Here is a 144179-nt window from a genome sequence, read left to right on the forward strand (position 1 = left end):
CCCCCAAGTACAAAAATTGGGTCATATGCGCTTTGACTGCGATTTTCCTATGAAAGTACCTTTTTTTTTTAACCCTTCTCTCACTTGTAATATATAATATTATATATATGAATTTAATAATTAAATATTATTTATATAATAATTATTTAATTAAAATATTATACATTTTTAATAATAATAAAATATTCTTTTATATAATAATTAAAAACAAAGCAGTAGTCATCGCCCAATGCAACGAGGGCGACGCCGGTCGGCCAGATCTGGGAGGCCGATGACGCCCAAATGGACGGTGGGGGAAGGGAAGGGGAGGGGGGAGCAAAGGTCACCGGGAGGAAGGGGGAGAGAGGGGGGGGGGGGTTTGGAGGCGAGAGGGGTAGGGGGGAAGAAGATGTTGGGGGGAGGGTTATAATTGTTATTTTGAATTTTTTTTATAAATTATAATTATATATATTATAAACATATTTTAATAATTATAAATTATATATATTATGAATTAAAATAATTATATATTAATAAGCCTAATTTGACCGATTGACTAGAACGGGTATTTTAGTTATTGTTTCTAAAAAATTAGACTCAAATTGACCAAGGAGCGGTGTGCTTATTTATTCGTAACATATGAGTGATTTTCTACATTAAAAATTTCATAGGGAGATTTTTGATATTTTGTTATATCACAGGTCAAATGGATTTAACCCTATATTTTTATTTTTATAAGTGTAAAATTAAAATTTTATTAATATTTTTGGACAATTCCTAATGGATTAAGTGTGAAAGTTTGAATGGTGTGTGTAATTTTATAACTTTTTGGAAGAAAGTGTAATTTTTTATTTTTAAGTTAATGTTGCTTATTATTATGTAGTTAATTACTATGTAATTTATTAGACATAGTTTTGCATATTTTCAAATTAGAAGGGAGGCTTTAGCTGAATTCTTAAATCACATGGGGGTTTTATGCAATTTGGCCCAAATAATTACACTGTCTTTCCCTGAGATCTGGTATAATTATACGTAGATCTCCTGCGGTTTGAAAATTTACATTTAGTACTCATGAGGTTTGCTTCCGTCTAATAAATTTACCCATCCGTCACTTAAAATTCATAAAAATTGCTGATATTTTTTTAAAAAAAGGATGACAGTTCATATTTACGCCCAATTGACTTATTATTGACTTATTTCAAGTAAAATAATACTTTCTGACTAAAGTAGAAAATATACTTCCTTACATGCTTTAACATGTGAAAATGTAGGGTAGTTTGGCTATAAAAAAATTTGTTTGACCTGCAATAAGTCAATAATAAGCGAACTGAGGGTAATAATGGATTTTCATTCAATTTTTTATTCATTTAGCAAATTCTGTGAACTTTGAGTAACATAAACAAACTTTAGGAATACTAGATTTAATTTTTTCAAATTACATAAAATTTACGTGTAGTTACACCAAACCTTAAGAATGGGAGGTGTAACTATCCCATAAAATATATGTTATCACACATAACTTTGTTTCAAACATTAAGAATGGCCGATGTAATTGTCCCCATAAAATATATGTTATCACACTTAATTTTGTGTATACATATATAACTAAAGATTTAGGCGTTATGCAAGTGTCGAGATAGTCACCCCAATAGTTTATAGTGGTTTGCATGCAATATTGTGAGGACTATGATCTGAGGGTGTTTGCTTGTGGAGTAATGCATTCGTTATGTTGAAAATTTAATATGGTGTTTGGATTCATTTTTAAAGTGTTTTATTGTATTTTGTGGAGATAAAAAGAGAAAATAGAAATAAATAAATATATGTTGAAAATAGTGTGTATCTGTTATCAGCTTATTATTGAAAATAAATTTAAAAAAATATTTTATTTTATAAATTTTATTTTTAAATTAATTTTTTTCAAAGTTAAAAATTATAAGCAATTTTGTATCATACAATAATAAATATTAAACTGTTTTTTGAAAATACTCAAATTTTATAATTTTAATAAATTGTATTACAATTAATTTTTCTTCTCTCTCACATTCTCTATATTTATTTTTCTTACAAACTTTCATATTTTTGATAAACCAACAATCATAATTTTTTTTCCTTTTTTATCTGAACCCACATTTCTTTTTTCTCACATACTTCTTTCTTTATGAGGCAAACGATATAAATTAGACCCACAAAGCAAAATTCAGTCCCACAATGGTTAGAATAGTTAGAACATTGATGATGGGCTTTCATAGTAACCCCAACCCGTACCCTACGTTTAGGGTTTGGAAAATATATTATTTCATAAAAAAAACAGAAAAAAATTGAGAAAAATATATTTCATATTATTTTGTAAAAAAATTATTTAATTACCTCTTTTCTCTTTATTCGCCACTAGCAGTAAAAGGCAGAGTAGAGTAGTGTTCGTTTAGTCTTTTCACAATAATAAGAAGGGAAAAGATCCTTTAAAATCATTTCTTCATTTATTCCCAATTTTCAAAAACCCTAAACCGCTATGTCTCCTTCTCCTCTCTGCTCTCTCTCTCTCAACTCACTGCTGCCATAATGGCATCGGCGATGTCTTTGGATGAAGAAACCGCGAAGAAAGTCATTTCATCAGGTGATTTGCAAGACATGTTGAAAATAGATGATATGTTTGGATTTATGTTTTGGGATAATTTAAAATATTTTAAAATAAGTGGTGTAGGTTTGATGTTGGGATTTGGGAGACAAAAATCAATGTTCATTGTCAAATCATATATTTTTATATATAAATATGTATATATATAAATAGTTTATTTTAATGTTGTATTTTTGGGAGACAAAAATTATTATTTATTGTCAAATCATGTCTGTTTTATATTATATATATATAGTAAAGCTTTTTTCTAGAGGAATTGTCAACATCATCTAAAAACTTATTTTGAACATTTATGTATACGTACTATAAAATATGCAACTCTGTTGATATAATTAATCTATAATATTTTATTATTTTATGAGTGATGATATGCTATATTTTAAATATTTGTGCATGTAAGTTAATATAAAAATTATAAGTTTATAACATACATTTTTTATAAAATTAAATTGAGCTTGTAAATAATTTTCTTTGTAAAACATATTTTCATATTGAACTTGTAAATTTTTTTATGTATTATATAGTTTATATAAAGCTATACATTTTGAACATTATTGTTTAAATAAAAATTTGAGTAAGAATTTTAAAATTACTAAAAGTAGTTTTGAGAGAGATTTTTTAATTAAATATACTTAGGAAGTGAAACGAAAAATATAAAAATAAGTTGAAAGGGTATTTTTGTTCTGTCAACACTAAATTATTTTTTTAGGGGGACTTTTGTTATAATAAACATAATTTAGGGGTCAAAATGTATAATAAAAATTTTATAATTTTGTAAAGGGTTTATTAGCTGTAAGATAGTCGCATGGTAAAACATACTTCAACTCTCTCCTCTTTCTCTCTCTCTAGGGTTTTGTTTTTCATGGATTGCACGAAAAATTCCCCAATTGGTCGTATCTATTCGATCGAAATGGTAAGCAAATGTCCGTTCCTGATTTCCAATTAGCTTATACGCTATTGTTGGCTTACCCATTTTGCATCTCGTGCTGTTATTTATCGAATGTTTTGGTTTAATTTTGTAGGAAAATGGAGGCGAAAATTGAGATGTTGCTGAATGTGGAGAAGCAGATGAGGCAAGTGGGTGACGTTGCAGGTACGAGGAAGGCCGTCACACCTCTTGCAATTCTTCTTCTCACACCTCAAACAATACCCCTCATTTTCTCCCTCCAAGAAAGCCAAAGCCGGCGAAGGAGAGGAGCCGCAGTTCTGTGGGTACAAATCCAAGAAAGGAAAACCCCGCTGGTAAAAACCCTTAAACCACCGTTTTCTCCCCATCATCAAACCCCACCCACACTCACATGGTGAAACCCTCTCACCTTCATTTCTTTCTTCTTGTGTTCATTTCTCACCCAAAAAACAGAGTAAAGAAAACCAAGAAAAACAGGGGGAGAGACAGAGCGAGAAGGAGGCCTCAAATTATGGTATTGCGAAATGTTACTGCTGTTTGAACAATCCTTCTTGGCCCAATATTTTCTCATTGTTCACATATTGATAAATAAAGAAGGAATACTGGAATACTCTCTGTTGATGTCCTAAGTTTGCTCTTACTTTCTTGCTTGCAAATACTTTCTCCCTCCATCTTACATGTCATCTTTATCTTGCTTTCTAGTGCTTCTTTCATTTAATTTTTGCTTTGACAATCCTAATGTGTTTAACTTGCTCTATTATAATATCATATGGTCAGTAATTTTCTTCTACTTAAAATTAGAAAAATGTTGCTAAGGATTGTTGGAACAGTTTACATCTGAATTTGATGAATGTCTTCTTCTAGGTTTGGGATTACACTGGTTTTGGATATACAAGGTACAATGCCAGAGACATTAACAAAGAAATACTAGGGTAAGCACAATTCTGCAGCTGTCTCCTTCCTTGATGAAACCTGTAATGTTCACAGATAATCTTGTTTGTGGTTTTCATTTAGGTGCGTTGTGGAGAATAAAGTGCTTCATAGATCTTTATTATCATGCTTACAGGTACTTAAATGTTGGAAAATGTTTGTTTTTTACATATATAAGAAAGCTAATAATTACAATGTCATGCATGGTTATGCCTCTATTGGTAACAGCAAGGAATAATATTTGAGAGAATGAAGAGAAGAAATGAAAAGGCAAAAAAGAAAAACAAAAATGAAGAATGCAGTGCTTATATTTCTGGTAAATAATTTAAATAAGGTAGCTTAATTGCCACACATCAGAACTAGAGCTGCATGTTAGTTGAAGATTGCTTTTTCCTTGAGTAACTAATTATAGTTATCAATTACAGCTGAAACCATGTTTTTGATGATTATTTGTGTTGGTTAACAGTTAAGTGGATCAAGGTGCTTTTTTATGATAGTCTGTAAGAAACGAATGATCCTCTGACGGTCTATATATTTAACTTTGTGAATGTCAAAACTAGAAATCTATGTTCATTAATTAACAACAGCCATCCAAAATATGATTCTTCTTAAGTATTGGCTCACAGAACTTTATTCCTCTCTTCCTGGTTGTTCAACTAACAAGTAAAATCTCTCTGCTTCTGATAATCAACACTAAACTTATCAAATTGAAAGAACTAGAGATTCCATGACAGTTATGGTAATCCTCTATAACATCCTTTTTGCTTGAAAATGTTTCATTAATTTCAGTTTCCATTTTTAATAGAAGTGAGATCTTGAAATGCTGAAGTTGCTTCTTTTAGCCTGTGGATATGACATCAGCAGTTGCTCTTGCTCTTTCATTTTTCTTGGGTGTACTTAAATAGCGTCCTGGCTTTACAGATTTGGGAAGACATTTTGGGGTTTGAAAATGCAGAGTTTTATATCAAAAGATGGCCGGATCTGGATGGCCTTCGTTTTGAAGATGTACTCGTTTCTTTCCCTGATGCAATTCCTTGTGGAGTAAAGGTTTTTGCAGATGGTGGAAAGATCAAAATAAATCCAGATGATAATTATATTTTACGAGAAGGTGATGAGATTCTTGTCATAGCTGAGGATGATGACACATGCCCCAGGTCCATTACCAAAAGTCATACTCTCTAATTTGACACATTAGATGGTTTCTACAGGATGAGTTAAACCCTATACACATGTACCATTCGATTTGGTTCTCATACACCATATCTCGTGCAGATTCGGAAGGGTCTATCTCCTAAAATAATTGATCCTCCAAAATTCCCAGAAAAAGATTCTATTTTGTGGTTGGCGACGTGACATTGACGATATGATTATGGTGATTTTCTCTACTTGTTACATTTACTTTTCATTTATTTTCGTATTAATCTCTCTTATATTGCACTTTTTGGAGTTCTTTCAGTTTAACGTCTTAAGTGTGGTTTGATGGGTTAAAGTTATTTAAATGTGTTGGAGCAATTCCTGGCTGCTTAAGACAAATTGCTTTATGCATAGCGTGTGTGTGTTGGTTGTGGAAAAGGTAGGAAAAAAAATGCTAAAGTGATAAAAAAAATTAAGCGTTATTGCCAATCAATTCATTTTCTAAGGGGAGGTGATAATTTTAACATGCCTCAATCTCAATTGGTGGCCTGAGCCGCAGCCTTCAGCTCCTACTTAGGCTTGTCATCACGAGGATGATCTAACTTGTAGGGTCAATGAGTAGTTCATTCCTATTCTAATATTGGCCCTTGCAGTTCGACAAGTTAACGTCTGGCACTTATAATACTCAGCAGCATGTTAAAAGTCCAACATAAGATGAAACTTGGAATGATTTGTTATTTGACAATTAAATCTACTCTGTACCCATACTGGCCTATAGAGAAAAATGGTTAATCTGTTTCATTTTGGTTAACTATTAACTACAAAAGAATGCACCTCTCCCATGTGAAGGATGACGAGATGCTGACACCATATATGATAAGTACAAATCTATTGTGCATATGCTTCTTAAGTTTTGTCTTTCCCAAAAAATTCTAAGAATGTTATCTTAGTCTTGTTCTTCAGTCAGCTTCTCCTTTAATTGCTCATCGACAAAATGGAGCATTCTTTCACGCACTTTGTAATGCTAATCGCTTTTTGAACATCTGATTGTGAAATGTTGACATGCAATGTGCGCACCCTGATCTCAATGCAAAATTGAATTTCTTTTCAAACCATCTCTAATATCACTTTCTGGATATAAATTTTTGTTCAAATGCTATATTAGTTTAACTTTAGGCTTCTGAATTCATTGATTCTTATCTGTATAACTTGTTTGTTATACTGTTGTGTCATTTCTTAGGTGTTAGAGGCGTTTTTGGCTCCAGGATCGGAATTATGGATGTTCAACGAGGTTCCTGAAAAGGACCGAGAAAAGAAGTTAACAGATGGTGGCCTTGACATTTCAGGATTGGTTAACTTAAAACTGGTCCATCGTGAAGGGAATGCAGTCATTCGACGTCACTTGGAGAGTCTTCCACTAGAGACATTTGATTCTGTAAGTATTTTCATGCTCATCTTGAGTTCATGTGCCGACACTAGCAAAACATTGTTACATCTTCACACAGGAGACCAACTATTAAAGCCCAATCCTGTAGTTTCAGAATGACATTCCCATATGTATTTTTGAAAAGATAACAATAACATATTAGCATAACCAGACTGAAAACGGATACACATTTATATTTCTGCAGACTAAGGAGATTAGGCACGGAAATGTTGTAAACTTGAAAGGGGTGGAAGGTCCTCATAATTGTTTAATTTTTATTTGTTTATTGGTTTATTTAAGTGAGGGTAGTTTGGAACTTTCCTTTTGCGCCTTTTTTTTTACAATGAAGAGAACTTGGAGCGGAGGCTTTGATAATTTCAGAAGAGGGAGGTATAGTCTGTCACTATAGTAACTCCAAGGAGAGATCATCTTCCTTATTATAGAGTAAGATGCTTTCTTGAGGCCTGGAATAGTGTTTGTTGATGAAAGTTTTTTGTTAATTTTCCGCAAGCCTTGCCAATTACTCATAATATTCGCAAGGTTCATTAATTGTTTGTACTTTAATTTGAAGATTTTACTGGGTATCCTCGCTATTTTTGAGTGACATTATACTTGAACACAGCTTTCCACCAGAAAATATATCCTTCCAGATTAAGCTCAATGACCATACATTCAAGATCCGCATCAAGTCCTCATGGATCTTTAGCTAAATTGGAACTTAGTGATGGGAATAGCTTGTACGCCAAATTAGCGGTAAGTTTCATGTAGAACTTAACTATTCAAATTTCTCCTTATATCTGTAAGAAAAAACCATCAATCTACTCTTAATGCTTAAAAGATGTGGAATTAAGCTCTCCTGCTATATGGTGCTCACTCAAGGTTGGAGCTGATGGGTCCAAATCACAAGTTAAGGAGTTAGCGGGAATAAATTCAACTGGATGGAAATATTCTCAGAATGCAATTATATGTACTGTAGAGCATATGGAGGAAAACCATTGTGCGTGGCAACGTTTTCTCCCTAATGGCCCTATTGCACTTCTGCCAATTGGGGACAATTTCAGCAATATCATCTGGACAATGACCACCCCTGACGAGTCATTGAACCGCAAATCCATGTCAGAAGTTGATTTTGTGAGAGAAATAGATCGTGCTCTTAACAATGGCTATGACCCACATCCAAATTCTCAACTGTTTGGTGGCAGAGCTGCATTCTCTTGGCTCACTGGAGACACAACAGTATCCGCCAATGAGTGTTTTGAAGTTCCTCCCAGAGTGACTAAAGTAGCCTCCAAAAGAATGGTGTTTCCATTGTCTCTGAATCATGCTACTAGCTATGCATTAAAACGTGTTGTTCTTATCGGTGATACTGCACACACTGTTCATCCTTTGGCTGGTCAAGGAGTTAATATGGGATTTGGAGATGCATTCTCTCTTTGAAAGGTTATTGCTGAAGGCATTGCAGTTGGATCTGATATTGGGGAGGTATGCTAACATTCCTTGGCATAATGACAGATATCTCTTAAGGTTTGAGCATGTTACAAAAACACCATCTGGTTTTAAACAATTAAGACGCCCAATGCAGTCCAATTCCCCACCGCATCCGGTTTTTTTTGGAATATGTAATGTAAAATATGAGCAAGAGTGGAAACATAATTTTTCAATACGCAGGCCTTTCCCTCTTTTTTTTTTTTGTTCTTTTTTTCGTTTAATCCGTAATACCCAAACCATTAAAACATGTCTGTATATTTATCCCGTAATCTTCCTTTATTATTCCAGCTCTTAAGATGTGACAATTTGTAGGACATGAACATTTATCTAAATCATGAGCGTTCCATGGTTGCTCAGGTGTCATTGCTAAGAGGATATGAATCAGACAGGAGACCTGCAAACTTGACACAAACTTGACAATGATGGCAATTCTGGATGGCTTCCGTTGATTTCAGACCAACTCAATGTACTGCGCGCTGCTGCATTCCAAGGGGCTCATTATATTTCACCATTGAAAAGGCAAATAATCTCGTATGCATCTGGTGAGCAGAGATTTCCACTTTTCTTATGACTTGTAACAGTTAATTTTCAGAACCATGCTAGTTCTTTTTGTGAATGATGAATTCTATTACATGAAGTTTTAATGGAAGCCACTTTTTCTTTTATGATGTTTTGTCCCCTTGACCTGTCCAAATCCAATTTTCATCCCTCATTATCTTCTAAACCCAGAACCAGCTTCAATTTCTTATGGTTTTAAGGGCCTTCACAGTTTATCATTGTTGGTTATTACCACAAACAGTTCAGTCTCCTCTCCAAGTTGAATACATTCATCATCTAATACCATATTGTGAGTGAGAGGGTGTTTCTGCTGTTTGAACCTCAAATTAGGATTTTCTGTACAGTTTGGTCTTATGTAGACGTTATTCGTGATATTCCTGTATTTAGTCAGTTTGGGTAATATTGAAGCTGATGAGCTTCTGCTCAAATATTGTTTCATTTGGTAATTTACTGAATTGTGGAGCTTTGTGAGTACATGTATCATGAATGATTATGCTACTCAAGATTGATTTATATAATCAGCTACCCCCAAAACACTTTTATTGTATTTGTTCTCGAAAATATGCAACTTGTTAATAGATCTGAAACTTATGCGAACCAATTCATTAGTTCATTGGTAGGGCTAGTTATTCTTTTGAGTGGATGGGTGGGCTGGTCCTCGTCCTACGTTTATCTTTTTAATGTTGTTGAAGGGTTGAAGGAGTATAATATTTGGGCATGGAGATTGGGTGGTATTAAGTTAAGCACTAGTAGCACAATGACACTGGGAGGAGAATAAATGGAACATAAGTATTGTCAAAATCTTTTAGGTACCTTTGAGGACTTACCATGCTGGCGATCAACATAACAAAGCACGACGGTCTTGTTTATAAGAGTGTCATTTTTGGCTGTGTTTGTGTGTTTGTAATGATTCATGTTGTTCTTAGTTGTATGATGCCCTTATAAGTTCAGTTCATGATTGATGGTTGGTTAAGGCTTCGTCCTAACAACTACTTATCTTTTTAAGCAATGCATTGGTTGTTCATATATATATATATATGTGTAGACATTTGCCACATCTAATGCATTTGTCAACGTCTTTGTGTTTCAATGTTTCTGGACCACATAGGTAACCAAGCTTGTACACTCGTTTACGGAAGGTTCGGAGGAATGGTCCAAGAAGGCGGTAGAGCTGGAGGAGTCTTGAAGACTTTAGAAGGAAGTTCTATTTGTAATTTATTTCTCCAACAATGGCTAATGATGCACAGTACACTAATTCCTCTTGTGAACATGCAGTTTGGTTGTGGAATTTCAAAATTATCTGTTTGTCTTCATGCATGCTGGACGCGAATGGAAGGTGTATGGGGTGGCAAAGATGGTCTTTGGAAACAATGACACAGAAACTAGAAAGTCTTTGCAAAGTGATAATGGTGGTAAAAAGTTGATCATTTTCTTGGCTTTCACTCTTCATTTCATCCATCAAGCAATCCTTTATATGTTTGCATTGTTATCTTGAGTTCTTGATATTTATCATCTACATTATGGGGTTGTGATTTTCTTTTTATCTATGGCAAGTTTGTTCCTTTGATAAATGTTGTTGGATGCTTTTTTAGTGGTTTCCAATTACTTTAGTACTGTGGTGTGGGTGTTTCTCATCTTGTTTTGTTTTATTTGGTTGTGCTTTTATGTTATCTCATTCAAGTAAACGATGTGTATTGTTCTTTGTGGTATATCAACCTCTGTGAGACATTTTATTGTTGGGATGTCTGTAATTGTTTAGCATTTTAGGATTAGACTCTCGGTTCAATTGAAATTACATGGAACTTCTCATATTCTAATTTTGATTTGAACAGCCCAATTCACCTTCCAAATGAGATAAAACCATTTCAAAAGTAAAGAATTCCATGACATATATGTAGTGTTAATTAACACATGGTTCCGGTAACTTCTTTTTAAGTTTTCATTTATCTTTTGTTATCCTATCAAACTACTTTTGTTTTGTTTTCTTTTGCCAGTTACTATCAAACTACTTCTGTTTATATTCTTTTTTAGTAATTTGACAAATAAATGTGATTTACGAAGCCATAAGATTGAGACATGAATGTGCACTAGTGTTATGTGATTGTTGCTTTGATTAACTGTGGAGTCGTTGAGGCATAATTTCATGCATTTTGAATTGCTTTGAAAGAGAGTTGGAATATCTTTGCTTCTACTAAATCTTAGGATTCTTGTGAGATTATATTTGTTTGCTAAAACTCTACCCGATTGATCCTTATATCCCTAACATGGGACATGCATAAAAATTCAAAGGCCCTTCCCCTTCCGAAAAAAAAGAAAGAAAGAATGGAAAGTAAGAAAAAGGAAATTACATCTACTCCGCTGGTTTAGGTCACTTAGTAACTGGGTAACTTCATCACAAATGTTGTTATTCACGTAAAACGGTGGCCGGAGCTATGAGTATGCAAAGCACTTTAGGTAAAACGTGTTTTGGTTGAGTAACCGGGTGCCTTCACCACAAGTGTTGTCATTCGCGTCAAAAGGCCAGAATGCGACATTTTTTGGTTGAGTAACCGGGTGCCTTCACCACAAGTGTTGTCATTCGCGTCAAAAGACCGGAAAACGGCCTAAAGAACACAAGTCACGGGCAAAAACAAAGGAAAAAAAAGAAAAAAAAAAAGCCGTGACTAAAGCAAAAGGGGAAGAAAAAAGAAAAAAAAATCATTAGTGGCCAAAGAAAAGAAAGAAATGCGAAATCCGTCCCGACTAGGTAGATGTAAGGAGATAAAAGGGTATTGTGTTAGCATCGAGGATGATAACATTTAGAAATCCATAGATTTTGTGGAAGCTTGATTGTCCTCCTCTATACTTGGCAAAACGAAGTGTTGTGATGTGATTTGCCTCTTACCCTCGTTATGATAAGTTAGCATTTGCATAATGTATTGTGGCGTTTGTGTTTTGAGATTATGTGCACATAGTATTTCATTCTGTTGGAGGCAATAACTTTAAAGACATTGCGGCAGTCCTTTCTTTTCTTTATTGATTTATTAAAAAATTGTCATATTTCTTGGTGCTGAAAATTTTTGTGTGTAAAATCCTCTACTTTAGGCATGCCTTTTCTTATGTGACTACTATTTTTGGTTGGGAGGAGGAGGAGATAGATTCTGGCCTTGTATTTATTGTAACAATATTTAAATTCTATATTATTATAGTTTTCTTTATTCTTATGAATTATTCCCTTTAGACTGCCATCCCAGCACGGTGAGGGTGCAAGTTCAGTATATAGCAGTAGTGCATCTTACATGACCGCCCCTTAAAAGGAAAATGTATGTGCTTGCATGTAAGAGTTAAAGAAGTCTACCATGCTGCATATAGACAAGTATTATAAATTTTTCACTTATAATCTTTACTGGCCCATGAATGCAGTTTATCCAGGTATGTATCAATGTATCAGATTCCTTTTTTGTGTTCCATCTTTCTGTTAAACTTTTTAATGAAGTTCATCAGATATCTTTCAGTTACATTTGCTACACTTGGTGAGAACACCAGATGATGTCCCTGGATGTGCTTCTTAGTGCTGGTGTTCCGTGGTGCAGGTGACTATTTATATGCTATCATATCATGTTTATCATTTGTCCCCTACAGTCTTATGCAGAACCCATTCATTAGTTCATTGGTAGCGCGAGCTATTCTTTTGAGGGGCTAGGTGTGTTAGTGCTCTCCTGCATTTATCTTTTTATGCTCTTGAAGTGTTGAAGGAGTAAAATTCAAGTCCATACTCGACAATAGATATTGGGTGGTATTGAGTTATGCGCTCGCAGCAAGGTGTTTTAAATGAAAAAAAGATTACATCATGAGAAGAATATATGGAACATAAGTACTGTAAAAATCTTTTAGGTACCTTTGAGGACTTAGCATTCTGCTAGGGATTTTCTTATCCATTGAAAATCAACAGATACAATTAGATACCATCATTTGTTAATATTAGGTCTGTGAACACTTTTTGTTGTTCTGCATCTTTAGTGATTTAATCTTTGGTTGCATTGTAAGTCACTCTCTTAAATCAATGTTTTTCTTGACTACTGGTGCAAAAAGCTCGAGAATTTGTTGTCACTTCCCAAGAGCTTATCACTCGGGGTTCAGTCCTGGTAAGTCACTTGCACTGGCTTAATTCCTATCGATATTTATGTTGATCTATCTAGAGAAGTTATTTAATATCAACATGTGAAATTAAAGTGCTTATTCTGTTTATTCGATCTTATTGTTTTAGAATATTGTTGTGGAGATGCTGCTGATATGGCTAGTACTGAATCGTCGAGTGTTGCAAGAGAAGCTGCAATACATAGTGCAGCTATTAGGTGTCGTCTAATGGTGTCTCGCTTCCAGTTATCATATGATCTTGCAGTCTCGTTATGTTCTAGGTTCGTTTTCTTTTCTTATGTGTGATCCTCTTCTGGTATCACCCAGAATTGGTCTCTTGGAAATTTAGTATTTTACCGGCATTCCTTTTCTTGTTATGCCCCTGTGCAGAAACCTATGGTAAGATAATAATTATTATTTAAAATTGAAATATATGCAAATAATTGCTTCATTTATGTAATATATGACTTTTGATCACAATTGGAATGCTAATTACTGTGTCGCGCTGTAGAATGATGCATGTTAGTTGGAGCTAAATGAAGGTAATTTGGTGGATATCTCTAAGTCATAAAGTATGAGAGCATTTTAGAGGATGCTTGATGGTTTTGATTTTTTGAGTGCAATAATGGCAATATACTAAAATCGTCTACAACAGTAGACATATTGTCCCCATATTCTTTTACATGTATCATGAATGATTATGCTAGTCAAGATTGGTTTATGATCAGCTACCCCCAAAACCCTTCTATTGTATTTGGTCTCTGAAATATGCAACTTGTTAATAGATCTAGATCTGAAACTTTGAAATAAATAAGCAGGCTGTTCAATTTGAGAATTGGAGTTCATTGGGTTTAGGCCTTGAATTGGTATCCTTTTTGTCTATACCTGTATCATCCCCAGAATGGTGCCGTGATGCCAATCAGGATCACCATGAACTCTGTGCTTCCTGTTTCCATCATGTCTGCTGACTTGTATTGAACTACTCTAGCTCTTTGCGGATCTTCAATAGCACTGAAGTGTTGTTTATATATCAAACTACTACTGAACTGATGGAGTTGAATTAGTATCTAGTTTCTATAGAGACTAATTACTGGACTACAGACTATGATCATGATCATTCTGTTGCAGTTTTTCGTCACAGAATATGAAATAAAGTAATTTCTACTGTGATAACGAAGAACTTTTCGCTCTTATGATCATCTACATTTCTTAGACTAAATATATTATTAATTAGTTACTGAACGAGGTTCTTTCTTATTTTACTTTGTTATTTAAATAGGATATCTATGGTAGAGAAATTTCTGTTTTTCCTGCGCAAAAGGGACAAATAATGACATGGAAGTCTTTACTTGATACACCTACCTATAGTTGGGTATGCTTGTTTTACAATGTTCCTAAAACGGGCGTGTTCTTTTTCAGGTAGGAGATGTGGCATTGTCCATATTGCACAGTATGGTAGCCGCTCATTCAGATATAGATGATGCTAGAGAGATTGTTACACCAACCCCAGAGTAAAGAGGATCTTGTCAAGCTCACGTTGTCTTCCACATATTGCACAAGTAATATTTTTAAGTGCCTGTCCTTCTATTGGTTGTGTGTGCTCTTGTCCCAATTTGGCCAACTGAAAAATCTACTCAGACTTATTAGAATAAAGAATTGCTAAAAACGCAGAAAGTTATGCTTATTACTGTATCTTTTGTTTATTTACCTGGAGAGCCTAAAAAATGTAAAGGTTGATATGTGGTTTCAAATAATTTCCATCAACCTTTGTCCTCAAATATTTTAGATTTTCAATCTGGCAGTTCTATGATTTGTATTCGCATAGGGATAGTAAGTCGAGGATTATGTTGATGGATATGCGAGGGTGGGGTACAGCATTTCCGACTTCTGTTAAAAGAGAGTTCTAAATTTTGCTTGTACGTAGATCTGGTACAAGTTGGTTCAAAAGAATTATGAAGGGCTGTTCATTTTGTTTTTCCCTTCCCTCAATCTTTACTCGCTTCAACAAGCAGGCCATTCTTTCACGTACATAAAGCACTGGGCCCCTTAAAGCATTCCTTTGGTTATGAGCTTGGTTACAAAAAAGATTGATGTGTGGCACGTAGAGTAAAATAGGATCAGAGCTTTATCCTACAATAAACCGGTTGCCTTGCAAGCCATTTAAAATGGGAGTCAGTTGTCTGGTATTTATGCTTATCGTCACATGAGATGCACATTGGAGACTGATTGAGCAAACAACTGTAGAAGGGTCACTGGAACTGTTGCACCTCCTTATACTAAGATATAGTTTCCCTGTAATATGCACTTAGGATATCCACGTGTACTAGTATCCTTTAACTCCTGGTGTTTTAAAGATGCAACTTTTCATATTCTCTTGTGCCTTTTCATGGTAATTATATTATAACACTTTAACTTTGGAAGTGGGGTAACTTTTGTTCCTTCCTTTGCCTTCCACAGAGGTTTGAGATGTTTTCGTTATTTTTTCTTTTGTTTTTAAGCTGAACTAGGCAGTGGCTCGATGGTGGCTCCAATTAATATGCACATTGTTTCTCAATTTCAGAGCTTCGGTTAATGAACCAAACTCTTTCCTCTATTTCTTATGTGCAGGTAATGCTTTCTGGTGAACCGACTATTGTTGATGCTGCTGCTGCTCTGCTGAAAGCTATAGTTACTAGGAACCCAAAAGCAATGATCCGATTATACAGTACAGGCGCATTTTATTTTGCTCTGGCTTACCCTGGATCTAATCTTCTTTCAGTTGCCCAACTCTTCTCGGTGACTCATGTTTATCAAGCTTTTCATGGTGGTAGGAAGCTGCAGTTTCCTCTTCTCTACCTTTGGCGAAACGAAGTGTTTTAGGTGGCCTCTTACCTAGTCATTGCTTTATGTACTGGAACATAGCGGCCCAGTTGCTTTTGCCACAGCAATGGTTTCTGATTCTGACACTCCTGAGATTATTTGGACACACAAGATGCGAGCAGAAAATCTAATCCGTCAGGTAGCCCTGAATCTGCAACTGGAGTTTGCTACTTGTCTTTCACCCCAAGCATCTTTTGTTAACATTTAGTATTTACATTCTAAAACATGGTGTTACTTGAGTCATCCTCAATGCAAATAAGTGCTGCATTTATCTCAGTTTTATTTGATTAGGTTCTTCAGCATCTTGGTGATTTCCCTCAGAAATTGTCACAACATTGTCATTCCTTATATGACTATGCTCCAATGCCACCAGTGACATATCCAGAGCTGAAAGATGAAATGTGGTGTCATCTTTATTATCTTCGAAACTTATGTGATGAAGTTAGATTACCTAATTGGCCTATTGTTGAACATATTGAGTTTTTGCAAATATTGCTAGTAATGTGGAGAGAAGAGTTAACTCGAAGGCCAATGGACCTTTCTGAAGAAGAAGCTTGCAAGATACTAGAGATCTCCATTGATGAAGTATCCAGAGACGACGCCCCTAAGAAAGCAAGTTTTGAGTTAGTTGAGGAGATACCTAATATATCAAAGCAGATTGAGTATATTGATGAGGAAAAGCTCAAGAGACATAGGAAACTTGCAATGAAGTATCATCCAAACAATAATCCTGAAGGGAGGGAGAAGTTTCTGGCAGTGCAGAAAGCTTATGAGTGCTTGCAGGTATGCCAAATTCCTTGATCCTGTGTGAGGATCTGTCGTTACTCATAAAAAACGGAGACTATATGATTAAGCTTGAGGGAAAAAAAAGAACATATAGACAAGGGATCCTATGAGCTGCCAGATCTTATTTTAAATGAATTAGTCGACTTGTTTAGACGCCGTTTTCACAATTAAGCTGTTTATTTGACTGGTAGAAAGTGCTCTAAAGGTATTTATGCTGTCAAGATGAGCCAAATGCTTTTTTACACATGTAAATGGATATCAGTATTGGTTTTAAATATATCTTGGAACTAGGAAGGACACGGGACTATCTATATATTTAATTCTTAGATATGATACTACCTCAATTTAAGGTGTGGACCAAGAAATAAATTTAAATATATAAATTTAAGTGGCTTTTGCGGAAGAGTGAAAATGTAAATCATAGGGCTTTCCTATGAGGTTTGGACTACTTACATGTGTTTCCCTTTGGTTTTGTTGCCTCCATCTAATATTTCATTCTGCAATCAGTAAACTTCTTGGAATGTGATCAGCAAAGTTGGACAAAATTCCTAAGTTGAACCCTACATATGAGGCATGTCTTTGGCCGGAATGCAATCCTCTTTAATTGGTTGTATTTCTTCATATTTGAGTTCTATGTTTCATATTTTCTTTTTAGTGATCTACTGCTTTCTTATTCCTCTCGCTTAGGTGACCATGCAAGGATTGCAAGGTCCCCAGACTTGGAGGTTGTTGCTTCTCTTAAAGGGCCAGTGTATTCTATATAGGTGATATGGATTGTATTGATGCCATTCAAATATGCTGGATATCCTATGCTCTTAAGTGCCATTACAGTGGACAAGGATGATAACAATTTTCTTTCCTCTGATGGAGCACATCTTCTAGTTGCATCCTCGGAGCTTGTTTGTTTGACGTAAATTCATCATCTGCCTTTAATTTCCATATCATTCTTCTTTAGATAAGTACTTTGTAAATGTACTTTTGCTTATGCTATTTCCACTTATTTAACTATCAGGTGCGAGTCTTCATCATTGAATGGTGAAGAGCTTGTGAGAGATGGTGGAATACCACTTCTTGCAACCCTCCTTTCCCGTTGCATGTGTGTGGTCCAACCAACAACTCATGCCACTGAACCGTCCACTACTATTGTTGCTAACATAATGCGAACCTTTTCAGTTTTGAGTCGAAAGTGCGAGAACTGAGATGCTCGAATTTTCAGGATTAGTTGATGACATTGTTCATTGCACTGAACTTGAGCTTGTTCCTGCTGCTATTGATGCTGCCCTGCAGACCATTGCTCACCTTTCTATCTCCTCTGAAATTCAAAATGCCCTTCTGAAGGCTGGTGTACTGTGGTAAGATAGATTATTATATTGTTATGATTATGCTTTCATCAGTTTCTAGCATGAGATTCTAGTTTCTGGAAGTTTGCAGAACACTACTCTTTCTGTTATGGATCTCTTGACCGTCCTTTTATATTTGTCGCTTAACCTGGCTCCAAGTGACATTGCTCAGTGACTTTGCTTCTATTCGATCATTACTTTTCACTCTTTTGCCCATATAATTCTTCGTAGCTCATATATGGATATTGAATAATGAAATTACCCATATTGGTCTATTTATACTCTTTGTGCTCATGTGGATGACTTTGTTGCTTGCATTTTCTCTGTGTCTGTCTGAGCTTGTATAGAAAACTTATTTGCTTGTGAAGGTGGTCATATTTTTATTTTTTTAAATTGAACAAAATGTTGGAACTCTAGTGTTGAAGATGCTTTGTGGTGACTATTATTTGAATGGCAGAATGTACTTTTTCTACGTGAAGTGTGAAAACTTAAGCTTTATGTGCAATATGAATTTTGAAGCCACTGCATCAGCTGGCACATGACTGTTACATCTTACAAAAACTACTCCGATGTTTCTCAAAAAACTGCCATACCTTGATGTTATAGTTTTCTCTTGTGGCCCGTTACTTGAATCGAGGTCCATTTACAAACTTGAGGGTTCATAGAGTTAATGTTTATTTGTTCGGTACCTTTTGTCGAGTCAATTTGCTTGCGAAGAGAGTCCCAACTTTTATTTTAAAATTGAACAAAATCTTGGAAACAACAACGATTAATTACTATTGCTATAAAACAAGCTCATATTTTATCTTTGTTACCTTTTCTCAATAATGAGAAACAATTTGAAAGAACCGCTTCTTTTATTTATGTCAAAAAGCTCAGGAACGAATATATATGGAATAGAAAGATTCCAACCCCCCAAGTAAAGAACTGTTACAAATCATGAAGAAACTAGTTTTGAAGGTACTTTATGGTGACTATTCTTTGAAAGACAAAATTTCTTTATTCTACGGCATTGTGGAAGTTTATGGTTTATGAACATTGTGAACTTGAAGGCCTCTGCATCAGCTGCTATGTGCCTGTTATATCTTAAAAACCACTCCACCGTTGCAAACTGCTTTATCGTGATGTTATGGTCTTTCTCAGGTGGATTATTTTGTTTGAATCCAGGTAGATTTCAGAAACTTCTGGTTTTATAGGGTCACTTTTGTTTGTTCAGGTACCTTATACCATTGTTGCTCCAATATGATTCGACGGCAGAGGAATCAGATAAGACAGATGCACATGGTGTTGGAACTAGCGTTCAAATACAAGGCTTAGTGGTTTGGTTGACGAGGAGATCACAGACACCCTACAATCAGGCTGCAGCTGATGCCCTTAGAGCTTTACTAACCCCTAAACTTGCAAGCATGCTGAAAAATAAATTAGCAAAAGACCTCCTATTCACATTAAACTCAAACTTGGAGTCCCCTGAGGTAAATGCTGCAGATTTTGCATTTTGACAAAGAAAAAACATATTGGGTGCTACTTGAGCATTGCCTCATCTTCTTGCATTAGTATTTGCATATTTTCTTTGAATGTTGTGAAATTCAGAGCACTATAACAGGGCAGGCTTCTTAACATACCTTTTCTGATATGTAGGCAATACTTGCTGCTGCTTCTTTTGTAAGTACTTTGTTGGTTCTATTAGATGTAGATAACTGACGGAAAAAAAGAGAGGAAAGCAATATGTTCTACATGTTTGTGTTATTAAAAGGTTTCAAATTTACGTCCTTAGATCTTCTTGGCTTTAACTACTTTGTATGTAGTTGTCATGAAGATTTTATAACTGATTCAAGTTTCATTTTGTCTTTTCCCGATTTACTTTTTTACTAGCAAATCCGGGTGTGGTGGTGGCATGGATGTTTTATGGACGTTCTGCATTTAAATCTAGAGAACTTAATTTTCCTTTGAACTGTCTTTTTACACTGGACATAGTATTTAATTTAAAGAATCTCTTGTGGTTTCTCATCTAATATATGTTATGGTACCCGTCGCATGTGCAACTTCTTCAAATTTGTCGTGTAGCCCTCTAATTATAGTTCTTTCTTTTTCTTTCATCACATAAATTTTTTTCAGTTACATTTGCTACACTTGGTGAGAAGACCATGGTGATGTTCCTGGAAGTGCTTTAGTATTGGTGTTTCGTGGTGCAGGTGACTATTCATATGCTATCATATCATTTTTATCATTTGTCCCCCAATGATTTGTGTTGTTGGGTTCTCATTTTCTTGGATTTTTGACTAATTGGAGCGTATTTCTTCATTGTTTTTGCTGCTCTGATTTAATTTATCTAGTAATAATAGCGTTTGTGTTCTACCACCTTACATATTTGCTTCTTTGCTGCTGAAACTCTGTTGTTGTTCTCCATTTTCAACTTTCTTTTTTCACAGCATATATAGTCAACCAACATATTGTAGAACTCTTGTAAAGTTAATATGCTCCTGTGGTAGAGATTGTGTTCTTGCTTGAATGCTTGGACTCACGTTGAAGTAACTTCCTCCTCGCTTATATAACTCTTTGACAGCATGAGAATTGGCGGGTGATGAATACAGTTGTTGAACAAAACCTTCCAACCAAAAAGGTGAGAGTAGATCCATCCTCATACACTCTGCTTTATTATTTAAAAGGGTATATAATTGAAATAATACATAAGTGGTGTTTACATTTTTATTATAGTATAACATAATAATATATATAACTGTAAATGAAAAGCATACTAAGTTATTCTGTATATTATAAATTTGTGAATGGTTAGCTATTATATTTCTTCTTCATTTATGACTGTTGTTAAATAATTTTATAATTAATTTTTAGTTTATTTGCATAGGATAATGGAGATAGTATTTGTCATTTTTTATATTTCTTCTTTTTTGTGATGACAATTATATCTCTTTCTTATATAATAGATTGTTAAATCATGTATAGTAACTTTGTAATTAGTTAATTTATGTAAAATCAAGTTAGTAGTTGAATTCTAACTTGGATGTTATATGATAATTGGATTCCAACATAAATGGTTTATATGCAAATTATATTGCATAATAAGAATTATTTATGATTTATTATATATTAAAAATTATTTGTAATGAGAAAGTCACCATTATTTCATTTATTTTATATTTGTTTCACTTATTAATTAAATTTCTTATTTTATTTGTTGTGTTGTGGGAGAAAATGTTCTAAAATTGATGGAACGAATTGGAGTGCTACAATTAAAATTATAATTGATTATTTAATTCAAAGAAATTACATATTGCTAGAAAAACTATTAAGTAGACCAAATATTTTAATGCAGTATATATGTTAAGTAGTAAGACATCAATTATCTATTGGTTTGTTACACATACACACACACGCACATATATAATTATATTTATTGTCATAATTTATGGTTTAATGATTTTGAATTTTAATGTTTATAATTTTTTACAAGTTTGATTTGAAACTTGTGTCTACATGCATATTATATTATATAATTATATTTTTTTATATTATATATAATTTACTATAGAATCTAAAATTATTTATTTGGGTACTTAGAATAAGAAAATTAAATTATACATAAATTGTTTATGATTATATTAGTATTTTGTGATTTATTATATATTACTAATAATATTTTCATATTATATAGGGTACTTTGTATTTATGGTCTCCTTTTGTTTTATTCTCTGTGTATCAATGTTATAGGGCAAATTACATGTTTTTGGTTTCTTAATGTTGTCGTATAATAGGACTTTTAAAGATAGATACTTATTACATATTATTAGATAGATATTTATTCGCTTTGTTAGGCAATAAAAAAAGAAGAAAATTGAATTTACTGTACAAAATAAATAAATAGTCCATATGGTTATTATATTTGTAATCATAATTGAATTTATTGTATTTATTTCTCATGTAGGGTCTATGTAGGGTTAGGAATTAGGATATAAAATGATGGTCTTATAACTGATAGTAGAAAATTAGAATTACATCATTTAATTACATTTTTAATTAATTTTTTTGGGGATATGTTATATATATATAGGATGATGTTAAATATTATTATATTTTTATTTTTATAAGTGTAAAATTTATATATTTTTGGACCAATTCCTAACGAAAAAGAGCCTAAAACAATGAAAGTTTCAGTGTGTGTAACTTAGAACTTTTTGGAGGAAAATATAATTTTTTATTTTTAAGTTAATCCTAAATTTATTCATTAATTATGTCAAGTTAGTTGCTTATTTTGTTAATAAAGTTTTAATGACAACTTCGCTATTTTTTTAATTAATTTTGTTAATTCATAATAATAACTTTTATGGACCAGTCGTCATGTACATAATTAACATTAACATTAATATTTATAAATTTTTATAGATTTGGTTTGAAATTTGACCAAATTCGTAAGAATTTCTAAACATTAGAGATAAAAAAATCATATTAGATAAAACATAGTAGCTTGTGGAAAATATATAATAAGAAAAAGCCAAAACTAATTCTATATGTAAATATTTGGACCACGTGACCATGGCATTTATTTTTACTTCTTATACTCTAAAAAATATTAAATGTAAGATAGGATTTTTAGAAAAAATTATTTACATGCATATTATATTAAAGGCTAGAATAACGAAATAACAAAATAATTTTATTTTTTGTGCACTAAGTAATTAGTTAGAATTATGTACTAAAATTGTCTACATACATATTATATAATTATATATATTATATTATTTATGAATTACTATTATAATCATACTGTTCATATGATTATATATTTATTCTCTTTATTAGATGAAGATCGAATTTACTGTACAAAAATAAATAAATCGTCTGTATGTGGATAGTTAATTTTTTGCACTAGTTGTTGTGCTATTTTTACATGTATATAATAAATAAATTTTATAATTTAAAAAGTAATAATTAAATGATATCTTTGTGTTAATTTTTAATAGAAAAAAAGTTAGATGGATTAGTCAATTTTTCTAATTTTATATGTAAGCTAATATTATTACATTAAATTTTGATTTTGAATAACATAAAAAATTAAAAAAAAAACTAATTTATTATTTATATTAAAATAAAACTTCAATTTATTAAAAAAAAATATGGTTAGAGTTTATTATTAATGTATATAATTAAACATTACGAACATATCCTTGTTTTGGATGTTTCGCCAAACAATTAGTAAATAAAAATTAATTTTTTAATTTATTTGAAGATAAAATAAGAATTTTATTTATTAAAATTTGTGGTAAATACCTATTAAAATTACAAGTTCTCTAAATTTTTATTTCTTAATTGTCAAAGTTCATTAAATTTTTTTCAATGATAATTTAATTCAAGTAAAAATTTTATCTCAAATTCTATTTAAAAGTTTATTTATTTCATATTAAAATAAATAATTTGAAAACAGGAGAAAGAATATTCCATGTTTTTCAGTTTTTTATTAAATTATTTATCTGGCTGGCTGGGCACTGTCTTAAAAATTAAACTTTATGAAACATAATTTTACTTATATATTATTAAGTTTCGAATTCTGCCAAATTTTCCATTTACATTTTACCTTTTTCGATATGATTTCACCTTTTTGGATATGATTTCGTCGTAAAATATTGACCTTAGCAAATAAGAATTATATAAATTTTGAATATTTGTCAAGTCATTGAATATTTTTGTACTTAGGATGAATATAGATTATGTATATGAATGGAGTGAATATTATTTTATATTTTTTTATACAAGTATTATTACATGAAATGTGATTGAGGGGGTAAAATAAAAAATATGTGTAATTCTTTTGCTACCGTCAATATTTTTTGAATTTTTTTTTGAAAAAAAGTGTAATTTTCATTTTTAAGAGCAATATAAGTATAATGAACCTTAAATTAATCATTTCTCAATTATCTTCTTTAATATATTATATTATATTATTTGAAATGTTGAGGTGGATAAGTTATTTGGTCCTTAATTTGTATTATATTTAGATTTAATGGTGACTTATTGTTTTCATGAGTAGATTTGAATGTAGTCTAATTATTCATAATTTCTTTAATATTATGCTTATATACTCCTATTTATATTGTAGGTATTAATTAATTTTATTAAATTTATAATTATAATCATATTATTAATTCAACGATGGGACTGCATACCTAACTTAATTTTTTCTTTTTTTTTTCACTTTATGTACTCTAAAAAACAAAATTAATTATTTATAATTAAGAATAGTTTATGTACAAAATTAAACTTAAAATCAAATTATAATAGGACTTTAAAGAATCTACATGCATATTATAATTATATATGTCGTATTATTTATAAATTACCATTATAATCATTTCATATTATCAGATATATATTTATTCGCTTTATTAGGCAATAAAAAAAGGAATAAAATTGATTTTATTGTATTGAAATAGTCCATTTATAAATTACCATTATAATCATCTCATATTATTAGATATATATTTGTTCCTTTTATTAGGCAATAAAAAAAGGAATAAAATTGATTTTATTGTATAAAAATAATCCATGATTTAGTATATCTGTAATTATATATCATATTTGTGTTTATATATGTTTATGTATATTTATAATTTTCATGTAAAATTAGAAATTTGGACATAAAATGCTGACCTTAGAAGTGATCTTAAAAATTAGAATTACATCACTCAATTAACATTTTTAGTCATATATATAGAATGAGGTTTAGTCCTATTTATATTGTAGGTATTAATTAATTTTATTAAATTTATAATTGTAATCATGTGATGGGACTGCATACCTAACTTAAACTTTCTTTTTTTTTTTTCACTTTATGTACTCTAAAAAATAAAATTAATTATTTATAATTAAGAATAATTTATATACAAAATTAAACTGAAAATGAAATTATAATAGGACTTTAAAGAATTTACATACATTTTATAATTATATATGTCGTATTATTTATGAATTATCATTATAATCATCTCATATTATTAGATATATATTTATTCGCTTTATTAGGCAATAAAAAAAAGAATAAAATCGAATTTATTGTACAAAAATAGTCCATATTTTATTTTATATCTGTAATTATATATCATATTTGTGTTTATATATGTTTATGTATATTTATAATTTTCATGTAAAATTAGGAGTTTGGACATAAAATGCTGACCTTAGAAGTGATTTTAAAAATTAGAATTACATCACTCAATTAACATTTTTAGTCATATATATATAGAATGAGGTTTAGTCCTATTTATATTGTAGGTATTAATTAATTTTATTAAATTTATAATTATAATCATATTATTAATTCAACGATGGGACTGCATACCTAACTTAATTTTTCTTTTTTTTTTATTTCACTTTATGTACTCTAAAAAATAAAATTAATTATTTATAATTAAGAATAATTTATGTACAAAATTAAACTGAAAATCAAATTATAATAGGACTTTAAAGGATCTACATGCATTTTATAATTATATATGTCGTATTATTTATGAATTAACATTATAATCATTTCATATTATTAGATATTTATTTCTTCGTTTTATTAGGCAATAAAAAAAGGAATAAAATTGATTTTATTGTACAAAAATAGTCCATGTTTTAGTGTATCTGTAATTATATATCATATTTGTGTTTATATGTTTATGTATATTTATAATTTTCATGTAAAATTAGAAATTCGGACATAAAATACTGACCTTAGAAGTAATCTTAAAAATTAGAATTACATCACTCAATCAACATTTTTAGTCATATATATATAGAATGAGGTTTATATTATATATTTTCAGGAAAAAATATAGAGACACCCCTATAATAATAGAAATGTTAAAAAAACTCCCTATGAAAATTAAAGTATCAAATGCTCCCCCTGTGATATAAAATAAATTCAAAAAATCCATCCGTACAAAAATTAGGGCACACGTGCTTAAACTGCGATTTTTTTATGAAGTACCTTTTTCTTTTTATATTGTTGCCATTCTCTCACTTGTAATATATATAATATTATATATATGATTATTTATATAATAATTATTTAATTAAAATGGTATACATTTTTAATAATAATAAATGTTCTTTTATATAAAAATTAGTTAATTATTTATATAATAAAATATTATTTTAATTAAATTAAAATTAATTATATATATAATTAAAAAAAAAAACAGTAGTCATCGCCCAACGCAACGAGGGCGATGCCGATCGGCCAGATCTAGACAGCCGATGATGCCCAAATGGATGGTAGGGGGAGGAAAGTTCACGGGAGGGAATGGGGGGGGGGTTGGAAGCAAGATGAAGAAGATGTTGGGGGGTTATAATTGTTATTTTGAATTCTTTTTTATAAATTATAATTATAAATTATATATATTATGAATTAAAATAATTATATACTAATAAGCCTAATCGGCCAGATCTAGACAGCCGATGATGCCCAAATGGATGGTAGGGGGAGGAAAGTTCACGGGAGGGAATGGGGGGGGGGGGGTTTGGAAGCAAGATGAAGAAGATGTTGGGGGGTTATAATTGTTATTTTGAATTCTTTTTTATAAATTATAATTATAAATTATATATATTATGAATTAAAATAATTATATACTAATAAGCCTAATTTGACTAGTTGATTAGATGGGGTTTTTTAGTCATTTCTAAAAGAATAGATTCAAATTGACTAGGGGGATTTTTATTCGTAATATTTTTATATTAAAAATTTTATGGGGGGATTTTTGATATTTTGTTATATCACAGGAGTAAAAATAGATTTAACACTATATTTCTATATTTATAAATATAAAATTAAAATTTTATCAATATTTTTAGACAATTCCTAATGGATTAAGTGTGAAAATTTGAATGGTGTGCAATTTTAGAACTTTCTGAAGAAAGTGTAATTTCTCATTTTTAAGTTAATGTTGCTTATTATTATGTGGTTAATTATTATGTAATTATTAGACATAGGGGGTATTTTGCCTGTTTTCAAATCAGAATGGGGGCTTTTGCTGAATTTTTTAATCATATGGGGGTTTTATGCAATTCGACCCAAATAATTATACTGTCTTTCCATGAGATCTAGTATAATTATACGTAGATATCCTGTGGTTTGAAAATTTACATTTAATACTGAGGTTTGCTTCTGTCTAATAAATTTACCCAACCGTCACTTAAAATTCATAAAAATTGCTAATATTTTTTTTAAAAAGAGGATGACAATTCGTAGAGGTCCTGATAGTGGTCCTCCTGATAATTAAACATAGTTCTGTTTATATAATAATTATTTAGATTATATAAACATAGTCCTATCTGATAAAAGTATGACCATAAAAACAAACAAATTTATAGTTTATTTTGAATAGAAATAAAGAAGAGAGGGATAGTTTAGTTTTATAATTTTATATATTTTAATTTTTATTATATTTAATGTTATTTGTATTATATTAGAAATTTATAAATTAATTTATTATTTATATTAAAATAAATTTTTACATTTATAAATTATAATGTGGTTAAAATATATTGAAATATTTAATGAAAATTAAAAATTATTTTTGATTTATTTGAAGATAAAAGTTATCTAGTTTTATTTTTAGGAAATTGATTTTATCTAGTAGATGTGGTAGATATTTATTAAAATAATTTCAAGCCAATTAATAATTCAATTTCAAATAGTTACTGATATATTAATAAGTTATAACTAAATTTATAAACGTTCTCTCATCTTTTATTTTGAAAAATCATAATTTTTTATATATGGTCAAATTCAAGTAAAAATTCTTGACCATATATAATAGTTAAAAAATAGTTAAAAAATTATAATTTTTCAAAATAAAAAATTAGAGAATTTTTATAAATTTAGTTATAATTAATTATTAATATATCAATAACTATTTGAAATTAAATTATTAATTGACATGAAATTATTTAAATAAATATTTACCACAAATTCTACTGAATAAAATCAATTTTAATAAAATGAATCAAAAATCAAAATCAATTTTCATCAAATATACATATTTGACCACATTATAATTTTTAAATGTAAAAATTTTATCGTAATATAAATAATAAATTAATTTATAAATTTTTAATATAATAAAAATAACATTAAATATAATAAAGATTAAAATATATAAAATTATAAAACTAATCTATCCCTCTCATCTTTATTTCTATTCAAAATAACACTCAGACTTTGACATTACTAAATTTTATCAGATAGAATTATGTTTATATAATCAAAATAATTATTACGTTTATGTGTTTATTTGAATATCTAGATAGTGGTTCTAATAATGTTTAATTATTAGAACCACTATCTAGATATTCAAACAAAATAGTATTTTATTTCAATTTTATAATGTTTACTATGTACACGACAACTAGTTCTTAAAAATTAAATAGTAATTAATCACATAATGATAAGCAACATTAACTTAAAAATGAGAAATTACACTTTCTTCCAAAAAGTTTTAAAATTACACGCACCATTCAAGCTGAACACTTAATCCATTAGGAATTGTCCAACAATATTTATATTTTTAATTTTAAACTTATAAAAATAAAAATATATAATACATATAAGACTAAAAATGTTAATTGAGTTATGTAATTCTAATTTTTTAAGATCTGTTCTAAGGTCAGCATTTTATATCCAAACTCACAATTTTACATAATAATTATAAATATACATAAAATATATATAAACACAATACTAAAACATGGACTATTTATTTATTTGTACAGTAAATTCAATTTTTTTTATTACCTAATAAAGCGAATAAATATAAATCTAATAATATGAAATGATTATAATGATAATTAATAAATAATACAACAAATATAATATAAAATGCATGTAGATTATTTAAAAGTCCTATTATCATTTAATTTTAAATTTAATTTTGCATATAAATTATTCTTAATTCTAAATAATTAATTTTATTTTTTAAGTATGCAGTCCCCTGGGTTTTTTTATACTCTTTTTTTCCTAAATATTTGAAAAATTTTCCAAATTTGGCTATATTATCAATTTTGAAATAAATCCATATAATATTCAATACCTCGATGAGAGTCCTGAATATTCATTTGTTGGTATACTTTGTTTTCAAAAGAATTTCATAAGCTATATTTTTTGTTTAGTAGTTAACTAAGCATTATTTTAAATTTCATATTTGTGGATATAATTATGTATTTTATAATCATCTATTTATAAATTTAATACTAATAGTGTGAAAAAGTATAAGATGTTTATTATATTTCTTTAATTTATGAAGATAATGTTTAATTTTAATAGTTATTCAAACAAAATATTATTTTAGAGTTCAAGACAATTTATACAAGAAACAAAAAAAAAAAAAAAACACCCAATATAAAATTATCCCAATTTCAAATCATTCATATTAATATAAATAATAAAGTAACAATAAACTACAAAGACATAAAAATGATTTTTAGTTGCTGCTTCTTATTATTTTTTATTTTAATTATTATTTGTTTTGAAAATATCTTAATAAATTATTATTATACATAAATAATAAAAATGTTTAATAAATATGTACCACAAATAATAATAAATAACTTTTTGAAATAAAATTATATAATTTAGTTAACATTATTTTTTTAATAAACTTGACTAAAATTATAATATATAAATTTATTTAGTAAAACATATAAATAGTATCAATAAATAAATTTCTTAAGAGCTTTATTTTAATATAAATAATAAGTTAATTTTTTAAAATTATTATTTTTGTTTGACATAATACAAAATAAAATAAATTATAATCAAAATTTGAAACCAAAATAATAATATTGACTTATATAAATGCCCATTCAAAATACTATTAATATTGGGTTTGTAAAAAATTCAGAAGTATTATATCCATGATTTTATCATAGTAGGAGGAGCGATGAGAAATAATAAATATTTCTCTGATTTTTCATATTTGATAGAGGCATTTTTAGTAAATATTAAAAAACAATTAGTAAAGAAGAATATTACAAAAAAAAAGATAAAAAAAACAATGATTTTAATCGTTGGTTGAACTATAAATATTATTTGTTATGTGCACATAAGGAAAACATGCAACAATAACTAACAAATAAAATAATTAAATTGACAAAATTAATTAATACCATACAATATAAATAAGAATATATAAGCATAATATAAAAAAATTAAGAATAAGTAGACCACAATCAGAAGAGATCTACTCATAAAAATATATAAGTGACCACTAAATCTAATATAATGACAAAATAAGGAAATTTTAAATAATATAATATGATACGATTAATGAAAGAGAACGGAAAAATGATTAATTTAGGGTTAATTCGCTTGGGAATTACACTTTTTTCTCAAAAAAGAAATATTTCAAAAGTACACGTACAGAAAATTCACCATTTTCATCTGATCCTCTTTGTTAAGAATTTGACGAAAAATTTTGACAATAGCATAAAAGTTACACAAAATTTTAATTTTACCCCCCTCAATCAACATTTGTTATGTAATATTTTTGTACTTATAAGAAAAAATATATAATAATATTAACTCCACTCCATAATAATATACAAATAAAATTATATTTTTATAAAGTTTAATTTTTAAGAGCGCTGCCTAGCCAAATAAATATTCTTTTTTGCACATAATTTAATAAAAAATTAAAAAACATGGAATATTCTTTCTCCTATTTCCAAATATTTATTTTAATAGAAAATAAATAAACTTTTAAATAGAATTTGAGATAAAACTTTTACTTGAATTAAATTATTATTAAAAATGTTTTAATAAACTTTGACAATTAAAAAATAAAAAATTAGAAAACTTCTAATACATATTTACCACAAACTCTAATAAATAAAATAAAAATTTTATCTTCAAATAAATTAAAAATTAATTTCTATTTACTAATTGTATTGCGAAACATCCAATGCAAGAATATGTACGTAATGTTTGGTTATATACATTAATAATAAACTCTCCATATATTATAATTTTTAAATAAATATAAATAATAAATTAGTTTTTTTTAATTTTTGATGTTATTCAAAATAAAAATTTAAAGTAATAATATTAGCTTACATATAAAATTAGAAAATTGAAAAAAAAATTATTAAAAATTAACACAAAGATATTATTTAATTATTAAGACCACTGCCTAACAAATTATTACATTTTAAATTATAAAATTTATTTGTTATATACACGTAGAAATACCATAACAACTAGTGCAAAAAAATAACTACCCACATAATAAATTAACAAAATCAATAAAAAGGAACATGACAAAGCAAGGAACAAGAAGTATAAGAAGTACAAATAAATGCCATGGTCACGTGGTCCAAATATTTGCATATAGAATTATTTTTTACTTTTTTTTTATTTTCCACAAACTACTATATTTTATATAATATAATTTTTTTTATCTCAAATGTTTACAAATTCTTACGAATTTGGTCAAATCAAACCAAATCTATAAAAATTTATAAACATTAATGTTAATGTTAATGTTAATTATGTACATGACGACTAGTCCATAAAAATTAACTAGTTATTATTATGAATTAACAAAATTAATTAAAGAAATAGCTAAAATTATCATTATAACTTTATTAACAAAATAAACAACTAACTTGAGATAATTAATGAATAAAATTAGGATTAACTTAAAAATAAAAAAATGCATTTTCCTCCAAAAAGTTCTAAATTACACACTGAAACTTTCATTGTTTAGGCTCAACCCTTTTTCGTTAGGAATTGGTCCAAAAATATTGATAAAAAATTTTAAACTTATAAAAATAAAAATATAATAATATTAACATCATACTATATATATAACATATTCCAAAAAATATTAATTAAAAATATTAATTAAATGACGTAATTCTAATTTTCTACTAACAGTTATAAGACCATCATTTTATATCCTAACTCCGAGCCCTACATGAGAACTATAAATCAATAAATTCAATTATAATTACGAATATAGTAACCATATAGACTATTTATTTATTTTGGACAATAAATTCAATTTTCTTCTTTTTTTATTGCCTAAAAAAGCAAATATAGTGGAATAAAGGTAATTCATAAATGATATGACAAATATAATTATATAAGGCATATAAATTATTTATAAAAATTTATAAACATTAAAATTCAAAATCATTAAACTATAAATAATGACAAAGAATATAATTATATATATATGTGTCTGTGCGTGTGTGTAACAAGCCAATAGATAATTGATATCTTACTACTTAACATATATACTACATTAAAATACTTGGTCTACTTAATAGTTTTTCTAGCAATATGATTAAATTCTTAATTGATCTTTAAATTAAATAATCAATTAAAATTTTAATTTGTAGCACTCCAATTCGTTCCATCAATTTTAAAATATTTTTTTCCCACAACAGGACAAATAAAATAAAAAATTTAATTAATAAGTAAAACAAATATAAAATAAATGAAATAATGGCGACTTTCTCATTACAAATAATTTTTAATATATTAAATAATAAATAATTATTATTATGCAATATAATTTGCATATAAACCATTTCCATCGAAATCCAATTATCATATAACATCAAAGTTAGAATTCAACTACTAACTTGATTTTACATAAATTAACTAATTACAAAATTACTATACATAATTTAACAATCTATTATTATAAGAAAGAGATATAATTGTCATCACAAAAAAGAAGAAATATAAAAAATGACATGCGAATAAATTAAAAACTAAAAATTAATTATAAAATTATTTAACGCCAGTCATAAATGAAGAAATATAATAGCAAATCATTCACAAATTTATAATATACACAATAACTTACTATGCTTTTTATTTACAGTTATATATATTATTATATTATACTATAATAAAAGTGTGAACACCACTTATGTATTATTGATACCCTTTTAAATAATAAATGAGAGTGTATGAGGATAGATCTATTCTCACCTTTTTGGCTGGAAGGTTTTGTTCAACAACTGTATTAATCACCCGCCAATTCTTATGCTGTCAAAGAATTGTATAAGCGAGAAGGAAGTTACTTCAATGTGAGTCCAAGCACTCAAGCAAGAACACAATCTCTACCACAAGAGCAGATTAACTGTATTAATCTCTACCAGAATCTATTCTCACCTTTTTGGCTGGAAGGTTTTGTTCAATAACTGTATTAATCACCCGCCAATTCTTATGCTGTCAAAGAGTTGTATAAGCGAGGAGGAAGTTACTTCAACGTGAGTCCAAGCACTTAAGCAAGAATACAATCTCTACCACAAGAGCAGATTAACTTTACAAGAGTTCTACAATATGTTAGTTGATTATATATGCTGTGAACAAGAAAGTTGAAAATGGAGAACAACAGAGTTTCAGCAGCAAAAAAGCAATTATGCAAGGTGGTAGAACACAAACGCTATTATGACTAGATAAATTAAATCAGAGCAGCAAAAACAATGAAGAAATACGCTCCAATTAATCAAAAATCCAAGAAAATGAAAACCAAGCAACACAAAACATTGGGGGACAAATGATAAAAATGATATGATAGCATATGAATAGTCACCTGCACCACAGAACACGAATACTAAAGCACTTCCGGTCACATCACCGTGGTCTTCTCACCAAGTGTAGCAAATGTAACTGAAAGAAAATTATGTGATAAACTTCATTGGAAGGGTTTAAAAGAAAGATGGAAGACAAAAAAGAAAGAAAAAGAAAGAACTATAAATTAGAGGGCGACAGGACAAATTTGATGAAGTTGCACATGCGACGGGTACCATAACATATGTTGGATGAGAAACCACAAATGCGAGTACTTTTACAAAGTTACAAACATTATGTATAGTCCGCAAATAGTGAATCTCATTTCAATTTCATGCTAAACCAAATTTACAATGGCCTGTTGATGAAAAGATAGTTTATTATATGTTTGTCATTTTCAAATTACATTTACCACAAAAGTTAAAATTCCTTAATTGGTGTACCCCCTAGATTCACAAGACGAGGTCACTGTTTCTGACTCTTATGTTCACTTATATCTGCATCACCAGCTGAGTAGATGCAGGAGATAGTAGTTTCAAAATCTAAGCCATAGCCCAACAATACAGTTTAACATGGAAAGTGGTATGAGATTACGTAAATGATTCACCAGTCAATGCAAATTTCACAAACCATAAAATATTGTCCATAGTAACCACAAACAGAAGAAAATCCAGAGATGAACTCATTTGGATAGCATCCTATTCCCATTTAATATATTACCTAGAAGGAAGATGGCTTGGGGAACAAAATGAACATCCGTTCTCTCCCCCTAAGCAGACTTTCAATCTGCCTGAAAGTCTTTCGCAAGTTTGGCGGTGTAATTTTCTTCGTTGCCTGCAGGGAACAGTATGGAAATCAGACCACGGATCAGAGAATGGTGCAAAAAAAAGTTCAAACATCATTTTATTGCCCCTAAATTTTAAACAAAAAAAACTACAAACAAAGTCTATTTGTATTGTTTGAGTTTCAAGAGATTGCAAGATTTCTAGGACACCACGATTCGCAGGCAATCATGACACATAAATTGGTTAAAATGGACAGAATAGATGAAATATGACAAAACACAACTGCCGGATCCTCTGTTAAGCAAAGAGACAAAATGACACTAACTTCAACTTGATATTATGTTTCACTAGCTTGCTTAAGTTTAGCTGATGTATCCTTCACCTTCACCAACTGTGCAATATGTAGCCGAGTTTTAAGCCTGAATTGAGTAAAACCAGCGAAAACCAGATGAGAAATTGCCTATAGAAATTGAATAATGTATTAATTCAGATCCCCAAGATCCGAAAAGAGCTAGAGTAGTTCAATACAAGTTGACATGATGGAGACACATGATGGAGACAGGAAGCATAGAGTTCATGGTGATCCTGATTGGCATCACGGTACCATTGTGGATGATACACAGGTATAGACAAAAGGATACCAATGCAAGGCCTAAACCCAATGAACTCCAATTCTCAAATTGATTAGCCTACTTAATTATTTCAAAGTTTCAGATCTAGATCTATTAACAGGTTGCATATTTCAGAGACCAAATACAATAGAAGGGTTTTGGGGGTAGCTGATTATAAACCAATCTTGAGTAGCATAATCATTCATGATAATGTGAGCATGTACTCACAGAGCTTCACAACTCAGTAAATTACCAAATGAAACAATACTTGAATAGGGGGAGCTCATACCAAATTGACTAAAAAAAAGGAATATCATCAATAACGTCTATTGGAAGATTCGTTACAACAAAATATGACATCTTTTTCTGAATATTAAATTACTAAAAGATCCATTGAATTCTAAAAACCATCATATCTGTCAATTGTGTTTCACATATACTTGGTGTGCAAACTAGTTTAAAAAAAATATATGCATTTCAATATTTAATTCATGTATCACATACATTTGGCATGTAAATTATTTTCAGAACAATTCATGCTTTTCAAAAATTCATTTACACTTCATGTTTCCTGATAATCTGCAGTGTCACAACATTACCCACTATATGTATTAAAACTCATGCACTATGCTTGATCAACCCACAAATTCAGAGCATATGATCTATTATCCTGGTGGTTCTATTACCTAGATCCAAACTAGACCCCACTATTAGCTGACTTTATCCTGCCCATCCTATGCCAGAGTATGGAAGAACTCCTTAATAAGCCTGCATCTACAGTGCAAAGTAGATCAAACATACATGTGAAACGGAGATACAGAAATCTTCTCAGCAGCTTTAATTTTCTTAAGCCTAAATAAATCATTATTCACTTAGCATTCTCGCATGCTAATCAAAAAACTCACGAAACAATCACAATACCTCAAGAAAAGCTTTTAACAAGGACTTGTAAACTACTAATCCTTTTAGAGCTTTTCATTTTGGTGTGCATATTGTTTTTCCTTGTCATTTTAAAGGAAACATGGAAGATCCAACGGCTGGAAGTCATCTTTGTTGAAAGACTGACTGCTTATAATTTTTTAAAAAAGAAAGGTTAAAAGCAACAAGATTTGATGCAGCTAAATCTGATGGAAAGCAAAACCATGATTAAACAGGGGATGGGTCAGCTGACCAACCACATAAAGCTGCCAGCCGTTGACCAATTCATGCAAAAAACACGAACTCAAAGGGTTTTAGCTACTAGTTGTTCTAAAAATTTCAGGAAAAACTCACTCAAGAATAGTCAGATAAAATGCAACACAGATTAAGGAGTCATGACTTACATCAGAGGCACTCAGTATGTCACGTACTTTGGTACAATAGGCCCCTTCTGTTGCAAATGCATGCGAAACCTACGCGAACACAGCAAAGGGATTATGACCACAAAGAGATTATGAACACAAATATATTTCTGGAGAAATTAAAAAAAAATAGAACTCAGACCACCTTGAGCAACATATCATAGGAATTCAGAACATAATTTCTTTTGCTAATTATGCACTTCTTCTGTCCAACAAGTTTGGTCTGGCATTTTATGTTAGTTCATTGCAAATGTTCTATACTTGGATATAAAGACATTTATCGTTTAATCTAAAGGCACCATCTGAATTTTCCAAACCACCATGCAGAAAAGGCAGGGTATGTGTTCACACAAATCATGATATGGTACAGACCTGAATTTGAAGAACCCGGCCAATTGCTGCTTCTGACTCATTCCAGTTCATCTGTGAACAAAGCCCATTTCTTCCCCCAGCTCGCCAATCAAGAAGGCCAAGAAGAACTTCCACAAGACCAACCCTACAACAATTATATGCCATGTTACTATTGCATGACACAAAGAACATGCAACAGTAGTTTTATCAGGATGCATATCCCAATAATATTCTAAAATCAGACTCAATCACCAACCAATATCTTAGCCCAGGTGACAGATAATTGCACATTGTGGGCCGAAAATTACTTTGTATCTAATAAATACTAATTGCATGATTTGCATTACTTATGCACCCATCTTAGAAAATTTATCATGAAAACACAGATGAATTTATGCGCATTGCTGTTTTATTAACCACGTCTGCACATTTCATAACAATTCTACAACTTAGAGTCTAAAGAGATATTGATGCTCACTTGAGACCCTGTGCAACAAGTGCATCTCTTGCTCGATTCCCTGCAACTACAACACGCTTTAAGGTTTCAAGAGCTAGGATGCTTCCACCTTGCCAACCAATCGCCTTCATCAGAAGTGGAACTACCTGAAGAAAAAGCTCATCAGAACAATACCAAACTTAGCAACAGATGTTTAATCAGATAAACACATCTTTTGTATGATATTTTCTTGGAGGGGAAAAAAGGGGGGCTGCTTAAAACCACAGCATACCTGGGGTGTCCCAACACTAGTGGCTGCCATAGCTTCTACACAGGTGGTGCTAGCTGCAAGCTAATGTAGAACACGTAAACAACTAAGGCGAACTCGCTCCTGAGGAGTTTGTGAATTTTGTTGCGACGAACCATCCTCAGATACATAGGTTTCTGAAGCCATTGTTTCTCTGCTTGCTCCATGGGCTACTGCAGACACAAGTTTGAGCACATAACCAAGATATCCAACATGATCTGCAAGAGCGGGGTACATCCTGAGTAAAGAGACCGGGGCAGCAGAAAGAAGTAGAGGAAGTTCAGTGTCAACAGCTTGGCCATTATATTGTGAGGCGGCAACGGATGTAAGGTACTGATCCAGCAGCCCTTCAAGAAATCTCTTGGGATTTCTAAGTGGAAATTTGGGATCTTTCAGGAATAACCTAACATAAATCCCTCCAACCTAGACAACAATACATCATGTAAGTCATTAAACAGAATTAGCGTTCTTTAGAACATCCATGTAATCAATCAAAAACAAAAGAGTACATCTGCAGCACAAAGCAGTTATACCTGAGGTTCATTTCTCATCTCCTGTTGGCCAGAGGCCTGCTCAGGTAGATCCCAATCAACAACACGTCCTTTCACCTGTTCACGGTACAGATCTGAAGCCATAGTTGCTATTTGTGCAGACAACGATGCAGCCATTGCTGGAGTCCAGACAAGTTCAGGAGTTTCTGTTGTTTGTTCAAGAGCAGTCACAACTGCTTCAGGCAGAAATCCTGCCAGAGTTATCGCCACTCTAGGCCCATGCATAGTCTGGCCAACAAGCTTCCCTAATAGCGAAGCTGCTCCGGCCCTTTGCTGCAACGGAATCTCTTCTATACAAAATTTCCATTTTAGAGCACAAGATAGAATTCTTAAGAAACCGCTATCTATGAAATCAGCATACCTTGTATTGGCAAGAGAACTTCAAGAATGAAAACCACCCCTCCATGCTTTGCAGCTGCCCAAGCTAGCTCCGGCGTGCTTGCCAAGGCATAGAGAACATGCAAAGCTCCTTCACGGCAGCTGGGAGATGAGTGAAGCAACTGTAATAAAATAAGCAGACCAGAGCTATCTGCGACCATTGCTTCCACACAAGGTGCATATGTTGTTAACCGTGATAAAACAAGTAGACATAGCTGAGGAATGTTGCTTGATGAAGAAACAGGAAGAGAAAAGCATTCAAAGAGGGGCAATAGCTTCTCCTTTGTGGAGACCACTGAAGCTAAATTCGGATTCTTTGTCAACAAGTGCTGAAATTACAGAAATTACAGAAAAAAAGGTGTCAAGGGTGACTAAACAAGTGTCAGACGAAAAACCACCAGACTTCTACCTGAAGGGATAGCAGACTGTATTGAAGATTTTTAACTAGTTCGAAATCCTCCCTCTCCAAGCTTTTTCCATCAAGTGATGCCGAAGAATCATCAGAAGAATCCTGCTCGGCAGATCCATCAGTGGTTACATCACTATTAACATGAGTATCCATGCTTGCAGCGGGTTCATTATGGACAAGATGTGATATAAAATCAACAAGGTCAAGACAGAAGTCCTCAGGATTAGTAATTTCAAAATCTGGTTGATCATTATAGACTCTCAATTATACGTTGCCAATATAGAGCTCCTTAGATAATGCTTCATAAACAAAGGAATGCGAATCTTTAAGGTCATATGAACCATGATGACTAAGGCTTGCACGCTGCTCTTCCACAAATTTCAATAGTTCTGCTCGAGTGGAGGAATTCCAGATTATCTGTGCAAATGAAAGATCAAGTGAAACTATGTCATGATATCTGAGAGTCCCACAAGGTCATCAACTACGGATATAGAGCATCTACAAATGGCCATCACTTGGAACTACAGAACATTTTCAATCTAGATAGTTATGAAAAGTAACACCCACACCCCAATTATTATCAGAAAGACAACCTATATATAGATTAGAATTATAGCTTGCACATAACAGATACCCTTTTCTTAATCATTATGCAAAAAAACTAAACCTTCAGGCTCGTGAAAAGAACTTCTGGTGCTAAAGCTTCTTTTTTTTTTTTTTTTGTTTTTTTTATGGGGTGGGGAGGAGGAAAATGTGCAAATAGGTTTGCATATCAAACATAAGAAATGCATGGAAACTTCACAACTAGTCATAGATAGGAAGGGCATAGATTTTAAGACCCAACACCAAATTTCTTTGATCTGACAAGATAGATATACGGAAGAAGATACTCTATTAGATGCAAACAAATAACCTCTTCCCTTAAATAACCAATAGTTGACCTGCAAGACATTCTTTGAATTAAATACTACGTCCAGTGCAAAAGATAGTTCAAAGGAAAATTAAGTTCTCTAGATTTAAATGCAGAACGTCTAGAAAACATCCATGCCACCACCACACCAGGATTTGCTAGTAAAAAAGTAAATCGGGAAAAGAAAAAAAAATGAAACTTGAATCAGTTATAGAATCTTCATGACAACTACATACCAAGTAGTTAAAGCCAATTTGAAACCTTTTAATAACACAAAGATGTAGAACATATTGCTTTCCTCTCTTTTTTCCCTCAGTTATCTACTTCTAAAAGAACCAACAAAGTACTTATAAAAGAAGAAGAAGCAAGTATTGCCTACATATCAGAAAAGGTATGTTAAGAAACCTGCCCTGTTATAGTGCTCTGAGTTTCACAACATTCAAAGAAAATATGCAGATACTGATGCAAGAAGATGAGGCAATGCTCAAGTAGCACCCAATATGTTTTTTCTTTGTCAAAATGCAAAATCTGCAGCCTTTACCTCAGGGGACTCCAAGTTTGAGTTTAATGTGAATAGGAGGTCTTTTGCAAATTTATTTTTCAGCATGCTTGCAAGTTTAGGGGTTAGTAAAGCTCTAAGGGCATCAACTGCAGCCTGATTGTAGGGTGTCGGGATCTCCTCGTCAACCAAACCACTAAGCCTTGACAAGGCATGAGATGCTTTTACAGCATGTATTTTTTTGCTATTTGAACGCTAGTTCCAACACCATGTGCATCTGTCTTATCTGATTCCTCCGTCGTCGAATCATATTGGAGCAACAATGGTATAAGATACCTGAACAAACAAAAAGTGACCCTATAAAACCACAAGTTTCTGAAATGGACCTGGATTCAAACAAAATAATCCACCTGAGAAAGACCATAACATCACCATAAAGCAGTTTGCAACAGTGGAGTTGTTTTTAAGATATAACAGGCACATAGCAGCTGATGCAGAGGCCTTCAAGTTCACAATGTTCATAAACCATAAACTTCCACAGTGACGTAGAATAAAGAAATTTTGTCTTTCAAAGAATAGTCACCATAAAGTACCTTCAACACAATAGTTCCAAGATTTTGTTCAATTTTAAAAGAAAGTTGGACTCTCTTCGCAAGCAAATTGACTCGACAAAAGGTACCAAACAAATAAACATTAACTCTATGAACCCTCAAGTTTGTAAATGGACCTCGATTCAAGTAACAGACCACAAGAGAAAACTATAACATCAAGGTACGGCAGTTTTTTGAGAAACATCGGAATGGTTTTTGTAAGATGTAACACTCATGTACCAGCTGATGCAGTGGCTTCAAAATTCATATTGTTCATAAACCTTAAGTTTTCACACTTCACATAGAAAAAGTACATTCTGGCATTCAAGGAATAGTAACTACAAAGCATCTTCAACACTAGAGTTCCAACATTTTGTTCAATTTAAAAAATAAATGACCACCTTCACAAGCAAATAAGTTTTCTATACAAGCTCAGAAAGACAGAGAAAATGCCAGCAACAAAGTCATCCACATGAGCACAAAGAGCATTATAAATAGACCAATATGGGTAATTTCATTATTCAATATCTATATATGAGCTACGAAGAATTATATGCGCAAAAGAGTGAAAAGTAATGAAAGAATAGAAGCTAAGTCACTGAGCAATATGTCACTTGGAGCCAGGTTAAGCTACAAATATAAAAGGATGGTCAAGAAATCCATAACAGAAACAGTAGTGTTCAGCAAAGTTCTGTAAACTTCCAGAAACTAGAATCTCATGCTAGAAAACTGATGAAAGCATAATCATAACAATATAATGATCTATCTTACCACAGTACACCAGCCTTCAGAAGGGCATTTTGAATTTCAGAGGAGATAGAAAGGTGAGCAATGGTCTGCAGGGCAGCATCAATAGCAGCAGGAACAAGCTCAAGTTCAGTGCAATGAACAATGTCATCAACTAATCCTGAAAATTCGAGCATCTCAGTTCTCGCACTTTCAAACTGACTCAAAACTGAAAAGGTTCGCATTATGTTAGCAACAATAGTAGCGGATGGTTCAGTGGCAGGAGTTGTTGGTTGGACCACACACATGCAACGGGAAAGGAGGGTTGCAAGAAGAGGTATTCCACCATCTCTCACAAGCTCTTCACCATTCAATGATGAAGACTCGCACCTGATAGTTAAATATGTGGAAATAGCATAAGCAAAAGTACATTTACAAAGTACTCATCTAAAGAAGAATGATATGGAAATTAAAGGCAGATGATGAATTTACGTCAACCAAACAAGCTCCGAGGATGCAACTAGAAGATGTGCTCGATCAGCGGAAAGAAAATTGTATATCCAGCATATTTGAATGGCATCAATAAAATCCCATATCACCTATATATAATACACTGGCCCTTTAAGAGAAGCAACAACCTCCAAGTCTGGGACCTTGCAATTCTTGCATGGTCACCTAAGGGAGAGGAATAAGAAAGCAGTAGATCACTAAAGAGAAAATATGAAACATAGAACTCAAATATGAAGAAATACAACCAATTAAAGAGGATTGCATTCCGGCCAAAGACATGCCTCATATGTAGGGTTCAACTTAGGAATTTTGTCCAACTTTGCTGATCACATTCCAAGAAGTTTACTGATTGCAGAATGAAATATTAGATGGAGGCAACAAAACCAAAGGGAAACATATGTAAGTTGTCCAAACCTCATAGGAAAACCCTATGATTTACATTTTCACTCTTCCGCAAAAGCCACTTAAATTTATATATTTAAATTTATTCTTGGTCCACACCTTAAATTGAGGTAGTATCATATCTAAGAAGTAAATATATATATAGTCCCGTGTCCTTCCTAGTTCCAAGATATATTTAAAACCAATATTGATATCCATTTATATGTGGAAAAAAGCATTTGGCCCATCTTGACAGCATAAATACCTTTAGAGCACTTTCTACCAGTCAATAAACAGCTTAATTGTGAAAACGCGTCTAAACAAGTCGACTAATTCATTTGAAATAAGATCTGGCAGCTGGCAGCTTATAAGATCCCTTGTCTATATGTTCTTTTTTTTTTCTCAAGCTTAATCATATGGTCTCCGTTTTTTATGAGTAATGACAGATCCTCACACAGGATCAAGGAATTTGGCATACCTGCAAGCACTCATAAGCTTTGTGCACTGCCAGAAACTTCTCCCTCCCTTTAGGATTTTTGTGTGGATGATACTTCATTGCAAGTTTCCTATACTGTCTCTTGAGCTTTTCCTCATCAATATACTCAATCTGCTTTGATATATTAGGTATCTCCTCAACTGAATCAAAACTTGGTTTCTTAGGGGCGTCGTCTCTGGATACTTCATCAATGGAAATCTCTAGTATCTTGCAAGCTTCTTCTTCAGAAAGGTGCATTGGCCTTCGACTTAACTCTTCTCTCCACATTACTACCAATGATTGCAGAAACTCAACATGTTCAACAATAGGCCAATTAGGAAATCTAATTTCATCACATAAGTTTCGAAGATAATACCGATCACCACATTTCATCTTTCAGCTCTGGATATGTCACTGGTGGCATTGGAGCATAGTCATATAAGGAATGACAATGCTGTGACAATTTCTGAGGGAAATCACCAAGATGCTGAAAAACCTAATCAAATAAAACTGAGAGTTAAATGCAGGAGTTATTTGCATTGAGGTTGACTCAAGTACCACCATGTTTTAGAATGTAAATACTAAATGTTAACAAAAGATGCTTGGGGTGAAAGAGAAGTAGCAAACTCCAGTTGGAGATTCAGGGCTACCTGACGGATCAGATTTTCTGCTCGCATCTTGTGTGTCCAAATAATCTCAGGAGTGTCGGAATCAGAAACCATTGCTGCGGCAAAAGCAACTGGGCCACTACGTTCCAGTACATAAAGCAATGACTCAGGTAAGAGGCCGCCCAAAACACTTCGTTTCGCCAAAGGTAGAGAAGAGGAAACTGCAGCTTCCTCACCACCATGAAAAGCTTGATAAACATGAGTCACTGAGAACAGTTGGGCAATTGAAAGAAGATTAGATCCAGGGTAAGCCAGGGCAAAAGAAAATGCGCCTGTACTGTGTAATCGGATCATTGCTTTTGGGTTCCTAGTAACTATAGCTTTCAGCAGAGCAGCAGCAGCAGCATCAACAATAGTTGGTTCACCAGAAAGCATTGCCTGCACATAAGAAATAGAGGAAAGAGTTTGGTTCATTAACCGAAGCACTGAAATTGAGAAACAATGTGCATATTGATGGAGCCACCATCGAGCCACTGCCTAGTTCAGCTTAAAAACAAAAGAAAAAATAACGAAAACATCTCAAACCTCTGTGGAAGGCAAAAAAAGGAACAAAAGTTACCCCACTTCCAAAGTGAAAGTGTTACAATCTAATTACCATGAAAAGGCACAAGAGAATATGAAAAGTTGCATCTTTAAAACACCAGGAGTTTAAGGATACTAGTACACGTGGATATCCTAAGTGCATATTACACGGAAACTATATCTCAGTATAAGGAGGTGCAACAATTCCAGTGACCCTTCTACAGTTGTTTGCTCAATCAGTCTCCAATGTGCATCTCATGTGACAATAAGCATAAATACCGGACAACTGACTCCAATTTTAAATGGCTTGCAAGGCGACCGGTTTATTGTAGGATAAAGCTCTGATCCTATTTTACTCTACGTGCCACACATCAATCTTTTATGTAACCAAGCTCATAACCAAAGGAATGCTTTAAGGGGCCCAGTGCTTTATGTACATGAAAGAATGGCCTGCTCGTTGAAGCGAGTAAAGATTGAGGGAAGCGAAAAACAAAATGAACAGCCCTTCATAATTCTTTTGAACCAACTTGTACCAGATCTACATACAAGCAAAATTTAGAACTCTTTTAACAGAAGTCGGAAATGCTGTACCCCACCCTTGCATATCCATCAACATAATCCTCGACTTACTATCCCTAAGCGAATACAAATCATAGAACTGCCAGATTGAAAATCTCAAATATTTGAGGACAAAGGTTGATGGAACTTATTTGAAACCACATATCAACCTTTACATTTTTCAGGCTCTCCATGTAAATAAACAAAAGATACAATAATAAGCATAACTTTCTGCGCTTTTAGCAATTTTTTATTCTAATAAGTCTGAGTAGATTTTTCAGTTGGCCAAATTGGGACAAGAGCACACACAACCAATAGAAGGACAGGCACTTAAAATATTACTTGTGCAATATGTGGAAGACAACGTGAGCTTGACAAGATCCTCTTTACTCTGGGGGTTGGTGTAACAATCTCTCCAGCATCATCTATATCTGAATGAGCGGCTACCATACTGTGTACAACATGGACAATGCCACATCTCCTAAGCCCGTTTCAGGAACATTGTAAAACAAGCATACCCAACTATAGGTATGTGTATCAAGTAAAGACTCCTTCCATGTCATTATTTGTCCCTTTGGCGCAGGAAAAACAGAAATTTCTCTACCATAGATATCCTATTTAAATAACAAAGTAAATAAGAAAGAACCTCGTTCAGTAACTAATTAATAATATATCTAGTCTAAGAAATGTAGATGATCATAAGAGCGAAAAATTCTTCGTTATCACAGTAGAAATTACTTTATTTCACATTCTGTGGCGAAAAACTGCAACAGAATGATCATGATCATAGTCTGTAGTCCAATAATTAGTCTCTATTGAAACTAGATACAAATTCAACTCCATCCGTTCAGCAGTAGTTTGATATATAAACAACACTTCAGAGCTATTGAAGATCCCCAAGATCCGCAAAGAGCTAGAGTAGTTCAATACAAGTCAGCAGACATGATGGAAACAGGAAGCACAGAGTTCATGGTGATCCTGATTGGCATCACGGAACCATTCTGGATGATACAGGTATAGACAAAAGGATACCAATTAAAGGCCTAAATCCAATGAACTCCAATTCTCAAATTGAACAGCCTGCTTAATTATTTCAAAGTTTCATATCTAGATCTATTAACAAGTTGCATATTTCAGAGACCAAATACAATAGAAGGGTTTTGGGGGTAGCTGATCATAAACCAATCTTGACTAGCATAATCATTCATGATACATGTACTCACAGAGCTTCACAACTCAGTAAATTACTAAATGAAACAATACTTGAGCACGAGCTCATCACTTTCAATCTTACCCAAACTGACTAAAAAACGGAATATCACCAATAACGTCTACATAAGACCAAACTGTATAGAATATCCTAAATGTAGCATCAAACATCCCATCCCACAACAACGGACCAGAGCATTGTCCAATAGTTAGATGCCAAAATCCCAGAGATTGCAATTGCATGCTCATGTACACAAGTTCAAAATTTACCTAGCAACAGGCATATCATAATTCGAGAAAGGAATAGTAAAAGAATATGGGGACAATATGTCTACTGTTGTAGACGATTTTAGTATATTGCCATTATTGCACTCAAAAAATCAAAACCATCAAGCATCCTCTAAAATGCTCTCATACTTTATGACTTAGAGATATCCACCAACTTACCTTCATTTAGCTCCAATTAACATGCATTATTCTACAGCGCGACACAGTAATTAGCATTCCAATTGTGATCAAAAGTCATATATTACATAAATGAAGCAATTATTTGCATATATTTCAATTTTAAATAATAATTATTATCTTACCATAGGTTTCTGCACAGGGGCATAACAAGAAAAGGAATGCCGGTAAAATACTAAATTTCCAAGAGACCAATTCTGGGTGATACCAGAAGAGGATCACACATAAGAAAAGAAAACGAACCTAGAACATAACGAGACTGCAAGATCATATGATAACTGGAAGCGAGACACCATTGGACGACACCTAATAGCTGCACTATGTATTGCAGCTTCTCTTGCAACACTTGACGATTCAGTACTAGCCATATCAGCAGCATCTCCACAATAATATTCTAAAACAATAAGATCGAATAAACAGAATAAGCACTTTAATTTCACATGTTGATATTAAATAACTTCTCTAGATAGATCAACATAAATATCGATAGGAATTAAGCCAGTACAAGTGACTTACCAGGACTGAACCCCGAGTGATAAGCTCTTGGGAAGTGACAACAAATTCTCGAGCTTTTTGCACCAGTAGTCAAGAAAAACATTGATTTAAGAGAGTGACTTACAATGCAACCAAAGATTAAATCACTAAAGATGCAGAACAACAAAAAGTGCTCACAGACCTAATATTAACAAATGATGGTATCTAATTGTATCTGTTGATTTTCAATGGATAAGAAAATCCCTAGCAGAATGCTAAGTCCTCAAAGGTACCTAAAAGATTTTTACAGTACTTATGTTCCATATATTCTTCTCATGATGTAATCTTTTTTTCATTTAAAACACCTTGCTGCGAGCGCATAACTCAATACCACCCAATATCTATTGTCGAGTATGGACTTGAATTTTACTCCTTCAACACTTCAAGAGCATAAAAAGATAAATGCAGGAGAGCACTAACACACCTAGCCCCTCAAAAGAATAGCTCGCGCTACCAATGAACTAATGAATGGGTTCTGCATAAGACTGTAGGGGACAAATGATAAACATGATATGATAGCATATAAATAGTCACCTGCACCACGGAACACCAGCACTAAGAAGCACATCCAGGGACATCATCTGGTGTTCTCACCAAGTGTAGCAAATGTAACTGAAAGATATCTGATGAACTTCATTAAAGAGTTTAACAGAAAGATGGAACACAAAAAAGGAATCTGATATATTGATACATACCTGGATAAACTGCATTCATGGGCCAGTAAAGATTATAAGTGAAAAATTTATAATACTTGTCTATATGCAGCATGGTAGACTTCTTTAACTCTTACATGCAAGCACATACATTTTCCTTTTAAGGGGCGGTCATGTAAGATGCACTACTGCTATATACTGAACTTGCACCCTCACCGTGCTGGGATGGCAGTCTAAAGGGAATAATTCATAAGAATAAAGAAAACTATAATAATATAGAATTTAAATATTGTTACAATAAATACAAGGCCAGAATCTATCTCCTCCTCCTCCCAACCAAAAATAGTAGTCACATAAGAAAAGGCATGCCTAAAGTAGAGGATTTTACACACAAAAATTTTCAGCACCAAGAAATATGACAATTTTTTAATAAATCAATAAAGAAAAGAAAGGACTGCCGCAATGTCTTTAAAGTTATTGCCTCCAACAGAATGAAATACTATGTGCACATAATCTCAAAACACAAACGCCACAATACATTATGCAAATGCTAACTTATCATAACGAGGGTAAGAGGCAAATCACATCACAACACTTCGTTTTGCCAAGTATAGAGGAGGACAATCAAGCTTCCACAAAATCTATGGATTTCTAAATGTTATCATCCTCGATGCTAACACAATACCCTTTTATCTCCTTACATCTACCTAGTCGGGACGGATTTCGCATTTCTTTCTTTTCTTTGGCCACTAATGATTTTTTTTTCTTTTTTCTTCCCCTTTTGCTTTAGTCACGGCTTTTTTTTTCTTTTTTTTCCTTTGTTTTTGCCCGTGACTTGTGTTCTTTAGGCCGTTTTCCGGTCTTTTGACGCGAATGACAACACTTGTGGTGAAGGCACCCGGTTACTCAACCAAAAAACGTCGCATTCTGGCCTTTTGACGCGAATGACAACACTTGTGGTGAAGGCACCCGGTTACTCAACCAAAACACGTTTTACCTAAAGTGCTTTGCATACTCATAGCTCCGGCCACCGTTTTACGTGAATAACAACATTTGTGATGAAGTTACCCAGTTACTAAGTGACCTAAACCAGCGGAGTAGATGTAATTTCCTTTTTCTTACTTTCCATTCTTTCTTTCTTTTTTTCGGAAGGGGAAGGGCCTTTGAATTTTTATGCATGTCCCATGTTAGGGATATAAGGATCAATCGGGTAGAGTTTTAGCAAACAAATATAATCTCACAAGAATCCTAAGATTTAGTAGAAGCAAAGATATTCCAACTCTCTTTCAAAGCAATTCAAAATGCATGAAATTATGCCTCAACGACTCCACAGTTAATCAAAGCAACAATCACATAACACTAGTGCACATTCATGTCTCAATCTTATGGCTTCGTAAATCACATTTATTTGTCAAATTACTAAAAAAGAATATAAACAGAAGTAGTTTGATAGTAACTGGCAAAAGAAAACAAAACAAAAGTAGTTTGATAGGATAACAAAAGATAAATGAAAACTTAAAAAGAAGTTACCGGAACCATGTGTTAATTAACACTACATATATGTCATGGAATTCTTTACTTTTGAAATGGTTTTATCTCATTTGGAAGGTGAATTGGGCTGTTCAAATCAAAATTAGAATATGAGAAGTTCCATGTAATTTCAATTGAACCGAGAGTCTAATCCTAAAATGCTAATCAATTACAGACATCCCAACAATAAAATGTCTCACAGAGGTTGATATACCACAAAGAACAATACACATCGTTTACTTGAATGAGATAACATAAAAGCACAACCAAATAAAACAAAACAAGATGAGAAACACCCACACCACAGTACTAAAGTAATTGGAAACCACTAAAAAAGCATCCAACAACATTTATCAAAGGAACAAACTTGCCATAGATAAAAAGAAAATCACAACCCCATAACGTAGATGATAAATATCAAGAACTCAAGATAACAATGCAAACATATAAAGGATTGCTTGATGGATGAAATGAAGAGTGAAAGCCAAGAAAATGATCAACTTTTTACCACCATTATCACTTTGCAAAGACTTTCTAGTTTCTGTGTCATTGTTTCCAAAGACCATCTCTGCCACCCAATACACCTTCCATTCGCGTCCAGCATGCATGAAGACAAACAGATAATTTTGAAATTCCACAACCAAACTGCATGTTCACAAGAGGAATTAGTGTACTGTGCATCATTAGCCATTGTTGGATAAATAAATTACAAATAGAACTTACTTCTAAAGTCTTCATGACTCCTCCAGCTCTACCGCCTTCTTGGACCATTCCTCCGAACCTTCCGTAAACGAGTGTACAAGCTTGGTTACCTATGTGGTCCAGAAACATTGAAACACAAAGACGTTGACAAATGCATTAGATGTGGCAAATGTCTACACATATATATATATATGAACAACCAATGCATTGCTTAAAAAGATAAGTAGTTGTTAGGACGAAGCCTTAACCAACCATCAATCATGAACTGAACTTATAAGGGCATCATACAACTAAGAACAACATGAATCATTACAAACACACAAACACAGCCAAAAATGACACTCTTATAAACAAGACCGTCGTGCTTTGTTATGTTGATCGCCAGCATGGTAAGTCCTCAAAGGTACCTAAAAGATTTTGACAATACTTATGTTCCATTTATTCTCCTCCCAATGTCATTGTGCTACTAGTGCTTAACTTAATACCACCCAATCTCCATGCCCAAATATTATACTCCTTCAACCCTTCAACAACATCAAAAAGATAAACGTAGGACGAGGACCAGCCCACCCATCCACTCAAAAGAATAACTAGCCCCACCAATGAACTAATGAATTGGTTCGCATAAGTTTCAGATCTATTAACAACTTGCATATTTTCGAGAACAAATACAATATAAGTGTTTTGGGGGTAGCTGATCATAAATCAATCTTGAGTAGCATAATCATTCATGATACATGTACTCACAAAGCTCCATAACTCAGTAAATTACCAAATGAAACAATATTTGAGCAGAAGCTCATCAGCTTCAATATTACCCAAACTGACTAAATAGAGGAATATCACGAATAATGTCTACATAAGACCAAACTGTACAGAAAATCCTAATTTGAGGATTGTTCAAACAGCAGAAACACCTTCTCACTCACAATATGGTATTAGATGATGAATGTATTCAACTTGGAAAGGAGACTGACTGTTCGTGGTAATAACCAATAATGATAAACTGTGGAGGCCCTTAAAACCATCAGAAATTGAAGCTGGTTCTTGAATTAGAAGATAAAGAGGGATGAAAATTGGATTTGGACAGGTCAAGGGGACCAAACATCACAAAAGAAAAAGTGGCTGCCATTAAAACTTCATGTAATAGAATTCATCATTCACAAAAAGAACTAGCATGGTTCTGAAAATTAACTGTTACAAGTCATAAGAAAAGCGGAAATCTCTGCTCACCAGATGCATACGAGATTATTTGTCTTTACAATGGTGAAATATAATGAGCCCCTTGGAATGCAGCAGCGCGCAGTACATTGAGTGGTCTGAAATCAAGGGAATATGCCTTCTGAAAGCCATCCAGAATTGCCATCATTGTCAAGTTTGCAGGTCTCCTGTCTGATTCATATTCTCTTAGCAATGACACCTGAGCAACCATAGAACGCTCATGATTTAGATAAATGTTCATGTCCTACAAATTGTCACATCTTAAGAGCTGGAATAACAAAGGAAGATTACGGGATAATTATACAGACATGTACCCTCAGGTTTGGGTATTATGGATGAAACGAAAAAAAGAAAAAAAAAAAAAAAAGAGGGAAAGGCCTGCGTATTGAAAAATTATGTTTCCACTCTTGCTCATATTTTACATTACATATTCCACATAAATTTATGATGTAAAGTTGGACTGCATTGGGCGTCTTAATTGTTTACAACCAGATGGTGTTTTTGTAACATGCTAAAACCTTACGAGATATCTGTCATTATGCTAAGGAATGTTAGCATACCTCCCCAATATCAGATCCAACTGCAATGCCTTCAGCAATAACCTTTCAAAGAGAGAATGCATCTCCAAATCCCATATTAACTCCTTGACCAGCCAAAGGATGAACAGTGTGTGCAGCATCACCGATAAGAACAACACGTGTTAATGCATAGCTAGTACCATGATTCAGATACAATGGAAACACCATTCTTTCGGAGGCTACTTTAGTCACTCTGGGAGGAACTTCAAAACACTCATTGGCGGATACTGTTGTGTCTCCAGTGAGCCAAGAGAATGCAGCTGCACCAAATAGTTGAGAATTTGGATGTGGCCATAGCCATTGTCAAGAGCACGATCTATTTCTCTCACAAAATCAACTTCTGACATGGATTTGCGGTTCAATGACTCTTCAGGGGTCATTGTCCAGACGATATTGCTGAAATTCTCCCCAATTGGCAGAAGTGCAATAGGGCCATTAGGGAGAAAACATTGCCAAGCACAATGGTTTTCCTCCATATGCTCTACAGTACATATAATTGCATTCTGAGAATATTTCCATCCAGTTGGATTTATTCCCGCTAAATCCTTAACTCGTGATTTGGACCCATCAGCTCCAACCTTCACTAAGCACCATATAGCAGGAGAGCTTAATTCAACATCTTTTAAGCATTAAGAGTAGATTGATGGTTTTTTCTTACAGATATAAGGAGAAATTTGAATAGTTAAGTTCTACATGAAACTTACCACTAATTTGGCGTACAAGCTATTCCCATCACTACGTTCCAATTAGCTAAAGATCCATGAGGACTTGATGCGGATCTTGAATGTATGGTCATTGAGCTTAATCTGGAAGGATATATTTTCTGCTGGAAAGCTGTGTTCTGTAACAAGTATAATGTCACTCAAAAATAGCAAGGATACACAGTAAGATCTTCAAATTAAAGTACAAACAATTAATGAACCTTGCGAATATTATGAGTAATTGGCAAGCTTGCGGAAAATTAACAAAAAACTTTCATCAACAAACACTATTCCAGGCCTCAAGAATGCATCTTACTCTATAATAAGGAAGATGATCTCTCCTTGGAGTTACTATAGTGACAGACTATACCTCCGTCTACTGAAATTATCAAAGCCTCCGCTCCAAGTTCTCTTCATTGTAAAAAAAAAGGCGCAAAAGGAAAGTTCCAAACTACCCTCACTTAAATAAACCAATAAACAAATAAAAATTAAACAATTATGAGGACCTTCCACCTCTTTCAAGTTTACAATAGTTCCGTGCCTAATCTCCTTAGTCTGCAGAAATATAAATGTGAATCCGTTTTCAGTCTGGTTATGCTAATATGTTATTGTTATCTTTTCAAAAATGCGTATCAGAAAGTCATTCTGAAACTACAGGACTGGGCTTTAATAGTTGGTCTCCTGTGTGAAGATGTAACAATGTTTTGCTAGTGTCGGGACATGAACTCAAGAGGAGCATGACAATACTTACAGAATCAAATGTCTCTAGTGCAAGACTCTCCAAGTGACGTCGAATGACTGCATTCCCTTCACGATGGACCAGTTTTAAGTTAACCAATCCTGAAATGTCAAGGCCACCATCTGTTAACTTCTTTTCTCGGTCCTTTTCAGGAACCTCGTTGAACATCCATAATTCCGATCCTGGAGCCAAAAACGCCTCTAACACCTAAGAAATAGCACAGCAGTATAACATACAAGTTCTACAGATAAGAATCAACGAATTCAGAAGCCTAAAGTTAAACTAATATAGCATTTGAACAAAAATTTATATCCAGAAAGTGATATTAGAGATGGTTTAAAAAGCAATTCAGTTTTGGATTAAGAACAGGGTGCGCACATTGCATGTCAACATTTCACAATCAGATGTTCAAAAAGCGATTAGCATTACAAAGGGCGTGAGAGAATGCTCTATTTTGTCGATGAGCAATTAAAGGAGAAGCTGACTGAAGAACAAGACTAAGATAACATGCTTAGAATTTTTTGGGAAAGACGAAACTTAAGAAGCATATGCACAATAGATTTGTACTCATCGTATATGGTGTCAGCATCTCGTCATCCTTCACATGGGAGAGGTGCATTCTTTTGTAGTTAATAGTTAACCAAAATGAAACAGATTAACCATTTTTCTCTATAGGCCATTATGGGTACAGAGTAGATTTAATTGTCAAATAACAAATCATACTAAGTTTCATCTTATGTTGGACTTTTAACATGCTGCTGAGTATTATAAGTGCCAGACTTTAACTTGTCGAAACTGCAAGGGCCAATATTAGACTAGGAATGAACTACTCATCAACCCTACAAGTTAGATCATCCTCGTGATGACAAGCCTAAGTAGGAGCTGGAGGCTGCAGCTCAGGCTACCAATTGAGATTGAGGCATGACAAAATTATCACCTCCCCTTAGAAAATGAATTGATTGGCAATAACACTTAATTTTTTTTTGTCACTTTAGCATTTTTTTTCCTACCTTTTCCACAACCAACACACACACGCTATGCATAAAGCATTTTGTCTTCAACAGCCAGGAATTGCTACAACACATTTAAATAACTTTAACCCATCAAACCACACTTAAGACGGTAAACTGAAAGAAATCTAAAAAGTGCAGTATAAGAGAGATTAATACGAAAATAAATGAAAAGTAAATGTAACAAGTAGAGAAAATCACCATAATCATATCGTCAATGTCACGCCGCCAACCACAAAATAGAATCTTTTCTGGGAATTTTGGAGGATCAATTATTTTAGGACATAGACCCTTCCGAATCTGCACGAGATATGGTGTATGAGAACCACATCGAATGGTACATGTGTATAGGGTTTAACTCATCCTGTAGAAACCATCAAACGTGTCAAATTAGAGAGTATGACCTTTGGTAATGGACCTGGGGCATATGTGTCATCATCCTCAGCTATGACAAGAATCTCATCACCTTCTCGTAAAATAGAATTATCATCTGGATTTATTTTGATCTTTCCACCATCTGCAAAAACCTTTACTCACAAGGAATTGCATCAGGAAAAGAAACGAGTACATCTTCAAAACAAAGGCCATCCACATCCGGCCATCTTTTCATATAAAACTCTGCATTTTCAAACCCCAAAATGTCTTCCCACATCTGCAAAGTCAGGACGCTATTTAAGTACACCCAAGAAAAATGAAAGAGCAAGAGCAACTGCTGATGTCATATCCACAGGCTAAAAAAAGCAACTTCAGCATTTCAAGACCTCACTTCTATTAAAAATGGAAACTGAAATTAATGAAACATTTTCAAGCAAAAAGGATGTTATAGAGGATTACATAACTGTTCATGGAATCTCTACTTCTTTCAATTTGATAAGTTTACTGTTGATTATCTTTAGTGTTGATTATCAGAAGCACAGAGATTTTACTTGTTAGTTGAACAACCAGGAAGAGAAGAATAAAGTTCTGTGAGCCAATACTTAAGAAGAATCATATTTTGGATGGCTGTTGTTAATTAATGAACATAGATTTCTAGTTTTGAAGTTCACAAAGTTAAATACATAGACCGTTAGAGGATCATTCGTTTCTTACAGACTATCATAAAAAAGCACCTTGATCCACTTAACTGTTAACCAACACAAATAATCATTAAAAACATGGTTTTCAGCTGTAATTGATAACTATAATTAGTTACTCAAGGAAAAAGCAATCTTCAACTAACATGCAGCTCTAGTTCTGATTGTGTGGCAATTAAGCTACCTTATTTAAATTATTTACCAGAAATATAAGCACTGCGTTCTTCATTTTTGTTTTTCTTTTTTGCGTTTTCATTTCTTCTCTTCATTCTCTCAAATATTATTCCTTGCTGTTACCAATAGAGGCATAACCATGCATGACATTGTAATTATTAGCTTTTTTCTATATGTAAAAAAACAAACATTTTCCAACATTTAAGTACCGGTAAGCATGATAACAAAGATCTATGAAACACTTTATTCTCCACAACGCACCTAAATGAAAACCACAAACAAGATTATCTGTGAACATTACAGGTTTCATCACGGAAGGAGACAGCTGCAGAATTGTGCTTACCCTAGTATTTCTTTGTTAATGTCTCTGGCATTGTACCTTGTATATCCAAAACCAGTGTAATTCCAGACCTAGAAGAAGACATTCATCAAATTCAGATGTAAACGGTTCCAACAATCCTTAGCAACATTTTCTAATTTTAAGTAGAAGAAAATTACTGACCATATGATATTATAATAGAGCAAGTTAAACACATTAGGATTGTCAAAGCAAAAATTAAATGAAAGAAGCACTAGAAAGCAAGATAAAGATGACATGTAAGATGGAGGGAGAAAGTATTTGCAAGCAAGAAAGTGAGAGCAAACTTAGGACATCAACAGAGAGTATTCCAGTATTCCGTCTTTATCTATCAATACATGAACAATGAGAAAATATTGGGCCAAGAAGGATTGTTCAAACAGCAGTAACATTTCGCAATACCATAATTTGAGGCCTCCTTCTCGCTCTGTCTCTCCCCCTGTTTTTCTTGGTTTTCTTTACTCTGTTTTTTGGGTGAGAAATGAACACAAGAAAAAAGAAATTGAGGTGAGAGGGTTTCACCATGTGAGTGTGGGTGGGGTTTGATGACGGGGAGAAAACGGTGGTTTAAGGGTTTTTACCAGCGGGGTTTTCCTTTCTTGGATTTCTACCCACAGAACTGCGGCTTCTCTCCTTCGCCGGCTTTGGCTTTCTTGGAGGGAGAAAATGAGGGGTATTGTTTGAGGTGTGAGAAGAAGAATTGCAAGAGGTGTGACGGCCTTCCTCGTACCTGCAACATCACCCACTTGCGTCATCTGCTTCTCCACATTCAGCAACATCTCAATTTTCGCCTCCATTTTCCTACAAAATTAAACCAAAACATTCGATAAATAACAGCACGAGATACAAAATGGGTAAGCCAACAATAGCGTATAAGCTAATTGGAAATCAGGAACGGACATTTGCTTACCATTTCGATCGAATAGATACGACCAATTGGGGAATTTTTCGTGCAATCGATGGAAAACAAAACCCTAGAGAGAGAGAAAGAGGAGAGTGTTGAAGTATGTTTTACCATGCGACCATCTTACAGCTAATAAACCTTTTACAAAATTATAAAATTTTTATTATACATTTTGACCCCTAAATTATGTTTATTATAACAAAAGTCTCCCTAAAAAAATAATTTAGTGTTGACAGAACAAAAATACCCTTTCAACATATTTTTATATTTTTTGTTTTACTTCCTAAGTATATTTAATTAAAAAATCTCTCTCAAAACTACTTTTAGTAATTTTAAAATTTTTACTCAAATTTTTATTTAAACAATAATGTTCAGAATGTATAGCTTTATATAAACTATATAATACATAAAAAAATTTACAAGTTCAATATGAAAATATGTTTTACAAAGAAAATTATTTACAAGCTCAATTTAATTTTATAAAAAAGTATGTTATATAACTTATAATTTTTATATTAACTTACATGCACAAATATTTAAAATATAGCATATCATCACTCATAAAATAATAAATTATAGATTAATTATATCAACATAATTGCATATTTTATAGTACGTATACATAAATGTTCAAAATAAGTTTTTAGATGATGTTGACAATTCCTCTAGAAAAAAACTTTACTATATATATATAATATAAAACAGACATGATTTGACAATAAATAATTATTTTTGTCTCCCAAAAATACAACATTAAAATAAACTATTTATATATATACATATTTGTATATAAAAGTATATGATTTGACAATGAACAGTGAATTTTGTCTCCCAAATCCCAACATCAAACCTACACCACTTATTTTAAAATATTTTAAATTACCCCAAAACATAAGTCCAAACATATCATCTATTTTCAACACACACTTACTTATCTCTATTTTTCTCTCTCTATTTTCAAAACACAAAACAAAACAACTAAAACATAAATCCAAACACAATGAATATTTTTCATCATCTAAAAAAAGAAAAACATATCTTGCAAATCACCTGACGAATGACTTTCTTCGCGGTTTCTTCATCCAAAGACATCGCCGGTGCCATTATGGCAGTAGTGAGTTGAGAGAGAGAGCAGAGAAGAGAAGGAGAAATAGCGGTTTACGGTTTTTGAAAATTGGGAATGAATAAGGGAATGATTTCAAAGGATCTTTTCCCTTCTTATTATTGTGAAAAGACTAAACGAACACTACTCTACTCTGCCTTTTACTGCTAGTGGCGAATAAAGAGAAAAGAGGTAATTTAATAATTTTTTTACAAAATAATATGAAATATATTTTTCTCAATTTCTTTTCTGTTTTTTTTTTATGAAATAATGTATTTTCCAAACCCTAAACGTGGGGTACGGGTTGGGGGTTGCTATAAAAGCCCATCATCAATGTTCTGACCATTGTGGGACTGAATTTTGCTTTGTGGGTCTAATTTATATCGTTTGCCTCATAAAGAAAGAAGTATGTGAGAAAAAAGAAATGTGGGTTCAGATAAAAAAAGAAAAAAAATTATAATTGTTGGTTTATTAAAAATATGAAAGTTTGTAAGAAAAATAAATATAGAGAATGTGAGAGAGAAGAAAAAATTAATTGCAATAAAGTTTATTAAAATTATAAAAATTTGAGTATTTTCAAAAAACAGTTTAATATTTATTATTTTATGATACAAAATCGCTTATAATTTTGAACTTTGAAAAAATTTAATTTAAAAATAAAATTTATAAAATAAAATATTTATTTTAAAATTTTTCAATAATAAGCTAATAACACATACACACTATTTCCAACATATACATATTTATATCTATTTTCTCTTTTTATCTCCACAAAATATAATAAGACACTTTAAAAATGAATCCAAACACCATATTTAAATTTTCAACGTATCGAATGCATTACTCCACAAGCAAACACCCTCAGAACATAGTCCTCACAAAATTGCATGCAAACTACTATAAATTATTGGCGTGGCTATCTCAACACTTGCATAACGCGTAAATCTTTAGTTATATATGTATACACAAAATTAAGTGTGATAACATATATTTTATGGGAATAATTACATCGGTCATTCTTAATGTTTGATACAAAGTTATATGTGATAATATATATTTTATGGGATAATTACACCTCTCATTCTTAATGTTTGGTGTAACTACACATAAATTTTATGTAATTTGAAAAAATTAAATCTAGTATTCCTAAAGTTTGTTTATGTTACTCAAAGTTCACAAAATTTGCTAATATGAATAAAAAATTAAATGAAAATCCATTATTACCACCAGTTCACTTATTATTGACTTATTGCAGGTCAAACAAATCTTTTTATAGCCAAACTACCCTGCATCTTCACATGTTAATGCATGTAGGAAGTATATTTTCTAGTTTAGTCAGAAAGTATTAATTTACTTGAAATAAGTCAATAATAAGTCAATTGGGCGTAAATATGAATTGTCATCCTTTTTTTAAAAAGATATCAGCAATTTTTATGAATTTTAAGTGACGGAAGGGTAAATCCATTAGACGGAAGCAAACCTTATGAGTACTAAATGTAAATTTCCAGACCACAGGAGATCTACGTGTAATTATACCAGATCTCAGGAAAAGACAGTGTAATTATTTGGGCCAAATTGCATAAAACTCCCATGTGATTAAAACACTCAGCAAAAGCCTCCCTTCTGATTTTAAAATAGGCAAAACACTCTTATATCTAATAAATTACATAGTAACTAACCACATAATAATAAGCAACATTAACTTAAAAATGAGAAATTACACTTTCTTCCAAAAAGCTCTAAAATTACACACACCATTCAAACTTTCAAATTTAATCCATTAGGAATTGTCCAAAAATATTGATAAAATTTTAATTTTACACTTATTAAAATAAAAATATAGGGTTAAATCAATTTTGACTCGTGTGATATAACAAAATATCAAAAATCCCCCTATGATATTTTTAATGTAGAAAATCACTCATATGTTACGAATAAATAATCACACCGCTCCCTGGTCAATTTGAGTCTATTTTTTAGCAACAATGACTAAAATACCCATTCTAGTCAATCGGTCAAACTAAGCTTATTAATATATAATTATTTCAATTCATAATAATTTATAATTATTAAAATATATTTATAATATATATAATTATAATTTATAAAAAAAATTCAAAATAACAATTATAACCCCCTAACATCTTCTTCCCCCCCCACCCCTCCGCCTGCAAACCCTCCCCCCCCTCCCTCCCCCATCCTCCCGGTGACCTTTCCTCTCCCCTCCCCTTCCCTCCCCCCACCGTCCATTTGGGCGTGGTCGGCCGCCCAGATCTGACCGACCGGCGTCGCCCTCATTGTATTGGGCAATGGCTGCTGCTTTTTTTTAATTATTATATAAAAAATATTTTATTATTATTAAAAATGTATAATATTTTAATTAAATAATTATTATATAAATAATATTTAATTATGAAATTCATATATATAATATTATATATATTACAAGTGAGAGAAGGGCAAAAATATAAAAAAAAAAAGGTAATTTCATAGGAAGCAAACCTTATGAGTACTAAATGTAAATTTCCAGACCACAGGAGATCTACGTGTAATTATACCAGATCTCAGGGAAAGACAGTGTAATTATTTGGGCCAAATTGCATAAAACTCCCATGTGATTAAAACACTCAGCAAAAGCCTCCCTTCTGATTTTAAAATAGGCAAAACACTCTTATATCTAATAAATTACATAGTAACTAACCACATAATAATAAGCAACATTAACTTAAAAATGAGAAATTACACTTTCTTCCAAAAAGTTCTAAAATTACACACACCATTCAAACTTTCACATTTAATCCATTAGGAATTGTCCAAAAATATTGATAAAATTTTAATTTTACACTTATAAAAATAAAAATATAGGGTTAAATCAATTTTGACTCGTGTGATATAACAAAATATCAAAAATCCCCCTATGATATTTTTAATGTAGAAAATCACTCATATGTTACGAATAAATAATCACACCGCTCCCTGGTCAATTTGAGTCTATTTTTTAGCAACAATGACTAAAATACCCATTCTAGTCAATCGGTCAAACTAAGCTTATTAATATATAATTATTTCAATTCATAATAATTTATAATTATTAAAATATATTTATAATATATATAATTATAATTTATAAAAAAAATTCAAAATAACAATTATAACCCCCTAACATCTTCTTCCCCCCCCCCCACCCCTCCGCCTGCAAACCCTCCCCCCCCCCTCCCTCCCCCATCCTCCCGGTGACCTTTCCTCTCCCCTCCCCTTCCCTCCCCCCCAGATCTGACAGACCGGCGTCGCCCTCATTGTATTGGGCAATGACTGTTGCTTTTTTTAATTATTATATAAAAAATATTTTATTATTATTAAAAATGTATAATATTTTAATTAAAAATTATTATATAAATAATATTTAATTATTAAATTCATATATATAATATTATATATATTACAAGTGAGAGAAGGGCAAAAATATAAAAAAAGGTAATTTCATAGAAAAATCGCAGTTAAAGCGCGTGTGGCTCAATTTTTTTACGGAGGGAAGTTTTTTGAACTTTATTTTATATCATAGGGGGAGTATTGGATACTTTAATTTTCATAGGGAGTTTTGTGAACATTCCTATTATTACGGGAGGGAGGGGGGGTTTCTGGATTTTTTTTCTAAAAATAGATTATATAAACCTCATTCTATATATATGACTAAAAATGTTAATTGAGTGATGTAATTCTAATTTTTAAGATCACTTCTAAGGTCAGCATTTTGTACGTATATTTTTTTTTCCTTGAAACTAGTATGGTGTATGTGCCTGATTGTAATATTTGTCTGATTGTAATATTTGTCTTATTTTTTAGAATATAATTAGAAAATTACGAATATGTTACAAACTTTGAATTGTTATAAAAAATTGTTGCAGATATTTTATGATAAAACCTCAATAGTTTTGAATTGTCTTTTGAATCTCTCTTAAATCTTGAGACAACTTTGAGGTATTCATCTCGAATTCTTTTCAATCAGTTCATTTTATCATAATATTAAGAGCTGTAGCATTTAAAAAATTTACAATTATATTTTTCTTACTGGTTTTCTACCCTAGATCTTGGTGGTAGACATCTCACCACATTCGTGGTTGAATGAGTCAACTACATGTGAACCATCTATTACGATACGTAGTATGGTGGTCCGTAAAATCAAGGGCTTGGTTTACTAAGTTATAAATGAGTACTTCAAATTAGTAAATGCAACATCATTATAGTTACTAAAAGAGAAACAAACACCCAATATATTAAGTGGAAAAAAAAAAAGACAATAAGTTCGATAGAAAATGCATATATATATATATATATTTACTACAATTAACACAATTTAAAAAAAATATTTTTCTTAAAATTTTTCGTAACAGAAATCAAGATTAGAACTATATTTCTCAATAATTGTATCAACATCATTATGGATTAAACAATCAAGAGAAAGAAATTGAAAAATAGAATCAACAAAATTCACAAACAAAGTAACACAACTATATTCATAAGGACATTTCCTAAAAAAGAAAAAAAACTTGGAATAGTTGTTGCTACTATAAGCCATATAACAATTATTATATTAGTGCTTAACATATAATAATTATTATATTAGTACTTAATAAATAATAATTATATAAATTATATTTTTTTAACAATTCAGAATTATAATTTTTTTTGAATTTGTAATTATCTTTTACAAAAATGAATTAAAAAATAAGACAAATATTAATTATCCATACGCAACGCATCGTACAGTGGTATCAGAGCCTCGTCTCTGATCACCGATCTCGCCTTGGTGGTGATAACCTCTAAACCCCTCCTTTTAAGATTTTTGCAATTTTTTTCTTTTTTCTGTTGGTTGATCTATTGATTATTATTATTGTTTACCGCGGTTAAATTCCCTTAATATCCCACCTGGCCGGACCCTTGAGATCTTCGAGTTTCTGGTTGGGACTTAGGCTGGAAGGCATCGGTTCTTATCTATTGTGGTTATTTTTCTGGAACTATTACTTTGGTTATCTTTTGAACTATTCCTGTGGTTATTCCTATTATTGTGGTCTGTTGTGACTATTTTTCTGAAATATTACTGTAACTAAGTGTGAGCATTCTCTGGTAATTATTTGTTGAAACCTGTTCATAATTGCTATTTGTGATCTGTGTGATCTGTTTTTTCTGGAAAATTATTGTTAAAATAACTCTCTGAAACTATTATTGTGATCTGTTTTTTGTTGAAGAAAAATTCTACTGTTTCTCTGAGACTACTATCAAAATAAGTGTTTGAAATTACTATTTGTGAACCCTTGTCGAGATAATTACTTAAACTACTAAATCTGTGATAAAAATTTTCTGAAAATCTATCTTTCTTAATTTTTTTTGAAACTTCGCTTAAATACTTTTTGTTTTTTAAACACTGATCCTTTTTTGAAAATGGTCGAATATAATTTACAATCCTTTGATGGCAAAAGTGATTTTTTTTATATGGCAACAGAAAATGAAAGGAATTCTAATCTAACAAAAGGTTTTTAAAGTAATAGACGGTAAATATAATGGAAATGTTTCAGAAGAAAAGATGTTGGAAAATGATGAATATGCGTACTCTTCAATTATTATGAACTTATCTGATACCGTCCTTAGAAAAGTAGGAAAACAAAACTCTTCAAAAGAACTTTGGAAAAAATTAGAAGATTTATACATTGAAACATCATTACCTAGTAAGCTCTTTCTGTTAGAAAATTTTTTCAGATATAAACTTGATCTATCTAAAGAATATTGATGAAAACCTCAGGCGATTTGAGCATATAGAGAGGAGGCCGATTACATTGGCTATCTTGATCGTGGATGATGTCAGACAAACGATTCTCATCATTAATCTACCCAATTCTGTTAGTACAAGTGTTTTATATAGACTATAGCGTCTCCCTTGGCCTATCGAGAGAGAAGCCAACTGACGAACACCGTGTTGTACTACTAGTTTTTTTTACTTAATGAAAATTATATTTACCGAAAAAAATATTGATGAAAACCTAGATGACTTCACCAAGTTAGTACAAGATATAAAATTCACAGGTGGTAAAAACATAGATGAATACTCTGCTATTGTTTTACTAAATGCCATTCCTGAAACTTATTCTGATGTGAAAGCGGCCATAAGCTACGGTAGGGATAGTGTAAACTTAGTAACTGTTGTAAATGGTTTAAAAAAATAAGAAATGATTTAAAAATAAATAAACCCAGCCAAAATCAACATGAGGTTAATTTTGTTAGGGGAAGACCTATATTTAGAAACTCTGACTCTAGATACAACAGTAGAAGCAGAAGTAGAAGTAAAAGTAGAAGTGGTAGCAGAAACAAATCTAGAACTAGAGAAAACTCATATAAAGATGATAAAACTAGAGAAAGACGTTGTTATAACTGTGGTATTAAAGGACATTATATTAAAGATTGTAGAAAACCCAAAAGAGAAAATAGAGAAAGACACTATGAAGATAAAGAAAAGGTTAATAATGTTTCTGATGATAATTCTGGTGAAGTATTTGTGGTATGTGAAACTAATTCAGTTCATTCTGTGAATAAATATGAACGATTAATTGACTTTGGTTGCACTTTTCATATGAGTCCGTTTAAAGAGATTTTTTCAAACTTTAGAAGTGAAAATTCTGGTTTTGCTTCAGTGGCAAATGAAAAGAAGTGTGGGATAAAATGTCTAGGTGACATTTAGCTAAACTTTAAAGAAGGTTATAAGTTAACCTTAAGAAACGTTAGGTACGTTCCTGACCTAAGTCATAATCTTATCTCATGTGCTGCTCTTGAAGAAGAGGGTCTAGAAGGTAGATGGGAAAAGGGACAAATGAAAATAATGAAAGGATCACTAATTGTTTTCAAAGCAGAAAGAAAATGAAACTTGTATTTGTGCTCTGTTACTTATGACTCAATTGTTGCATCTGTGAATGAGTGTGATAAAACATCTTTATGGCATAAAAGACTGGGTCACATAAGCTAAAAGGGACTTGAGTTACTAAAAAGGGAAGGAAATCTAAATAATAAAGTTGAAAATTAAAAATTTTGTGATGATTGTGTGATGGGTAAACAACATAGAGTGCATGTTCCTATCTCACCCTCCCCTAATCCCGCTATGTCTAGTTGCATTTTAGATTATGTACATGTTGATGTTTGGGGTCCCTCAAAAGAACCACCCAAGGTAAAAACTGATATTTTTTGTCTATAGTTGATAATTGTTCAACAAATTTATCATTTTCTTATTAAAGCATAAATCTGGAGTTTTTGAAAAATTTGAAAAATGGAAAACTTTGGTGGAAAACCAAACGGGAAAAAGGTTGAAATCGCTTAGAACTGACAATGCTCTTGAATTTTGTAATCAAAGTTTCACCGACTTATGTGATAAATTCAGAATCGAAAGACACAAGACCAATCCCTATATACCCCCCCCCCCAACAAAATGGTGTTGCTAAACGAATGAACAGAACTTTGCTGGAAAAAAGTTAGATGTCTATTAGTTAGTTCTGGTTTAGAAAAATCTTTTGGGGGAGAAGCTATTTTGACAGCTGCCCATTTAATAAATTTATCACCTTTTGTGCCATTATTTGGAAAATCCCCTGTAACTGTCTGGTCTGGAAAACAACCTAATATTTCTTCTCGACGTGTTTCTTGGGTGTTCTGCTTTTGTTCATCAAAATTCTGATAAATTGGAACCTAGACCTCTGAAATGTATTTTTATTGGTTATCCGAAAGGGGTAAAAGGTTATAGGCTGTGGGTACGAAGTCAACCAGGTTTTAAAATCCTAATAAGTAGAGATGTTACTTTCAATGAAAACAAAATGCCTTGTCTTAATAATCTAGAAATAGAACATAAAGAATTCACCAACAACAAAGTGGAGGGAAATACAGAGGATAACCAACAAGGGGAAGAAATAGAGAATTTAGAACAAAACGTACAACTTCCTGAAAATACAAATGCAGAAAACACTCTAGATAATTATCAAATTAGCTAGGGATAGAAGTAGAAGACAACCTAGGATTCCCTCAAAACTTCAAGATTTTCATATAGCCCTAAATGATGAGATTTTTGAACCTACTAGCGTAGATGAACAATGAAATAAGAACAATGGCTGACTGCCATGAATGAGGAAATGAAATCCTTAAAAGATAATAAAACTTGGGTTCTAGTACCTAAACCTATAAACTGTTCTATAGTTGACTGTAAATGAATTTTTAAAATTAAGCAAGAAAATCCCATAAAATACAAAGCTAGATTAGAAGCTAAAGGGTTTACACAAAAAGAAGGAATAGACTATAATAAAATTTTCTCTCCTGTGGTTAAGTATACTACTGTTCGTATCATTCTTGTCCTTACTGCGCATTGTAACTGGGAATTTTAACAAATGGATGTGAAAACTGCCTTTTGCATGGTGATTTAGATGAAAACATTTACATGCATCAACCAATCGGTTTCATTGATAAATCAAAACATGATCATGTATGCCTATTAAAAAAATCCTTGTATGGTTTAAAGCAATCTCCTAGGCAGTGGAACAAAAAATTCGATTTATTTATGCATTCACTAAATTTCAAAAGAAGCATTATGATCATTGTCTCTATTTTAAGCATATGGATAACATACCTATCTTCCTTGTGTTATATGTTGATGATATGCTTATTTCTAGCTCTAGTCTCCAACTTATTGACTGTTTACAAAAAGATCTTTGCAAAATTTTTGAAATGAAAAATCTTGGTAATGCCAAAAACAATACTTGGTATGGGTATTACTAGAAATAGGGAAAATTCCACAATACTTTTAAATAAAAAAACCTACATTCATTCCGTCTTAAAGAAGTTCTCAATGGAAAACTCGAAACCCACCTCTGTGCCTCTAACTGCTCACTATCAACTGTGTAAGGATCAAAGCCCTATCACTGAGCCTGAAAAAGAAAAAATGAACAAAATACCTTATTCAAATGTTATTGGATCTATTATGTTCCTTATGGTGTGCACTAGACCTGATATTGGATATGCTATTAATTGCCTTAGTAGATATATGTCTAATCCTGGTCCCCCACAATGGGAGGCTTTAAAATGGCTACTTAAACACCTAAGTGGTTCTGATGATATTGGTATAACTTTCTCTAAATTTTCTAATAAGATTCATCTTGTTGGGTATGTAGACTCTAACAATATTAATGATAGGGATAGTAGAAAATCGACCACATTTTACATTTTTACTCTCTGTGGTTCATGCATAAGTTGGAAATCCCAACTTCAACACATAGTTGCACTATCCACTACTGAAGCCGAATATATTGCCACCGCTGAAGCCTTTAAGTAGGCAATTTGGTCAGATAGCTTAATTAAAGAAATATGTTTTCTTAAAAACAAACGTATAGTTTTTTCTGACAGACAATCCTCAATCCAACTTTGTAAAAACCCTGTTTTCATGTTAGGACAAAGTATATTGATGTTAGATATCATTTTATTCGAGATATTGTTGGAAAAGAAGTCATAAAACTGGAAAAGAATAAAACTGATGAAAACCCAGCTAATATGGGTACCAAATGTTTACCTGTTGAGAAATTCATCACTTGTTTGAGAATTGTGAATCTATTTCCTGATTAACACTTTTGCAGGCAAAGATTAGTTCTAAAATTGTAGGTGCACCGGAGGTGATTTTATAACAGTGATGATGCACCAGATCCAAAATAAAGCTCCGGAAAGTGGAGTGTGTTATATATTGGGTGGCCCAATGACTTATTTATCTAGGAGGCCCACCATCTAACCCACCTGGCAGGCCCACTTACACTATTTATATCGTCAACCATAACCCTAACCCTCATTTCCCCCTTTCCTTATCCCCTGCGCCGACTGCTCTCTTCTTCACCCAAATCCTCTGTGATCTTCTTCCCCTCTTTTTCACCGACAACTATGGTGTCTTTCATTAGCCAACATGATGGCTTTAGGAAAGCCACCAAGGCATTCCTTCTTTGTCATCCTTTCACCCCTTTAAAAGGGATTCTCCCCCTCCGGCCATAGACACAGAAAACGTTTCTCTCTCTCTCTCTCTCTCTCTCTCCTTTGCTCGCTCAAAGTTCTGTGTGAGCTAGATAATTTTTGGGGATCTTAGTGACCGTATAAGTGTGAGATCTTCGTGATCAGAGTTTGTTGTGGTCTCTGGTGGTGGTGCAGCCGTGGGTTGGTTGTTTGGTGGGTGTGGTACCATTTGTGACCGTGATCCTCTCTTATCTTCGATTTGGATCTGGTTGTTTCTAAGCCATAATTCTTTTTGCAGTGTTATTCCTTATTTTTCTGATTTATTATTATTCTTTGTGATTTCTGTAATATTTGGCCTGTAATATTTATTAAGGAGTTTCTTACTCCATTATTTGTTATAGTTGTTAGGTTTTTTCTGTTAAAGAAAAAGTGCCATGAGAGGCATCTATGCTCTACAGTGGTATCAGAGCCTCGTCTCCTGATCACCGATCTCGCCTCGGTGGTGGTAACCTCTAAACCCCTCCTTTTTAGATTTCTGCAATTTTTTTCTGTTGTTTGTTGCTTGATCTGTTGATTATTATTATTGTTTACCGCAGTTAAATCCCCCTAATATCCCAGCTGGCTGGACCTTTGAAGTCGTCGGGTATCTGGTCGAGACATAGGCTGGAAGGCCTCGGTTCTTATATATTGTGGTTATTTTTCTGGAAATATCACTTTGGTTATCTTTTGAACTCTTACTGTGGTTATTCCTATTGTTGTGGTCTTTTGTGACTATTTTTCTGAAATATTACTGTAACTAAGTGTGACAATTCTCTAGTATTTATTTGTTGAAACCTGTTCATAATTGCTATTTTTGATCTGTGTGATCTGTTTTTTTTTTTTGGAAAATTATTGTTAACATAACTCTCTGAAACTATTATTGTGATATGTTTTTTGTTGAAGAAAATTTCCACTGTTCCTATGAATGCTAGAATGTTCCAGAAAGAGTATCTTTTCCTCTTTCCTCCGATATAGTGTAAAACTCTTAAAAATATGGGTCTTTTCTATCTTTTTCGCATTATAATTTTTTGATATTTTCATTCTTGTAGAGGCCTTATTAATTAAACTTACATGTTAAACTTAGCAATCTTATTATATAGACTGAACTTGCTTGTGTGGTAGATAGTGTGCCCTTCCATGCATGGACTGAGGTTGAACTTCAACATTCTAAACTCAATAAGGGAATACAAGAAACCAAGAACATGATTGGAGGAGCATTTGAAGCACCCTGATTTAGGGTAAAAACACCTCCTATCTACTTTAATGATATAGGTATTGATATTTTGTTGTTTAACAATTTCATTCAAACATTTGCATATATATAGGATCATCAGATGACTTGTTAGTCTTTACTACTAACTGTGGTAGTGAGATACAAGTTTTACGGAGAAAAGGCATTTAACAAAATAATAGCCATAAATTTTCACAGTAAGCATGGTGATTTTGATGCCAAATTGACTCGTTCAAAAGTGTAGGATAAGAGAAAATTTGATAAAGCTCTTTTGTCTTTCAGGCAACAGGACTCATTGATATAATTTCTACAAGGAATCTGAAGAAGAAATTAAGAACCTCAAGGAAGCATTGCAGAAGATAAAGTCATTAGACATAAGCAAGGAAATCATGCTTTTCCTTAAAACTGTCAAGAGGCTTAGCCAAAGAAATTTTAGTGAAAATCCTGTAGCTTGGTGGGATAGGAACAAGATTGAAGCAATTCTGAAGGTCAAAGAAGAATGCAAATATGAGTATATTCAATACAAGCTTATCGAGATGAATATGGAATATAAGAAAGATATGCAGGAGATTATCAAAGAGTGTATCAATCTTTAACTTATCGAGCTTGGAGTCTCTGCTTACAACAACCCTAGATTTTTTATAAGAAACCATAGTGAGATAAAAAGATATAAACCCAGGTCAGTAATTAACTATCAAGGTACTAACAAGATATTAGAATTTTATGGTTATCACATTCCTATTAGAGAACACTTAATTGATTGCATTAAAGGTGTAAAAGTGTTTTCTAAATTCGATTGCAAATATGATTTTCATCATATCAAAATCGAGAATGAATGAAAGGAATTTACTGCATTCTCCATACCACGGGGATAATATATCTAAAATGTGCTTCTAATAGGATTAAATGCACCCCAGATACTTCAAGGAAAATGGATAATTTTTATAAAGATTATTTTGATTTTATGTTTGTCTACATTGATGAGATATTGATTGCATCTAAGAATATGAAAGATCATATTAAACATCTTGAAAGATTTTCTGATGCATGTCATAAAGAAGGTTTAGTGCTTTCTAAGAAGGAAGCTACTAACCAACAACAGAGTTAGTCAGGTGCAAGATTTAAAATTTTTAAACACTTAACAAATTTCTCAACAGGAAGACACTTAGTACCCATATCAGCTGGGTTTTCCTCAGTTTTAATCTTTTCTAATTTTATAACATCTTTCCCAACAATGTCAGGTATGAAATGATACCTTAAATCTATGTGTTTGGTTCTATCATGAAAAACGGAATTTTTGTAAAGTTGAATTGAAGATTGGCTGTCAGAAAAAATCGTAAGTTTATTTTTAAGAAAACCAATTTGTTTAACCAAATCGCCTCCTTAAAGGCTTCAGTCGTAGCAATATATTCGTCCTTAGTGGTAGACAATGCGACAACATGTTGTAGTTGGGATTTGCAACTTATGCATGAGCTACACAAAGTGAAGATGTAAGATGTAGTGGATTTTCTACTATCCTTTTCATTTGCATAATTTGAATCCACATAACTAACAAGATTAATAGAATCAGAAAATTTAGAGAATGATTGTCAGAACCACGTAAGTACCTTGGAAGCCATTTTAAAGTCTCCCAATGGGGAGGTCCCGGGTTGGACATATACCTACTAAGACAATTTGTAGCATATGATATGTCGTGTCTAGTACATACCATGAGAAACATTATCAACCCAATGATATTAGAATAAGGAATTTTACTCATTTTCTCTTTTTCAGAAACTGTTTTTGGATATTGATCTTTGCACAATTGAAAATGAGCAGCTAATGGCACAGAGGTAGGTGATGGGTATACACTTGTAACCCCTACAATAAGACTAGATTACCCTTCATTAAGGGCATTAGAGTCATTTCGCGACCAGGATCCGCGCCTCTTGTAACGGGCGGGTCGCGGAGGACCCGACCCGGGTCGCACAAACCGACTGAAGACCCGGACAATGGAAGCCGTTCGATCAGAACATGAGCCAGTAGGATAAGGCCACGTGGCCCAGTACCCGATACCCAGTTGTGCTCTATAAATAGACCCCGATACGCCATTATTGAGGTACCTTTTACACATTTATTGAGATCGAACTTTGAGATAGAATATATTTCTCTCGATCAACCTAACTTGAGCGTCGGAGGGTCATTGTCGGGGACGTGCCCGACGAGCTCACGGTTCGTGTTTTATTCTCAGGGAACCCAAAATCTGGTCTTGGACGAATTGACATTCTTAGTGGAGATCGAATCTCGAGATAGCATAATTCGACCCGGATCAGTTGGCGCCGTCTGTGGGAACATCTGAGAATTACATCATGGAAGGTTCATTGAGAAGGAACGCCGGGGAAGAAGATACAGCAAGAAAAGGAGGAACGATAATCCAGATAACGAAAGAGGAGCTCCAAAGAATGATAGAAGAAGCGAGTCGGAATGCCATTGTGGAGTACGAGAGAAGAACTGCGACCCCAGTGGCCAAAGAAACTGCAAGAAGGCAATTGTTCGAGAATACCGAGCCTCAAAGAGAGTCGCAGGTGCATGGCGAGCCAGAGCGCAGGACTAAAAAACTGGTCTCATCAGACGCGGGATCCAGTAGTCATGCCCGGTTAAAGAGAAGAGAACCCGTGATTTCGCGAGCAGAAGTGGGAAATGTAGGCAGGCAGATAGAAAAATTGAAACAACAACTAGACGACCTGAAGAAGCGAGGTGACCTGAAGAAGCGAGCCGACCTGAAGAAGCGAAGCGACCTGAAGAAGCGAGGCGACTTGGCGAGGCGGAATATGAACTCGCCCTTCACTAACGAAATTCTATCCGAAGTTATTGGTTCAAACTTTCGATTACCCGACCTACCCAAATACGATGGGTCGAAGGATCCACGCGAGCATATCACTGCGTTCGAAATGGTAATGAATCTATATAGGCAAACGGATTCTATTAACGCAAAGTTGTTTGTAACTACTTTGACAGGGAAGGCACAAGAGTGGTTCACCAGCTTGCCAAGTGGGACCATCGAATCGTATGAGCAATTGATACATAGGTTCGCGTACCACTTCGCCAGCAAAGGAAAATCAAAAAGATCAGCGACCCACTTGTTCGCGATCCGGCAAGGAAGTGATGAATCTCTTAAAAATTTTATGGGTAGATTCAATAACAAGACATTGGAGGTGCAGGATCTGCGGATCGAAATGATGACGAGTATATTAATACACGGGTTAAAGAAAGGACCATTCGCATCGGCGTTAGCTAGAGATCCTCCCGGTGATATAGAACAATTGATGCTCTTAGCCCACAAGTATATCAACGAGGAGGAAATGAATGCGATCAAGGACAGAGAGTGGAAAGGACATCGAGATAGAATATCCCCAAGCAGATCGTGAACCAAGACATCAAGCAGAAAGAAATAAGAGCTAGATAGAATAAAGGGAGAACAACGCTTTCAGTGAGGGCAACAACTCGGAGGATAGGGTATGCATGTACCTCTATTATTTTCATAGCGGATTTTAGCTTTTGCAGGAATAATATTATGGTGCTTACAATTACGAATTATGGGTCATGTGTATAAATACCATATTTGGGAGTATTTGCGTCTATAAATGTGCGTGTGAAATAGATAGCTTTCCCCGTGTGTCTGCAAAAGACCGTCAACTACGCGACCTGAAAAAGGCGCGACCCCATGTGTCTGCAAAAGACCATCAACTACGCGACCTGCAAAAGGCGCGACCCGGTGTCTGAAAAAGACCATCAACAAACACGCGACCTGAAAAAGGCGCGATCCTTGTGTCTGCAAAAGACCATCAACCACGTGACCTGCAAAAGGCGCGATCCCTTGTGTCTACAAAAGACCGTCAACTACGCGACCTGAAAAAGCCGCGATCAGGTGTCTGAAAAAGACCATCAACAAACACGCGACCTGAAAAAGGCGCGACCCGGTGTCTGAAAAAGACCATCAACAAATATGCGACCTGCAAAAGGCGCGATCCCTTGTCTGCAAAAGACCGTCAACTACGCGACCTGGAAAAGGCGCGACCCCGTATGTCTGCAAAAGACCGTCAACTACGCGACCTGCAAAAGGCGCGATCCGGTGTCTGCAAAAGACCGTCAACTACGCGACCTGCAAAAGGCGCGATCCCTTGTGTCTGCAAAAGACCATCAACCACGTGACCTGAAAAAGGCGCGATCAGGTGTCTGAAAAAGACCATCAACAAACACGCGACCTAAAAAAGGCGCGACCCGGTGTCTGAAAAAGACCATCAACAAATACGCGACCTGCAAAAGGCGCGATCCCTTGTCTGCAAAAGACCGTCAACTACGCGACCTGGAAAAGGCGCGACCCCGTATTTCTGCAAAAGACCGTCAACTACGCGACCTGCAAAAGGCGCGACCCGGTGTCTGAAAAAGACCATCAACAAACACGCGACCTAAAAGACGCGATCAGGTATCTGAGACCATCAACTAACACGCGACCTGAAAAAGGTGCGATCCGGTGTCTGAAAATGACCATCAACACATGTGATTTGAAAAAGATGCATTCGTCTTGCCATTTGAAAAAGAAGCATCAAATACGCGACCTGAAAAAGGTGCGACCCGGTGTTGGAGAAAGACCGCGATCTACATGAAAGAGAGCAGAACCCTCTTGGAATGCGCGCCGCAGATCAACCGTCGAGATGCCGCCACATGTTCGCCTGGGTAACCGATCGACGGACGCGACTGTTCGACTTCTTCAAAGGCAACGGTCATGCACTTTGAAAAAGTGGGGGAGTAATGATGGGTATACACTTGTAACCCCTACAATAAGACTAGATTACCCTTCATTAAGGGCATTAGAGTCATTTTGCGACCAGGATCCGCGCCTCTTGTAACGGGCGGGTCACGGAGGACCCGACTCGGGTCGCACAAACCGACTGAAGACCCGGACAATGGAAGCCGTTCGATCAGAACATGAGCCAGTAGGATAAGGCCACGTGGCCCAGTACCCGATACCCAGTTGTGCTCTATAAATAGACCCCGATACGCCATTATTGAGGTACCTTTTACACATTTATTGAGATCGAACTTTGAGATAGAATATATTTCTCTCGATCAACCTAACTTGAGCGTCGGAGGGTCATTGTCGGGGACGTGCCCGACGAGCTCACGGTTCCTGTTTTATTCTCAGGGAACCCAAAATCTGGTCTTGGACGAATTGGCATTCTTAGTGGAGATCGAATCTCGAGATAGCATAATTCGACCCGGATCAGTAGGTTTGGAATTTTCCATTGAAAATTTTTTCAAGATAGAATGAATGTAAGTTCTTCGATTTAAGAGTATAGAAAACTTGTTTCTGTTTCTAGTTATGCCCATGCCAAGAATTCTTTTTGCATCACCAAAATTTTTCATTTCAAAATTTTTGGAAAGATCCTTTTGTAAAGATTCAACCTATTTTATGCTAGATAACAATGAGCATATCATCAACGTATAACACAAGAAAAATAGGAACATCATTCATAAGTTTGAAGTAGAGGCAATGATCATAATCACTTCTTTTGAAGTTTAGAGAAAGCATAAATAGGTCAAACCTTTTATTCAATTGCCTTGGTGATTGCTTTAAACCATATAAAGATTTTTTCAACAAGCAAACATGATCAGGTTTGTTTTTATCAATAAAGCCAACAGGTTGATGCATATAAATATTTTCATCAAGGTCACCATGCAAATAAATAGTTTTGACATCCATTTGTTTTAACTCCAATCAAAATGAGCAGCAAGAGCAAGGATTATACACACAGTGGTATACTTAACAACCGAAGAAAATATTTCATTATAATCTATCCCTTCCTTTTGAGTGAATCCGTTGGCTACTAATCTAGCTTTGTATTTTATGGGGTTTTCTTGTTTGATTTTAAAGATCCATTTACAATCCACTAAGGAACAATTTTTGGGTTTTGGCACTAGATCCCAAGTATTACTATCCTTTAAGGATTTCGTTTCCTCGTTCATGGCACTAAACCATTCTTTAGATTTTAGGGCTTCAACTACATTTGGGGGTTCAAAATTTTCAATGTTGAGAGCTACTTGGAAATCTTTAAGCGTAGAAGGGATCCTATGTTCTCTTCTACTTCTATCTCGTGTTAGTTGGTAATTATCTAGGGAGGTTTCATGGTTTTCTACAGGTACTTCTATGTTTTGTTCGTCAATATGCTCCTCTAAAATTTCTCCCCCTGTTGGTTATCCTCCACCTTATTAAAGGTTGGTTCTTTTTGTTCTACTTCTAATTTTGAAAGACATGGCATTTTATTTTAATTGAAGGCTACGTCCCTACTAATAATAACTTTGAAACCAGGTTGACTACGAACCCATAATCTATACACTTTTACCCTTTCGGGATAACCAATAAAAACATATTTGAGATATCTAGGTTCAAGTTTGTCATAATTTTGATGAACAAAGCAGAACAACCAAAGGTACGTAGAAGAGAAATATCAGTTTCAAGAGATTTCCCAAGTAATGGGACAGAAGGTAACAGATTAATCAAATATGCAGTAGTTAGAACTGCTTCACCCCAAAACAACTTTTGCAAGCTAGAACTAATTAGGAAACATCTAACCTTTTCAAGCAAAGTACAGTTCATACGTTCAGCAACAACATTTTGTTGTGGGGTGTAGGGGTTGGTCCTGTGCCTTTTAATCCCAAATTTATCACAAAGATCAGTGAAGTTTTGATTACAAAATCCGAGACTATTGTCTGTACGAAGTGATTTATATCTCTTACCAGTTTGGTTTTCAATAAGAGTTTTCCACTTTTCGAATTTTTCAAAAACTTCTGATTTATGCTTTAACAGAAAAACAAAGACTTTTCTTACAAAGACTTAACAGAATAGAAGATAGTGAGCCTCCATCATAGGAGGCTGAGTCACCTGGGTCCTCTTCTACGGGGAGGTCTTCTAGGTCCCCCTCAAGAGAGATTCCTTCGGTAGAGGAGGAGAAGGTTCTTAAGTCACCTTCTGAGTTAGGGCCTTCCATGTTACGGAGCTCCTCCGAGAATGTCATGTTTCTCCTGAGTTTATAGTATACACACCATCGCTTGTGAGTTGTCCCTTCCTTCCTTCCCTTAATTCATTATGCTTTTCTGCATCCTAGTTAAGATCAGGTCTTTGCTTCCCCGTTCCTCTATTTTGTTCTGAATTTGCCCATATTTTTCAAGTCCCTTTGAATAAGTTAGTTCCAAAATCTTTTAAGATTTTAGTCAGGTCCTTTATAGTTCTTCATTTTCATGGCTATCCTATAACCGCCCATGCGTTCGCTAAGTGCTATTACCTTAAAATGGTTGAGAAATGGTTCTTCTACTTCGTCCCTCATCTAGGAGTGTCTTTTTTGCATCTTCCCCATGCCCCAAAATACTAGAAAGTCAGTTACTATTTCGTTCTTCCTCCCCATGTTTGGTCTTTCCCCCGGCAATAGATGTTTGAGGCCCCTCCCCCTACGCATGTGGGGTCCAGGACTGCGACCGTGTCTTCTTTGCTAGAAGAACTAAATGCCTCCGCCTGCAATTGCGGTCCTTAATAAATTAGAAATTGTTGGGGAATTTTGGGATGACTCCCCGTTAGAGCCCTTGGGGGATTCTTTGGGTATTCTCTAGTTTTCGCCTATTATTGTTTCTCATTTCTCGATTTCTTTTTAGCGTGCTGATTTTTATTGTTTGATCTTGCATAGAGAACATCATGTTTAGCAAGTTGTTGAGAGATCACGTAATAGGGGGTCGTTTTGGAGGGACCCCTATCCCTAGTTCTCCAAAGGAGCCCCTGCTTCTAGTAACTCCAAAGGTAAGCATCCTACCTCCTCCTTCTCTTTTGGTCGCGTGGGGCTCCTCCAAAAAACCAAGGACAGGGGCACATTCTTCTCGTACCTCTTCCATGCCTCCTCCTGCCCTTCCCTAAAGAAGAAATGGATACTCCTCCACGGCCTTCCCGTGCGCCCTCAGTTTTTCTCCACAATCATCACCTGCTCGACCAAGATAAGAGAAAAAACCTCCCTGGTGGCCAATTTGAATAGAGGGGTTCTATCCTCTGGGGACAGGCAACTGCTATCTCCTTTTGCTAGGGAGGAGTTAGAAGGAATGGGGGCCTTCTACATCTTCAAGGTATCATCATGCCAAAACTTGGTACGTATATTTGTGTATTTTCCTCTAACAACTTTTGTTTCTTTGTAGGGCGCCTCAGTTTATGAGAACTTTATTCCAGATCACAGGGTACCACTCCTTCCAGTGATACCCAGAGGCACTAGTTGGAGGATAGGCTGGAGAGTTTGGAAACTAGAATGCAAAACTGAGAGATGCCAAGAAGGAGGTGACAGGATGCTGCCAACAGTTGGAGAGGGATGTAAGGCAATTGAAGAAAGAGACAGCCAGCTAGGAGAGCGCTCTAAAGTAGGCAGTGGTGGATTTTCTCCACCCCGAGGAGGGAAAAAACTTCCTGGAGGCCTACTGGGTGAGCTGCTTGAAGGAGTCAAGGGCTACGAGAAATACCAGCAAGAGGTGACGGAGATAGATGGGCCCTTCTTTGAGTATGGCTTCTCAACCTGCAAGAAGTAATTCCAGGCTCAGGGGTATCCCCTTGCAGGAGAGGAGCCCTGCTTCTTGATCTTGCCACTGCTTTGTGCCGGACCCTCCGTCTAAGGAGAGGGAACCCTCCCCCTAGATTGAGGTTAGTTTCTCTCTTCGTTTTCTTCCCCTATCATTTTCGATTTTAACAATAGCCTTCGTAAATATTTTGTAGAAGGAGACTTAGATACTATATTGGGGGAGGCTGAGGCAGAGATGAGGAGTCCTCCCTACGAAGCCGCAATTAATTCCATAGCGGGGGATCTTCAGAGAGAAGGTGCTCTTGAAGAGAAAGGACAAGGGCCTCCTCTAACTAGAGAAATAACTCCTCCTGCTGCCTCTTTCCCTGTTATTAATAACCTTCCGAAGAAGGAAATGAAGATCCCGCCTTTGGGGAGAAATATTGATGTTATGTGGATGTTGGTTTGAAAACAACTTATTTTGTTTGCTTGGCCACTGCTTTGTGTCGGGCCCTCCGTCAAGGAGAGGGAGCCCTCTCCCTAGACTCAGGTTAGTTTCCTTCTTCGTTTTCTTCCCCTATCATTTTCGATTTTAACAATGGCCTTTGTAAATATTTTGCATAAGGAGACTTAGATACTATATTGGGGGAGGCTAAGGCAGAGATGAGGAGTCCCCCCTACGAAGCTGAAATTAATGCCACATTGGGGGATCTTCATAGAGAAGGTGCTCCTGAAGAGAAAGGACAAGGGCCTTTTCTAACCAGAGATATAACTCCTCCTGCTACCTCTTTGCGTGCTGTCGATAACATTCCTAAGAAGGATATGGAAGACCCCACCTGTGGGGAGAAAATTTGATGTAATGTGCATGTTGGTTTGAAAACAACTTATTTTCTTTGCTTGGCTTGCTACCCCCATTTAAAATGGGGATGAAACAATTTTACTTTTTCTGCTTTCTTGGGATATTCTTGGTTCACCCCCAGCTATATTTTTAGGCCAAGGGTCTGGTAATGCACTTTGCCTGATTTCTGCTTTTCATACTTGCTATTCAACTCGAGGGATGAGGCCATGTTTTCTATATCAGGATGTCTAGTTATGATGATGGGTTCCCCCTTATGTTTTTAGAGGGTGTTCGCCAAAGTCTCTCAGCCTAGAGGACCGCTTGTGCTTTCTTTTTCGTGGATGGAGCCTCCATGATGTCGTTTTCTTGGAGGTTCCTATTTTTACTATTAACGGTTGCCTGCTATGGCTTCCAAGCGAGTGGACAGGTTCCCTTCTTGCAGTATGTATCGTTAAACTTTTCTGTAAGTGAGTATTTGAACAATATATTACAAAACATGTATTTATAAAATGTAATGAAGTGTAACATAAACGAGGGCTTAAGATGAGAGCCTCAAGAGGTTCCTTTAATGATGAAATCCTGCATGGGTCTTGGTAGGGCTTATTCCGAGATAAACTTTATGCCTCATTTTTACAAATAAAATGCCCCATACCTTTTTTTAGAAGGGAGTCCTTACAGGAAGGCTTGTAGGGCCATATCCATCAGGAGAATATACATTCGAGGGGCCCCTCTAGAGGACCTGTACGAGAATGCCCCGCGGGAGGACTTATTATAGGGATGCCCTGCAGGAGAACATTTTTAGAAGGGATCCTTCAGGAGGACTTACTATAGGATAATTGATGCATAATGAAAGTAATCTTCATGATGAGTAATATCTCTTGAGGTTATGAATATTCCAAGGTCATGATATTGGATGTCCTTCAGGGTCTTCTGATTCATAGGCGCCTCTCCTATTACTGTTGTGGCCTTGGAGGGCCCTTCTCAAGTGGGGTCCGGCTTTCCCACTGGTTTTGATGCATCTACCCTTCGTAACACAAGGTCACCTATTTGAAGGCTTCGAATCTTCACCCTTCTATTATGAGCATTGATCACAGTATTTTGGTACCTTTGGGTCCAAACGAAGGCCCTTTCCCTTAGTGTTTTGGTGAGGTCCAAGTTTCGTTTTAGCAACTCTTGTTGTTTTCTTTTGAAAATGTAGAATTCTGTAGGAGGGTATCCCCAACTCCGCTGGGATGATGGCTTCTGTCCCATAGACCATGGTGAAGGGGTTTTCTCTTGTAGATCCTCTAGGGGTTGTGCAATATGTCCATAAGACACTGGTTAGTTCCTCCATCCAATTTCTTCCAACTCGTTGTACACGTCTTTTAATCCCTTGAACAAGTATTTGGTTGGTGACCTCTACTTGTCCATTGGATTGGGGGTGTGCTACTGATGTAAATCTCTGCTTGATATGCAAACCTTTGCAACAGACTTGGATTTTGTGGCCTTGGAATTATTAACCATTGTCTGAAATTATTTCTCGAGGAGTCCAAAGAGACAAATGATGTTTTTCCATATGAATTTCATTGCTTTCATTTCTGTGATACGGGCGAGGGGCTCGGTTTCCATCCACTTCGTGAAGTAGTCGATGGCTACTAGCAGAAATTTTCTTTGGCCGGGTGCTAGGGGCAATGGCCCCACAATGTCTATCCCCCATTGTGCAAAGGGGCAGGGTGACAACATGGTCGTAATGGGTTCTGTAGGTTGATGTATAAGCGAGGAATGTTTTTTACACTTCTCGCATTTGGTTACCAGTTGTTTTTCATCTTGCTTAATGGATGGCCAGAAGTACCTAGCCCGCAGCGTTTTATTGGCAAGCATCCAAGTGCCCATATGTGCTCCGCAGTGGCCACTATGTATTTCTTTAAATGGCAAAGGAAAAAGAAAGCAATGTTCTTGCCACAAAAAAAAGTGTATCTCTCCAAAGGAAATAAAAAGGTATAGTTCAAGAAGTTGTCAAAAGAAAATTTGAGGGATGGAATGAGTAAATGAGTAACTTTTGAGAGCTTTTGATTTATTGTTCACTCAATTCTTTGGTGCTCTAATTGATTTATGGGAACTTAACCTCATTATCCTTAATATCCTACCCAAGCCAAAGCTCCATTACAATCAAAATGAAAGACCTTTTGATCCATATATGTGCATATTTCAAAGTGGTGGAGATGTGGTATATAAGTAAGCCTACGGTGAAGCATTGTCATAGTAAGTATCGAGGGAAACACTTGAGCCCTATACATTTATGAGAATAGAAAACGGTGAGAAAAGAGCCACCGGTTTTATATGATTGATTTTGAAGATAGTCATTATGTGAGAACTTGTTTGAATGCATGTTGAGTTATCTTTTCCATGAAATAAGTCATTTACTTTGCACACGGTTACAACTTGCCTTTAGTATGTTCAAATTTGGAGAGAATTTTGAGTGCATAACTAATTCTGATTTTTGCTTTAGGACAAGAAAAAGGTTAAGTGTGGGGGTATGTGATAATTACACAACTTGTCATGATTTTATGATGATTTTACCTCCCTTTTGGGCTAAAACGTTCCTAATCATGTGGATTTATTGCATTTCCAGCTCAAAAGATTTGATAAGGTGTAAACATGGCAAAATTGAGCTAAAAACGTAAATTGAAGGTACCCAAAGATGGAAGGAATAATTTATGACAGCTTTGCTAAGCCGACTAAACGTGCCCACTCTTAGTGCTCCAGTCAACGCTGAAAAAGGGAAAGATGCGATTTGCATGGAAATAAAAGGAATGATTTGCTATGATTTGGAAAAAATCTCTTGATTATTTGGATATATAAAGAATGATTTATTAACTTTTTAGGATCGATTATGTACTTAATCACCCCCTATGTCTAGGTTTGTAGGATGCTTTTAGTATAAATAGCGGGACATCTCAATTGCATAGGCCATATATTGAATTCAATTGACCATTTTATCTTCATATTGTCCCTTAATTTTAATAAATTGCCTAGTTGTTAATGGATTAAACGATTTGGTAAAAATTGCTAACACTCTTTTGTACGGTCTTTGGAATGACTTTTGTGGTATTGCATTAATGATCTCTATTCCAAACACCGTTACAACAACAGTTACAAATTCAATATATTTTTTATATTATTTATTTGTATTTAATTTATTGAAGAATTCATTTTTGTAGTAATGATTTGTTGAAAATTTTATTATAAATATATAGTTGAATTTGTTAAATGTGAAATATTATACAAAAACATATAACATAAAAATAAAATTAACAAAATTAAAATATTTTTTAAACATTGTATTTATATTATAAAAAGAATCATAATCTAAATCAGTATCCTTATCGGCAGCATCTGCATCGTCCTCATCCTCGTCCTTGTCGCTGGGTGTCGGGGGTTTAGCTCGAGGCTGGGATGGTTGGGGCAATGGACCACAGGGCTAGGTGGTCGCCCAACGCTCCATTCACGCCTCCAGCCTCGTGAACCAGATCATCAAGGTCAGGGCGTTGTGCTTGTAGTGGCAAGGACGATCGAGCAGTGAACAAGCTATGTTGTGATGGTCCAACGATCGTGTGGTGGGCCTCGAAGCCGAGACTGAATACATGACTTCTCTTCCAGACTCTCGCTACTAACAACCACAATTGTTGCTCGGTCAGGGCTACCAAGCCTTGAGAGGATGATGGAGGATCTTGATCATTGTGTGGTTGGGTATGTCGTTCCTCCATCATCCTCAGAATAGATCTTGCAAATAGATTAGTTGATTACAATTCAAAATTTAAATTTAAAAATTAAATTTTAATATAATTACCACAACTTGCGCTGCCCTCGGGCCTCTTCGTTGGTTGTCTTCCTTCTTTTTGTAGCACTTCTCAAACTGACAAAAAAATACATTCGATGAAGTTATGAACTTATTGTTAGAAATGGTGACCAGAAAGCCAATTGGATTGGAGGTTTTGGGAACATTAACAATCTTTATGAATTTGATATTCTCTTGATGAATGTAGTAAGCATTCATCTATGGCACCATGTGTTTTTTATGCTTACTATTTATTTTGAACGGTGTTTTAACATCACAAAAAATGCCCACAGACCAATTGAACAACCAAAGTAGTTGGGCTGCTTATTGGATGACAGCTATGAAATTAACTTCTGAGGGTTTGTCTGAAACGTTCCAAGTTGAGGATCTCGAAACTGGGCATTGAGAGTCATATAGAGACTTGCACTAAGTATTGCATTCATTGGGTGAGTGTCGTGTTTCATCAGTGATAGAATGGGATGTATATGAAATTTTAGTGGATTAGTTGACAAGGTTGTTAAGTGATTGAACTGACTCGCTGGAATCTTCATATGGAAGCATTAGAGGCTTGGTTGGTATGACTTGAATTCCTGGCTCCAATAGTACAGGATTAGTCCTTGGAATTGAAAAATCATGGCAGTCGCATGCTTATGATGGCTATATCTTGGATTTGGCAAGAGATGTCTGTGTCTTCGATGTAGTCATTATAAGCCTTTTGTAGTATAGTCGGATTATGTATGTAGGATGGTGGATTTCAAGATAGAATCTGTCCCCTATTAATATATGATGGATATATCTCCTATGCGTTCTGAGATGGCTTAGACTGTCTAAGTCTATGGCCATAGCAATTGGTCGAATAGGAAATGATTTCCTTTGTCGATCAATAGAGTAAATGCATCTCAAGTACTCAGGATAGTTGCTTGGTCCAGGATGGGAATTGACGCCCAATTCCATGCTCTAGACTAAGGGCGGGGATAGTTGACGGAAGGACCATACCTGTATGGGACTCGAGAGCCTATATGTTCACGCCATCATTCACCTAGTCTCTAGTGGCATGGACCGTTGCTAGACGACCACCCATGGTAACGAGCATTTCTGATTAATGTTTAATTGAAAATAATTAATTATATTAAATTTAATTAATTATTTGTGTTGGATACAATGCCCAAGTCTAGTTGAGGGTGAACTTAAAGAGTCACACACGAATCACTATGGAATTGGTGGAATTAATTTGAAATTAATTCGAAAAGAAAAAAATTAATTTAATTGAATTAAATTAATTCTAGGAGAATATAAATAATTGGATCATATATTTAATAATCTATTTAATGGATGACTCAAACATTAATTAATTTTGGGCTTAACACCTTTAAATTATTTGGATTACTTTATTAGGTTTGGCTTAATTAATTGATTGGATCAATTAATTAACGTTTGGGTTTGGATTTATTTACTTGGATTAAATGAATCTTTAGATTTAGTTGGGCTAAAATTAATTTAATTAATTATTATCCAATGGACTTTGTTGGAGTTAATTTAATTTGATTAAATCAAGCCCGGTCCATATTAAAAGTCCAAGCCCATTTGAGGGAGGTCGAAGTAAGTTAAGAAGGACTTAAAACTCCTCACTATGATGAAGATAATGGAGTGATTATTTCATCATGGTTGAATGTTATATGCATGTGTGTGTACAGGTTGCCTTAGAGGCAAACTTGGTAGTTATTGAATTTTGAATTCAATTGTTTGTAATGTACAAAACTACATAGATATCATGCATAACCAGCACTTGAGACACGAAATTTGCTCTCTTTTTTCTCCAAAAATGTCCTCCTTTTTGTTTTACATTGAATTGAATTCAAGTCAGAACATAAAACAGTCCAAAACCACTAAACAATAGCATTAGTTTGGAGTTGTTTTTCTTCTTGTTCTTTGTTCTATCTAGTAATAGAAAAAGAACTATATCTCTTCCTTAGTGTGGTGTGAAAAAATTAGAGGGGTTCCTATTTGGATCCTAAAGTGAACGAATGGTAGAACGTATAGGGAACAATGCACGTTGTTGCTCAACTATAGAAACAAAATGGTAAAGTTTCATTTTCGTTTCTATGTTTTTTAGTTTCATCCTTTAGGCACTTGTCTAGCAGTTTATATGTTGATTATTATGCTTTTGAAAGGGAACACCCCTTGGAATCCTTTTAATTATTTTTAAAATTGGGTTTTTTTTTTGTAAATGCATGATTTTATTTCAGTTTATAATTGTAGAAATTCAAAAAAATAAAATTATAAACGGAGTTGTACGGCCGTTGCTGCCCTACTGTCTGCGCGCGTGCGGTAAGCAGAGGCGCCTGTGTGCACGAGCACAGTCGGCAGCAGCCGGCCATCTAGTGTTCTGAACAGCTGGCCGTTTTGTGCCCTTTTTTCTGGAAAATTGGATTTTCCTAATTTCTGCAATTTTTTCTGAAATTATTAATCCAGTCACATATCCTCATCTACTGCTCCTTCGTCATGGTATAGACCGTTTTAGGCATAGCGTTCGGTCTCTATTTGTCCATCTCAAGCCCTGGTAGATTACATTTGATCTTCAAGTTCTTCCGTGTATTAAAATTGTTCTTCGTTTTCCTTTTATGTTCATCACAGTGTTGAATATATTATCAAAAAAATTTCCTCAACGTGCATGACACCAAGGTTGTGTCGAATTAGATGCAATGTCCATCCCAGAAGATGTTTTTCTTTATCCAATTATGGTCATTTCCATAACCTAAAGGGAGTATCAATGGTTGTTTAACTGCACGACTGAAGTCTGCAACCCAATCACTCATCTACTCTCCTATCAGCCTCGGATATGCAACTTTATATTCCACTCAATTCTTTGTGAAGGCTTTCTTGTTCCTTCAGTAGGGATGGTCCTTAGGAAGAAGTTGTTTGTGGCAGTCAAAGTCACGTCCATAGAATTTTTCACATAATTGGGAGACTAATTGGTAATTATTAGAAATTTAAATTTAATTAGTAAATAAATTATGGATTGAATTTGGGAGAAAATAAAACTTGAATGGATTAAATTGGAGTTTGTTATAATACTTGGAAACAAATTATATTAATTAAGAAAATAAGAAAGGATGTAATGACTATTTTAAGAAAAGTTTAAACTAAATAAAAAAAAAAAGAAGAAAGAAAGAGAAAAGAAAAAGAAAGGAAAATGAATTGGAGGAGGGGTGGGCCATCACCCACCGCCCACCCTCATGATATATATATATATATATATATATATATATAATCTCAAACCTTCTCAATACAAGAAGCAATTTCCCTTTTCTTCTTCGGTTGGGGCGCAGCAAGGTACGATTTGTATTTTAATTTTTATTAATTTATATAATTATATTATTTAATTACTCAGTTTATTAAATATTATTTATATTGAGCGATGTACTATTTATCCAAAGTATTTTATGATTTTGGCTATTAAAATTAGTGTCGAAGCAAATATCATATTCGTTATAAAAATGGTATAGTTGGTTAATTAAATTATCAGATTTGTTAGATTTAATTATTATTATAGATAATTTACACAATTCTATCGAAATAATTAATCAAAGATATAATTCTATGTATTGTTGCTTAATTAAATTATATAGCAATGATAAATTGGTAGAAAATTCATAGAAATATTTTGAAAATTATATTTAAGAAATATTATATTATTAAAGGGGAAAATGAGATTCTAATAGTAATATAATTTAGGGATGTTATTAAAAACAACAGTTATAAATATATAAGGTGTTTGATTAAATTAATTCTTATAAATTAGTTGATGAATTAAATATATATTTGAGAAGCTTAGAAAATGTAGTTATTTAAAAGAAAATGGAACAGAGGTGAACTTTAATATAAAGGGAATATTAAAGGATTGATGAACAATATACAAACATTATATAATATTTTATTTAGAGTTTATAATATTCTAAATATATTGGTTATACGTATAATATTATATTATAGGACGTGACCACAAAGTAGAGGGTTGAGCAGTCCCTCATGAAATCGAAGTATTTTGGAATTTAAGCTACGTATAGCTAATTGGATTTATATATAGCTATTTGTAGTATTGTATATATTATATATATCGATTTCTTAGATGTGATTGTGAACTTAGCTTTATATTTATATACGTGAATTTTATATATTGATTGTTTATATAATTAGTTGTGGATTATTTGTTAGACTACCATGATATCGATGAAATTGTTACTATGTGTTATGTGATTGTAATGTAGGGACATGCGGGATATGATTATGTGACTATCGTATAATTGGTTGTTGTATGAAATCAAATTGGGAGTTATTATTAAGGAAGTAATTGTTATAAAGAATAAAATGATGATCGTGAATGGAAATAAAATATGGTCTTTACCTAGTTGGGAAGACAGTCAATGGTTTTATGATAATGTGATTGATGTTGTGATGCGAAAAATAAATGAATTAAGCTAGATACCATGGCACGTAGGGTATCAGGGTATTCCGGGCAGCGGAGAATATCCTGTAGTGTTAGCTACACAGTGGGAGTGGTGTGGGGATATCATGTTGTTGTAATGTCCTGTGCTGATATTGCTATACACTGGAGTAAGAGAGTGTGGGGATATCACATAGAACAGGTATCTTGTGTTGTATATGATATGACGATGATATGATGATGGCCGGCGAAACCATTGACTGATGTACTCCAACTAGAGTAGGGCCCTTAGTTAATAAATGATAATATCAAATATTATGTTGTGGGTTGATTTATAGTTATGGTATGTATTACTGCTTATATCAGATGTTGCTATATGACGAATGACTGTTAGTCGATGTGATTGCATGTACATGAATTATTGCTTGTGTATATATATAGTTTGATTAGCTATACTTATTGAGTAGGCAGCTTATTCCTTGCCATGTACTTTTAAGGAAATAAGTCACACTGACTAGCCACGTTGGACTTTAAGCCGTGCTGTCGTTCTTATTAGGTGGGTCAGCCGTGACATCTGAAGCCAGAGTTTCGGCGGTCAGATTGTTAAATTTTCTAGTCTTTTATCGGGTTTGTGTTTAAAATTGTGATACTACTTTTCTTAACGTTATGTATATGAGGACATCTAATGAGGTATATATAAACTTTTGGTGGTATCTATTATCTTTTGTGATATATATATTACATTGATAAATTAAAATTTATTTTATGGGTTGAAAGGGAATTACTTATCAAATGAGTTCTAAATTAAACAAATGATGAAATAGTGATAATTAGATGTAGCGAGTATGGGGTGCTACAAAAGTAGCACACCTTCCTACTGTGTTGAGATGGAATGCCTGTGTGCCATGCATACAAACAGGACAACCCATACAACAGCGGTACTCTATCCAAATGTCATCCCATAAGTGGGTAGGTCGTTCGCGGTCCACATCAACGCCGCCCGCATAATGAATGCCTGGTCATGGTATTTTCATGCATTTGTACACCCACATGCCACAATTGCAACAGTTGCTCAATCAACGACTTCAAGTAGACATCGATTTTCGGCCTAGAAGAGCCAAGGATCACCATCTTCAGAAATATATACTCAGAACTCATGCACACACCACGGGGGAGATTATGCGGTGTAAATATGAGGAGCCAACAAGAATAAGTACGAGCGTATTGCCCGTGCGGTGCCAACCCATTTGTGTAAAGGCCAACCGAATATCACGCTGCTCTTCTGCAAAATCGGAATATGTTTGGTCAAAATGCCTCCAATCTCTGCATCGAATGGATGACATGTGGAGCCTTTCGTCACCTGATGTATGGCGTGCCACGTCATGTGCTCTATAGTTGCTCTCGAAGCATACAACCTCTAAAGATTGGGTGTAAGCAGCAGGTACCTAAGAACGACATACGGAGACTTCTTGCGGCAGGGATTTTGCTCCTTAATCAGCTTGTACCTAGTGTTTTCACAGAACCTGCAACCATTTTTAAACGCATCAATCTTTTCAATGGGTAAACCCAAATCCCTTATGAATTTCTTCGAACTATAGTAATGCCTTGGCAGGGTGTGATCGCAGGGAAATATATATTAATAGCCCACTGGGATATTTGAGCATATGTTCGCTCAGAAAAATTACCCTCGGCTTTGATAGTCACCAAACCAACAACCAACATCAATAGAGATTTCCGCTCTACAACGGCTAGTCAACAGCGTGCACTACATCGTAAAATCGGTCTGACAACCGTGGCACATAATCATAGAGTCGCCTATCAAACATCAAACTGGGATCGGTATTAGTAGGACAGGACCTCATACCATCATCAGACACAACGTTCGTGTCAAGAAGAAAAATAACCTAGCCTGGCTGCATCAAAAACCATCCTCCACCCAATCCATTTGTTGTAACCACAGTAGTGCAAATTACCCGCCTCTTGAGCAGCTAAGGTTTCTCCTCATGCACTAAGGGTCAGTCACAGCATCAAAGTACTCTTACACCCTCTCATCGCCATACAAAGTTCAATTATATTATTTTGGCATAACTCTCGCATACATAAATGATAATTAACATCCTCAGGTGTTTTGAACCCTTCGTTTCTGCACTTCGGACATGGGGACCTAATTTTGTCTCTATCTATATATCTACACTGACACTTGTCCCATTCTACGAAAGTCTTAACACCATCCTCAAACTCAAGCATAAGACCTACCCTCTCTAAAAAGTTCTTATCATACATTTATCTCCTCAGTTATCGTAACATGATGATCACTACATATTGATGTGCATATTTATAATTATATATATTCCAACCTATAAATCTATAAATATTACTTTACACTAATAATACATAATATATAAGATCCAAAAAAATAAAAAAACAAAAAAAATTAAACATCAATTTAATTAACAAAAAGGGTTAAGGTTGTTACCTGATCAACCAACTCAAGAGATCAACAGTACCAGTCCAAATTATGAAATTCTAGCCGATCAAGTGTATACGCACGAAAATCAGAAAGAAATTGAGAGAGTGTGAGGTCTAATAATCAATTATAGAATAAATGAAATGAAATAAAAACAACATGCAACACACATATATATAAGCTAAGTTGTACTTATTTGTGGGGCAAAAATATAGCTATTTAAAAAAATAGTTTTTGAATATAACTATTATACTCATTTGCAGTTAGAAAAGCCTTTGTAACAATGGTAACGCACAAAGTCAATCCTATTGGTACGACCTTTGTATCATCCAGTTGTAATACGACTTGTAACGGTCTTTTATCCAATGCGTGAAACGGCTTTTCATTTTTTTCTTGGACCGTTACACAAGGACAAGGCCGTCACAATAATTGTACTAAATTTGCATCGACAAAAAATTATTAACGGTCTTTTTCAGGGTCATAAACATTTAAAATTTTGACCGGCTATAGTTACATGTTTTGGAACGGTTAACATCCGAAGAAAGGCAAGCCATCCCTCATTTCATAAGTAATTTCAAAAGTCATTACAACTTGTGAGTGCCAGTTATTTATAACGGCTTTACGCATACAGATGTGTAGTAATGGCTTCTGTAACGATTACGGTTGTTACAAACAAATGCAATTCTTATGGACTCAAAAATGACATCATCAAATCTTCTCCATTCCAATCTTGCTACAAAGACCGTGCACAATCATTTTAAAGAAATCGTTACAGATCCCACTTTTTTTTTTTGTGGTGAAAAGAACGCATGAAAAAACTACCATGCACTAATCTTTATTCATTTGCATTTTTTTGACGGAAAAGTATCATTTTAGTCCGCTAAGTATGCCTAATTTTGATTTTAGTCTGATAACTATGCCCATATTTGTTTAGGTCCAGTAACTTTCGAAATTGCTTACTTTTAATCCTCTGACATATTTTTGGACAATTTTACCCCTATGCAACTTTTAAAAGGCAATTTTAATCCATATGCACTCATTTCACAATTTTTCGCTAATGCTCGCCCGAGATAGTATTAGAGCTAGGTTTATTGAAGAAATATATGATTATATTACATTTTGATATTATTTATGCACTAATGGAGGAGACTCTTTGAGAAAAAATGGAATCGAATGAAAGTTCAAGTTACTCTGAAAATATGGAATATTTTAAAATCTGGGAAATACAAAGAAGAGAATTTCTCATGGAATTTCTTGACAAGTGTTACAACGGTCCCAAGAGGATTGATCCAAGACTTCTCATGCCAGAAGAAGAACAAGAATGACTGAGAAATTTTGAAGTTCGACAGGTACTACCAGGAAATGCAGTGAACACTCCACTGAAGTCCAAAATTGAATCCTAGCCAGGAGAAGCGGAACGGGTAAATTCTTACATAATTTCAGTTTTAAAAACTATGATTAAAGGAACTGACTGGAAAGAACTCGAGATACATCTAAGATCTCCCAAGATTTGAGGGAGATACAAAAGACAGTCCAAGACTATGGACATAGGCTAATTCATATAGGTCAAAAAGTGGAGGAGATCCTCAAGATCTTTCCAGATCCGAAGTCAAAAATCACAGATCTAAAGTGAAAGCAAAGGGAGAACCCTGAGATATCAAAATCCAGACAAAAGCGAATCATGGATTGCCTTAAAACAATACCTCTTCTACATCAGATGAGGAAAGCCACAGAGATTCCAAAAGCGAAAGTCTAGAGCAGATCTAATTATCACTTCCATCAAATCTATAAAATAATGGAGGTAACAAGAGTGGATCTATCAGATTTACAAGAATTGGCGGAAACCTTTTCCTAACTCGGGATTGTGGATTTAGTCAATACCCAAACAAGTGAGATCACTCCAGCACTACCACCACCGGAGGGAAGTACATGCTCTAATGATGTTCCGTAGGATCAACCGATGAGAGAAAGTGTGGATTTCCACACTAATGCCACTCCAACGTTCGTGGGAACCACATTAAAGGAAAATCCAGGAAAAAATTCAAAGAAAGTACATGAAAATACACTTTGGGAAAGGACCATGCTCCAACTCGTACATCCATACGGCACTATACTTAACCTGCATATTATCGATTTTTGTAACACCAAGAAGTTGATTGCAACCATCAAGATAGCAGCAACTACCCTAGAGCTCGCCAAGAAAAACTTCATAAACTTGTTGAGTTGAGCTTGGAGGGATCTATGAAGATTGGATGGGATAATACCCCAAAAGATACCAAAGCCAACATCCTTCCCGGAGATTCGAGAGGCGCGATAGTAGACCGACTAGGAAGGCTTATCAAGAACACTTCATCGGAGATGGATACTTCGAGGGAAGTAGAGCAGAAAAGGCTAGAGAATATGCACAGGCTCTTTTCAGCCTTGAACTAAGGAGTATTTGCATAGTAGATGAATACATTTATTGGTTTCACAAGTATTTCTTCCAGAGTGGAGTAGCAACAAAAGTAGCAGCTCCAATGTTCTTTGCAAAAATTTGCAGTCCATGGAGGGAAATGTTGATCCAGTCATACAAAGTACCTGAAGGCCAACTAGATTCAGTTGCAAGGAGAACTTCTTTCCTTAAAGACAAACTGAAGGATTTATGTTATCAAGCATCCATCCAGAAGAACATGAAAAGACTAAGAGGTAAAATCAAACGAGCTCCTCTTTGTTGTGATAACAATGATTTTCCAACTACTATAGGAGAATCAAGCGAGCCAAGAAAAATGAGGAAGCAAAATAATGACTCCTACCCTAGGAGTTGCAGAAGAACCTTTTCCCAACGGAGAACATGGTGGTCCCAGTCAAAAGCCAGAACATACAAATTTGGATAGAAAATAGAACCCTCAAGGGCTTCATTCCAAGGATCTAGACGAACAGATGCAAGATCCATTGGAAGAACCCCTATAAGAAGAACTTTCAGACGGAGCTATACCCGAGCAAATGAAAGTTTCAAAGACTGTAATTGCTAGACTTGCGGAGCAAGAAGACATATCTCCCGACTGCCCGGAGAAACGTGGTGAATAACAAATATTTGAAGCCACGAATAATATCGTGGATGCAATCTACTACGAAAATTTAAAGCCACGTTATAAAATCTCATAAAAATGTTATTGCAGATATCCTGACGAGGGATGTAGGCATCTGAAGCAAAGTCCATCATGCTGATACTCAGGCACCTTTGAGAAAACTTCGAGGAGCTTGACAGGAAGTTCGGGCAGCTAGTGGTGAATGCCAACTTTTTGGATAAATCCTAAGAGCTGATCTAGACACAGTTCAGGTTGCAATAAGGAGTTACTTACTAGCATCCACATCGCTATGGAATAACTTAAGAGAACCAATTCGGAAGGTATCACCTTGAGGAATGACTCACGAGTTGAGGGAGCATGACCCTGAACATGCTTGTAGAGTACATGACTCTAGACCTGCAGTATCAGACTCTGGTGAAATGGCAAAAATTGAGTCACAAGAAGTTCAAACTCCTATAGATTCAAGTCAACCCAGCACCTCTAGGGTTAAAGAGAGAGAGATTAACCTTAGGCCAATGACAGACACCTCTAAGGTTAATACTAATGAATTGATATCTTCTTCTGCTTGGCAGGAATATCAGCGCATGTGGGAAAAATTAATTTCTTACAAAGGAGTAAACCTAGGCAAGACCATTATCGGAACATCCAAAAAATATAATAGGGTCTGAATGTTAGAAGGGTCTAAACCAGAAGATGTCCAAGAATGGTATGATTTTGGAGCTCTTGCTTCAGTTCATACTATGGCACCAAGTTTTCCTGAAATCTCAAAACTTCTAGAATAGATTAGTGAGGCGATCTTCGATTCGTGGCAAAACAACCCCCACCTAAAAATAGGCGATGTTCTGGAGATAACATTCGTATCAGTTGCTCTAGAAACAACAGAAAAAGGGTCTCACCTAGCATTTCATTTCATGAAGTTGCAGAGGCCAGACATGGTGGCTTTCAATAAAATCAAAGCTGCCTCAGGAAAAGCTCCTCTAGTATCAGCCATCAGTGAAGATAGCATCTCTGGCAGAAGAGCTTGGGGATTATGGGTCTGTCTCACTAAGATGGACAAAGTTAAGTATCCATTCAAAATCTTCTACAACAAAGTGAATGGATCGTTCTTGTTAAATTCCATGATAGGAAAAAGCACTGAGTTCGTAGAAAGCTTATTTGAGAATAAGAGAATGTTAATCAGGGAGTATAAGCTGTCGGCGATCGAAGTTACAAGGATGAAGACGTGCAAGATATTGCATGTTGGGGCAATAGCATAACCATTTATGCCCTTGCTGTGAAATACAAGAGAAACCCTGTTCGAGACAAGAATTTGGGTCACACAAAATAAACCCGAACCAGACCAGGACAAGAGAAAAAGAAAAAATTTTACAAAAAGAAGTAAAAATGAAAGAATGTAAAAGATCAAGGATAAGACTGTCGGCAGAAAACGACAAAGGCCAACAGTCAGCAAAGCAGGAAAGCCAGTTGGAAATCACATAGCTGACAAGCTATTATGACCACCAGCTGGAAAAGACGAGGCAATGACAAACATAGTGACGTCATTTGAAAGAGACAAGAGGATGGCGAATGCAATGATGACATCAAAGACAAGTTTGGAGTCCGAGTTTGAAGTCTGCGTACGCCTATAAATAAAGATGCAATGAAGCAGATGGGGATCATTATAAAACTTCTCCTACTCTTCTAATCATTAGAGTTTTGAGTCTTTTCAATCTTTTTTAGTGTTTTAATCTTTCATTTTATGGGGGTTTTCCCAACAAGTCAAGTCCTCTATTATATGAGAGGCTAAACAATTGTCTCCTCTAATGGAGGAATAATATCTATATAATATTTTCTATATTTTTTCAATAAAAGTAAGGCTTCTGTTCAACTTGTTCGTTCAAAATTCTATTAAGTCCCTGTATGGAATCCCTTTCACTCCCTAAGGTAGGAAATGAAATAGGGCTGTGCTAGTTTGTTACTAAAGGAACCAAGTGCCTACGAATCATCTGATACGATAGTGTGATTGGAGGAAGTTCGTAAAACCGAGGACTTGGAGAATCTGGAAATAGAGCTGTCAAAACAAGGTACGAGTCTTAATTTATTTCGGAAGCATGTTGGGCCATTTTTAGAGTATTAAAATGGACTATTAGGCTTTATTACCAAAGAAGGGCAAAATGGTCATAAAGTTGGCTGAAGGACCGAATCTAAGCAAAATGAAAAAATACAGGACCAAAGTTAATTGTTAAAGTTAAAGGACCAAAATGATTTTAGGACATAAATATAGGACTATTCGAATCTTTTTCCCTATTTTTGATGACAAATAATTTTGAAGTCACATGAAACAAAAAACGAAATAAGTTCCAAATTAAACAACCTGATTGAACAATCATATTTCAAAATGAATAATTGTTGTATATACAGAGAAAGGATGAGTGGTTTATGAGACTTTGATGATTGCTAGTTCTTTTAAGAAATCAGCTAAACTCGTATTTGATTCGGTATTAGAGGATACAATACTGCCAAGGAAGAAACACTTGAGAGAAGTATGTGGCAATTTAAATGAACGAAACACTTGGGGTTAAGCTACGATAATTGTGTCACAAATGGATGAAAGACCAAAAACTAACCACTAGATAACCTACAACTGAATTTGAACGACCTAGCATTTTTTACGGGAAAAATTGCAAACAACCCCCTTGTGATATCACAAATAATCAAATTATCCCCTTACAAAAAAAAAACAAATAGCGATTTACCTCCATGTATTTTTCAAAGTACAACAATTTACCTCCCTATGTTTTTTAAAATTAAGTAATTTACCTCCCTATATAAGGAGGTAAATTGCTTCTTTTTAAAATGTACTGGGGAGTAAATTGCTATATTTCTTTTTATAAGGGGTAATCTGTTCATTTCAATATCACAGGGGGATAAATTGCTATTCACCCATTTTTTAAGTATTGATAAGTTTTAAATTAACTGTTGTGTATTAAAGAATGTATTTTGTAAGATTTTGGGGTAGATCACATATTACCTTTAAATGTAATTCGAAATGTTTAGGTAAGCTCTTATAAGAAAAATAAAATATCAGTTTATCCTAATATATTTTTTTAAAAAAGAGCAAATTATCCCCTCACCAGAGGGCAGTACACTCCTTTTTAAAAATACAAAATGTGAAATGGTATTTTATTTTTTACAAAAATTTATACGAACATCTCAAATAACGCTGGGAGGGTGGACAGTCTAGGTTGGTTTGGAATGAACTATTCATCCTTTCATAGTTTGTCCCAAGGAGTTGTGGAAAAACAAAAACAAAAAGTCTAATACTATTTTGTATTTTTAAAAATAAAAATTATTTGTTAAATTAAGTACTTAGCTAAGCTAAGTGTCAGTTATTATATCTATTTTCTATTAATTTTATATTTATGAATGATTGAACTTTCAGTTTAACATTGTTAGTTGTTATTAATGTGCTTCGGTCAAATATTCATACTATTTGTATTAAATGCAAATTAAAAAATAAAAATCTTTCTGTTACAAAATAGTTATTTAGATACATCAAACCATGGGGAGAAGATAATTTTGGTCCTTATACTTAACATTTATGTAGTTTTGATCCTCAAATTTTCAGGCTTGACAATATTAGTCCTTAAATTGATAATTTTTTAACAATTTTAATGCCTGCCAATAGATATTGCATTAGAATCGACGCAGACAACATTGGAGGGTAGGAAACCTCCTTTTCCCATCTTCAATCTTGTCTGCTTCATGAAATTGGTAAAAAATATAAGCTTCTATCATTTTTGTTCAAGTTGAAGGTTTAATATGTTGCAACGTATTTGGACGTTGAGTGAGGGTTTCTTTTTTCAAAAAAGGGGATAATGTGGATTTTTCATAATGGTGGGATGATGAAATGTGTGAGCCATATAAGATGATAATCCTTGGACAGTTGAGAAGAACAAACAATGAAAATGAAGTCAAAAGCTACAAGGCCAAGTAAGAGGAAGTGGAACTAGAGAAAGAAGATATGAGAAAAAGGATGAAGAAATTAGAGGAATTAATTGCAAGTCACACCTTAAACGCTGAAATTTATGTGTGGACGCCCCTGGAGAAGAAGCTAAGGGAGACGTCCCCGTCTCCAATGATTGAAAGCCAGGGACCTCCACCATTGGCCTCACATGAAGTCCCCCATAGTGGCTTGCGCATTTTGAGTACCTTCAACAAAGCCTCCAAGACATCTAGTACCAGATTGTAGGGGCCACTGAAGGTGAGAAATAGGGTGTCCCTTCACAGACACAGTGATGGCAGACGATCTCTTAGAAAATTGTCGTACCTCGGCCATTGCTGAATACGATGGCACAACTGACCCACAGGAGCATCTCTCGCGTCTAGAAAATGCAACCCTCCTCCACAAGTGCACGGACATGATCAAATGCCTGTTTTCCTCACCACCTTTGTGAGGGTAGCTCAACAATGGTTTAAATAATTGCACGTGGGTGCAATAAAAAGTTTCCAGGAATTCTGATCTCTGTTTTTTCACCAGTTTCCCAATATTCAAAAGCTTCAAAAAAAGCAACTTAGTTTCTTTGGTTTTAGACAGAGGAAGAACGAACCTTTGAAGAAGTACCTCCAAAGGTTCAACGCAGCCTACCTTGGAGGTGCTTTTTGCTACCCAAGAAGTAAAAACTAGTGCTTTCGCTTAGGGGCTTTTTGGAGGAGACTTCTTAAAGTCCTTGGCTAAGAATTCTGTATCCAAGTTTGATACCCTTCTAGCTCGCGCCACAAAAATACATCAATATGATGGATGCCCAAGCCTTCAAGAGGGAGATCCATGGGGAAAAGAGGATGAAATGAAAGAAGAGGCCCCCTCTAAGAAACCGCGAAGTAATTTTCGAGACAAAAAGCCATCATTCCAGAAAATGAATGTAGTGTACACCCCGTTGACCGTACCAATCAACCATGCTCTCATGGCGGTGGTAGGAAAATGCTCATCCAAAATTGCAGAAAGATGGCCCCCATCGCCCCAAATCTGACGAACTCTATCATTTCCATAATAATTATAGTTATACCACCGAAGAATGTCGACATCTCAAGAATGAAATTGAAAGACTTATCCAAAATGTATACCTGCAGGAATATGTGCATTGGGAGAAAACCATAGGGACAGGACCATATCAGAAGCAGGAAGCGAAAGTCTCTAGCCCAGAACCCCTCCCCAAGGAATGATCCAGACATGCTCCTCGAAGCAGAATCGAGATCAATGACCCCCTTGCATAGGAATCATACAAATGATAGCTGGAGGACCTATTGGGGGTGATTCTCACCATGTAGAAAGTCTCGAGTAACAGAAGTGCATGATATAACCTTCAAGGAGGTAATGGAGGTGGAGAGGATGGAAGACACCCCTCTCATCCAGTTCAGATGAGCAAAACGATTAGGATCTAAAACATTCCATAATGACGCTTTAGACATCACTGCCACACTAGCCAATTATGAATTGGGGCAAATTTTTATATATTTCTGAAGCTCAGTTGTTATGCTATTTGGGGAAGCTTGCATCCAAATGCAGTAAGGGGCTACCCCCCTAAAGAACGTGAATACCTCCCTATATGCCTTCACGGGGTAGCTAGTCCATTCGCAAGGCACGACTTCACTCCCCTTGACCCTAGGGGTCGAGTCCACTCGGAAAACATGTTTCCTAAAGTTCCTGGTGGTGGATGTACTCTCTGCCTATAACCTTGTCTTTAGAAGACCTACCCTCAACGCTTTCCAAGACGTAGTCTTTACTTATCATATGAAGATTAAATTCCCCGCACCTGAGGATCTAGGAGAATTACAAGGGGACTCCCTTAAGTGACGCAAATGCTACATAGAGGTTATACGCAAAGGGTAGAAGAGAAATAAAAATGAGGTGTTTAAGGGGGCACCCCCAAGCAAGCGAGGGAAAGAAGCTGAGTTGGTGGGGAAACTAAAGAAGGTGAGGGGCGCCCTCCAAAGTTCAACCAGCTAAAAAATTGTTAAACATTGAACTCATGCTTGGGGATCGGGAGAAAATTACTCGAATTTGTTACCAAATACATGATAGAGTTCGGGAAGAAGTAATTCGATGCATACGCTGCAATGCAGGCATCTTCACATGGACCCCCTTAAAACTTGGAAGGGATTGACCCAAACACTATTACCCATCATCTCAATATCGATCCCAGCATCAAATCAGTTGAACAAAAGAAAATACATTTCGAACCTAAGAAAGATAAGATTATCCAACTCTAGATGGTTAAATTGATGACAACATGACACGTCAAGGAGATTCAGTTCCCTGAGTAGCTATCCAATGTGGTTTCAGTACTTACGCCTGGAGGAAAATAAAGAATGTGCATTGACTTCAGAGACTTCAATAAAAAATGTGCTAAAGACTTTTATCCCCTACCCAAAATCGATCAACTAATTGACTCTACCTTGGGGTGTAAACTACTAAGCATGATGGACGCCTCGCAATCATGTTATGGTGGCTCCTGAAGATCATAAGAGGGTCAACTTCATCACTTCTGTTGGCAAAATTTTGTTATGTGGCTATCCCATTCGGCTTAAAAAATGCAAGAGCTACCTACAAGCTTTTGGTAGACAAGATATTTCGTCCACAATATGGAGGAACATCAAAGTTTTTAGCTGTTTTACATGGTTTTAGTAAAGCAAGTTCGTTTCCCTTATAGACTAACTTTTATTTATTATTATGCTTTGCAAATTTATGACACAAACGAATGGGTGTAGACCAGCGTTTGGGTCAAGTTTCATGGAATTCTATGAACGTTCAATATTTAGCTGTTTTGCACGGTTTATTAAATCAAGTTCGTTTCTATTTTTACACTAACTTGTAATTATAATTACGCTTAGCAAATTTACCACACAAATGCATGGGTCTAGACCACATTTGGGTCAAGTTTCGTGGAATTCTGAGAACGTTTGATACTAAGCTGTTTTGCACGATTTTTTTAATGCAAGTTCGTTTCCCTTTTACACTAACTTGTAGCTATTATTATGCTTATCAAATTTACCACACAAATGCATGGGACTAGACCTACGTTTGGTTCAAGTTTCATCGAATTGTGAGAACGTTCAAAATTTAGCTGTTTTGCACGGTTTTATTAAAGGAAGTTCGTTTCCCTTTTACACTGACTTGTAGTTATTATTACGCTTAGCAAATTTACCACACAAATGCATGGGTCAAGGCCTACCTTTGGTTCGAGTTTCGTGGAATTTTGAGAACATCCAAAATTTAGCTGTTTTGCATGGTTTTAGTAAAGCAAGTTCGTTTCCCTTATACACTAGCTTTTATTTATTATTACGCTTTGCAAATTTACGACACAAAGGCATGGGTGTAGACCAACGTTTGGGTCAAGTTTCATGGACTTCTATGAATGTTCAATATTTAGCTGTTTTGCACGGTTTATTAAAGCAAGTTCGTTTCCATTTTTACACTAACTTGTAATTATAATTACGCTTAGCAAATTTACCACACAAATGCATGGGTCTAGACCACATTTGGGTCAAGTTTCGTGGAATTCTGAGAACGTTTGATACTAAGCTGTTTTGCACGATTTTTTGAAAGCAAGTTCGTTTCCCTTTTACACTAACTTGTAGTTATTATTATGCTTATCAAATTTACCACACAAATGCATGGGACTAAACCTACGTTTGCTTAAAGTTTCTTCGAATTGTGAGAACGTTCAAAATTTAGCTGTTTTGCACGGTTTTATTAAAGGAAGTTCGATTCCCTTTTACGCTGACTTGTAGTTATTATTACGCTTAGCAAATTTACCACACAAATGCATGGGTCAAGGCCTACATTTAGTTCGAGTTTCGTGGAATTTTGAGAACATTCAAAATTTAGCTGTTTTGCATGGTTTTAGTAAAGCAAGTTCGTTTCCCTTATACACTAGCTTTTATTTATTATTACGCTTTGCAAATTTACGACACAAACGCATGGGTGTAGACCAACGTTTGTGTCAAGTTTCATGGAATTCTATGAACGTTCAATATTTGGCTGTTTTGCACGGTTTATTAAAGCAATTTTGTTTCCATTTTTACACTAATTTGTAATTATAATTACGCTTAGCAAATTTACCACACAAATGCATGGGTCTAGACCACATTTGGGTCAAGTTTCGTGGAATTCTGAGAACGTTTGATACTAAGCTGTTTTACACAATTTTTTTAAAGCAAGTTCGTTTCCCTTTTACACTAACTTGTAGTTATTATTATGCTTATCAAATTTACCACACAAATGCATGGGACTAGACCTACGTTTGGTTCAAGTTTCATCGAATTGTGAGAACGTTCAAAATTTAGCTGTTTTGCACCGTTTTATTAAAGGAAGTTCGTTTCCCTTTTACACTGACTTGTAGTTATTATTACGCTTAGCAAATTTACCACACAAATGCATGGGTCAAGGCCTACCTTTGGTTCGAGTTTCGTGGAATTTTGAGAACATTCAAAATTTAGCTGTTTTGCATGGTTTTAGTAAAACAAGTTCGTTTCCCTTATACACTAACTTTTATTTATTATTACGTTTTGCAAATTTACGACACAAACGAATGGGTGTAGACCAGCGTTTGGGTCAAGTTTCATGGAATTTTATGAACGTTCAATATTTAGCTGTTTTGCACGGTTTATTAATGCAAGTTCGTTTCCATTTTTACACTAACTTGTAATTATAATTACGCTTAGTAAATTTACCACACAAATGCATGGGTCTAGACCACATTTGGGTCAAGTTTCGTGGAATTCTGAGAACGTTTGATGCCAAGCTGTTTTGCACGATTTTTTTAAAGCAAGTTCGTTTCCCTTTTACACTAACTTGTAGTTATTATTATGCTTATCAAATTTACCACACAAATGCATGGGACTAGACCTACGTTTGGTTCAAGTTTCATCGAATTGTGAGAACGTTCAAAATTTAGCTGTTTTGCACGGTTTTATTAAAGGAAGTTCGTTTCCCTTTTACACTGACTTGTAGTTATTATTACGCTTAGCAAATTTACCACACAAATGCATGGGTCAAGGCCTACCTTTGGTTCGAGTTTCGTGGAATTTTGAGAACATTCAAAATTTAGCTGTTTTGCATGGTTTTAGTAAAACAAGTTCGTTTCCCTTATACACTAACTTTTATTTATTATTACGCTTTGCAAATTTACGACACAAACGAATGGGTGTAGACCAGCGTTTGGGTCAAGTTTCATGGAATTTTATGAACGTTCAATATTTAGCTGTTTTGCACGGTTTATTAAAGCAATTTTGTTTCCATTTTTACACTAATTTGTAATTATAATTACGCTTAGCAAATTTACCACACAAATGCATGGGTCTAGACCACATTTGGGTCAAGTTTCGTGGAATTCTGACAACGTTTGATACTAAGCTGTTTTGCAGGATGTTTTTAAAGCAAGTTCGTTTCCCTTTATCACTAACTTGTAATTATAATTACGCTTAGCAAATTTACAACACAAATGCATGGGTCTAGACCACATTTGGGTCAAGTTTCGTGGAATTCTGAGAACGTTTGATACTAAGCTGTTTTGCACGATTTTTTTAAAGCAAGTTCGTTTCCCTTTTACACTAACTTGTAGTTATTATTATGCTTATCAAATTTACCACACAAATGCATGGGACTAGACCTACGTTTGGTTCAAGTTTCATCGAATTGTGAGAACGTTCAAAATTTAGCTGTTTTGCACGGTTTTATTAAAGGAAGTTCGTTTCCCTTTTACGCTGACTTGTAGTTATTATTACGCTTAGCAAATTTATCACACAAATGCATGGGTCAAGGCCTACCTTTGGTTCGAGTTTCGTGGAATTTTGAGAACATTCAAAATTTAGCTGTTTTGCATGGTTTTAGTAAAACAAGTTCGTTTCCCTAATACACTAACTTTTATTTATTATTACGCTTTGCAAATTTACGACACAAACGAATGGGTGTAGACCAGCGTTTGGGTCAAGTTTCATGGAATTTTATGAACGTTCAATATTTATCTGTTTTGCACGGTTTATTAATGCAAGTTCGTTTCCATTTTTACACTAACTTGTAATTATAATTACGCTTAGCAAATTTACCACACAAATGCATGGGTCTAGACCACATTTGGGTCAAGTTTCATGGAATTCTGAGAACGTTTGATACTAAGATGTTTTGCAGAATTTTTTTAAAGCAAGTTCGTTTCCCCTTTACACTAACTTGTAATTATAATTACGCTTAGCAAATTTACCACACAAATGCATGGGTCTAGACCACATTTGGGTCAAGTTTCGTGGAATTCTGAGAACGTTTAATACTAAGCTGTTTTGCACGATTTTTTTAAAGCAAGTTCGTTTCCCTTTTACACTAACTTGTAGTTATTATTATGCTTATCAAATTTACCACACAAATGCATGGGAGTAGACCTACGTTTGGTTCAAGTTTCATCGAATTGTGAGAACGTTCAAAATTTAGCTGTTTTACACGGTTTTATTAAAGGAAGTTCGATTCCCTTTTACACTGACTTGTAGTTATTATTACGCTTAGCAAATTTACCACACAAATACATGGGTCAAGGCCTACGTTTAGTTCGAGTTTCGTGGAATTTTGAGAACATTCAAAATTTAGCTGTTTTGCATGGTTTTAGTAAAGCAAGTTCGTTTCCCTTATACACTAGCTTTTATTTATTATTACGCTTTGCAAATTTACGACACAAACGCATGGGTGTAGACCTACGTTTGGTTCAAGTTTCATCGAATTGTGAGAACGTTCAAAATTTAGTTGTTTTGCACGGTTTTATTAAAGGAAGTTCGTTTCCCTTTTACACTGACTTGTAGTTATTATTACGCTTAGCAAATTTTACCACACAAATGCATGGGTCAAGGCCTACCTTTGGTTCGAGTTTCGTGGAATTTTGAGAACATTCAAAATTTAGCTGTTTTACACGGTTTTATTAAAGGAAGTTCGATTCCCTTTTACACTGACTTTTATTTATTATTACGCTTAGCAAATTTACGACACAAACGCATGGGTGTAGACCAACGTTTGTGTCAAATTTCATGGAATTCTTTGAACGTTCAATATTTAGCTGTTTTGCACGGTTTATTAAAGCAATTTTGTTTCCATTTTTACACTAATTTGTAATTATAATTACGCTTAGCAAATTTACCACACAAATGCATGGGTCTAGACCACATTTGGGTCAAGTTTCGTGGAATTCTGACAACGTTTAATACTAAGCTGTTTTGCAGGATTTTTTTAAAGCAAGTTCGTTTCCCTTTTACACTAACTTGTAATTATAATTACGCTTAGCAAATTTACAACACAAATGCATGGGTCTAGACCACATTTGGGTCAAGTTTCGTGGAATTCTGAGAACGTTTGATGCTAAGCTGTTTTGCACGATTTTTTTAAAGCAAGTTCGTTTCCCTTTTACACTAACTTGTAGTTATTATTATGCTTATCAAATTTACCACACAAATGCATGGGACTAGACCTACGTTTGGTTCAAGTTTCATCGAATTGTGAGAACGTTCAAAATTTAGCTGTTTTGCACGGTTTTATTAAAGGAAGTTCGTTTCCCTTTTACACTGACTTGTAGTTATTATTACGCTTAGCAAATTTACCACACAAATGCATGGGTCAAGGCCTACCTTTGGTTCGAGTTTCGTGGAATTTTGAGAACATTCAAAATTTAGCTGTTTTGCATGGTTTTAGTAAAACAAGTTCGTTTCCCTTATACACTAACTTTTATTTATTATTACGCTTTGCAAATTTACGACACAAACGAATGGGTGTAGACCAGCGTTTGGGTCAAGTTTCATGGAATTTTATGAACGTTCAATATTTAGCTGTTTTGCACGGTTTATTAAAGCAATTTTGTTTCCATTTTTACACTAATTTGTAATTATAATTACGCTTAGCAAATTTACCACACAAATGCATGGGTCTAGACCACATTTGGGTCAAGTTTCGTGGAATTCTGACAACGTTTGATACTAAGCTGTTTTGCAGGATGTTTTTAAAGCAAGTTCGTTTCCCTTTATCACTAACTTGTAATTATAATTACGCTTAGCAAATTTACAACACAAATGTATGGGTCTAGACCACATTTGGGTCAAGTTTCGTGGAATTCTGAGAACGTTTGATACTAAGCTGTTTTGCACGATTTTTTTAAAGCAAGTTCGTTTCCCTTTTACACTAACTTGTAGTTATTATTATGCTTATCAAATTTACCACACAAATGCATGGGACTAGACCTACGTTTGGTTCAAGTTTCATCGAATTGTGAGAACGTTCAAAATTTAGCTGTTTTGCACGGTTTTATTAAAGGAAGTTCGTTTCCCTTTTACGCTGACTTGTAGTTATTATTACGCTTAGCAAATTTATCACACAAATGCATGGGTCAAGGCCTACCTTTGGTTCGAGTTTCGTGGAATTTTGAGAACATTCAAAATTTAGCTGTTTTGCATGGTTTTAGTAAAACAAGTTCGTTTCCCTAATACACTAACTTTTATTTATTATTACGCTTTGCAAATTTACGACACAAACGAATGGGTGTAGACCAGCGTTTGGGTCAAGTTTCATGGAATTTTATGAACGTTCAATATTTATCTGTTTTGCACGGTTTATTAATGCAAGTTCGTTTCCATTTTTACACTAACTTGTAATTATAATTACGCTTAGCAAATTTACCACACAAATGCATGGGTCTAGACCACATTTGGGTCAAGTTTCATGGAATTCTGAGAACGTTTGATACTAAGATGTTTTGCAGAATTTTTTTAAAGCAAGTTCGTTTCCCCTTTACACTAACTTGTAATTATAATTACGCTTAGCAAATTTACCACACAAATGCATGGGTCTAGACCACATTTGGGTCAAGTTTCGTGGAATTCTGAGAACGTTTAATACTAAGCTGTTTTGCACGATTTTTTTAAAGCAAGTTCGTTTCCCTTTTACACTAACTTGTAGTTATTATTATGCTTATCTAATTTACCACACAAATGCATGGGAGTAGACCTACGTTTGGTTCAAGTTTCATCGAATTGTGAGAACGTTCAAAATTTAGCTGTTTTACACGGTTTTATTAAAGGAAGTTCGATTCCCTTTTACACTGACTTGTAGTTATTATTACGCTTAGCAAATTTACCACACAAATACATGGGTCAAGGCCTACGTTTAGTTCGAGTTTCGTGGAATTTTGAGAACATTCAAAATTTAGCTGTTTTGCATGGTTTTAGTAAAGCAAGTTCGTTTCCCTTATACACTAGCTTTTATTTATTATTACGCTTTGCAAATTTACGACACAAACGCATGGGTGTAGACCTACGTTTGGTTCAAGTTTCATCGAATTGTGAGAACGTTCAAAATTTAGCTGTTTTGCACGGTTTTATTAAAGGAAGTTCGTTTCCCTTTTACACTGACTTGTAGTTATTATTACGCTTAGCAAATTTTACCACACAAATGCATGGGTCAAGGCCTACCTTTGGTTCGAGTTTCGTGGAATTTTGAGAACATTCAAAATTTAGCTGTTTTACACGGTTTTATTAAAGGAAGTTCGATTCCCTTTTACACTGACTTTTATTTATTATTACGCTTAGCAAATTTACGACACAAACGCATGGGTGTAGACCAACGTTTGTGTCAAATTTCATGGAATTCTTTGAACGTTCAATATTTAGCTGTTTTGCACGGTTTATTAAAGCAATTTTGTTTCCATTTTTACACTAATTTGTAATTATAATTACGCTTAGCAAATTTACCACACAAATGCATGGGTCTAGACCACATTTGGGTCAAGTTTCGTGGAATTCTGACAACGTTTAATACTAAGCTGTTTTGCAGGATTTTTTTAAAGCAAGTTCGTTTCCCTTTTACACTAACTTGTAATTATAATTACGCTTAGCAAATTTACAACACAAATGCATGGGTCTAGACCACATTTGGGTCAAGTTTCGTGGAATTCTGAGAACGTTTGATGCTAAGCTGTTTTGCACGATTTTTTTAAAGCAAGTTCGTTTCCCTTTTACACTAACTTGTAGTTATTATTATGCTTATCAAATTTACCACACAAATGCATGGGACTAGACCTACGTTTGGTTCAAGTTTCATCGAATTGTGAGAACGTACAAAATTTAGCTGTTTTGCACGGTTTTATTAAAGGAAGTTCGTTTCCCTTTTACACTGACTTGTAGTTATTATTACGCTTAGCAAATTTACCACACAAATGCATGGGTCAAGGCCTACCTTTGGTTCGAGTTTCGTGGAATTTTGAGAACATTCAAAATTTAGCTGTTTTGCATGGTTTTAGTAAAACAAGTTCGTTTCCCTTATACACTAACTTTTATTTATTATTACGCTTTGCAAATTTACGACACAAACGAATGGGTGTAGACCAGCGTTTGGGTCAAGTTTCATGGAATTTTATGAACGTTCAATATTTAGCTGTTTTGCACGGTTTATTAATGCAAGTTCGTTTCCATTTTTACACTAACTTGTAATTATAATTACGCTTAGCAAATTTACCACACAAATGCATGGGTCTAGACCACATTTGGGTCAAGTTTCGTGGAATTCTGAGAACATTTGATTCTAAGCTGTTTTGCAGGATTTTTTTAAAGCAAGTTCGTTTCCCTTTTACGCTAACTTGTAATTATAATTACGTTTAGCAAATTTACCACACAAATGCATGGGTTTAGACCACATTTGGGTCAAGTTTCGTGGAATTCTGAGAACGTTTGATACTAAGCTGTTTTGCACGATTTTTTTAAAGCAAGTTCGTTTCCCTTTTACACTAACTTGTAGCTATTATTATGCTTATCAAATTTACCACACAAATGCATGGGACTAGACCTACGTTTGGTTCAAGTTTCATCGAATTGTGAGAACGTTCAAAATTTAGCTGTTTTGCACGGTTTTATTAAAGGAAGTTCGTTTCCCTTTTACGCTGACTTGTAGTTATTATTACGCTTAGCAAATTTACCACACAAATGCATGGGTCAAGGCCTACCTTTGGTTCGAGTTTCGTGGAATTTTGAGAACATTCAAAATTTAGCTGTTTTGCATGGTTTTAGTAAAACAAGTTCGTTTCCCTTATACACTAACTTTTATTTATTATTACGCTTTGTAAATTTACGACACAAACGAATGGGTGCAGACCAGCGTTTGGGTCAAGTTTCATGGAATTTTATGAACGTTCAATATTTAGCTGTTTTGCGCGGTTTATTAATGCAAGTTCGTTTCCATTTTTACACTAACTTGTAATTATAATTACGCTTAGCAAATTTACCACACAAATGCATGGGTCTAGACCACATTTGGGTCAAGTTTCGTGGAATTCTGAGAACGTTTGATGCTAAGCTGTTTTGCACGATTTTTTTAAAGCAAGTTCGTTTCCCTTTTACACTAACTTGTAATTATAATTACGCTTAGCAAATTTACAACACAAATGCATGGGTCTAGACCAAATTTGGGTCAAGTTTCGTGGAAATCTGAGAACGTTTGATACTAAGTTGTTTTGCACGATTTTTTTAAAGCAAGTTCGTTTTCCTTTTACACTAACTTGTAGTTATTATTATGCTTATCAAATTTACCACACAAATGCATGGGACTAGACCTACGTTTGGTTCAAGTTTCATCGAATTGTGAGAACGTTCAAAATTTAGCTGTTTTGCACGGTTTTATTAAAGGAAGTTCGTTTCCCTTTTACACTGACTTGTAGTTATTATTACGCTTAGCAAATTTACCACACAAATGCATGGGTCAAGGCCTACCTTTGGTTCGAGTTTCGTGGAATTTTGAGAACATTCAAAATTTAGCTGTTTTGCATGGTTTTAGTAAAACAAGTTCGTTTCCCTTATACACTAACTTTTATTTATTATTACGTTTTGCAAATTTAAGACACAAACGAATGGGTGTAGACCAGCGTTTGGGTCAAGTTTCATGGAATTTTATGAACGTTCAATATTTAGCTGTTTTGCACGGTTTATTAATGCAAGTTCGTTTCCATTTTTACACTAACTTGTAATTATAATTACGCTTAGCAAATTTACCACACAAATGCATGGGTCTAGACTACATTTGGGTCAAGTTTCGTGGAATTCTGAGAACGTTTGATACTAAGATGTTTTGCAGGATTTTTTTAAAGCAAGTTCGTTTCCCTTTTACACTAACTTGTAATTATAATTACGATTAGCAAATTTCCCACACAAATGCATGGGTCTAGACCACATTTGGGTCAAGTTTCGTGGAATTCTGAGAACGTTTAATACTAAGCTGTTTTGCACGATTTTTTTAAAGCAAGTTCGTTTCCCTTTTACACTAACTTGTAGTTATTATTATGCTTATCAAATTTACCACACAAATGCATGGGACTAGACCTACGTTTGGTTCAAGTTTCATCGAATTGTGAGAACGTTCAAAATTTAGCTGTTTTGCACGGTTTTATTAAAGGAAGTTCGTTTCCCTTTTACGCTGACTTGTAGTTATTATTACGCTTAGCAAATTTACCACACAAATGCATGGGTCAAGGCCTACCTTTGGTTCGAGTTTCGTGGAATTTTGAGAACATTCAAAATTTAGCTGTTTTGCATGGTTTTAGTAAAACAAGTTCGTTTCCCTAATACACTAACTTTTATTTATTATTACGCTTTGCAAATTTACGACACAAACGAATGGGTGTAGACCAGCGTTTGGGTCAAGTTTCATGGAATTTTATGAACGTTCAATATTTATCTGTTTTGCACGGTTTATTAATGCAAGTTCGTTTCCATTTTTACACTAACTTGTAATTATAATTACGCTTAGCAAATTTACCACACAAATGCATGGGTCTAGACCACATTTGGGTCAAGTTTCATGGAATTCTGAGAACGTTTGATACTAAGATGTTTTGCAGAATTTTTTTAAAGCAAGTTCGTTTCCCCTTTACACTAACTTGTAATTATAATTACGCTTAGCAAATTTACCACACAAATGCATGGGTCTAGACCACATTTGGGTCAAGTTTCGTGGAATTCTGAGAACGTTTAATACTAAGCTGTTTTGCACGATTTTTTTAAAGCAAGTTCGTTTCCCTTTTACACTAACTTGTAGTTATTATTATGCTTATCAAATTTACCACACAAATGCATGGGAGTAGACCTACGTTTGGTTCAAGTTTCATCGAATTGTGAGAACGTTCAAAATTTAGCTGTTTTACACGGTTTTATTAAAGGAAGTTCGATTCCCTTTTACACTGACTTGTAGTTATTATTACGCTTAGCAAATTTACCACACAAATACATGGGTCAAGGCCTACGTTTAGTTCGAGTTTCGTGGAATTTTGAGAACATTCAAAATTTAGCTGTTTTGCATGGTTTTAGTAAAGCAAGTTCGTTTCCCTTATACACTAGCTTTTATTTATTATTACGCTTTGCAAATTTACGACACAAACGCATGGGTGTAGACCTACGTTTGGTTCAAGTTTCATCGAATTGTGAGAACGTTCAAAATTTAGCTGTTTTGCACGGTTTTATTAAAGGAAGTTCGTTTCCCTTTTACACTGACTTGTAGTTATTATTACGCTTAGCAAATTTTACCACACAAATGCATGGGTCAAGGCCTACCTTTGGTTCGAGTTTCGTGGAATTTTGAGAACATTCAAAATTTAGCTGTTTTACACGGTTTTATTAAAGGAAGTTCGATTCCCTTTTACACTGACTTTTATTTATTATTACGCTTAGCAAATTTACGACACAAACGCATGGGTGTAGACCAACGTTTGTGTCAAATTTCATGGAATTCTTTGAACGTTCAATATTTAGCTGTTTTGCACGGTTTATTAAAGCAATTTTGTTTCCATTTTAACACTAATTTGTAATTATAATTACGCTTAGCAAATTTACCACACAAATGCATGGGTCTAGACCACATTTGGGTCAAGTTTCGTGGAATTCTGACAACGTTTAATACTAAGCTGTTTTGCAGGAATTTTTTAAAGTAAGTTCGTTTCCCTTTTACACTAACTTGTAATTATAATTACGCTTAGCAAATTTACCACACAAATGCATGGGTCTAGACCACATTTGGGTCAAGTTTCGTGGAATTCTGAGAACGTTTGATGCTAAGCTGTTTTGCAGGATTTTTTTAAAGCAAGTTCGTTTCCCTTTTACACTAACTTGTAATTATAATTACGCTTAGCAAATTTACAACACAAATGCATGGGTCTAGACCACATTTGGGTCAAGTTTCGTGGAAATCTGAGAACGTTTGATAATAAGTTGTTTTGCACGATTTTTTTAAAGCAAGTTCGTTTTCCTTTTACACTAACTTGTAGTTATTATTATGCTTATCAAATTTACCACACAAATGCATGGGACTAGACCTACGTTTGGTTCAAGTTTCATCGAATTGTGAGAACGTTCAAAATTTAGCTGTTTTGCACGGTTTTATTAAAGGAAGTTCGTTTCCCTTTTACACTGACTTGTAGTTATTATTACGCTTAGCAAATTTACCACACAAATGCATGGGTCAAGGCCTACCTTTGGTTCGAGTTTCGTGGAATTTTGAGAACATTCGAAATTTAGCTGTTTTGCATGGTTTTAGTAAAACAAGTTCGTTTCCCTTATACACTAACTTTTATTTATTATTACGTTTTGCAAATTTAAGACACAAACGAATGGGTGTAGACCAGCGTTTGGGTCAAGTTTCATGGAATTTTATGAACGTTCAATATTTAGCTGTTTTGCACGGTTTATTAATGCAAGTTCGTTTCCATTTTTACACTAACTTGTAATTATAATTACGCTTAGCAAATTTACCACACAAATGCATGGGTCTAGACTACATTTGGGTCAAGTTTCGTGGAATTCTGAGAACGTTTGATACTAAGATGTTTTGCAGGGTTTTTTTAAAGCAAGTTCGTTTCCCTTTTACACTAACTTGTAATTATAATTACGATTAGCAAATTTACCACACAAATGCATGGGTCTAGACCACATTTGGGTCAAGTTTCGTGGAATTCTGAGAACGTTTAATACTAAGCTGTTTTGCACGATTTTTTTAAAGCAAGTTCGTTTCCCTTTTCCACTAACTTGTAGTTATTATTATGCTTATCAAATTTACCACACAAATGCATGGGACTAGACCTACGTTTGGTTCAAGTTTCATCGAATTGTGAGAACGTTCAAAATTTAGCTGTTTTGCACGGTTTTATTAAAGGAAGTTCGTTTCCCTTTTACGCTGACTTGTAGTTATTATTACGCTTAGCAAATTTACCACACAAATGCATGGGTCAAGGCCTACCTTTGGTTCGAGTTTCGTGGAATTTTGAGAACATTCAAAATTTAGCTGTTTTGCATGGTTTTAGTAAAACAAGTTCGTTTCCCTAATACACTAACTTTTATTTATTATTACGCTTTGCAAATTTACGACACAAACGAATGGGTGTAGACCAGCGTTTGGGTCAAGTTTCATGGAATTTTATGAACGTTCAATATTTATCTGTTTTGCACGGTTTATTAATGCAAGTTCGTTTCCATTTTTACACTAACTTGTAATTATAATTACGCTTAGCAAATTTACCACACAAATGCATGGGTCTAGACCACATTTGGGTCAAGTTTCATGGAATTCTGAGAACGTTTGATACTAAGATGTTTTGCAGAATTTTTTTAAAGCAAGTTCGTTTCCCCTTTACACTAACTTGTAATTATAATTACGCTTAGCAAATTTACCACACAAATGCATGGGTCTAGACCACATTTGGGTCAAGTTTCGTGGAATTCTGAGAACGTTTAATACTAAGCTGTTTTGCACGATTTTTTTAAAGCAAGTTCGTTTCCCTTTTACACTAACTTGTAGTTATTATTATGCTTATCAAATTTACCACACAAATGCATGGGACTAGACCTACGTTTGGTTCAAGTTTCATCGAATTGTGAGAACGTTCAAAATTTAGCTGTTTTACACGGTTTTATTAAAGGAAGTTCGATTCCCTTTTACACTGACTTGTAGTTATTATTACGCTTAGCAAATTTACCACACAAATACATGGGTCAAGGCCTACGTTTAGTTCGAGTTTCGTGGAATTTTGAGAACATTCAAAATTTAGCTGTTTTGCATGGTTTTAGTAAAGCAAGTTCGTTTCCCTTATACACTAGCTTTTATTTATTATTACGCTTTGCAAATTTACGACACAAACGCATGGGTGTAGACCTACGTTTGGTTCAAGTTTCATCGAATTGTGAGAACGTTCAAAATTTAGCTGTTTTGCACGGTTTTATTAAAGGAAGTTCGTTTCCCTTTTACACTGACTTGTAGTTATTATTACGCTTAGCAAATTTTACCACACAAATGCATGGGTCAAGGCCTACCTTTGGTTCGAGTTTCGTGGAATTTTGAGAACATTCAAAATTTAGCTGTTTTACACGGTTTTATTAAAGGAAGTTCGATTCCCTTTTACACTGACTTTTATTTATTATTACGCTTAGCAAATTTACGACACAAACGCATGGGTGTAGACCAACGTTTGTGTCAAATTTCATGGAATTCTTTGAACGTTCAATATTTAGCTATTTTGCACGGTTTATTAAAGCAATTTTGTTTCCATTTTTACACTAATTTATAATTATAATTACGCTTAGCAAATTTACCACACAAATGCATGGGTCTAGACCACATTTGGGTCAAGTTTCGTGGAATTCTGACAACGTTTAATACTAAGCTGTTTTGCAGGATTTTTTTAAAGCAAGTTCGTTTCCCTTTTACACTAACTTGTAATTATAATTACGCTTAGCAAATTTACAACACAAATGCATGGGTCTAGACCACATTTGGGTCAAGTTTCGTGGAATTCTGAGAACGTTTGATGCTAAGCTGTTTTGCACGATTTTTTTAAAGCAAGTTCGTTTCCCTTTTACACTAACTTGTAGTTATTATTATGCTTATCAAATTTACCACACAAATGCATGGGACTAGACCTACGTTTGGTTCAAGTTTCATCGAATTGTGAGAACGTTCAAAATTTAGCTGTTTTGCACGGTTTTATTAAAGGAAGTTCGTTTCCCTTTTACGCTGACTTGTAGTTATTATTACGCTTAGCAAATTTACCACACAAATGCATGGGTCAAGGCCTACCTTTGGTTCGAGTTTCGTGGAATTTTGAGAACATTCAAAATTTAGCTGTTTTACACGGTTTTATTAAAGGAAGTTCGATTCCCTTTTACACTGACTTTTATTTATTATTACGCTTAGCAAATTTACGACACAAACGCATGGGTGTAGACCAACGTTTGTGTCAAATTTCATGGAATTCTTTGAACGTTCAATATTTAGCTGTTTTGCACGGTTTATTAAAGCAATTTTGTTTCCATTTTTACACTAATTTGTAATTATAATTACGCTTAGCAAATTTACCACACAAATGCATGGGTCTAGACCACATTTGGGTCAAGTTTCGTGGAATTCTGACAACGTTTAATACTAAGCTGTTTTGCAGGATTTTTTTAAAGCAAGTTCGTTTCCCTTTTACACTAACTTGTAATTATAATTACGCTTAGCAAATTTACAACACAAATGCATGGGTCTAGACCACATTTGGGTCAAGTTTCGTGGAATTCTGAGAACGTTTGATGCTAAGCTGTTTTGCACGATTTTTTTAAAGCAAGTTCGTTTCCCTTTTACACTAACTTGTAGTTATTATTATGCTTATCAAATTTACCACACAAATGCATGGGACTAGACCTACGTTTGGTTCAAGTTTCATCGAATTGTGAGAACGTACAAAATTTAGCTGTTTTGCACGGTTTTATTAAAGGAAGTTCGTTTCCCTTTTACACTGACTTGTAGTTATTATTACGCTTAGCAAATTTACCACACAAATGCATGGGTCAAGGCCTACCTTTGGTTCGAGTTTCGTGGAATTTTGAGAACATTCAAAATTTAGCTGTTTTGCATGGTTTTAGTAAAACAAGTTCGTTTCCCTTATACACTAACTTTTATTTATTATTACGCTTTGCAAATTTACGACACAAACGAATGGGTGTAGACCAGCGTTTGGGTCAAGTTTCATGGAATTTTATGAACGTTCAATATTTAGCTGTTTTGCACGGTTTATTAATGCAAGTTCGTTTCCATTTTTACACTAACTTGTAATTATAATTACGCTTAGCAAATTTACCACACAAATGCATGGGTCTAGACCACATTTGGGTCAAGTTTCGTGGAATTCTGAGAACGTTTGATTCTAAGCTGTTTTGCAGGATTTTTTTAAAGCAAGTTCGTTTCCCTTTTACGCTAACTTGTAATTATAATTACGTTTAGCAAATTTACCACACAAATGCATGGGTTTAGACCACATTTGGGTCAAGTTTCGTGGAATTCTGAGAACGTTTGATACTAAGCTGTTTTGCACGATTTTTTTAAAGCAAGTTCGTTTCCCTTTTACACTAACTTGTAGCTATTATTATGCTTATCAAATTTACCACACAAATGCATGGGACTAGACCTACGTTTGGTTCAAGTTTCATCGAATTGTGAGAACGTTCAAAATTTAGCTGTTTTGCACGGTTTTATTAAAGGAAGTTCGTTTCCCTTTTACGCTGACTTGTAGTTATTATTACGCTTAGCAAATTTACCACACAAATGCATGGGTCAAGGCCTACCTTTGGTTCGAGTTTCGTGGAATTTTGAGAACATTCAAAATTTAGCTGTTTTGCATGGTTTTAGTAAAACAAGTTCGTTTCCCTTATACACTAACTTTTATTTATTATTACGCTTTGTAAATTTACGACACAAACGAATGGGTGCAGACCAGCGTTTGGGTCAAGTTTCATGGAATTTTATGAACGTTCAATATTTAGCTGTTTTGCGCGGTTTATTAATGCAAGTTCGTTTCCATTTTTACACTAACTTGTAATTATAATTACGCTTAGCAAATTTACCACACAAATGCATGGGTCTAGACCACATTTGGGTCAAGTTTCGTGGAATTCTGAGAACGTTTGATGCTAAGCTGTTTTGCACGATTTTTTTAAAGCAAGTTCGTTTCCCTTTTACACTAACTTGTAATTATAATTACGCTTAGCAAATTTACAACACAAATGCATGGGTCTAGACCAAATTTGGGTCAAGTTTCGTGGAAATCTGAGAACGTTTGATACTAAGTTGTTTTGCACGATTTTTTTAAAGCAAGTTCGTTTTCCTTTTACACTAACTTGTAGTTATTATTATGCTTATCAAATTTACCACACAAATGCATGGGACTAGACCTACGTTTGGTTCAAGTTTCATCGAATTGTGAGAACGTTCAAAATTTAGCTGTTTTGCACGGTTTTATTAAAGGAAGTTCGTTTCCCTTTTACACTGACTTGTAGTTATTATTACGCTTAGCAAATTTACCACACAAATGCATGGGTCAAGGCCTACCTTTGGTTCGAGTTTCGTGGAATTTTGAGAACATTCAATATTTAGCTGTTTTGCATGGTTTTAGTAAAACAAGTTCGTTTCCCTTATACACTAACTTTTATTTATTATTACGTTTTGCAAATTTAAGACACAAACGAATGGGTGTAGACCAGCGTTTGGGTCAAGTTTCATGGAATTTTATGAACGTTCAATATTTAGCTGTTTTGCACGGTTTATTAATGCAAGTTCGTTTCCATTTTTACACTAACTTGTAATTATAATTACGCTTAGCAAATTTACCACACAAATGCATGGGTCTAGACTACATTTGGGTCAAGTTTCGTGGAATTCTGAGAACGTTTGATACTAAGATGTTTTGCAGGATTTTTTTAAAGCAAGTTCGTTTCCCTTTTACACTAACTTGTAATTATAATTACGATTAGCAAATTTCCCACACAAATGCATGGGTCTAGACCACATTTGGGTCAAGTTTCGTGGAATTCTGAGAACGTTTAATACTAAGCTGTTTTGCACGATTTTTTTAAAGCAAGTTCGTTTCCCTTTTACACTAACTTGTAGTTATTATTATGCTTATCAAATTTACCACACAAATGCATGGGACTAGACCTACGTTTGGTTCAAGTTTCATCGAATTGTGAGAACGTTCAAAATTTAGCTGTTTTGCACGGTTTTATTAAAGGAAGTTCGTTTCCCTTTTACGCTGACTTGTAGTTATTATTACGCTTAGCAAATTTACCACACAAATGCATGGGTCAAGGCCTACCTTTGGTTCGAGTTTCGTGGAATTTTGAGAACATTCAAAATTTAGCTGTTTTGCATGGTTTTAGTAAAACAAGTTCGTTTCCCTAATACACTAACTTTTATTTATTATTACGCTTTGCAAATTTACGACACAAACGAATGGGTGTAGACCAGCGTTTGGGTCAAGTTTCATGGAATTTTATGAACGTTCAATATTTATCTGTTTTGCACGGTTTATTAATGCAAGTTCGTTTCCATTTTTACACTAACTTGTAATTATAATTACGCTTAGCAAATTTACCACACAAATGCATGGGTCTAGACCACATTTGGGTCAAGTTTCATGGAATTCTGAGAACGTTTGATACTAAGATGTTTTGCAGAATTTTTTTAAAGCAAGTTCGTTTCCCCTTTACACTAACTTGTAATTATAATTACGCTTAGCAAATTTACCACACAAATGCATGGGTCTAGACCACATTTGGGTCAAGTTTCGTGGAATTCTGAGAACGTTTAATACTAAGCTGTTTTGCACGATTTTTTTAAAGCAAGTTCGTTTCCCTTTTACACTAACTTGTAGTTATTATTATGCTTATCAAATTTACCACACAAATGCATGGGACTAGACCTACGTTTGGTTCAAGTTTCATCGAATTGTGAGAACGTTCAAAATTTAGCTGTTTTACACGGTTTTATTAAAGGAAGTTCGATTCCCTTTTACACTGACTTGTAGTTATTATTACGCTTAGCAAATTTACCACACAAATACATGGGTCAAGGCCTACGTTTAGTTCGAGTTTCGTGGAATTTTGAGAACATTCAAAATTTAGCTGTTTTGCATGGTTTTAGTAAAGCAAGTTCGTTTCCCTTATACACTAGCTTTTATTTATTATTACGCTTTGCAAATTTACGACACAAACGCATGGGTGTAGACCTACGTTTGGTTCAAGTTTCATCGAATTGTGAGAACGTTCAAAATTTAGCTGTTTTGCACGGTTTTATTAAAGGAAGTTCGTTTCCCTTTTACACTGACTTGTAGTTATTATTACGCTTAGCAAATTTTACCACACAAATGCATGGGTCAAGGCCTACCTTTGGTTCGAGTTTCGTGGAATTTTGAGAACATTCAAAATTTAGCTGTTTTACACGGTTTTATTAAAGGAAGTTCGATTCCCTTTTACACTGACTTTTATTTATTATTACGCTTAGCAAATTTACGACACAAACGCATGGGTGTAGACCAACGTTTGTGTCAAATTTCATGGAATTCTTTGAACGTTCAATATTTAGCTGTTTTGCACGGTTTATTAAAGCAATTTTGTTTCCATTTTTACACTAATTTATAATTATAATTACGCTTAGCAAATTTACCACACAAATGCATGGGTCTAGACCACATTTGGGTCAAGTTTCGTGGAATTCTGACAACGTTTAATACTAAGCTGTTTTGCAGGATTTTTTTAAAGCAAGTTCGTTTCCCTTTTACACTAACTTGTAATTATAATTACGCTTAGCAAATTTACAACACAAATGCATGGGTCTAGACCACATTTGGGTCAAGTTTCGTGGAATTCTGAGAACGTTTGATGCTAAGCTGTTTTGCACGATTTTTTTAAAGCAAGTTCGTTTCCCTTTTACACTAACTTGTAGTTATTATTATGCTTATCAAATTTACCACACAAATGCATGGGACTAGACCTACGTTTGGTTCAAGTTTCATCGAATTGTGAGAACGTTCAAAATTTAGCTGTTTTGCACGGTTTTATTAAAGGAAGTTCGTTTCCCTTTTATGCTGACTTGTAGTTATTATTACGCTTAGCAAATTTACCACACAAATGCATGGGTCAAGGCCTACCTTTGGTTCGAGTTTCGTGGAATTTTGAGAACATTCAAAATTTAGCTGTTTTACACGGTTTTATTAAAGGAAGTTCGATTCCCTTTTACACTGACTTTTATTTATTATTACGCTTAGCAAATTTACGACACAAACGCATGGGTGTAGACCAACGTTTGTGTCAAATTTCATGGAATTCTTTGAACGTTCAATATTTAGCTGTTTTGCACGGTTTATTAAAGCAATTTTGTTTCCATTTTTACACTAATTTGTAATTATAATTACGCTTAGCAAATTTACCACACAAATGCATGGGTCTAGACCACATTTGGGTCAAGTTTCGTGGAATTCTGACAACGTTTAATACTAAGCTGTTTTGCAGGATTTTTTTAAAGCAAGTTCGTTTCCCTTTTACACTAACTTGTAATTATAATTACGCTTAGCAAATTTACAACACAAATGCATGGGTCTAGACCACATTTGGGTCAAGTTTCGTGGAATTCTGAGAACGTTTGATGCTAAGCTGTTTTGCACGATTTTTTTAAAGCAAGTTCGTTTCCCTTTTACACTAACTTGTAGTTATTATTATGCTTATCAAATTTACCACACAAATGCATGGGACTAGACCTACGTTTGGTTCAAGTTTCATCGAATTGTGAGAACGTACAAAATTTAGCTGTTTTGCACGGTTTTATTAAAGGAAGTTCGTTTCCCTTTTACACTGACTTGTAGTTATTATTACGCTTAGCAAATTTACCACACAAATGCATGGGTCAAGGCCTACCTTTGGTTCGAGTTTCGTGGAATTTTGAGAACATTCAAAATTTAGCTGTTTTGCATGGTTTTAGTAAAACAAGTTCGTTTCCCTTATACACTAACTTTTATTTATTATTACGCTTTGCAAATTTACGACACAAACGAATGGGTGTAGACCAGCGTTTGGGTCAAGTTTCATGGAATTTTATGAACGTTCAATATTTAGCTGTTTTGCACGGTTTATTAATGCAAGTTCGTTTCCATTTTTACACTAACTTGTAATTATAATTACGCTTAGCAAATTTACCACACAAATGCATGGGTCTAGACCACATTTGGGTCAAGTTTCGTGGAATTCTGAGAACGTTTGATTCTAAGCTGTTTTGCAGGATTTTTTTAAAGCAAGTTCGTTTCCCTTTTACGCTAACTTGTAATTATAATTACGTTTAGCAAATTTACCACACAAATGCATGGGTTTAGACCACATTTGGGTCAAGTTTCGTGGAATTCTGAGAACGTTTGATACTAAGCTGTTTTGCACGATTTTTTTAAAGCAAGTTCGTTTCCCTTTTACACTAACTTGTAGCTATTATTATGCTTATCAAATTTACCACACAAATGCATGGGACTAGACCTACGTTTGGTTCAAGTTTCATCGAATTGTGAGAACGTTCAAAATTTAGCTGTTTTGCACGGTTTTATTAAAGGAAGTTCGTTTCCCTTTTACGCTGACTTGTAGTTATTATTACGCTTAGCAAATTTACCACACAAATGCATGGGTCAAGGCCTACCTTTGGTTCGAGTTTCGTGGAATTTTGAGAACATTCAAAATTTAGCTGTTTTGCATGGTTTTAGTAAAACAAGTTCGTTTCCCTTATACACTAACTTTTATTTATTATTACGCTTTGTAAATTTACGACACAAACGAATGGGTGCAGACCAGCGTTTGGGTCAAGTTTCATGGAATTTTATGAACGTTCAATATTTAGCTGTTTTGCGCGGTTTATTAATGCAAGTTCGTTTCCATTTTTACACTAACTTGTAATTATAATTACGCTTAGCAAATTTACCACACAAATGCATGGGTCTAGACCACATTTGGGTCAAGTTTCGTGGAATTCTGAGAACGTTTGATGCTAAGCTGTTTTGCACGATTTTTTTAAAGCAAGTTCGTTTCCCTTTTACACTAACTTGTAATTATAATTACGCTTAGCAAATTTACAACACAAATGCATGGGTCTAGACCAAATTTGGGTCAAGTTTCGTGGAAATCTGAGAACGTTTGATACTAAGTTGTTTTGCACGATTTTTTTAAAGCAAGTTCGTTTTCCTTTTACACTAACTTGTAGTTATTATTATGCTTATCAAATTTACCACACAAATGCATGGGACTAGACCTACGTTTGGTTCAAGTTTCATCGAATTGTGAGAACGTTCAAAATTTAGCTGTTTTGCACGGTTTTATTAAAGGAAGTTCGTTTCCCTTTTACACTGACTTGTAGTTATTATTACGCTTAGCAAATTTACCACACAAATGCATGGGTCAAGGCCTACCTTTGGTTCGAGTTTCGTGGAATTTTGAGAACATTCAAAATTTAGCTGTTTTGCATGGTTTTAGTAAAACAAGTTCGTTTCCCTTATACACTAACTTTTATTTATTATTACGTTTTGCAAATTTAAGACACAAACGAATGGGTGTAGACCAGCGTTTGGGTCAAGTTTCATGGAATTTTATGAACGTTCAATATTTAGCTGTTTTGCACGGTTTATTAATGCAAGTTCGTTTCCATTTTTACACTAACTTGTAATTATAATTACGCTTAGCAAATTTACCACACAAATGCATGGGTCTAGACTACATTTGGGTCAAGTTTCGTGGAATTCTGAGAACGTTTGATACTAAGATGTTTTGCAGGATTTTTTTAAAGCAAGTTCGTTTCCCTTTTACACTAACTTGTAATTATAATTACGATTAGCAAATTTCCCACACAAATGCATGGGTCTAGACCACATTTGGGTCAAGTTTCGTGGAATTCTGAGAACGTTTAATACTAAGCTGTTTTGCACGATTTTTTTAAAGCAAGTTCGTTTCCCTTTTACACTAACTTGTAGTTATTATTATGCTTATCAAATTTACCACACAAATGCATGGGACTAGACCTACGTTTGGTTCAAGTTTCATCGAATTGTGAGAACGTTCAAAATTTAGCTGTTTTGCACGGTTTTATTAAAGGAAGTTCGTTTCCCTTTTACGCTGACTTGTAGTTATTATTACGCTTAGCAAATTTACCACACAAATGCATGGGTCAAGGCCTACCTTTGGTTCGAGTTTCGTGGAATTTTGAAAACATTCAAAATTTAGCTGTTTTGCATGGTTTTAGTAAAACAAGTTCGTTTCCCTAATACACTAACTTTTATTTATTATTACGCTTTGCAAATTTACGACACAAACGAATGGGTGTAGACCAGCGTTTGGGTCAAGTTTCATGGAATTTTATGAACGTTCAATATTTATCTGTTTTGCACGGTTTATTAATGCAAGTTCGTTTCCATTTTTACACTAACTTGTAATTATAATTACGCTTAGCAAATTTACCACACAAATGCATGGGTCTAGACCACATTTGGGTCAAGTTTCATGGAATTCTGAGAACGTTTGATACTAAGATGTTTTGCAGAATTTTTTTAAAGCAAGTTCGTTTCCCCTTTACACTAACTTGTAATTATAATTACGCTTAGCAAATTTACCACACAAATGCATGGGTCTAGACCACATTTGGGTCAAGTTTCGTGGAATTCTGAGAACGTTTAATACTAAGCTGTTTTGCACGATTTTTTTAAAGCAAGTTCGTTTCCCTTTTACACTAACTTGTAGTTATTATTATGCTTATCAAATTTACCACACAAATGCATGGGAGTAGACCTACGTTTGGTTCAAGTTTCATCGAATTGTGAGAACGTTCAAAATTTAGCTGTTTTACACGGTTTATTAAAGGAAGTTCGATTCCCTTTTACACTGACTTGTAGTTATTATTACGCTTAGCAAATTTACCACACAAATACATGGGTCAAGGCCTACGTTTAGTTCGAGTTTCGTGGAATTTTGAGAACATTCAAAATTTAGCTGTTTTGCATGGTTTTAGTAAAGCAAGTTCGTTTCCCTTATACACTAGCTTTTATTTATTATTACGCTTTGCAAATTTACGACACAAACGCATGGGTGTAGACCTACGTTTGGTTCAAGTTTCATCGAATTGTGAGAACGTTCAAAATTTAGCTGTTTTGCACGGTTTTATTAAAGGAAGTTCGTTTCCCTTTTACACTGACTTGTAGTTATTATTACGCTTAGCAAATTTTACCACACAAATGCATGGGTCAAGGCCTACCTTTGGTTCGAGTTTCGTGGAATTTTGAGAACATTCAAAATTTAGCTGTTTTACACGGTTTTATTAAAGGAAGTTCGATTCCCTTTTACACTGACTTTTATTTATTATTACGCTTAGCAAATTTACGACACAAACGCATGGGTGTAGACCAACGTTTGTGTCAAATTTCATGGAATTCTTTGAACGTTCAATATTTAGCTGTTTTGCACGGTTTATTAAAGCAATTTTGTTTCCATTTTAACACTAATTTGTAATTATAATTACGCTTAGCAAATTTACCACACAAATGCATGGGTCTAGACCACATTTGGGTCAAGTTTCGTGGAATTCTGACAACGTTTAATACTAAGCTGTTTTGCAGGAATTTTTTAAAGCAAGTTCGTTTCCCTTTTACACTAACTTGTAATTATAATTACGCTTAGCAAATTTACCACACAAATGCATGGGTCTAGACCACATTTGGGTCAAGTTTCGTGGAATTCTGAGAACGTTTGATGCTAAGCTGTTTTGCAGGATTTTTTTAAAGCAAGTTCGTTTCCCTTTTACACTAACTTGTAATTATAATTACGCTTAGCAAATTTACAACACAAATGCATGGGTCTAGACCACATTTGGGTCAAGTTTCGTGGAAATCTGAGAACGTTTGATAATAAGTTGTTTTGCACGATTTTTTTAAAGCAAGTTCGTTTTCCTTTTACACTAACTTGTAGTTATTATTATGCTTATCAAATTTACCACACAAATGCATGGGACTAGACCTACGTTTGGTTCAAGTTTCATCGAATTGTGAGAACGTTCAAAATTTAGCTGTTTTGCACGGTTTTATTAAAGGAAGTTCGTTTCCCTTTTACACTGACTTGTAGTTATTATTACGCTTAGCAAATTTACCACACAAATGCATGGGTCAAGGCCTACCTTTGGTTCGAGTTTCGTGGAATTTTGAGAACATTCAAAATTTAGCTGTTTTGCATGGTTTTAGTAAAACAAGTTCGTTTCCCTTATACACTAACTTTTATTTATTATTACGTTTTGCAAATTTAAGACACAAACGAATGGGTGTAGACCAGCGTTTGGGTCAAGTTTCATGGAATTTTATGAACGTTCAATATTTAGCTGTTTTGCACGGTTTATTAATGCAAGTTCGTTTCCATTTTTACACTAACTTGTAATTATAATTACGCTTAGCAAATTTACCACACAAATGCATGGGTCTAGACTACATTTGGGTCAAGTTTCGTGGAATTCTGAGAACGTTTGATACTAAGATGTTTTGCAGGGTTTTTTTAAAGCAAGTTCGTTTCCCTTTTACACTAACTTGTAATTATAATTACGATTAGCAAATTTACCACACAAATGCATGGGTCTAGACCACATTTGGGTCAAGTTTCGTGGAATTCTGAGAACGTTTAATACTAAGCTGTTTTGCACGATTTTTTTAAAGCAAGTTCGTTTCCCTTTTCCACTAACTTGTAGTTATTATTATGCTTATCAAATTTACCACACAAATGCATGGGACTAGACCTACGTTTGGTTCAAGTTTCATCGAATTGTGAGAACGTTCAAAATTTAGCTGTTTTGCACGGTTTTATTAAAGGAAGTTCGTTTCCCTTTTACGCTGACTTGTAGTTATTATTACGCTTAGCAAATTTACCACACAAATGCATGGGTCAAGGCCTACCTTTGGTTCGAGTTTCGTGGAATTTTGAGAACATTCAAAATTTAGCTGTTTTGCATGGTTTTAGTAAAACAAGTTCGTTTCCCTAATACACTAACTTTTATTTATTATTACGCTTTGCAAATTTACGACACAAACGAATGGGTGTAGACCAGCGTTTGGGTCAAGTTTCATGGAATTTTATGAACGTTCAATATTTATCTGTTTTGCACGGTTTATTAATGCAAGTTCGTTTCCATTTTTACACTAACTTGTAATTATAATTACGCTTAGCAAATTTACCACACAAATGCATGGGTCTAGACCACATTTGGGTCAAGTTTCATGGAATTCTGAGAACGTTTGATACTAAGATGTTTTGCAGAATTTTTTTAAAGCAAGTTCGTTTCCCCTTTACACTAACTTGTAATTATAATTACGCTTAGCAAATTTACCACACAAATGCATGGGTCTAGACCACATTTGGGTCAAGTTTCGTGGAATTCTGAGAACGTTTAATACTAAGCTGTTTTGCACGATTTTTTTAAAGCAAGTTCGTTTCCCTTTTACACTAACTTGTAGTTATTATTATGCTTATCAAATTTACCACACAAATGCATGGGACTAGACCTACGTTTGGTTCAAGTTTCATCGAATTGTGAGAACGTTCAAAATTTAGCTGTTTTACACGGTTTTATTAAAGGAAGTTCGATTCCCTTTTACACTGACTTGTAGTTATTATTACGCTTAGCAAATTTACCACACAAATACATGGGTCAAGGCCTACGTTTAGTTCGAGTTTCGTGGAATTTTGAGAACATTCAAAATTTAGCTGTTTTGCATGGTTTTAGTAAAGCAAGTTCGTTTCCCTTATACACTAGCTTTTATTTATTATTACGCTTTGCAAATTTACGACACAAACGCATGGGTGTAGACCTACGTTTGGTTCAAGTTTCATCGAATTGTGAGAACGTTCAAAATTTAGCTGTTTTGCACGGTTTTATTAAAGGAAGTTCGTTTCCCTTTTACACTGACTTGTAGTTATTATTACGCTTAGCAAATTTTACCACACAAATGCATGGGTCAAGGCCTACCTTTGGTTCGAGTGTCGTGGAATTTTGAGAACATTCAAAATTTAGCTGTTTTACACGGTTTTATTAAAGGAAGTTCGATTCCCTTTTACACTGACTTTTATTTATTATTACGCTTAGCAAATTTACGACACAAACGCATGGGTGTAGACCAACGTTTGTGTCAAATTTCATGGAATTCTTTGAACGTTCAATATTTAGCTGTTTTGCACGGTTTATTAAAGCAATTTTGTTTCCATTTTTACACTAATTTATAATTATAATTACGCTTAGCAAATTTACCACACAAATGCATGGGTCTAGACCACATTTGGGTCAAGTTTCGTGGAATTCTGACAACGTTTAATACTAAGCTGTTTTGCAGGATTTTTTTAAAGCAAGTTCGTTTCCCTTTTACACTAACTTGTAATTATAATTACGCTTAGCAAATTTACAACACAAATGCATGGGTCTAGACCACATTTGGGTCAAGTTTCGTGGAATTCTGAGAACGTTTGATGCTAAGCTGTTTTGCACGATTTTTTTAAAGCAAGTTCGTTTCCCTTTTACACTAACTTGTAGTTATTATTATGCTTATCAAATTTACCACACAAATGCATGGGACTAGACCTACGTTTGGTTCAAGTTTCATCGAATTGTGAGAACGTACAAAATTTAGCTGTTTTGCACGGTTTTATTAAAGGAAGTTCGTTTCCCTTTTACACTGACTTGTAGTTATTATTACGCTTAGCAAATTTACCACACAAATGCATGGGTCAAGGCCTACCTTTGGTTCGAGTTTCGTGGAATTTTGAGAACATTCAAAATTTAGCTGTTTTGCATGGTTTTAGTAAAACAAGTTCGTTTCCCTTATACACTAACTTTTATTTATTATTACGCTTTGCAAATTTACGACACAAACGAATGGGTGTAGACCAGCGTTTGGGTCAAGTTTCATGGAATTTTATGAACGTTCAATATTTAGCTGTTTTGCACGGTTTATTAATGCAAGTTCGTTTCCATTTTTACACTAACTTGTAATTATAATTACGCTTAGCAAATTTACCACACAAATGCATGGGTCTAGACCACATTTGGGTCAAGTTTCGTGGAATTCTGAGCACGTTTGATACTAAGCTGTTTTGCAGGATTTTTTTAAAGCAAGTTCGTTTCCCTTTTACACTAACTTGTAATTATAATTACGCTTAGCAAATTTACCACACAAATGCATGGGTCTAGACCACATTTGGGTCAAGTTTCGTGGAATTCTGAGAACGTTTGATTCTAAGCTGTTTTGCAGGATTTTTTTAAAGCAAGTTCGTTTCCCTTTTACGCTAACTTGTAATTATAATTACGTTTAGCAAATTTACCACACAAATGCATGGGTTTAGACCATATTTGGGTCAAGTTTCGTGGAATTCTGAGAACGTTTGATACTAAGCTGCTTTGCACGATTTTTTTAAAGCAAGTTCGTTTCCCTTTTACACTAACTTGTAGCTATTATTATGCTTATCAAATTTACCACACAAATGCATGGGACTAGACCTACGTTTGGTTCAAGTTTCATCGAATTGTGAGAACGTTCAAAATTTAGCTGTTTTGCACGGTTTTATTAAAGGAAGTTCGTTTCCCTTTTACGCTGACTTGTAGTTATTATTACGCTTAGCAAATTTACCGCACAAATGCATGGGTCAAGGCCTACCTTTGGTTCGAGTTTCGTGGAATTTTGAGAACATTCAAAATTTAGCTGTTTTACATGGTTTTAGTAAAGCAAGTTCGTTTCCCTTATACACTAACTTTTATTTATTATTACGCTTTGCAAATTTACGACACAAACGAATGGGTGTAGACCAGCGTTTGGGTCAAGTTTCATGGAATTTTATGAACGTTCAATATTTAGCTGTTTTGCGCGGTTTATTAATGCAAGTTCGTTTCCATTTTTACACTAACTTGTAATTATAATTACGCTTAGCAAATTTACCACACAAATGCATGGGTCTAGACCACATTTGGGTCAAGTTTCGTGGAATTCTGAGAACGTTTGATGCTAAGCTGTTTTGCACGATTTTTTTAAAGCAAGTTCGTTTCCCTTTTACACTAACTTGTAGTTATTATTATGCTTATCAAATTTACCACACAAATGCATGGGACTAGACCTACGTTTGGTTCAAGTTTCATCGAATTGTGAGAACGTTCAAAATTTAGTTGTTTTGCACGGTTTTATTAAAGGAAGTTCGTTTCCCTTTTACACTGACTTGTAGTTATTATTACGCTTAGCAAATTTACCACACAAATGCATGGGTCAAGGCCTACCTTTGGTTCGAGTTTCGTGGAATTTTGAGAACATCCAAAATTTAGCTGTTTTGCATGGTTTTAGTAAAGCAAGTTCGTTTCCCTTATACACTAGCTTTTATTTATTATTACGCTTTGCAAATTTACGACACAAACGCATGGGTGTAGACCAACGTTTGGGTCAAGTTTCATGGACTTCTATGAACGTTCAATATTTAGCTGTTTTGCACGGTTTATTAAAGCAAGTTCGTTTCCATTTTTACACTAACTTGTAATTATAATTACGCTTAGCAAATTTACCACACAAATGCATGGGTTTAGACCACATTTGGGTCAAGTTTCGTGGAATTTTGAAAACGTTTGATACTAAGCTGTTTTGCAGGATTTTTTTAAAGCAAGTTCGTTTCCCTTTTACGCTAACTTGTAATTATAATTACGCTTAGCAAATTTACCACACAAATGCATGGGCCTAGACCACATTTGGGTCAAGTTTCGTGGAATTCTGAGAACGTTTGATACTAAGCTGTTTTGCACGATTTTTTTAAAGCAAGTTCGTTTCCCTTTTACACTAACTTGTAGCTATTATTATGCTTATCAAATTTACCACACAAATGCATGGGACTAGACCTACGTTTGGTTCAAGTTTCATCGAATTGTGAGAACGTTCAAAATTTAGCTGTTTTGCACGGTTTTATTAAAGGAAGTTCGTTTCCCTTTTACGCTGACTTGTAGTTATTATTACGCTTAGCAAATTTACCACACAAATGCATGGGTCAAGGCCTACCTTTGGTTCGAGTTTCGTGGAATTTTGAGAACATTCAAAATTTAGCTGTTTTACATGGTTTTAGTAAAGTAAGTTCGTTTCCCTTATAGACTAACTTTTATTTATTATTACGCTTTGCAAATTTATGACACAAACGAATGGGTGTAGACCAGCGTTTGGGTCAAGTTTCATGGAATTCTATGAACGTTCAATATTTAGCTATTTTGCACGGTTTATTAAAGCAAGTTCGTTTCCATTTTTACACTAACTTGTAATTATAATTACGCTTAGCAAATTTACCACACAAATGCATGGGTCTAGACCACATTTGGGTCAAGTTTCGTGGAATTCTGAGAACGTTTGATACTAAGCTGTTTTGCACGATTTTTTTAATGCAAGTTCGTTTCCCTTTTACACTAACTTGTAGTTATTATTATGCTTATCAAATTTACCACACAAATGCATGGGACTAGACCTACGTTTTGTTCAAGTTTCATCGAATTGTGAGAACGTTCAAAATTTAGCTGTTTTGCACGGTTTTAGTAAAGGAAGTTCGTTTCCCTTTTACACTGACTTGTAGTTATTATTACGCATAGCAAATTTACCACACAAATGCATGGGTCAAGGCCTACCTTTGGTTCGAGTTTCGTGGAATATTGACAACAGCCAAAATTTAGCTGTTTTGCATGGTTTTAGTAAAGCAAGTTCGTTTCCCTTATACACTAGCTTTTATTTATTATTACGCTTTGCAAATTTACGACACAAACGCATGGGTGTAGACCAACGTTTGGGTCAAGTTTCATGGACTTCTATGAACGTTCAATGTTTAGCTGTTTTGCACGGTTTATTAAAGCAAGTTCGTTTCCATTTTTACACTAACTTGTAATTATAATTACGCTTAGCAAATTTACCACACAAATGCATGGGTCTAGACCACATTTGGGTCAAGTTTCGTGGAATTCTGAGCACGTTTGATACTAAGCTGTTTTGCAGGATTTTTTTAAAGCAAGTTCGTTTCCCTTTTACACTAACTTGTAATTATAATTACGCTTAGCAAATTTACCACACAAATGCATGGGTCTAGACCACATTTGGGTCAAGTTTCGTGGAATTCTGAGAACGTTTGATACTAAGCTGTTTTGCACGATTTTTTTAAAGCAAGTTCGTTTCCCTTTTACACTAACTTGTAGCTATTATTATGCTTATCAAATTTACCACACAAATGCATGGGACTAGACCTACGTTTGTGTCAAGTTTCATCGAATTGTGAGAACGTTCAAAATTTAGCTATTTTGCACGGTTTTATTAAAGGAAGTTCGTTTCCCTTTTACGCTGACTTGTAGTTATTATTACGCTTAGCAAATTTACCACACAAATGCATGGGTCAAGGCCTACGTTTGGTTCGAGTTTCGTGGAATTTTGAGAACATTCAAAATTTAGCTATTTTACATGGTTTTAGTAAAGCAAGTTCGTTTCCCTTATAGACTAACTTTTATTTATTATTACGCTTTGCAAATTTATGACACAAACGAATGGGTGTAGACCAGCGTTTGGGTCAAGTTTCATGGAATTCTATGAACGTTCAATATTTAGCTGTTTTGCACGGTTTATTAAAGCAAGTTCGTTTCCATTTATACACTAACTTGTAATTATAATTACGCTTAGCAAATTTACCACACAAATGCATGGGTCTAGACCACATTTGGGTCAAGTTTCGTGGAATTCTGAGAACGTTTGATACTAAGCTGTTTTGCACGATTTTTTTAATGCAAGTTCGTTTCCCTTTTACACTAACTTGTAGTTATTATTATGCTTATCAAATTTACCACACAAATGCATGGGACTAGACCTACGTTTGGTTCAAGTTTCATCGAATTGTGAGAACGTTCAAAATTTAGCTGTTTTGCACGGTTTTAGTAAAGGAAGTTCGTTTCCCTTTTACACTGACTTGTAGTGATTATTACGCATAGCAAATTTACCACACAAATGCATGGGTCAAGGCCTACCTTTGGTTCGAGTTTCGTGGAATATTGACAACAGCCAAAATTTAGCTGTTTTGCATGGTTTTAGTAAAGCAAGTTCGTTTCCCTTATACACTAGCTTTTATTTATTATTACGCTTTGCAAATTTACGACACAAACGCATGGGTGTAGACCAACGTTTGGGTCAAGTTTCATGGACTTCTATGAATGTTCAAAATTTAGCTGTTTTGCACGGTTTATTAAAGCAAGTTCGTTTCCATTTTTACACTAACTTGTAATTATAATTACGCTTAGCAAATTTACCACACAAATGCATGGGTCTAGACCACATTTGGGTCAAGTTTCGTGGAATTCTGAGAATGTTTGATACTAAGCTGTTTTGCAGGATTTTTTTAAAGCAAGTTCGTTTCCATTTTTACACTAACTTGTAATTATAATTACGCTTAGCAAATTTACCACACAAATGCATGGGTTTAGACCACATTTGGGTCAAGTTTCGTGGAATTTTGAAAACGTTTGATACTAAGCTGTTTTGCAGGATTTTTTTAAAGCAAGTTCGTTTCCCTTTTACGCTAACTTGTAATTATAATTACGCTTAGCAAATTTACCACACAAATGCATGGGCCTAGACCACATTTGGGTCAAGTTTCGTGGAATTCTGAGAACGTTTGATACTAAGCTGTTTTGCACGATTTTTTTAAAGCAAGTTCGTTTCCCTTTTACACTAACTTGTAGCTATTATTATGCTTATCAAATTTACCACACAAATGCATGGGACTAGACCTACGTTTGGTTCAAGTTTCATCGAATTGTGAGAACGTTCAAAATTTAGCTGTTTTGCACGGTTTTATTAAAGGAAGTTCGTTTCCCTTTTACGCTGACTTGTAGTTATTATTACGCTTAGCAAATTTACCACACAAATGCATGGGTCAAGGCCTACCTTTGGTTCGAGTTTCGTGGAATTTTGAGAACATTCAAAATTTAGCTGTTTTACATGGTTTTAGTAAAGTAAGTTCGTTTCCCTTATAGACTAACTTTTATTTATTATTACGCTTTGCAAATTTATGACACAAACGAATGGGTGTAGACCAGCGTTTGGGTCAAGTTTCATGGAATTCTATGAACGTTCAATATTTAGCTATTTTGCACGGTTTATTAAAGCAAGTTCGTTTCCATTTTTACACTAACTTGTAATTATAATTACGCTTAGCAAATTTACCACACAAATGCATGGGTCTAGACCACATTTGGGTCAAGTTTCGTGGAATTCTGAGAACGTTTGATACTAAGCTGTTTTGCACGATTTTTTTAATGCAAGTTCGTTTTCCTTTTACACTAACTTGTAGTTATTATTATGCTTATCAAATTTACCACACAAATGCATGGGACTAGACCTACGTTTGGTTCAAGTTTCATCGAATTGTGAGAACGTTCAAAATTTAGCTGTTTTGCACGGTTTTAGTAAAGGAAGTTCGTTTCCCTTTTACACTGACTTGTAGTTATTATTACGCATAGCAAATTTACCACACAAATGCATGGGTCAAGGCCTACCTTTGGTTCGAGTTTCGTGGAATATTGACAACAGCCAAAATTTAGCTGTTTTGCATGGTTTTAGTAAAGCAAGTTCGTTTCCCTTATACACTAGCTTTTATTTATTATTACGCTTTGCAAATTTACGACACAAACGCATGGGTGTAGACCAACGTTTGGGTCAAGTTTCATGGACTTCTATGAACGTTCAATATTTAGCTGTTTTGCACGGTTTATTAAAGCAAGTTCGTTTCCATTTTTACACTAACTTGTAATTATAATTACGTTTAGCAAATTTACCACACAAATGCATGGGTCTAGACCACATTTGGGTCAAGTTTCGTGGAATTCTGAGAACGTTTCATACTAAGCTGTTTTGCAGGATTTTTTTAAAGCAAGTTCGTTTCCCTTTTACACTAACTTGTAATTATAATTACGCTTAGCAAATTTACCACACAAATGCATGGGTCTAGACCACATTTGGGTCAAGTTTCGTGGAATTCTGAGAACGTTTGATACTAAGCTGTTTTGCACAATTTTTTTAAAGCAAGTTCGTTTCCCTTTTACACTAACTTGTAGCTATTATTATGCTTATCAAATTTACCACACAAATGCATGGGACTAGACCTACGTTTGTGTCAAGTTTCATCGAATTGTGAGAACGTTCAAAATTTAGCTGTTTTGCACGGTTTTATTAAAGGAAGTTCGATTCCCTTTTACGCTAACTTGTAGTTATTATTACGCATAGCAAATTTACCACACAAATGCATGGGTCAAGGCCTACCTTTGGTTCGAGTTTCGTGGAATTTTGAGAACATCCAAAATTTAGCTGTTTTGCATGGTTTTAGTAAAGCAAGTTCGTTTCCCTTATACACTAGCTTTTATTTATTATTACGCTTTGCAAATTTACGACACAAACGCATGGGTGTTGACCAACGTTTGGGTCAAGTTTCATGGACTTCTATGAACGTTCAATATTTAGCTGTTTTGCACGGTTTATTAAAGCAAGTTCGTTTCCATTTTTACACTAACTTGTAATTATAATTACGCTTAGCAAATTTACCACACAAATGCATGGGTCTAGACCACATTTGGCTCAAGTTTCGTGGAATTCTGAGAACGTTTGATACTAAGCTGTTTTGCAGGATTTTTTTAAAGCAAGTTCGTTTCCCTTTTACACTAACTTGTAATTATAATTACGCTTAGCAAATTTACCACACAAATGCATGGGTCTAGACCACATTTGGGTCAAGTTTCGTGGAATTCTGAGAACGTTTGATACTAAGCTGTTTTGCACGATTTTTTTAAAGCAAGTTCGTTTCCCTTTTACACTAACTTGTAGCTATTATTATGTTTATCAAATTTACCACACAAATGCATGGGACTAGACCTACGTTTGGTTCAAGTTTCAACGAATTGTGAGAACGTTCAAAATTTAGCTGTTTTGCACGGTTTTATTAAAGGAAGTTCGTTTCCCTTTTACGCTGACTTGTAGTTATTATTACGCTTAGCAAATTTACCACACAAATGCATGGGTCAAGGCCTACGTTTGGTTCGAGTTTCGTGGAATTTTGAGAACATTCAAAATTTAGCTGTTTTACATGGTTTTAGTAAAGCAAGTTCGTTTCCCTTATAGACTAAATTTTATTTATTATTACGCTTTGCAAATTTATGACACAAACGAATGGGTGTAGACCAGCGTTTGGGTCAAGTTTCATGGAATTCTATGAACGTTCAATATTTAGCTGTTTTGCATGGTTTATTAAAGCAAGTTCGTTTGTATTTTTACACTAACTTGTAATTATAATTACGATTAGCAAATTTACCACACAAATGCATTGGTCTAGACCACATTTGGGTCAAGTTTCGTCGAATTCTGAGAACGTTTGATACTAAGCTGTTTTGCACGATTTTTTTAAAGCAAGTTCGTTTCCATTTTACGCTAACTTGTAGTTACTATTATGCTTATCAAATTTACCACACAAATGCATGGGACTAGACCTACGTTTGGTTCAAGTTTCATCGAATTGTGAGAACGTTCAAAATTTAGCTATTTTGCACGGTTTTATTAAAGGAAGTTCGTTTCCCTTTTACACTGACTTGTAGTTATTATTACGCTTAGCAAATTTACCACACAAATGCATGGGTCAAGGCCTACGTTTGGTTCTAGTTTCGTGGAATTTTGAGAACATTCAAAATTTAGCTGTTTTACATGGTTTTAGTAAAGCAAGTTCGTTTCCCTTATAGACTAACTTTTATTTATTATTACGCTTTGCAAATTTATGACACAAACGAATGGGTGTAGACCAGCGTTTGGGTCAAGTTTCATGGAATTCTATGAACGTTCAATATTTAGCTGTTTTGCACGGTTTATTAAAGCAAGTTCGTTTCCATTTTTACACTAACTTGTAATTATAATTACACTTAGCAAATTTACCACACAAATGCATGGGTCTAGGCCACATTTGGGTCAAGTTTTGTGGAATTCTGAGAACGTTGGATACTAAGCTGTTTTGCACGATTTTTTTAAAGCATGTTCGTTTCCCTTTTACACTAACTTGTAGTTATTATTATGCTTATCAAATTTACCACACAAATGCATGGGACTAGACCTATGTTTGGTTCAAGTTTCATCGAATTGTGAGAACGTTCAAAATTTAGCCCGTTTTGCACGGTTTTATTAAAGGAAGTTCGATTCCCTTTTACACTGACTTGTAGTTATTATTACGCTTAGCAAATTTACCACACAAATGCACGGAACAAGGCCTACGTTTAGTTCGAGTTTCGTGGAATTTTGAGAACATTCAAAATTTAGCTGTATTGAATGGTTTTAGTAAAGCAAGTTCGTTTCCCTTATACACTAGCTTTTATTTATTATTACGCTTTGCAAATTTACGACACAAACGCATGGGTGTAGACCAACGTTTGGGTCAAGTTTCATGGACTTCTATGAACGTTCAATATTTAGCTGTTTTGCACGGTTTATTAAAGCAAGTTCGTTTCCATTTTTACACTAACTTGTAATTATAATTACACTTAGCAAATTTACCACACAAATGCATGGGTCTAGGCCACATTTGGGTCAAGTTTCGTGGAATTCTGAGAACGTTGGATACTAAGCTGTTTTGCACGATTTTTTTAAAGCATGTTCGTTTCCCTTTTACACTAACTTGTAGTTATTATTATGCTTATCAAATTTACCACACAAATGCATGGGACTAGACCTATGTTTGGTTCAAGTTTCATCGAATTGTGAGAACGTTCAAAATTTAGCCCGTTTTGCACGGTTTTATTAAAGGAAGTTCGATTCCCTTTTACACTGACTTATAGTTATTATTAAACTTAGCAAATTTACCTAACAAATGCACGGGACAAGGCCTACGTTTAGTTCGAGTTTCGTGGAATTTTGAGAACATTCAAAATTTAGCTGTATTGCATGGTTTTAGTAAAGCAAGTTCGTTTCCCTTATACACTAGCTTTTATTTATTATTACGCTTTGCAAATTTACGACACAAACGCATGGGTGTAGACCAACGTTTGGGTCAAGTTTCATGGACTTCTATGAACGTTCAATATTTAGCTGTTTTGCACGGTTTATTAAAGCAAGTTCGTTTCCATTTTTACACTAACTTGTAATTATAATTACGCTTAGCAAATTTACCACACAAATGCATGGGTCTAGACCACATTTGGCTCAAGTTTCGTGGAATTCTGAGAACGTTTGATACTAAGCTGTTTTGCAGGATTTTTTTAAAGCAAGTTCGTTTCCCTTTTACACTAACTTGTAATTATAATTACGCTTAGCAAATTTACCACACAAATGCATGGGTCTAGACCACATTTGGGTCAAGTTTCGTGGAATTCTGAGAACGTTTGATACTAAGCTGTTTTGCACGATTTTTTTAAAGCAAGTTCGTTTCCCTTTTACACTAACTTGTAGCTATTATTATGTTTATCAAATTTACCACACAAATGCATGGGACTAGACCTACGTTTGGTTCAAGTTTCAACGAATTGTGAGAACGTTCAAAATTTAGCTGTTTTGCACGGTTTTATTAAAGGAAGTTCGTTTCCCTTTTACGCTGACTTGTAGTTATTATTACGCTTAGCAAATTTACCACACAAATGCATGGGTCAAGGCCTACGTTTGGTTCGAGTTTCGTGGAATTTTGAGAACATTCAAAATTTAGCTGTTTTACATGGTTTTAGTAAAGCAAGTTCGTTTCCCTTATAGACTAAATTTTATTTATTATTACGCTTTGCAAATTTATGACACAAACGAATGGGTGTAGACCAGCGTTTGGGTCAAGTTTCATGGAATTCTATGAACGTTCAATATTTAGCTGTTTTGCATGGTTTATTAAAGCAAGTTCGTTTCTATTTTTACACTAACTTGTAATTATAATTACGATTAGCAAATTTACCACACAAATGCATGGGTCTAGACCACATTTGGGTCAAGTTTCGTCGAATTCTGAGAACGTTTGATACTAAGCTGTTTTGCACGATTTTTTTAAAGCAAGTTCGTTTCCATTTTACACTAACTTGTAGTTACTATTATGCTTATCAAATTTACCACACAAATGCATGGGACTAGACCTACGTTTGGTTCAAGTTTCATCGAATTGTGAGAACGTTCAAAATTTAGCTATTTTGCACGGTTTTATTAAAGGAAGTTCGTTTCCCTTTTACACTGACTTGTAGTTATTATTACGCTTAGCAAATTTACCACACAAATGCATGGGTCAAGGCCTACGTTTGGTTCTAGTTTCGTGGAATTTTGAGAACATTCAAAATTTAGCTGTTTTACATGGTTTTAGTAAAGCAAGTTCGTTTCCCTTATAGACTAACTTTTATTTATTATTACGCTTTGCAAATTTATGACACAAACGAATGGGTGTAGACCAGCGTTTGGGTCAAGTTTCATGGAATTCTATGAACGTTCAATATTTAGCTGTTTTGCACGGTTTATTAAAGCAAGTTCGTTTCCATTTTTGCACTAACTTGTAATTATAATTACACTTAGCAAATTTACCACACAAATGCATGGGTCTAGGCCACATTTGGGTCAAGTTTCGTGGAATTCTGAGAACGTTGGATACTAAGCTGTTTTGCACGATTTTTTTAAAGCATGTTCGTTTCCCTTTTACACTAACTTGTAGTTATTATTATGCTTATCAAATTTACCACACAAATGCATGGGACTAGACCTATGTTTGGTTCAAGTTTCATCGAATTGTGAGAACGTTCAAAATTTAGCCCGTTTTGCACGGTTTTATTAAAGGAAGTTCGATTCCCTTTTACACTGACTTGTAGTTATTATTACGCTTAGCAAATTTACCACACAAATGCACGGGACAAGGCCTACGTTTAGTTCGAGTTTCGTGGAATTTTGAGAACATTCAAAATTTAGCTGTATTGCATGGTTTTAGTAAAGCAAGTTCGTTTCCCTTATACACTAGCTTTTATTTATTATTACGCTTTGCAAATTTACGACACAAACGCATGGGTGTAGACCAACGTTTGGGTCAAGTTTCATGGACTTCTATGAACGTTCAATATTTAGCTGTTTTGCACGGTTTATTAAAGCAAGTTCGTTTCCATTTTTACACTAACTTGTAATTATAATTACACTTAGCAAATTTACCACACAAATGCATGGGTCTAGGCCACATTTGGGTCAAGTTTCGTGGAATTCTGAGAACGTTGGATACTAAGCTGTTTTGCACGATTTTTTTAAAGCATGTTCGTTTCCCTTTTACACTAACTTGTAGTTATTATTATGCTTATCAAATTTACCACACAAATGCATGGGACTAGACCTATGTTTGGTTCAAGTTTCATCGAATTGTGAGAACGTTCAAAATTTAGCCCGTTTTGCACGGTTTTATTAAAGGAAGTTCGATTCCCTTTTACACTGACTTATAGTTATTATTACGCTTAGCAAATTTACCACACAAATGCACGGGACAAGGCCTACGTTTAGTTCGAGTTTCGTGGAATTTTGAGAACATTCAAAATTTAGCTGTATTGCATGGTTTTAGTAAAGCAAGTTCGTTTCCCTTATACACTAGCTTTTATTTATTATTACGCTTTGCAAATTTACGACACAAACGCATGGGTGTAGACCAACGTTTGGGTCAAGTTTCATGGACTTCTATGAACGTTCAATATTTAGCTGTTTTGCACGGTTTATTAAAGCAAGTTCGTTTCCATTTTTACACTAACTTGTAATTATAATTACGCTTAGCAAATTTACCACACAAATGCATGGGTCAAGACCACATTTGGGTCAAGTTTCGTGGAATTCTGAGAACGTTTGATACTAAGATGTTTTCCAGGATTTTTTTAAAGCAAGTTCGTTTCCCTTTTAGACTAACTTTTAATTATAATTACGCTTAGCAAATTTACCACACAAATGCATGGGTGTAGACCACATTTGGGTCAAGTTTCGTGGAATTCTGAGAACGTTTGATACTAAGCTGTTTTGCACGATTTTTTTAAAGCAAGTTCGTTTCCCTTTTACACTAACTTGTAGTTATTATTATGCTTATCAAATTTACCACACAAATGCATGGGACTAGACCTACGCTTGGTTCAAGTTTCATCGAATTGTGAGAACGTTCAAAATTTATCTGTTTTGCACGATTTTATTAAAGGAAGTTCATTTCGCTTTTACACTGACTTGTAGTTATTATTACGCTTAGCAAATTTACCACACAAATGCATGGGTCAAGGCCTACCTTTGGTTCGAGTTTCGTGGAATTTTGAGAACATCCAAAATTTAGCTGTTTTGCATGGTTTTAGTAAAGCAAGTTCGTTTCCCTTATACACTAGCTTTTATTTATTATTACGCTTTGCAAATTTACGACACAAACGCATGGGTGTAGACCAACGTTTGCGTCAAGTTTCATTGACTTCTATGAATGTTCAATATTTAGCTGTTTTGCACGGTTTATTAAAGCAAGTTCGTTTCTATTTTTACACTAACTTGTAATTATAATTACGCTTAGCAAATTTACCACACAAATGCATTGGTCTAGACCACATTTGGTTCAAGTTTCATCGAATTGTGAGAACGTTCAAAATTTAGCCCGTTTTGCACGGTTTTATTAAAGGAAGTTCGATTCCCTTTTACACTGACTTATAGTTATTATTACGCTTAGCAAATTTACCACACAAATGCACGGGACAAGGCCTACGTTTAGTTCGAGTTTCGTGGAATTTTGAGAACATTCAAAATTTAGCTGTATTGCATGGTTTTAGTAAAGCAAGTTCGTTTCCCTTATACACTAGCTTTTATTTATTATTACGCTTTGCAAATTTACGACACAAACGCATGGGTGTAGACCAACGTTTGGGTCAAGTTTCATGGACTTCTATGAACGTTCAATATTTAGCTGTTTTGCACGGTTTATTAAAGCAAGTTCGTTTCCATTTTTACACTAACTTGTAATTATAATTACGCTTAGCAAATTTACCACACAAATGCATGGGTCTAGACCACATTTGGGTCAAGTTTCGTGGAATTCTGAGAACGTTTGATACTAAGCTGTTTTGCAGGATTTTTTTAAAGCAAGTTCGTTTCCCTTTTACACTAACTTGTAATTATAATTACGCTTAGCAAATTTACCACACAAATGCATGGGTCTAGACCACATTTGGGTCAAGTTTCGTGGAATTCTGAGAACGTTTGATACTAAGCTGTTTTGCACAATTTTTTTAAAACAAGTTCGTTTCCCTTTTACACTAACTTGTAGCTATTATTATGCTTATCAAATTTACCACACAAATGCATGGGACTAGACCTACGTTTGGTTCAAGTTTCATCGAATTGTGACAACGTTCAAAATTTAGCTGTTTTGCACGGTTTATTAAAGGAAGTTCGTTTCCCTTTTACACTGACTTGTAGTTATTATTACGCATAGCAAATTTAACACACAAATGCATGGGTCAAGGCCTACCTTTGGTTCGAGTTTCGTGGAATATTGACAACAGCCAAAATTTAGCTGTTTTGCATGGTTTTAGTAAAGCAAGTTCGTTTCCCTTATACACTAGCTTTTATTTATTATTACGCTTTGCAAATTTACGACACAAACGCATGGGTGTAGACCAACGTTTGGGTCAAGTTTCATGGACTTCTATGAACGTTCAATATTTAGCTGTTTTGCACGGTTTATTAAAGCAAGTTCGTTTCCATTTTTACACTAACTTGTAATTATAATTACGTTTAGCAAATTTACCACACAAATGCATGGGTCTAGACCACATTTGGGTCAAGTTTCGTGGAATTCTGAGAACGTTTCATACTAAGCTGTTTTGCAGGATTTTTTTAAAGCAAGTTCGTTTCCCTTTTACACTAACTTGTAATTATAATTACGCTTAGCAAATTTACCACACAAATGCATGGGTCTAGACCACATTTGGGTCAAGTTTCGTGGAATTCTGAGAACGTTTGATACTAAGCTGTTTTGCACAATTTTTTTAAAGCAAGTTCGTTTCCCTTTTACACTAACTTGTAGCTATTATTATGCTTATCAAATTTACCACACAAATGCATGGGACTAGACCTACGTTTGTGTCAAGTTTCATCGAATTGTGAGAACGTTCAAAATTTAGCTGTTTTGCACGGTTTTATTAAAGGAAGTTCGATTCCCTTTTACGCTAACTTGTAGTTATTATTACGCATAGCAAATTTACCACACAAATGCATGGGTCAAGGCCTACCTTTGGTTCGAGTTTCGTGGAATTTTGAGAACATCCAAAATTTAGCTGTTTTGCATGGTTTTAGTAAAGCAAGTTCGTTTCCCTTATACACTAGCTTTTATTTATTATTACGCTTTGCAAATTTACGACACAAACGCATGGGTGTTGACCAACGTTTGGGTCAAGTTTCATGGACTTCTATGAACGTTCAATATTTAGCTGTTTTGCACGGTTTATTAAAGCAATTTCGTTTCCATTTTTACACTAACTTGTAATTATAATTACGCTTAGCAAATTTACCACACAAATGCATGGGTCTAGACCACATTTGGCTCAAGTTTCGTGGAATTCTGAGAACGTTTGATACTAAGCTGTTTTGCAGGATTTTTTTAAAGCAAGTTCGTTTCCCTTTTACACTAACTTGTAATTATAATTACGCTTAGCAAATTTACCACACAAATGCATGGGTCTAGACCACATTTGGGTCAAGTTTCGTGGAATTCTGAGAACGTTTGATACTAAGCTGTTTTGCACGATTTTTTTAAAGCAAGTTCGTTTCCCTTTTACACTAACTTGTAGCTATTATTATGTTTATCAAATTTACCACACAAATGCATGGGACTAGACCTACGTTTGGTTCAAGTTTCAACGAATTGTGAGAACGTTCAAAATTTAGCTGTTTTGCACGGTTTTATTAAAGGAAGTTCGTTTCCCTTTTACGCTGACTTGTAGTTATTATTACGCTTAGCAAATTTACCACACAAATGCAAGTTTTACATGGTTCGAGTTTCGTGGAATTTTGAGAACATTCAAAATTTAGCTGTTTTACATGGTTTTAGTAAAGCAAGTTCGTTTCCCTTATAGACTAAATTTTATTTATTATTACGCTTTGCAAATTTATGACACAAACGAATGGGTGTAGACCAGCGTTTGGGTCAAGTTTCATGGAATTCTATGAACGTTCAATATTTAGCTGTTTTGCATGGTTTATTAAAGCAAGTTCGTTTCTATTTTTACACTAACTTGTAATTATAATTACGATTAGCAAATTTACCACACAAATGCATGGGTCTAGACCACATTTGGGTCAAGTTTCGTCGAATTCTGAGAACGTTTGATACTAAGCTGTTTTGCACGATTTTTTTAAAGCAAGTTCGTTTCCATTTTACACTAACTTGTAGTTACTATTATGCTTATCAAATTTACCACACAAATGCATGGGACTAGACCTACGTTTGGTTCAAGTTTCATCGAATTGTGAGAACGTTCAAAATTTAGCTATTTTGCACGGTTTTATTAAAGGAAGTTCGTTTCCCTTTTACACTGACTTGTAGTTATTATTACGCTTAGCAAATTTACCACACAAATGCATGGGTCAAGGCCTACGTTTGGTTCTAGTTTCGTGGAATTTTGAGAACATTCAAAATTTAGCTGTTTTACATGGTTTTAGTAAAGCAAGTTCGTTTCCCTTATAGACTAACTTTTATTTATTATTACGCTTTGCAAATTTATGACACAAACGAATGGGTGTAGACCAGCGTTTGGGTCAAGTTTCATGGAATTCTATGAACGTTCAATATTTAGCTGTTTTGCACGGTTTATTAAAGCAAGTTCGTTTCCATTTTTACACTAACTTGTAATTATAATTACGCTTAGCAAATTTACCACACAAATGCATGGGTCTAGACCACATTTGGGTCAAGTTTCGTGGAATTCTGAGAACGTTTGATACTAAGCTGTTTTGCAGGATTTTTTTAAAGCAAGTTCGTTTCCCTTTTACACTAACTTGTAATTATAATTACGCTTAGCAAATTTACCACACAAATGCATGGGTCTAGACCACATTTGGGTCAAGTTTCGTGGAATTCTGAGAACGTTTGATACTAAGCTGTTTTGCACAATTTTTTTAAAGCAAGTTCGTTTCCCTTTTACACTAACTTGTAGCTATTATTATGCTTATCAAATTTACCACACAAATGCATGGGACTAGACCTACGTTTGGTTCAAGTTTCATCGAATTGTGACAACGTTCAAAATTTAGCTGTTTTGCACGGTTTATTAAAGGAAGTTCGTTTCCCTTTTACACTGACTTGTAGTTATTATTACGCATAGCAAATTTAACACACAAATGCATGGGTCAAGGCCTACCTTTGGTTCGAGTTTCGTGGAATATTGACAACAGCCAAAATTTAGCTGTTTTGCATGGTTTTAGTAAAGCAAGTTCGTTTCCCTTATACACTAGCTTTTATTTATTATTACGCTTTGCAAATTTACGACACAAACGCATGGGTGTAGACCAACGTTTGGGTCAAGTTTCATGGACTTCTATGAACGTTCAATATTTAGCTGTTTTGCACGGTTTATTAAAGCAAGTTCGTTTCCATTTTTACACTAACTTGTAATTATAATTACGTTTAGCAAATTTACCACACAAATGCATGGGTCTAGACCACATTTGGGTCAAGTTTCGTGGAATTCTGAGAACGTTTCATACTAAGCTGTTTTGCAGGATTTTTTTAAAGCAAGTTCGTTTCCCTTTTACACTAACTTGTAATTATAATTACGCTTAGCAAATTTACCACACAAATGCATGGGTCTAGACCACATTTGGGTCAAGTTTCGTGGAATTCTGAGAACGTTTGATACTAAGCTGTTTTGCACAATTTTTTTAAAGCATGTTCGTTTCCCTTTTACACTAACTTGTAGTTATTATTATGCTTATCAAATTTACCACACAAATGCATGGGAATAGACCTATGTTTGGTTCAAGTTTCATCGAATTGTGAGAACGTTCAAAATTTAGCCCGTTTTGCAGGGTTTTATTAAAGGAAGTTCGATTCCCTTTTACACTGACTTATAGTTATTATTACGCTTAGCAAATTTACCACACAAATGCACGGGACAAGGCCTACGTTTAGTTCGAGTTTCGTGGAATTTTGAGAACATTCAAAATTTAGCTGTATTGCATGGTTTTAGTAAAGCAAGTTCGTTTCCCTTATACACTAGCTTTTATTTATTATTACGCTTTGCAAATTTACGACACAAACGCATGGGTGTAGACCAACGTTTGGGTCAAGTTTCATGGACTTCTATGAACGTTCAATATTTAGCTGTTTTGCACGGTTTATTAAAGCAAGTTCGTTTCCATTTTTACACTAACTTGTAATTATAATTACGCTTAGCAAATTTACCACACAAATGCATGGGTCTAGACCACATTTGGCTCAAGTTTCGTGGAATTCTGAGAACGTTTGATACTAAGCTGTTTTGCAGGATTTTTTTAAAGCAAGTTCGTTTCCCTTTTACACTAACTTGTAATTATAATTACGCTTAGCAAATTTACCACACAAATGCATGGGTCTAGACCACATTTGGGTCAAGTTTCGTGGAATTCTGAGAACGTTTGATACTAAGCTGTTTTGCACGATTTTTTTAAAGCAAGTTCGTTTCCCTTTTACACTAACTTGTAGCTATTATTATGTTTATCAAATTTACCACACAAATGCATGGGACTAGACCTACGTTTGGTTCAAGTTTCAACGAATTGTGAGAACGTTCAAAATTTAGCTGTTTTGCACGGTTTTATTAAAGGAAGTTCGTTTCCCTTTTACGCTGACTTGTAGTTATTATTACGCTTAGCAAATTTACCACACAAATGCAAGTTTTACATGGTTCGAGTTTCGTGGAATTTTGAGAACATTCAAAATTTAGCTGTTTTACATGGTTTTAGTAAAGCAAGTTCGTTTCCCTTATAGACTAAATTTTATTTATTATTACGCTTTGCAAATTTATGACACAAACGAATGGGTGTAGACCAGCGTTTGGGTCAAGTTTCATGGAATTCTATGAACGTTCAATATTTAGCTGTTTTGCATGGTTTATTAAAGCAAGTT

At 34.3% G+C, this 144179-nt stretch overlaps 1 protein-coding gene and 3 pseudogenes across 4 annotated transcripts; 2 read left to right on the forward strand and 2 right to left on the reverse strand.

Annotated features, from left to right (window-relative positions):
* The first annotated feature begins 3416 nt into the window (after window positions 1-3416).
* Window positions 3417-21029, forward strand: LOC148788676 (dnaJ homolog subfamily C GRV2-like). Of its 2 annotated transcripts, XM_088878524.1 has the most exons (15): window positions 3417-3527; window positions 3637-3856; window positions 3975-4035; window positions 4386-4453; window positions 4536-4587; window positions 5373-5605; window positions 5724-5823; window positions 6826-7020; window positions 14593-14732; window positions 15781-16171; window positions 16324-16815; window positions 17506-17728; window positions 17831-18170; window positions 19375-20350; window positions 20722-21029. In XM_088878524.1, exons 10-12 carry the CDS (start codon window positions 16100-16102, stop codon window positions 17584-17586), a joined length of 645 nt encoding a protein of 214 aa, XP_088734650.1. In that variant the 5' UTR covers window positions 3417-3527; window positions 3637-3856; window positions 3975-4035; window positions 4386-4453; window positions 4536-4587; window positions 5373-5605; window positions 5724-5823; window positions 6826-7020; window positions 14593-14732; window positions 15781-16099; the 3' UTR covers window positions 17587-17728; window positions 17831-18170; window positions 19375-20350; window positions 20722-21029. The 2 variants fall into 2 exon arrangements, with proteins under 2 accessions (XP_088734650.1, XP_088734651.1); XM_088878525.1 differs by lacking the exon at window positions 14593-14732.
* LOC148788677 (uncharacterized) lies at window positions 3641-10552 on the forward strand (annotated as a pseudogene).
* An 11831-nt stretch (window positions 21030-32860) lies between the features above and the next one.
* On the reverse strand, window positions 32861-51058 carry LOC148788678 (dnaJ homolog subfamily C GRV2-like; annotated as a pseudogene). Its single transcript, XR_016064530.1, has 20 exons — window positions 49860-51058; window positions 46936-49781; window positions 46663-46813; window positions 45088-45359; window positions 43648-44043; window positions 43001-43493; window positions 42124-42306; window positions 41677-42021; window positions 40358-40651; window positions 38907-39323; window positions 38481-38826; window positions 38102-38409; window positions 37554-37991; window positions 37304-37428; window positions 36847-36970; window positions 36457-36525; window positions 34459-34572; window positions 33761-33837; window positions 33337-33393; window positions 32861-33210 (listed from the first exon to the last, which is right to left on the reverse strand). The product of XR_016064530.1 is annotated as a dnaJ homolog subfamily C GRV2-like (transcript).
* Window positions 49683-56699, reverse strand: LOC148788679 (uncharacterized; annotated as a pseudogene). The gene is made up of 12 exons (XR_016064370.1): window positions 56603-56699; window positions 56274-56493; window positions 56095-56155; window positions 55678-55745; window positions 54492-54739; window positions 54289-54387; window positions 53090-53284; window positions 52342-52478; window positions 51620-52215; window positions 51072-51258; window positions 49860-49948; window positions 49683-49781 (listed from the first exon to the last, which is right to left on the reverse strand). The product of XR_016064370.1 is annotated as an uncharacterized LOC148788679 (transcript).
* Window positions 56700-144179: the final 87480 nt, after the last annotated feature.

The sequence above is a fragment of the Sesamum indicum genome, linkage group LG3 (assembly GCF_026168435.1).
Source record: "Sesamum indicum cultivar Baizhima isolate 11 linkage group LG3, ASM2616843v1, whole genome shotgun sequence".
NCBI classification, from domain to species: domain Eukaryota; kingdom Viridiplantae; phylum Streptophyta; class Magnoliopsida; order Lamiales; family Pedaliaceae; genus Sesamum; species Sesamum indicum.

Coding starts and splice junctions, on each gene's coding strand:
- LOC148788676 (XM_088878524.1), top strand. CDS start 16,100: ATGGTTTCTGATTCTGACACTCCTGAGATTATTTGGACACACAAGATG. Junction 16,172..16,323: donor CAGAAAATCTAATCCGTCAG/GTAGCCCTGAAT, acceptor TTATTTGATTAG/GTTCTTCAGCATCTTGGTGA. Junction 16,816..17,505: donor AAGCTTATGAGTGCTTGCAG/GTATGCCAAATT, acceptor CCTCTCGCTTAG/GTGACCATGCAAGGATTGCA.